At 29.8% G+C, this 121,345-nt stretch overlaps 11 protein-coding genes, 2 long non-coding RNA genes, 1 other non-coding gene and 1 pseudogene across 15 annotated transcripts; 6 read left to right on the top strand and 9 right to left on the bottom strand.

Moving 5' to 3' along the window:
* Positions 1 to 4,074: 4,074 nt before the first annotated feature.
* On the bottom strand, positions 4,075 to 5,227 carry LOC124835968 (non-specific lipid transfer protein GPI-anchored 5-like). Its single transcript, XM_047311021.2, has 3 exons — positions 4,765 to 5,227; positions 4,528 to 4,566; positions 4,075 to 4,427 (listed from the first exon to the last, which is right to left on the bottom strand). The coding sequence occupies exons 1-3, from the start codon at positions 5,084 to 5,086 to the stop codon at positions 4,294 to 4,296; spliced, it is 495 nt and encodes a 164-aa protein (XP_047166977.1). The 5' UTR covers positions 5,087 to 5,227; the 3' UTR covers positions 4,075 to 4,293.
* A 4,265-nt stretch (positions 5,228 to 9,492) lies between these two features.
* Positions 9,493 to 10,337, bottom strand: LOC124835871 (non-specific lipid transfer protein GPI-anchored 26-like). The gene is made up of 3 exons (XM_088097867.1): positions 10,013 to 10,337; positions 9,767 to 9,824; positions 9,493 to 9,625 (listed from the first exon to the last, which is right to left on the bottom strand). Exons 1-3 carry the CDS (start codon positions 10,335 to 10,337, stop codon positions 9,502 to 9,504), a joined length of 507 nt encoding a protein of 168 aa, XP_087953993.1. The 3' UTR covers positions 9,493 to 9,501.
* A 10,948-nt stretch (positions 10,338 to 21,285) lies between these two features.
* Positions 21,286 to 23,053, top strand: LOC124835958 (uncharacterized). The gene is made up of 4 exons (XM_047311011.2): positions 21,286 to 21,631; positions 22,280 to 22,306; positions 22,419 to 22,493; positions 22,582 to 23,053. Exons 1-4 carry the CDS (start codon positions 21,292 to 21,294, stop codon positions 22,806 to 22,808), a joined length of 669 nt encoding a protein of 222 aa, XP_047166967.1. The 5' UTR covers positions 21,286 to 21,291; the 3' UTR covers positions 22,809 to 23,053.
* Positions 23,054 to 24,525: 1,472 nt separating this feature from the next.
* LOC148194781 (uncharacterized) lies at positions 24,526 to 25,332 on the top strand. Its single transcript, XR_015781465.1, has 2 exons — positions 24,526 to 24,740; positions 25,009 to 25,332. It is a non-coding gene; the product is annotated as an uncharacterized LOC148194781 (long non-coding RNA).
* Positions 25,333 to 28,798: 3,466 nt separating this feature from the next.
* On the top strand, positions 28,799 to 29,499 carry LOC148194780 (uncharacterized). Its single transcript, XR_015781550.1, has 2 exons — positions 28,799 to 29,030; positions 29,271 to 29,499. It is a non-coding gene; the product is annotated as an uncharacterized LOC148194780 (long non-coding RNA).
* Positions 29,500 to 31,291: 1,792 nt separating this feature from the next.
* Positions 31,292 to 31,364, bottom strand: TRNAF-GAA (transfer RNA phenylalanine (anticodon GAA)). The gene has a single exon. It is a non-coding gene; the product is annotated as a tRNA-Phe (tRNA).
* Positions 31,365 to 32,324: 960 nt separating this feature from the next.
* Positions 32,325 to 33,267, top strand: LOC148194779 (uncharacterized). The gene is made up of 2 exons (XM_088097269.1): positions 32,325 to 32,547; positions 33,051 to 33,267. Exons 1-2 carry the CDS (start codon positions 32,361 to 32,363, stop codon positions 33,200 to 33,202), a joined length of 339 nt encoding a protein of 112 aa, XP_087953395.1. The 5' UTR covers positions 32,325 to 32,360; the 3' UTR covers positions 33,203 to 33,267.
* Positions 33,268 to 45,738: 12,471 nt separating this feature from the next.
* LOC124836507 (beta-conglycinin beta subunit 1-like) lies at positions 45,739 to 48,171 on the bottom strand. Its single transcript, XM_047311678.2, has 6 exons — positions 47,391 to 48,171; positions 47,133 to 47,308; positions 46,963 to 47,043; positions 46,574 to 46,861; positions 46,211 to 46,475; positions 45,739 to 46,046 (listed from the first exon to the last, which is right to left on the bottom strand). Exons 1-6 carry the CDS (start codon positions 48,103 to 48,105, stop codon positions 45,862 to 45,864), a joined length of 1,710 nt encoding a protein of 569 aa, XP_047167634.1. The 5' UTR covers positions 48,106 to 48,171; the 3' UTR covers positions 45,739 to 45,861.
* Positions 48,172 to 54,032: 5,861 nt separating this feature from the next.
* LOC124836496 (beta-conglycinin beta subunit 1-like) lies at positions 54,033 to 56,517 on the bottom strand. Its single transcript, XM_047311666.2, has 6 exons — positions 55,710 to 56,517; positions 55,444 to 55,619; positions 55,283 to 55,363; positions 54,883 to 55,182; positions 54,482 to 54,755; positions 54,033 to 54,369 (listed from the first exon to the last, which is right to left on the bottom strand). Exons 1-6 carry the CDS (start codon positions 56,458 to 56,460, stop codon positions 54,233 to 54,235), a joined length of 1,719 nt encoding a protein of 572 aa, XP_047167622.2. The 5' UTR covers positions 56,461 to 56,517; the 3' UTR covers positions 54,033 to 54,232.
* Positions 56,518 to 59,681: 3,164 nt separating this feature from the next.
* Positions 59,682 to 61,754, bottom strand: LOC124836487 (beta-conglycinin beta subunit 1-like). The gene is made up of 6 exons (XM_047311654.2): positions 61,368 to 61,754; positions 61,102 to 61,277; positions 60,942 to 61,022; positions 60,542 to 60,841; positions 60,137 to 60,410; positions 59,682 to 60,020 (listed from the first exon to the last, which is right to left on the bottom strand). Exons 1-6 carry the CDS (start codon positions 61,708 to 61,710, stop codon positions 59,818 to 59,820), a joined length of 1,377 nt encoding a protein of 458 aa, XP_047167610.2. The 5' UTR covers positions 61,711 to 61,754; the 3' UTR covers positions 59,682 to 59,817.
* A 5,421-nt stretch (positions 61,755 to 67,175) lies between these two features.
* LOC124836478 (beta-conglycinin beta subunit 1-like) lies at positions 67,176 to 69,293 on the bottom strand. The gene is made up of 6 exons (XM_088096309.1): positions 68,878 to 69,293; positions 68,612 to 68,787; positions 68,452 to 68,532; positions 68,052 to 68,351; positions 67,638 to 67,920; positions 67,176 to 67,521 (listed from the first exon to the last, which is right to left on the bottom strand). Exons 1-6 carry the CDS (start codon positions 69,209 to 69,211, stop codon positions 67,340 to 67,342), a joined length of 1,356 nt encoding a protein of 451 aa, XP_087952435.1. The 5' UTR covers positions 69,212 to 69,293; the 3' UTR covers positions 67,176 to 67,339.
* Positions 69,294 to 83,328: 14,035 nt separating this feature from the next.
* LOC124836457 (beta-conglycinin beta subunit 1-like) lies at positions 83,329 to 85,641 on the bottom strand. The gene is made up of 6 exons (XM_047311622.2): positions 85,038 to 85,641; positions 84,777 to 84,952; positions 84,609 to 84,689; positions 84,196 to 84,492; positions 83,812 to 84,076; positions 83,329 to 83,697 (listed from the first exon to the last, which is right to left on the bottom strand). The coding sequence occupies exons 1-6, from the start codon at positions 85,567 to 85,569 to the stop codon at positions 83,483 to 83,485; spliced, it is 1,566 nt and encodes a 521-aa protein (XP_047167578.1). The 5' UTR covers positions 85,570 to 85,641; the 3' UTR covers positions 83,329 to 83,482.
* Positions 85,642 to 91,571: 5,930 nt separating this feature from the next.
* LOC124836469 (beta-conglycinin beta subunit 1-like) lies at positions 91,572 to 93,645 on the bottom strand. Its single transcript, XM_047311633.2, has 6 exons — positions 93,244 to 93,645; positions 92,978 to 93,153; positions 92,818 to 92,898; positions 92,418 to 92,717; positions 92,004 to 92,286; positions 91,572 to 91,901 (listed from the first exon to the last, which is right to left on the bottom strand). The coding sequence occupies exons 1-6, from the start codon at positions 93,575 to 93,577 to the stop codon at positions 91,717 to 91,719; spliced, it is 1,359 nt and encodes a 452-aa protein (XP_047167589.2). The 5' UTR covers positions 93,578 to 93,645; the 3' UTR covers positions 91,572 to 91,716.
* Positions 93,646 to 101,824: 8,179 nt separating this feature from the next.
* LOC124835938 (uncharacterized) lies at positions 101,825 to 103,386 on the top strand. 2 transcript variants are annotated; one of them, XM_047310978.2, is made up of 2 exons: positions 101,825 to 103,026; positions 103,113 to 103,386. In XM_047310978.2, coding segments are annotated over exons 1-2 (1,122 nt in total). In that variant the 5' UTR covers positions 101,825 to 101,905; the 3' UTR covers positions 103,114 to 103,386. The 2 variants fall into 2 exon arrangements, with proteins under 2 accessions (XP_047166934.1, XP_087953777.1); XM_088097651.1 differs by lacking the exon at positions 103,113 to 103,386 and having other exon boundaries at positions 101,825 to 103,030.
* Positions 103,313 to 117,731, top strand: LOC148194778 (uncharacterized; annotated as a pseudogene).
* The last annotated feature ends 3,614 nt before the right edge of the window (positions 117,732 to 121,345 follow it).

Genomic DNA, 121,345 nt, shown 5'->3' with positions numbered 1-121,345 from the left:
GGTCTTACAATTCAGGTGAGATTCAATATAGATTCAACTTTCTCTTCACTCGTGGGATACGGGGAACCACTACGGCTCCTCTCTTCTCGAGAATTCATACATCCTTTATCAATATATAGACATTTATCTATTGAGTACAGGTTTAGGTTTAGCTTCAATTGAAAAAATGAAGTACCTAATAACGTATATTCACATACCAAAAACTACAAAATTACCTCTTTCATTCTGAGGTGTTTATCATGATACAACTTGTTTAATCTTAATTTATTTTACGACACATTACTTTAGTAATTTTATAATTAAATTAACTCTTTCTAGTGAAAAAAAAACTTTACGTACCACTTTGGTGTAAATAATAATAATAAAAATGTTAAGTGACAAATCTTTAATAAATATTTTGTAAATGTCAAAATTTGTAAATAGATATATATAAATTTTTAAGGAATGAAATTTATTAAAATTAAAAAAGTATATAAATATTAAGGACAAAACCCATCAACCACCACAACGATAACTACTTTCTTTCATTATCTCTTCTCTCAGTATTTTCAATATTTTAAGATGTAATACAACACATTTTCATGTTTTTCTTTTATCAAAGGAAAATATTACACTATATGAATGCTTTCTCTCTCTCGATTATTCCTTCTTTATCATATGAAAATAAATTCTTAAAAATAAATTCTTAAAAATAAATTTTAAATGTAATTTTACAAAATAAACTTATAGAATATGATTTATTTCATTTACATATTAATATTTATTTATTTTATCGCTAACTTATATGAAATTTTTAAAAGAAGAAATTTTCAAAAGAAGTGTTTAATAAGCTAAAGTTATCAAATACATATAAAGTAAAATAAAAGTAAACAATACACATTAAACTCATAATATAATACCATGAAAAAAATAAACACAAACTTAAATAACACATAAAAACTAAGTACGTTTGAATGATACCAATAGTCATTTAAAACATTAATACTTCGAAGACCTTTTATACTGAGCAAAATACTTTTTCCACTAAAGAATTTATACACGTGATTGATTAAAATTATACTTTGAGACATTAAAATAACATTTCTTTCATTTTATAAAAACTAAAATTAATAATTATAAAAAATAAAAATAAAAATAAAAATAAACTAATTTTCTGTATGCATGCATTCAAGTGTTTATTTTATACGCAATCTTTATAGTTACGTGATTTTCAAAACAAGTGAGTAGGGAATTTTTTTTACCGAAGACAAGTTAATTTTTCCTAACATCTACAATCTGTTTTTCATAATCGACTGTGGAGACTAAAAATCACAAGCTATTTTTTGAATTAATTTAGTTAAATCAAGCAAGTAGATTTTTATGGACAAAGTTGGTTTAAAAAAAGGTAAAAATGGTCTAATTTAAATCACATAATTAAAAATATGAAGTTATTATAGCAAATTCAATTGAATTTAAATAAAAATGTATATTGATTAGACGAGTATACAAATATATATTAAAAAAATATGTCCATACACTGATCAGATGGGTTTGGTGGCACACATTAGACGAGTCTATTTATACATTGATTATACCAATCTAATAATATACTTTAAACGAATATGTTCATACATATTAATATACATTTGACGACTTTATTCATTCTATAATTAGACGAGTCTTATAATATACATCACATAAGTTTGTCCATATACTAATTAGACAAGTTTAACACATTAAATGAATGTGTCTATTGATAAAATGAGTATAAGAAAATTGATAAAATGAGTATAAGAAGACGTATTTAAAAAAATTATCAATACATTAATTAAACAAATATAATAATTCACATCACATAGTCTATTCGTAAACAATTAATATAAAAATTAAGGTATTTACTGTATCAATAACATCAAACATAATTTGTTTGAAAATGTCTGAGAACTTTCAAATTATGTAGCTCTCAAATCCCATGTAGATGTGTGGGTCATTCAAATAATTTGCACTATATTTTATATCTTTGGTCCATTCATATATTGAATTGCGAAAACAATACGTGAAGAAGTTGAAAGACAAAAGAAATGAAGTAGGACCAACGTTTTGAAAGAAAAGAAAAGAAAAAAGCAATTTCGGAGGTATCATTTTCTGAGGCACAGTTCAATTCTATGTTTCCTTTGTTGTACATTGTTTGGATTAATAATAACTAGTCGTTTACTCTGTCTTTTCTTCACTAACTTTATGTGATTATGTTAATAGTAATTATTTTTATGTGCTTATGTTTTTTTATAACCTTGAATTGAAGCACAAGCTATGTCATGATAGATTCATTAGGAGTTTTTTCTTCCTCCATTCCCATAATTACCACATCATCCTTTTCTAATAACAAAATGACTGAAATATTTACCCTTGTCACCATTACCATCACCAGTGCTACATCCGACTACATGTTCATTCTCGATCACTATTGTACTCTTTGAGAGAAGGAAGAAGAAAAACTTATCCTTAAAAGCTTATTCCAAAAAATATTGTATTTGTTCCAAAATCTTATTTAGAAAAATTTGTTGTGGAAAACTTGTTCTTGGAAGTCATTTGAGTTACAGAAAGTTAGTTTCAAAAAAATCATTTTAGAAGGTATTCCATAATTTAGTTTCAAGTTTCGAGATTCATTTTATACATGTTTTGAAAGTTCTGTTCTAGAAATTCCATTTCAAAAAGCTTCTTCTAGAAATTTTTCAGAACCGATCCAAAGTCACCTTTAGAAAGGATAAAATAGTCATTTTAAAACTTATGAGGATACAGTTAGAAATTATGAAAGTACAGGAAGAAAAAGAAGAAATACCGTTAAGTTTGTCACAACCAATTGGGTCTGTATGACTGTAGCTGTTTACCTATGCTTTGCAAAATATGAAAACTAAAATTTAAGTCCAATAATATGTTGGATCAGCACAAGAAAGTGTATAATGTAAATCAACGAAACATGAATACTTCTGATTATAACTATTTATTTTACAGTTGCTATGTCTGGCAATTTTATTCTTTTCCCACGTCACATAATTTATTCTTTTCACATACATAAATACTAATGAGATATCAAACCATTCAAAAAATTAACACAACTATAAGGTAACAAGTTAATGAGTCTTTCATATTTATATAGTGTTCTACTTTCTCATTTCTATCCAATATGGGACTTAGATTCACACTTAGATTCTCAACAAAACTCTCCTCAAGAGCGAGTCCCTTCCACATTGGTACACTTCCCCTCCAGCAGAAACATTTCCAACCGGTCTTTCGTATCGTCGTTCATCTTAAAGGGACTCGATATAAGGACCATTAGACTCCATTAGACTCGTCTGAGTTCACCGAAGCTGGCATCATTCCAGATCCCACCAAACTAGATGTCAAACTACAAGTCCAATTGCAACGACACAAACCCTTATGAGATATGAGCTCAACCATACAATGGATTGACATCATTGATACACTCTTCCTAAAGCTCTGATATCACTTTTGGATCTATCAAGGAGGAGGTTTACTGAAAAGACAATAAAATATTATGAATCCAATCATATAAGAAATTGACACTTGTTAAAATAATGTTCAGATGTGCAAAACTCTATTCTTTATTTAATATCACAATAACAAGAAAAGTCCCCCTACTAAACCAATTGACTACGTCAAAATTAGAAAGAAAATTAGCTGTGAAATAATAACGTGTTTATTCACGCCATGACTTTCTATTTTTTCTCATGCCGAAAGAAATTACAAAGAATATTTGATTTGACCCGTTCGAAATTTTAAATTTTTATTGCAGATGTTACTAAAACCAGTTTCAATTTAATTCATATTTGTGTTTACAATTAAAATTCGCTTATAATGCATTAAAAAGATACAATATACAGCACGTTAGCAAAATATATAGGGATCAATCGTAACACTTTATGTATGTCAGTTCGAAATCTTAGTAGAATTTTATATCACAACAAAACATCGCTGCTACAAATTTTATATCAACCTAACATCATGATATTTGATGTTGTTAAAATATAATTTTCCCTGACAACATAATTTACGCTAAATGTGTTAAAATAATCATAATGGGAAACAAAGCACAGTCCACATTTATTGGTGAAGGTGAGAATACAAAAATTAGGTAACCAAAAAGTATTTGTATGGATAAAAGAATATACAGGTAAACTAAGTAAAACGAGAATGAATAAGTAGCAGTCCTAAATCCCCATTAGATATCCAAAACGACAATAGTCAACAACAAATATAAAAAATATAGAGCATTCTGAAGGAGACGCCAACGCATTAACGAATCAGTGTCGCAAATGTTGGAGCACATGTTGATGCCAGAACCAGAAACAGCAGAGGAGCAGAAAACTTGACGGAGTTTGCACCGGACGAACCATTATCTGTGGTGGGCACGTTTGTGGATCCAGTTCCTGCAATTTATTGCCAAATTGAATGGTTAATTAAATTTAAGGTGAACAACTTAGTCCCAAAATATCCTTCATAAACTATAGTTGAATAAACATCGTGTACCTGATGGATTCGAATTCGGAGATTCCGCTGGCGAAGCAGCTGTTGAAAATCACATGTCGCAAATTAATCATAACAAATATATATGAACTAGAAATTAGGATTAGAACTGCACGTTATGACCTTATAAATTATGATTTGATTGTAGTTTTACTTAATCTAGTGAGATGTGAATGGTAATTTAGTTTCATTATTAAGGAGGATCATTCTGAGTAATCTGTGTAAACTTTTTTATCTTACCTTTACATTGAGTGATGGGTGGGGTCTGGACATTGCAAGCAGTAGGCATGGCCAGAGCTTGGGTTTGGTTGATTGTGATTCCCAATGAAGATGCTCCTCCGTTAAGAACTTCACACAGGCACTGTGGCTGTGAGCTCACAATACTGGCAAGCTGAGAGCAGCACCCTGAAGAAGGGCTGGAGGAGTTGCCGGCGATGTAGTTGAGGCACGGTGACAGGCTCACCAGCGCACTTGAGCAACTTGATGATTGTGCCGCAGCACCTGCACACAGTATGCTCATGATCACCAAAACCATACCCATCTTCGTCCTCTCTTGTGCCATTGGAATGCTTAGTTTGATGCAATAGCTGTGGAATCCTTTGAATTCTGAATAAAATTGTTTGTGTTTGGTATGACGGTTTGGGAATGAGAGTTTTTATAGGGATGAAAGGGAAAGAAAGAGACAAAAAAAAGGGTTGGTTATGTGGGTGAACGAACTACTAACTCTGAAATCAAATGGTGTTTCGTGGCACCTCTGTATTATATGCAGTTCAAACACGGAAATTTAATGTTTGGTCTTTATGAATTAGGAAAATTTGGAAAAATCTATGAGACGGTTATACCGTTGAGGACGGTGAACTATTTTGTGGTCTTGTGAGCGTGTCAGTTAAGTTTGACTAATTGAGCATAAAACCTTTGAAACGAACTACGTCTCTGTTTCAATCTTTTGAAATTTCGATCACATAACTTGGGCTTACTGAAATGAATAATATGAACAGAAGAAATTTGTGGGATGAGAACAGCGTCAAGAAACGATGTTATTTCGCATTTTAGACGTAACCGAGCAGTTTCAGAGAAATTGAATTTGGCATTCTCTTCTCTTGCAATTACGATCAGGAAAGTTAAACCTATTATTGACATTAGATATAATAACAAAGTTGTTTTGAATTTTGTAATGTTAATACATATGTTTGTGTATTTGGATGTTAATATTTGATTTTTATGCTTAATATTTGTTGTAATTTGATCTCATTGTTTGATTGTTGGTTTTTGAGATATTAGAAAATGTGTTTTAAATCTAAAACTAAAACTAAATAAGATTTTATCTAGGAATAGAATATAATTTTTTAATAATTTTAAGACTGTTGAACTTAATGCATTATTGATATTGAAACTTGATGAGTTATCATATACTCAAAGTTAATATGAATATGATTTGAATATATTTGTAAATTGATTTTGATATAAATATGAAATTTAATTGATTGTGAATGCATAAAAGTAAAATAGATGAAATATTTTGTTAAACTTTCTCAAATTATTTATAAAAATAAAAATAAAATAATTACTGTAAACTTTATTATCTAATTAAGTTATAAATTATTAAACTTATCAATTGTTACATAGAGTTTCTAAAAAAAGAATAACATTTATCATTTATTACAATCTTACCGACACACTTGTTATTTCATGTTAACACATATATAATTAATGTTTTAGTTCCTTTGATTTTTAAGCAACATTGAAAACCAAAATTCACCTTTTTTTTTTGTTTTAATATTTCTTTGGGTCTTTTTTAGCACCCTTTAATCTTTATTAGATTGATCCTTCTCCCATTTAAACAAATACACGGAAGCAGGTCCTTTGATTGTATTGGATTTGAATGTTAGTGACTATGGCAATGGATTTTCATTGTTGATTATGACTATGTCTTTAATTTTGTATATTTTTAGTTCTTATGTGTATGCTATAAAATGTAAATTGTTTTCACACTTTGTAGTAATCGTCATCTTACTTCTGTTATCCAAGATTGACTATTAAAGTTTTGAACATTTTAGTTAATATAACAATGACATGCATTTTATTTTCATTTGCACGCAGCTTACGATTTTATATTTCAATCGATAGGAAAATTGTTTTATGTATGTTTTTTTTAAGCATACGATTTTTTATATATTTCAAACTTTTACTATGTCATACAATCTAGAATATTTCTTTTTATTTTCTTTTTTAAATGTACAATTTTTCTTGAGATGATTTTATTGAATAAAAAAAATATTAATCGTATGCGTTTCTTTTTGTGGAAATTTTAATTTATTTATTTATGACCATAAAATGATTCTTGGAAATCAAACAAAAATAACAATGAATTGAAGTTAATTGCATACAGTCAATTATTGTGAAAAAAGTTAAACTAAATTTATTTTATTTTAATTTTAACAAATTAAATTTCAGTAAAACTTCGTACTTGAATTATAATTTTAAAAATAAAAAATATATTTTTAAATAAAATACTTATTAGTGATAGTTTATTGTATTTAATCATTTTACCATTTTGTTTCGTTGTCTACAATTATAATGGATATGTTTAGGTGTTGGGTGTTGCTCCCTCCACCACCACACATTTCTCCCTCTACCTCCCCAATTTATTTTAATTCCAATTATATCCTCAAATTAAATTTTTTTATTTTTACTATTTTAATTTATTTCAAACCTAGTTCTCCTACTTTACTCCTACACTCAATCTTTCCATCTCTCATTTTCGTTTAATAATTTGTCTTTTACTCTGCAATCCAATCTGTCTTCTCCGTTTCACTTCTCCTCCTCCGTTTCTTTCTTCTTCATTTTCCTTACATTATTAAAATACATTAAAAATATATTCAAAAATAATAAATCAAAACATTTAAATTAAATTATTAAAATATTTCCAAAAAAAAAAAAACTAATAAAAGAAACCCTAAAATAAAAAACGTAACTTTTAAACGGATGTCAAAATCCTTCAACGGATGTCAAAATCCTTCAACAGATGTCCGTTGAAGGATTTTGACATCCGTTGAAGGATTTTGACATCCGTTGAAGGATTTTGACATCCGTTGAAGCATTTTGACATCCGTTGAAGGATTTTGACATCCGTTGAAGGATGTCTTAAAGGTTACGTTTTTTATTTTAGGGTTTTATTTGAAGGTTAATTTGAATACATACCTTGAGGAAGCAACACACACTGCACCACTCCACACACTGCACTACGAGAGCGACATTGCACCACGAGAGAGAGAGACTGCTTGATAATTCTTTCCACCACCACCAACCTTTGCAACTTGTAAAAGAAAGAGAGAAAGAAATATAATGTTAAAATGAAAGAAAAATATTTTACTCATAGTGAAATAGGTTGTGAATGGGTAAAATTAAAAAATAACCCTAAAAATAAAATTTTACTTAGGGACAAAATAGTAAATGGGAGGTGGAGGGAGAAAGGTGTGGTGGTGGAGGGAGCAACACCCTTAGGTGTTTGATTTTATTGAAAATTGAAAACTTTGTTTGAATAATATATATTTATTTCATAATTTTTTACAATTTTTTAAAAATTATTAATTACTTTTAGTGGTATTGTTATTAGTACTTATTACTTATAAATTCAGTATTCAATTTTATGAGAAACAGAAAGTTTCCTAAAATTTATTATTTTTCCATATCATATCAGTTTAAACACTGAATGCTCCTGCAATTGTTATACATATCTTTAGATGTTTGATTTTATAGTATACAGCAACTTAGCAAAATATAGGGATCAATGCATCGTAACACTTTGTTTGTCATTTCGAAATCTCAGTAGAATTTTATATCCCAACAAAACATCACTGCTATAAATTTATAACATCAATCTAACATGTTGTGGACGACGAAGATAGCAGAAAAGCACAGTCCACATTTATTGGAGAAGGTGAGAATACAAAATCAGGTAGCAGAAAAGGTTTAGTATTTTAACGGATTAAAGAATTTAGGTAAGCTAAGTAAAACGAGAATGAATAAGTAGATTTTTATACTTTATGAATTCTTTGTTGAGTTTATGAATTATATAGTAGGAAGATGGGAAAACATAATAAATTTTAGAATTTTGTTATGTTTTTTATGTTATTTTTTAATTTAAGAAATTTATGTATATGATTTAGGATAAACTTAAGAATAAATAAAACAGTCTTAGATTTTTTTTATGTTGAATTTTTTTTAGAATTTTATTATGTTTTTTATGTTATTTTTTAATTTAAGGAATTAATGTATATGATTTAGAATAAACTTAAGAAATCTATAAATAATACAGTCTTAGGTTTTTATGTTAAAATTTTTTAATATTCAAATTAAAGAAGATAAGGTGATTTTATTTATAGATTTAAAATAATAAGTTTTATTTATTTTTATAACTAGAGTTATCCTGGTTTAGTTTTATATGTTATTAATTTTAGAGGACGTTAAGATAAATATAAAGATAGTTTATCAATTTTTTTAAGGATGGATAATTTATCAATTGTTTTAAAGATGTAAACTTTTTATTTATGTTGAGTTAATGTGTATTATTTATGCTTTAGAGTATGGTTTGAAAGTAGTTTTTTAAATATTTTAGTTCAAAAATAAATTTTCTTTATTTTGTCATTATTTTTTTATAACGAGTGATTATTTGAATCTTAAACTCTAAATTTGTTTTTCATGGAAAAAATCACTGTGATAATAATTTAACTTTGAATCATAAAAAAATTTAAGTCATTTGAGGTTTTACTTTTATGAATTTATAACTTATTTTTTTTAAATTTTTAATAAACTTTTAAATGATAACAGATTATTTACTATTTTGAGGCTTAAGACAGTAATAAATGACCTTAATAGGAATAAATTACGGTGCTAAGACCCATGACATAAGCAAAACCACAATAGACATCAACAAATAAAAAAATATATGGAGCGTCTGAAGGAGACGCCAACGCATTAACGAATCAGTGTCGCAAATGTTGGAACACATGTTGATGCCAGAACCAGAAACAGCAGAGGAACAGAAAACTTGACGGAATTTGCACCGGAAGAACCATTATCATTATCTGAGGGGGGCACGCTTGCGGGAGACCCCTTTGCGGCGGGCATGTTTCCTGGGGGCATGCTTATGGATCCAGCTCCTGCAATTTATTTCCAAATTGAATGGTTAATTAAATTTAAGGTGAACAACTAGACCCTAAATATCCTTCATAAACTATACTTGAATAAACATCGTGTACCTGGTGCATTTGAATTCGGAGATTCCGCTGGCGAAGCAGCTGTTGAAAATCACACGTCGCAAATTAATCGTAACAAATATATACGAACTAGAAATTAGGATTAGAATTGCACGTCATAACCTTATAAATTACGCTTTGATTGTGTTTTACTTAATCTAGCGAGATGTGAATGGTAATTTAGTTTGATAATTAAGGAGGATCATTCTGAGTAATCTGTGTAAACTTACCATTGCACCGAGAGATGGGTGGGGTTTTGACATTGCAAGCAGTAGGCAAGGTCAGAGCTTTGGTTTGGTTGATTGGGACTCCCAATGAAGCTGCTCCTCCGTTAAGAACTTCACACAGGCACCGTGGCTGTGAGCTCACAACACTGGCAAACTGAAGGCAGCACGATGAAGAAGGGGTGGTGGAAGAGTTGCCGTCGATGTAATTGAGGCACGGTGACAGGCTCAACAACACACTTGAGCAGGTTGATGATAGTGCAGCAGCACCTGCACACAGCATGCTCATGATCACCAAAACCATACCCATCTTCATCCTCCCTTGTGCCATTGTCATGCTTAGTTTGATGCAATTGTCGCCGAATCCTTTTGACTCAGAATAAAAATGTTTGTGTTTGGTATGACTGTTTGGGAAGGGTTTTTATAGGGATGAAAGGGAAAGAAATAAACATATTATTTCATAATGGTCTGTATTATTGTGGTTCAAATATGGAAATTTAATGTTTGGTATTTAATTTAATGAAAATACACTGTAAAATAATTTTTTTGATATAATTCCAAAACTAATAATAAAGATATTTAAAACATGTCTTACCAACTATACTAGAGAAACGTGAATGGAAATATTGATTACTTGAATAGATTAAAATATCAAACTGTATATATAATGTAAAAGGAATAAATAAATTTATATTAATTGTATATTTAAATTTTGAAATACCATCAGTAAAGAATTAATTAAATTAAGAATTAAAAATTCATCATCTGTATCATATTATTGATTGAATCTATCTATATGAAAATGATATTTGAGATTAAATGTAAATGTGTATAATTTAATGCTAATGTCATATTTAATACAAATACGTAAACAAAAAATTGTTTACAGTGTAGTTCAAAGCCCTTAAATGTTGTGTTGGGCCTAAATATCCTTCAGAAACTTGTTATTTAATCAAGATTTTAAAAAAATAGTTTGCAAAACACGTATTAATAAAGAAATTTTCCAATTAATGATAACGTATATATGTTAACATTTATATGTTTATATGTTATTCTTTATTATTGATTATGACAACGTCTTTAATTTTTTCTATTTTTAGTACTTATGTGTATGATATAAATTATGAAAATTGTTTTCTAGACTTTGTAATAGTGGTAATCTTACTTCTGTTATCCAGGATTGACTTCTTAAACTTTTGAACATTTTAGTTAATATTATAACGATGACATGCATTTTATTTTTATTTGTACACAACTTACATTTTTATATTTCAACCGCTATTTAGCTTATAGGAAAAGGAATTTTTGTGTGTTTCTTTTTTGGAAGCATATGGAATGGAATATCAACTTAACGAACGTCTTTTATAAAAGGAAAACGAATTCTCAATTATTAATATAAAAAAACTTTCCGTTTTTTTTATGTCTTCATACTTTGTATTTGAATTTCTCAAGTATATATTTACTTTTTTCTTTTATATATATATATATATATATATATATATATATATATATATATATATATATATATATATTTAAAATTTTCATGGCGTGTCATGCAATATAAAAAATTTGTCTTTTTATTTTCTTTTTCTAAAGGTACAATATATTTTGGAGATAATATTATTGAAGAAAAAAAAATCAAATATTTAAGCATGTCTTTTTTATGAAAATTTTAATGTATTATTCATTTATGACGACAGAATAAATCTTGGACCGTTTAAATCAAACAAAAATAACAATCAATTGAAGTTAATTGCATAACGTCAATTATTTTGACAAAATTTAAAATAATTTTATTATTTAAAAAATATTACAGTAAAACTCCGTACTTAAAATATGGTCTTTTTATGGTGAAATTTTTTTTGTCTACTAAAATTTAATAAACTTTGCTAAAATATACCAAAGTGGAAAAAGAGTTTACGTAAATTAACAAACATAACAAACATATATATATTCATTCATAAATGAGTATATTATTATTTTTTCGTAATATTTAATTCAAAAGTCACAATATTGGCAATGCTTATATGTGTAATAATTAAATGTTTTGTTTGGTTCATTTGTTTGTTTACTTATATGTAATATTGATTTACTTTTTATTATTTATTGATGTATTTGTAATGTAATGTAATATATATATATATATATATATATATATATATATATATATATATATATATATATATATATATTTGTATTCATTATTGGATTTATTAATATGTATTCACCTTTTTTCTAATTTAATTCGAATAAGGTCATATTTTAATGATATGATAATGTTAATCTCTTTAGCAAGTGTACCAAATCGTTCAAGTAATAAACCGTGATAAGATCAGGTATCGTTTTTCCAAGAGACTCGTAATACTAGAAAATTGTGCGATTAACAACTCATCTAGACTCAAGAACAACTCATCATTTAAGAATATGTGCAAAAAGATAAATTCACAAGTAATTACAAGGTTGGACTTTGGTGTTGAAGGCACTTGAAAATGGAAAAAACTAGAAATGGTATGAAATGACATTGTTAAGGTTAGTTTTCACCAATGCACTCTTGTGTATAACCAATTTCATCTCCTCTCTATCAATTTACTAAAGTCAATCCACTAAAACACTCTAGCCCTAATCCCTTAGGTGAAAGAACCTAGGTTTTCCTTATCAAACTCCAATCCCTTTGACAATCTAACAAGCAAACCCGCATTAAGAACTAGGATCTAAGACAACATGTGAATCATATCCCATCCCTGGCTCAATGACCCACAAAGACTCTTGTTTCAGTTCAAGATTTCATATCCCATCCCTGGCTCAATGAAACCCCAAAATCAAGTCATGAACGTCCCCATTACATGCAAGCTTTAAGATCGGAAACAAGAATACTAGTAATAGATAGAAAAGACATTTATAAATACGAAACAATCATTCATTACACAAGAGTTCATAGGCTACATCTAACCCTAACAAGATGAATCTGGTTCTCCATTTTCATGGAGAACCCTAAAGCTTACAAACATGGAAGATGAAAGAAGAAGGAAACTCAAAGGAAGAGGAGGAGATGTTCCCACAAGCTCCTCGCGCCCTCCATGAGCTCCAGACGTGAAATCGCGCCTCCAAAGAACCAAAGACCCCTTTTTTCTTTTTGCCTCGTGAGTATATATACTGCCCAAATTCTCGCTTAAGCTAAATTATTCTCGCTTAAGCGAGAATAAACTTCTTGGAGAAGATAGTCATTCTCGCCTAAGCTAAATTATTTTCGCTTAAGCGAAAATGACTTTTAAATCAATAACTTCCTGGATCATCGAGGCTCTTCAATGTAATGGAGGATCTTCCTAACATCGAAATAGATGAAAAAAAACAAGGCATTAGAGCATTATTTACGTAATGTAGCTCAAAATATAGATAAATACTAAAACTAAATAAAAGAGAGATTTAAGCAAGTAATAAGCTAAAAAAGAATTGATTTTGCTACTAAAATGATGCTTAGATAATGGTAAAAATTAGCATTATCAGATAACAAAAGGTTTAATATGTTTAGAAATAATTTTCCTAATTTAATTCGAATAACATTGACCATCATTTTGTATTAACCCGTAATTTAAAAGCTAAAAACAAAATTATCAATATTAAACATTTTATTCATCTTTAAAAATATATTCTTAAAAGATTATTTTTTAAGTTAAACATAAATCATTAATTTAAATAAAAGTGATTTACTTTTGACAAATAAAAAAATTAATGTTTTTCTATAATTTGTTTTTATCTCACTTTGGCCTATTAGGGAATAAAAGTATAAGGATTGAACATTAGTTTTAATATCAAACTAAAATTGTATGTTATCATTGTTAACGACAAAAACATTTTTGCCATTTATCAATAAAATAAGTTGTGAATAGTTAGTAGTTATGATATTTATTGATAGTTAATATTTTAATACTAATTTATAAATGAAATAGGGGTAAATATCATACCATTCAATACTTAGATGTATCCATTATCTAGAAAAATAAATTAAAAATAAAATAAGATTTATTTTTTATTAAGTTAAATTTAATTAAAATTAAAATTAATTTATATTTATTAATTTTAATTTAATTTAAAACATAACTTTTTAATTTATATTATATTTTATATATTTTTTATAATTTTATTTTAAAAATTATAATTTTTTTTAAATATCTGCAAGTATAACAGATATTCATTAATATTTTTTAAATGATTTTGCAATTAATAATGGAACGTGTAATGAATAAACTTTTTTTTTAGGTTGAACAATGAGTAATCACTATCCGTATTTGATCCAATTTGTTCTTGTTTCTAGTTATTATTTTAAAAAGAATATACAGGTGAAAAAAAGTGAGAATATTTAATATTTTTATCATTTTAATAAAACTACATGAAAAAGTTATTTATTAAGTTAATAGTAAATAATTAATTTAAATAAAAGTATTTTAGTTGTACCAAAAAAAAATACATTTATGTTCCTAGTTAAAATTTTAAACTATGAAAATGAAAATACAACACGGACTAAGACTTATTTATGAAAAAAAAAAACCAAAAAATGAACAAAACTAAATTGGGAGTTGCTCCCTCCACCACCACCAACCACTCCCTGCACCTCTCCATACCTAATTTGCCCTTCTATAAAACGGATGTCAACATCCGTTTCACCTTCAACGAATGTTGACATCCGTTAACGGATGTGCCACATCCGTTTAATAAATTTTTAAAAAGTATTTTATTTATTATTTAAATAATAATATATACATTAAATTAATAATAATTATTTTATTAAATAAAATAAAATTAATTTATAAATAATTAAATAATAATTTTTAAAAAATTAAATAAAATTTATATATTAATTTAAAATATAAAAAATTAAAAACAAAAAAACAAAAAAAGGCAACGGATGTTGCCACATCCGTTAACGGATGTGGCACATCATGTGGCACATCCGTTTTAATATATTTATAACAAATTTTTTAATTATTATTTAAATAATAATACATAAATTAAATTTAATAATAATTATTTTATTAAATAAAATAAAATTAATTTATAAATAATTAAGTAATAATTTTAAAATAATTAAATAATATTTATACATTAATTTAAAATAAAAAAATTAAAAAAAAAACTAAAAACCAAAAAAAAAAATGCAACGGATGTCGCCACATCCGTTAACGGAGTGACACATCCGTTTTAATATATTTGTAACAAATTTTTTAATTATTATTTAAATAATAATACATAAATTAAAATTAATAATAATTATTTTATTAAATAAAATAAAATTATTTATAAATAATTAAGTAATAATTTTAAAAAAATTAAATAATATTTATATATTAATTTAAAATACAATAAATAAAAAAAATTAAAAAAAAAACTCAACGGATGTGGCACATCCGTTGAAGAATTTTTTCTTCAACAGATGTTGACATCCGCTGAAGAAAAGAGGTGGGGATATAGTATATTTTAAAATATAAAGGATAGTTTTGAAATTTTAGAAAAATGTGGTGATACAGGAAGCAAAGTGGAGTAACACCCAACTAAATTTCTTCTCTTTCAGAGACCATTCTATTGAATAATGTGATCCAAAGATTTATCACAAATAAGTGCAATAGATTAAGCATATCTTTCCGTAATTTCAAGCCTTGACAAAGACAATTTGAAGTTAACTATTGTCGAGTGATTCTCCCTAGTGAGCATCACACTTGTTAGCATCCCACTTTTGAGAATATTTTGCTTTATAAAAAAGTTACCCCATTTATTAATAAAATTCAAAGCTTTCTCCTTCCCTCCTCCCACCTTCTCAAATATTTCACCTACATCAATTTTTTTCTAGCTCGGTATCGTGGTTAATACCCGCCGCACTTGAAAGTACTGATGAGGGTGGTGCCGTAGTTGGATTTACGGCTGATGGGAACCGCAGTTTCGGTTGGGTTGGAGATGCATGGCCGCAAGTGCGGATGTGGATGGTCCGCAGTTGATATGCGGCTGAGGCTAACAGCACTTGGATATGCGGCTGTTTGTCGCCGATACTGCATTGGAAGAATCCATAGTGTGAACGATTCCAGAAAAAAGGAACAGAGATTTTGAATAGTTTTGAGATTTGTGGTTCCTCCACTTACAGACGTTAAACGCGTGAACCTTCTCATTCGCGTTAAAGACGTGTGGATTAGTGATATCACTACGCAATAGAGATGGAAGAAGTGTGTGAGCCCGCAAATCTGCTTAATAGGTATCGGAACAACGATGAATTGTTGTCGGCGACTAAGTAATAGATTTCTGTGGCGGTGGTGGCGCCTGCTTGCAGATTTTTGAGGGTCGGGGTTTAGCATTGTGGGTTTAGGTTCGGACTTAACATTTACGAGACTTGATGTACGAGGTGTTTCATTTCAGTTCCTGGTAGCAGTCACTGCCTTACCCAATTTTGTTTGTCTTTGAAAAAATTCAATTACTGATTATAATTATGAGCTGCGCTTTAAGGCTATTACGTTAGAATATTTTATTTTATTTTTGTTTGTAAAATGTTAATTTTTACGTTAGGTTTAAATGTTAAATAAAATGTAATTTTTTTATAAATTTTGAATTTTTATGTTTGTAAATTGTTAAATTTTTTTGAAATTGTTGTTTTTTTTTTTTAAATTCTTATATATTATTTATTATGTCCCCAGCACTACCACCAAAGATCACCACCGTTACAAATCATAATCAAGTTAGGAAAATTATTAGTGGTTAGGATATCATTAAGTAATCATTAATTATGTTTTGACTTTTAATAAATGAAGGACTAACATGTAAAATTAGTGGAGAGAATCACTCTTTATTGTCTTGGTTGAAGAATTGCATAACGCAACAATGAGTGTTTTATTCTACATCTTCAACATCTCATCACCTCCAAAAATTCTATTTGTAACCTTCTAACATTTTATCCTTATCTTGCACCTCTAACTTTTTCAAAAATTTCATTTTTAACTTTAAAAAAATATCTTTTTATTTTTTTTCTTATTAAAAACACTTTACACCACCTTAATAATAATTAAATTTAAAATTCAAATATTATTTAATATATTTTATATTTTAATAATTATTAAAATATAATTTATATTATAATATTAGTTATATTAAAAGTATAAAAATAAATTATATTAAATAAAATATTTAATATATTTAAATGTATTAAATTATGTTAAAATACTAAAATAAATTAAATAATTATTAAAATTTAAATAAAAGATAAAATTTTAAAAACAATTATTTATTTAAAATCAAATAAAATTATATTAAATAAAATTTTAATATACATTTAAATTATATTAAAATATTAAATTAAATGATTATTAAAATTTAAATAAAAAATAAATTTTTAAAAACAATTATTTATCGGATATGGATATCCGAAACATTACTTATCGGTATCTATATCTGATTAACGTATCTTTTTCAAAATTTTGTTTTTTCTAAACTTTAATAATTATTAAATTTAATTTAATATTTTAATACAATTTAATATATTTAAATACATGTTTTGAAATATTATTTTTATTTCGTTATTATTATTCTTATTTTAGTTATTATTATTTTAATTCTTTTAATAAAACTATTATAAAAATATAAATAATATGTTAATAATTATTAAAATATAAAAATATAATAAATAATATTATAATTTTTATTTAAATATAATATTTGTTAAATTTTAAATAAAAAACAAAAGTGTTAGCATATTTTATGGATTTTAATATCTGATAAACAAGTTTTTAAAATTCTGGTTTTTAATTAAAATTTAATAATTATTTAATTTAATTTAATATTTTAATATATTTGAATATATTAAATCAAATTTATTATTATTTATTTTTATTTTTATTATTTTATTTTTAAGTTTTTAATATAACTATTATTATAATATAAATCATATTTTAATAATTATTAAAATATTAAATTATATTAAATAATATTTAAATTTAAATTAAATTAAATTATTATTAAAGTGGTGAAGAATGCTTTTAATAAGAAAGAAAAGAAAATGAAAAAATATTTATTAAAGTTGAAATGAAAATTAAAAAAAGTTGGAAATATAGAATGAGATGTTAGAAGGTTAAAAATGTAATTTTTGAAAATGTAGGATGAGATCTTGGAGGTATAGAATGAAACACTCCGCAACAATTTCAATAAATAGTCATGGAAGCTCATTTGGGTTTAGTTTTCCATAAAAAGTTCATTAATTGCGTATGTGAAGATATTAACGGATATGTTTTTATTTGCATAAAAAAGTCACTCTTCTTGTTCTACATTAAAAGGTTGTAATTATTTTACCAAAAGTTACGACTTCATGCAGGCATAACTTTCTTTTATGCTTAGTATATATGCAAGTTTATCTTTCTATGTTAATTTTGATTGTTGTTTCAGCTTCTTCTTTTTCAAATGCAACTTTAGTGCTATAATACAATAATTTAGTCCAAACAAGGAACATGTTATAATCATATTCAGAAAATTTTAAAATTGTTAAAGAAATTGTTTGTCTTGAATTATACATTGTAAATCAAAACATCTTTCAAACAAACATTTTCTAATATTCAACATGTTGTTGATAATCAAACAAACGATATTTTCTTCTTTAGGTACTTTGTTTGGTACCGTATAATAAAGTTTGAATTCAATTATACTAACATAATTTATTTACTACAACAACACATAATTAATTATAATTATTATATAAAAAATATTTATTCACTAAATTTTACTTAATTATATACCAATAATATTTTACTTCTAAAATGATAGAATGATTTGTCTGCCATCTTACAATTTGGAGTTAAGGACTTTTTTAAAAGAAGAAAGAAATTATGAAAAATGAAATAAATGGATGAATATAGATGAATTCTTCAAAGAGTATAGAAGGTTGAAGAGAAGGAAGTTGACGGAGAGCACGGAAATGAAAATATCAACTTATGTATATTGAAAACATCTACTGTATGTTTCAAATAAAAACTAGACGCAAAGTTACTAACTTAATAAGGAAATTAATGGATCTTTATCTTTATACAGTAATGATACCTTTTCATTTTTATCCAATGTGGGACTTAGACTGACACTTGGATTTCCAACAATCTTTCTTTCAAGGTGAGTCCCTTCCACATAGGTATGCTCCCCTTTCAGTTCTGATATCACTATTGGGTTTATCGAGGAGACACAAACACTAATAACATCTGAGCCTAACCATATAAGGGAATAACATCACTCTTTATCCAAAATATTAAGACAATAGGTTAATGAGTCTTTAAATTTTATATAAAGTTTCACTTTTTCATTTCTATCCAATGTGAGACTTAGACTCACACTTGGATTTTCAACACACTCTCCTATTTAAATTAGACAAAAAGGAGAAAGGAAATAACATAACTTGAATGATGGAGAATCTTGGAGTGTTTTGAGTAAGGACCTCAAGCCCTTACCCAAACACTATCTATATAGAATGTGTTGAGTTATGTAACTTAGGAATATTATAATACATATAAGTTATATATTATGTTGCGTTTTGTATAATATCAATTTTGAAATACTTTAAATTAATAGAGTGGTTCTAGTAATTTGAGCTGTTAAAAACAATTTAAAAGAAGTATAACTATAAATAATTTAAATACATTTCTACGTTAAAAATAATAAAATATTGTTATTTAATCTTACAAAAAAAATAAAAATATTATTTTTAATTATATTAAACGAAATTAAATTTATGTAATAAATATATCTTATTTTAAAAACAATAGTCCCATTGCACGAATAAAGTACTAGTGGGAAATGTCTAATTTTAATTTAAAGACCTTACAATGTAAAATAAAATTTAGTATAATTCCAAAACCAATAATAAATATATTTAAAAACGTGTTATCAAAACGTGAATGGAAATATAGATTACTTGAATAGATTAAAGTATCAAACTGTATATATAATGTAAAATGAATAAATAAATTTATACTAATTATAAATTTAAATTTTAAAATACCATCAGTAAAGAATTAATTAAATTCAAAATTCAAAATTCATCTGTATTATATTGATTGAATCTATCGATATGAAAATGATATTTGAGTGGTAAGATGTAAATATATAATTTAGTGCTAATGTGATATTTAATACAAATACGTAAATGAAAAAACTGTTTACAAAAACTTGTTATTTAATTAAGATTTAAAAAAGTTGTTTACAAAACATGTATTAATAAAGAAATTTCCAATTAATATTAACGTAATATATGTTAACATTTATATGTTTATATGCTATTCTTTATTATTGACAAAATAAATTTTAGCACGTTTTAAGAAAAATTATCTTTTCAAATTAATTATGAAATGATAAAATCTAAAGTATTCGTTCTTTCCATTGTCTAGAAGGTTAGAGTTTAACCTATAAAAAACTATTTTCATGTAAAAAAAAACACTAATTGGTTTTACCATGGGTTGATTTCCTCAGCCATATTTAAAAACAAAAAAATCTTTAGAAAAAGGAGAGCGTAGTATTTTAAAAAAGTTACAAGAATATGAAAATAATACGTTGACATTCTTAATAACAATCATAATAAAAATTCTAATTGAAGTAATTATCAAAATTATGAGTTTTTATAGTTAAATTTTCACAACCGCAAAAAGTGAAACAAAGTGCTCAATTTTATTTTTTTGGGATTATTTATATACACTCTAAACAATGTAAATATTATCAATAAAAGCAATTACTATATACACTCAAAGTTTTAAATGACTTTCGAAAAGTATTTTATAAAATTTAAATTTGAATATTTCAAAATCCTATAAAAGTCTGACTTTGGATGGAAGACCCGATTATGTATTTTCTTCCCCTAGATCTTTGTATACAACCATGTTTGGGCTTAGCCAAAAATGGGCTTAACCAATAATAATAAGTTTTATCCAAAAATGAAAAAAGTAAAAGGGAAGAAAAGCAAAGTTAGAAATAGTGGGTAATCAAGTAAACAGGTGAACTAAAAGAAAGCATTGTATGAGTTGACGGATGATGAACGAGGGTAGGAAGTTTTAGATGACACTTGGTGAGCTTAAAATGCTTAGCCAAATTGGGTTCTGCATTGCTCACAAACACGCCAATCCCACCTACTTAAAACTCTTTCATTTTGCATTGATTGGTTACGGTAGTTGAGCTTCTAAACCAACTTTGACTCTTCCCAATCTTCACTTCTCATCTTCATGCCTTCCATCTATAAATTCCCCTAACCATCATTTTTCTCTCCACCTCTTCTACAAACTCCTAGCATGGCAAGTTTTGGGTCTCTCTCCCGCATAGCTGTGGTGTTAGCTATGGCTCTGTTGATGGTTGCATCAAGCTACGGTCAAATCAGCACGCCGTGTAACGCATCAATGGCAGGGAGTTTCTTCACACCTTGTATGAATTTTCTGACAAATAGCAGCGGCAATGGAACCTCGCCGACGACGGAGTGCTGCAGTGCCCTCAAGTCCCTCACAAGTGGAGGCATGGAGTGTTTGTGTCTCATTGTCACCGGCAGCGTTCCCTTCAGAATACCCCTCAATCGAACCGTAGCCATTTCTCTCCCTCGTGCCTGCAACATGCCCGGGGTCCCACTCCAATGCAAAGGTTCGTTTCTTCATTTCCTCCTTTCACGCTTTCCTAATTTTTTTCTTTGTTTTTAGTAATTATTAACTACTAAATATTGTTTGGTTTGGGGTATCTCACTATTAAAATTTTATATTTATTTCATAAATTAAAATTATTTAAGAGGAAGAAGACATGGATTATTTTAACTTATAAAATAAACGTATTTTTTATTTCCATTTTATCCGTGATTATCGAGTAAGAAGTTTATCTAAATGTATAAAAGAGGCTTCTGAATTTCGAAATTCAAGTTATATTATATAGTTGTAACAAAAATTTCTTAACTTTCTCTGGCTGCTATTTGGTAACTTAACAAAAAAATAGATAAAAAAGAACGTTAGTAGAAAAAAAATATATACAATTATAGAAACATAAAGGTTTTAATGTACCAAAAATAGACAACAAATAGGTAGAAATAATTATGATCAACAATAAAACAAAACGAGAGAGTACTATATCAGAGACAATTTCGTTTTTATAAGATTCAAAACTCAAAATATGAAATTCTAAGCTGAAAAAAAAGTACTAATTTACCTCCTTAAAGTACTATTCATCCTAGATTTTATTCTTAATCTTGTTTATCAGTAAAGCTAATTAAGGAGTGTTTTTTTTTGTTTACTTATTTGGCAGCCTCGGGTTCACCACTTCCTGCTCCTGGTAAAGCTAAAACGCCTAATTAACTTCCATGAACTTGTTACTCAAAATTCTTATTCAAACATTTTCCTAAAATGTAACTAAGCTTTTGAATGATTTTATGAAACTTGTGCAGGACCAGTGTCTCTCGGACCTTCACCTTCGCCTGCATCAGCTTCCTCTGGATTTTCTCCAACCCCTAGTCCTCAAGGTTAATATTTCCTTTCAGTAACAGTTTTCAGATAAAAAAACTTCTCTAGTTTGATACTAACATATACTCCATTTCGTCTTTTGCACAGGTTCCACTGTTCTCCCCTCACCAACTTCACCGTCTCTGGCACCACAATCTGACACACCTTCTTCTCTTTTGACTCCACCATCTCCGTCGGCGGATTCTGGTAACCCATCTGTTTCAACGGGAAGTGGCCGCACTAATGTCACTCCATCATCTGCCATGACATCTTACAATGCCCCACCTTATCTTCTCTTCATTGCACTCGGATTTGCTGTTCTCAAATATTACTAGGTTGTATGTTTGGAGCATCTTGTGAACACCAAACATATATATTTATATATATTCTTTCCGGTGTGTCTTTTTGTTAGATTTAAGATGGTTCCGACCCCGCATTTGGGGAATATTTATTCATCATAAAGTTTTTGCTTAGTAATGCTTTTTTTTTGTTGATGAACTTTTGTGTTGTAATGTATATATTAAAAGTCTGGAAACTGAAGTTCTTTGTTATTTCTTCAGCGTCCAAGTTTGTTCACTTATTATCTGTATTTTGATAGGACTTTTCAGTATGTTCAATTTTTTTTATACAACCAGTTTTTATTATTTGATTGTTACTTTGGGAGGAGGTATATGAAACTGTCTGCTGTCTCGAATTTATTCATTTGTTTTTTGTAAGGTAAACCATGTATTAATCGACGGAACATAGAGGGCATTTCTTCTCATTATCATTAAGTGAAAAAACAGCATAATAAAATAAATTTAATTGTAAATTTATCATCGCTCAAAAAAAGATATTTGTTTTTGTTGTTCATTACACTGCATTTTCTTTCTTACACACACCTCTTTCTTTTAGTTGTTATTAAAACTTTAACAGTCAACCTTGTCATAACTGTAACAAAATAAAATAACTAAAACAAATAGTAAACATCCATCATTAGAAATATTACAAAAAAAATTGTAACTACAAAAGTTAATAACATTTATCGTTGTTAAACAAATGTTGCAACAAAATTATAACTTGGTCAAACATCTTTTCATATTTCAATAAACAAACGTTAGGAAGGTTAATGTCTTAAGTATTATGTAATTTTGTGTTTCATGAACGTAGTAAAATTTTAGTTGCATTTCAATGATTTGAATGAATGTGCTGATATCGTTAACGTCACAAAACTTTCTTTCATTGATAATTGATCATTAGTACCAGATAACTTTTAATTTATTTTTTTATAAGATTATGACACTGTAACTGATAAAATAAACCCAAGTTTTATGGAATATTCAATCATTAAACCTGAATCACTTTATAATCGGATACTCATCTTGCATATTAACACAATCATTTTCATCTTTATTGACTAAATATTTGATTTCTTCGTTATTAACTTTAGCTATAGAAGTTCACACCATTGTATTTGTATCTATTACAAAAGTTTGATGACAATCATTTTATCATTTTAGATTGGTGGTAGTTCCCAATACAACTCAAATAAATTTTTTTTTCTCAAATAAAAAAAATGCGAATACAAATGACTAAAGCGTTCGATATTGAGCTAGTAAATGAAATTTTAGATTCTAAAAATAATTATCTATTAAAACCGTTTTAACATGCAAAATCAGAAGAAAATTTCTACCCAATTTGATCAATTATAAGCAATCCGAGTAGTCACAGTGAAGAAAATAAGAACCCTGTGCCATTTTTCGTTGCTACATTGGAGAAAAGGTTAATTATAGTGATTTTTTGTTTTGAGTAAATTAGGTTTACAACATAGATATCTTCTCACTTGGGCACGTGACAGATTGATTAATCACACTGCAAACTGGCGTTGGAACACGAAAGGTGGAAGAAAGTTTGAATTATTAATCAGTTGGTTTCGAATTATTTTCTTAAAGATAGGAAGTAGTAAAAAGGACCCCAAATTTTAGCAACAGACGTTGACTTTGTTTGTGGTTGAGAAACCATTTATAAAAGTATATATGTTGATCTCTCTTCCAAAAGCAAGGTAGGGAAAGGAGGAAAATAAAACCACCAACAACAGCAGAAGAAAATGGCAAACAAATACGTTGCAGTGTTGTTGGTGGTGTGCCTCATGGCCGCTGCAAGTGTTGATGCTCAAGAAACCCAACTACCATGCTTTGAGAAGTGTGTCTCATTTGACTGCGGCGAGAACCCCTCTAACTTTTGCAAGTTCCTCTGTGGCTTCGGTTGTTCAGCTGCTGGGATGTCAAGTAAGTTAATTTATTTACATGTGTATATGATTTTTGTTTTCTCTGTTACATGGAATATTGAAATAACAAAGTTTAATAAACCCTAAACTGTTTTAACCAATCGACAGTATTGAATATAAAGAAATTCATTTGTTCTTCTTTTAAATTTTTAAGGATCACGAGGCATTATATTAAAATAGTTATTGTATTTTGTGGACATGTTTATGTGAAATTTGATAAACATTTATTATTGTTGAGTCTCTGATTTTAAAACATACGTACGATGCAGCAAATTTGGTAGAAGAACCAGGATTAGCTTTGGCAGAAGCACCAGGATCATCATTGGCAGAAGCACCACAACTCCCAAGGAAGGTAAAAGCACCATTGATGAAAGACTAATGCAAGGCTTTGAATAAGACCTCAGCTTGTAGCATAGGTCGGGAAAAATACAGTCATGGGTCTTTCTCGTCAACAAGAGGACATCATCTTATTTTATTATTCATGTCCTCATCCTCCTTTCCTTCAATTATTAACTATCACTAAATTAAATATTTTCCATTCCACCAATTATACACTTTGTTTTCTTCATTAGTATATATATATTTTTTGTATTTGTGTGGAGAGAGAAAAGAGAAATTTATATATATATATATATATATATATATATATATATATATATATATATATATCATTAAGAATTCAAGTATAAAACAAATTTCTTTAAAATTTGATTTGCATTACGGATGACGGGCAAATAAATAATTTTAATAGATGATTATTCAAATTACTATCTTTTTTATAGAAAATCTTGTAATAAGGATATAAATATGTATAATATTGAAATTTGTTTAATTAGATATGAGAATGAAAATGATTATATATATATATATATATATATATATATATATAATTATTTTGTTTAATTTTCGTCTTATCTCCGTCTCGATTTTATTAAAACAATCATAGTTAAATTAGGTAACTTAAAAATTATTCTGTGTAATATGAAAAATTTAATTTCAGCATCTTGAAAGAAAATTTATATAAATTATGTGTGTTCTAAAAGTTTTGAAATTTATATGATTGGAAGCCTTATCCAGTCTAGTTTTAGAATATATAACTTAAAAAAATAAAGTTGACCATGGTGCAGTAAAATTATGAAACCCAGGATACTAGCTTGGATTTCAAGCAGTGGAGTATTCAGTTGCAATGCTTACAATAGTCCTTTCTTTGAACTAGTTTGAGTGATTAAACTTAAATAGTTTTATATATTTTTTTTAACAGAGATATTTTCTTGTTCATCCACACCTTATTGATTAAAAAGTAATAGAAAGAGTTGCATGAATTGTCTAAAGAAGACTATTAATGTGTTTGATTTGCCATTTACGTTATTTACCAAGATCGAATGACCGATGTTTCTTTATTTGTTTTGAATGATTTAGAGAGAAAAAAATAAAATAAAGGAGAGTCAAGTCGAGAGAAAGATAGCAAATATAATTTTACTATTTTACCTTACTTTTGATTAGAGGGCTGTACATAGAAAAAATTCTTCAAGTTACAATGTTGAAGATATACAATACAAACAAAAATTTCACTTTGCAATTTAAGATTGTCATTTCATATTTCTTTTTCACGTTGTGATTGTTTTAATTGGAGCTAAAAATTGAAGTGAATAAGCATCTATGTGAAACTGGACATTTACGTAGATTCATGACCTATTATGTTCATAATTGTATTTGCAATATTTTATATTGTACTATAATTCCATTTATTACAATAATATAATATGTATAAATTACAAGATAATATAAGAATAATTATATTAATTTATTATTATTGTTCAATTTGAATGGAAGTATACATCATTTACAATATATGATGAGAATAATTATATTAATTTAATATTATTGTTCAATCGAAGCGAAGTACAATAACTATTTGAGCTTTCTAAAAAATTCATCAATAAAAATTAATAGATAATTTGAATTGATATATAACGTTGTTACAAATATTTGATAATTTAAAAATAAATTGTCAATTATAATTTAAGGCCTTTATATAAATTTAACTCGTGAGTAGTTAGGGGGTTAAAAATTTCTCTTTTTTAGATTTTTTTTTTCAGTAGATTATGCTTATTTATTTAATATATTATCTATTAAAGTATGATAAAATTTATTGGAATAGAATCTCCTGCACTTTTATTCATTTATCTACGATCTAAACACATATTATAATTCACTATTATAAATACTAAGGAGAATAAATCTATTCGTAATTAAATTGCAGCTACTAGATATGTCTATAATCAGGTTTTTTATAAATATAATGATTAATGATAATAATAATAAATAACAATATCTTAATAATTTTAATGTCTATTTTATAAAAGAAGAGATTCCAATGGTATTCTTTTTAAGAACTTTGTAAAAATATGTTAGTTATAAAATGGTAAATAGTGTCAATTATTATTTTATTATGAATAAAATGATAATCAATTTTAATATATTTCAGTTTTTTTATAAAATATTAGATTTTGAATTATATGTAATGATAATTGAATATGAAAGTACAATCATATTCTTTTATAATTTTTAATTTTTAAATCATTAAGTAACTATTTAAACAACTTTAACATGTCATGGTAGTCATGATGTTCAATCTTTATAAAAGAACAAGAGACGGAGGATTGTTTTTCTTGACTATAAAATCCAATTTGAATCACACCTATAATTCTAATTTACTAAATACATTTATTATACTTTCACTAGAGTTATGTCACATCACAGTTGAGAATTCAAGTGTGAGTCTAAGTCTCACATTGAATAGAAATGAAAAAGTAAAATACTATATAAAGGTGAAAGATCCATTAACCCATTGCTTTAAGATTTTGGGTAAAGAGTGGTGTTAGTGAAAGATCCATTATCTTAAGGTTTTGAGTAGATAATGATATCAATTCCTTATATGTAGTTCATATCTCATTAGTATTGTGTCTCTTCGTCCCAGATAGACCCAACAATTACTATGCATAAACTTGGACACATTCTTAACTCATATTAACGGTAATCATTTTGTATTTTACTTAGAATAAATCAAATAAATTTCAAAATTTTTACGAATAATTAGACAAAAAAATCAGACAATATTCTCTTGCCTTCCTTTTTAATTATAAGTTCATTTCTAACATTGTGTAGGTTTTTTCTTAATTCATTCATTCACATAAAACATTTTGTTCTAATATATTTGTTAACATTTGTTTAATAAATGATTTGATTCAATTTAGCATTAAATTCAAATTATAGTTTATAACTTATTAAGTGATATTTCAAGTTCAATATTAAATCTATCATTTGGAGTCATCCATTTTTTTTTAATATTTTTTGTCTTTCCTACTTTTGTGATATACGTGGATATCCATTTTTTGAAACCTTTTCCTTCTTTGTTCCAATGTGAGAATCCTTTTTGAGATTTGATTCTAAAACGGAGGAGTTGTCAACAATACTAAAATTTGTTGAATTTCAACTGCTAACTTATAAGTTTGAACAAATTGTAAAATAATGAACTCATAAATCTCTGAGTAAAATCAACTAGCATGTTTATCTGTTGTTGTAGAAGCATTTCTCGTAAAAACCTAGAAGTGGACAGATTAACTTCATTAACAGACTTCAAGACCGTTGTTAGCATCGTAGTGCAGCGTGGCAAAATAAACTGATTAGGAAAATAATCTTTTTTTGCTTGGAAAACCATCCACATCTATCTAGACAATAAAACTCATAAAATGCTAATAATCACATTTAACCTTTTTTTGAGTTCAAATTTATAATAAAAAAAAAGAAGATAAAATTTTAAGGATAAAATAATTATAAAAAAGTGATTATTTTTAAAGAAAAAAGTAATGAAAAGTTGTGTGAAATGATTATAAAAAATTTGTGTATTTGAAAATATTATTACTTTTTAAAGTTAGGATGTGTAATTACATGAACCCAAATTTTAGCTTTGACTCTGTTTGTGGTTCGTAAAGGATTTACAGAGCTATATATACACCCGATCTATCTTCCAAAAGTAAAGTGAGGAAAGAAGGAAAAGAAAAGCACCAGCAACAGGAAAGAAAAATAAAGGAAAAACCTAAAATGGGAAACAAATACGTTGCAGTGTTGCTGGTGGTGTGGCTCGTAGCCGCTGGAGGTGTTGATGCTCAAATAGATCGCATGAGTCAATGCGTTAACAGTTGTCTTGATTATCAGTGCAAAGAAAACCCTACAATGTTTTGCACCTTCGTCTGTCGATTCGGTTGTGCATCCACAGGGATTCAAAACGGTATAACTTAATCTATTTACGTATACGTCTCATTTTTCTTTTCGCCTCAGTTCTTCTAATCAATCAACAACATTGAATATACAGAAATTCATTTCTTCTTCATCTTACGGATTAGATTTCACTGGCGTATTGATATCGTGATTCATATAATTCTTTACGTAGAGGATTAATTGTGTTTAATTATTTGATAAACATATATGTATTATTGCTGAGTTTGTGATTTTAAAATATACGATGCAGTAAATCTGGCTAAAGCACACGCAGAAGCACCACAATTCCCAAGGAAGGTTGAAGCCCCTTTGAAGAAAGACGACTACGCAGGAGAAATGCAAGGCTTTCATTGAGACCTAAAATACAGTCACTCGGTCTTACTATGGGGTTTTCTCATCAACCAGAGGACATAATTTTCTTATTCCTGTCCTTTTCCTCCTTTCTCAGATCATTATAACTATCATTAAATTAAATATTATCCATTTTCTTCTCACTCTCTTCTTTCTTTTTTCCATCAACCATACACTTCCTTTTCTTTAACTGATATATATATATATATATATATATATATATATATATATATATATATATATATATATATATATATATATATATATATATATATATATATATATATATGCATGTCCACTCTTATTTTATAACCATAAAAATATTAAAAAATATATTTTTTAATTATTATTAAAATATAAAATGTTATTAATTTTATAAAAAATATATTTTCAGATAACAATTACAAAATTTTTAAAATATATAATTAATAAAATTAATTTGTATTAATAAAAGTGAAATGAGCACTGAAATATATATACCAACAAGCTTATAACAAATAATTACTAAAAATCAATTTTCTTTATTAATAGTCATAAATATATATTTCATTTGTGTTTCATATAAAGAAAAAGAAGAATAATTAATATATCAATTTTATTTCAACCGTTTATTTCCTTTAATATAACTAACACATGAACGATTGAATGGAATTGACATATTGCTTTTTAGTTTGACTGTTTAACTATTTTAATATAGTTAAACCTAAACACAAGTTATTCATTAATATGATTTTATATTCAAATCAAAATTTTATTTTGTATATACAAATAGAAACACACGTGTTTAAACGGATATGTGTTCACTTTCCTTTATAATAATAAAACATAAAATTAATTCTTTAATTATTAAAATAAATAGCATTAAATTTATACAAAGTATATTTTAAAAAATAATTATAAAATTTAAAAGATAAAATAATTAATAAAAGTAAAATGTATGTAAAAAAAAATATTTATCAAGCAATTTAAATATCCATAGAGTCAAGTTATTTAAATTTTTACACTTCAACATTTTCAAATGCTGTTACATTCAGTTCAATTCAACATTTAACTGAAGAATCACATTAAGTATTAAGTTTTTTTTTATAAAATAGAGACTCAATTGAATTAAATAAAAGATAAATATAAAGGTTAAATATTTAAATATAAGAACCAAAATATTAATTAAATAATAGTTTTAAAAAAATTAATTATTTTAAAGCACATCAATAATTAATTAAATTTGTATAACAACACATGCATAACTATATGTATTATAAGTATATATGAAAAATGGAAATGAATTCTTATTTGAGATACGGATATGTAATGGTTAAACCTCATAATATTGATATAGTATTAACCGTAGTGAACTCGAGACATTTTAGGACTATACTTCATTTGTCATCATAGTTAGTTTTTTTTGTTTTTCTTTTATTTGATGAAAACCTTGATTAATATTGATATTACTGTTGTTTTGGGTTTAGTACTTCCCAATTCGAATCCTCTTCTTAAATACTATACTTTAATTAAGTAGCATTTTTAAACGTCAGTTTTTAGTTTTTAATATTTAAATTACTACATTTTTATTTTAATTTTTACAAAGATAAGACTTTCATAATATTTTTCATTTGTCTCTTTTTGAGAGATGGTGTTTTATTGTTTTTTATGTAAGTTAATTTTAATTTACTTTTTTTATTACATGAGATAGCGTTAATAGCGATAAATAATAATTGATGTTTTTGATATTATGGTTTTTTATATGGTTATTTTCTAATCATTATATTAATTAAAATAATTAAACTCTGATGTCTGCATAAAAGTGTAACTTTGACCGAAATATTGTAAGAGATGGTTTAATATTAATAATAACATTTAGAGTAATCAGGCATAAAAGATAATAATTGTAAAGCAGTATAATGACATATACTAAAACAAAAATGCGGTGAGCGTGGATCGAACACGCGACCTTCAGATCTTCAGTCTGACGCTCTCCCAACTGAGCTATCCCCGCACATGTTATAAAACATGCCACATAGATTTTAATAATCTTTATTAACTCGTACAACTATGAATTGATCAAATATATTTATTTACAGAAATTTAGTAAAATTTTAAAAAATTATGAATCAAATGACTGGAGGGCAATTTTTTATAATATTTAACTGCTAATTTATTCCTTATATTTCACATAATTACTTTAAATTCTAACTTTTTTATACCTCTAACATATAACACGTATGGTTGAGATCAACATATAATTATTAAATAATATTTTTTCATGGATAAAAATTATCTCCTTTTGTATTCATAACTTTTAAAAAAAAGAAAAAGAATTCTATTAACCTGTAAACAGATAGAAAGAAATCATGATAAGAAAAGGAGAGAGAAATAATAGTAGAGCACAAGAGAAAAATAATTAGAAGCAAACAAGATTCTAGAAAATTTAAGCAGTCTGAAGTACTACGTACCAATTCTAATACTAATGTATTCTTATGTTGGGAAGAAAAGAAGATATTTATCTCTGAAGCATTTTAAATGTCATTTTATTTAATTAATTTTTTTATTTTATAATTATATTTACTTAGTCTGTCATCGTCATTTATAGGAGTAGGCTGTTAGTGAAGATAAGCAAAAGTCTGAGAAGTAAACGATAGATGTAATGCATATGTTTGAATCTCGTTCCGGTTTTAAATTATTAAAAAAATTATAGTTTATTTGTTTTAAATAATAATCTTATGTACTGATGGATAAAGGAGGAAAGAATAATAAACCCTATATATGTTTTTTATCTAAATATATAAGTATAGTCAGTTAAATTATAATTTGTTTGGTTAGGAGGAGGAATCCTGGTAGGAAGAATGCGAAATTATAGCAGTGAAAGTGCGAGATTATTTGTGGTGAAGGAGGCACTTAAGGAGGTATATATGGTAATGACAGTTGAAAGAGAAAGGCAGGGAAGGAGGAAAAAGAAACCAACTAACAGCAGGAAAATATAAAATAAAAGAAAATGGGGAAAAAATACATCTTGTTGTTGTTGGTGTGCCTTGTTGTGGCTGCGGGTGTTTGTGTTGAGGCGGAGGAATACACCGATTTGCAAAAGGATTGCTTCGGTCACTGCTGGCATGGTTGCTTTTTCCCCACAGCATTCTGCGATGGCTGGTGTGCTACAGCCTGCAAATACCCAATCAATATGGGTAACTTCATTTCTTTTTTCTCTAATCAAAGTAAAACTTTTAATATAATTAATTATACAATTTAGTGTCTAAAAGTAGAAACATATTCTGTAGCTATTCGGTTTTAGGTCATACTCATATTCATAAAATCTAAATTTGAATATCATGAACCTTACTAAGTAATGAGGTGTTTCAAACCAAAATTTCTGTTCTGTTGTGTGGTGTTGGATTGTTTTCTTCTGCAGGTTTATAAAAATGAGCAGTAGAAAGTAAACTTCATTAGTCATGTAACGTGGTCATCAAAATTTTGAGAAGCTGACAGAGGCAACTTCCAGTGGATTGAAAATATTGAGTACATCACATAAAGATGGTAGGTTCTCTCTGGAAACAATGATAGAAAATATCGAAGACAAAAATAACATTGTGAAAACAAATTTGTATGTATGACCTTGCAAGAATAAGGTATATGCATATAGTTATTACAAAGTGTGTTTGGATTGATTTCAGATAGCCTGTACAATGAGTAAAGCGTCCCGTACCATCTGAGGAAGATGAGTTACGCGCCTCAGCGCTGTCACCCAAGAGCCCAACAGTATGTAAAGGAAGGCTTTCCGGTGAAGGACATTACCATGTTTACTCACAAAGCTTTCTCATCAATTTGGCCATTGCATTTTGATTCACTTTTTCCTCCTTCCCTCTCCTTTTTTTTCCATAATCATAATAATATCATATCAAATTCTTTTTCCATTATTCTCGTTTCTTCTTTCCTTATTCACCAATACCACTTCTTCTCTTACTTATGCTTACATTCTACAACTAAATTTGTCTGCATATATAAGCTCTTTTGCTTTCAATACATTATTATTCAAGCCAGGACCGACTTAAGTCCTAACAAGTTTTTTATTTAGACATCTTAAAAAGATGTTTCAAAACTAAATTATACTAATATATTTTTATTAAATTAATTGTAATATATTTCTATCCAAATAAGTTTTTCTTTTAATTATTTTATTAATGAATATTTCTAAAACAAGCTAAACATGTTTATGAAAAAGTTAAAATTTAAAAATTGAATTTGAGTACTTATTAAAGAAAAGAAAGAGATTTGACACTTTAAGATACTATGAGTCTATGATGTATTTATTTTCTTAACAATCATAACAAAATTTTATTGTTTTAACTCATTCTTAATTATATAAAATATATATATTCTTTTCTAAATGCATATATATAACTTATAGACACTAGTGCAGCGAGGGGCTTTACCGCGGTTGATTTTCACTATACGTCGCGGTTCTTGAACCGCGGCATATTCAGCCGCGGTAGTAAGTCAGACACTTTATGCCGCGGTTCGAACCGCGGTATATAGGCTGCGGAATATGCCGCGGTTGTCTAGGGAACCGCTGCCTAAATTCATTTTTTTTAAAAAAAAAATTAAAAAAAAAATTAAAAAATGCACTATATGCCGCGGTTGTGGTTAGAACCGCGGCATATTCCCCTGCAGTTTTTTAAAATTGCAGGTCTGTTTTTGTGATATCCACTACCACAAAAACAGACCTGCATATAAAACATTTACAGAAATTCAATTTCAACATAACAAACACATGTTCAAATGTATTTCAACATCAAATAAAGTAGAGAGTCTAAGAAAATTCTATCTAATCAAATGCATTGTTTAAATCTAAATCTAAGAACTACAAGAACTACAACACACATTACCAAAACTATAGCAAAAACCATATCATACATTACCAAAACTATAACAATTTCATGCACTATCAAAATTAAAGCAAAAATTATACCAAAACTATAGAAACTTCATACATTACCAAAACTATAGCATTATGCAAAAATTAATGAAGAAATCACGTTAAAAATGCAAATGGACATAAATACCTGGAAGAGGAACGGCGGCGGAGAGGGTGAAAAACGAAACACAACGGCGGCGGAGGGTGAAAAACGCCAGGAAATCACGATTTTGAACGGCTAAAACTCGTTTTATCGTCTCAAAAACGAATAATGACCGAACAATTTTGAGTTTAAACGGTTAAAAACGCAAAATCTGAGATGAAGGGTGGTTCGGAGGAAGAAGAAACGCGAAAACAGAGAGAACGCGCGAGGAAGACGATGCACTGTTCCAAGTTTTGTTTTTTAACTCTGAACGGGAGAATCTACCGCGGGTTAACCCCCAACCGCGGCATATACTAATTTAAAAAATTATCAAAAATGGCATTTTTGAAATTATTTTCAAACTATATGCCGCGGTTCAGCGGGCAACCGCGGCATAAACCTCGAAATATTTCAAATAAACATTAAATTAATTTCATATAGGAGAATATGCCGCGGTTCCCCAGAGAACCGCGGCATATACCCCTGAAACGTGTTCAACACAACTGTCTCCCCAACTGCCTTTCACAGAATTCGAAAAGTTACAGGGGGTATATGCCGCGGTTCTCTGGGGAACCGCGGCATATACCCCCTGTAACTTCTGAAATTCTCTGACTGGCAGAGAAGTTGAGACGTTACAGGGGTATATGCCGCGGTTCCCCAGAGAACCGCGGCATATACCCCCTGTAACTTTTCGAATTCTCTGACCCAGTCAGCACCTGCAATAAATTGGCAGGGTATATGCCGCGGTTGTGCAGAGAACCGCGGCATATACTCTGTTATTTAATTTTTTATTCATACGTGGCGTCAAAGGCAATGGTTGACTGGGGTATATGCCGCGGTTCCCATTAGAACCGCGGCATATAGGTTCGTTTTATTTACAAAACTGCCACCGCGCACCATTATGCTGCGGTTTTCGTTGAACCGTGACATAATGTGCGCTGTAAAAACCCGATTTTTACTAGTGAGAATAAAGGTAAAATCCTTTATTTTTTGTTTTTTATTCATTTAGAAAATTTAATTAGATCTCTAATTTTTATTTTGTTCAATTAAGTTATCTAGATTTTAAATATGATCCTTAGGTCATTCCTATTATATTAACAGTCGTTATGTCACGTTTGTGGTATTTTTAATTTTTTATTTTTTTATTTTTTAGGCAAAATTTCTATCACGTGTAATGTCAATGTTGCATGAGAATGTTTTGTATTCAATTTAATTCGTATATTTAAAATTTTGACTAAATTCAGCTACAATCTTTTTAAAATAGACCAAATTGTTCTCCTCTAAAATGGATCAAATTAGTAACTAAATCTAATTATCATTTATATATACATGTTAAACAGTTTTTCAAATTTATAGATTAAATCACTTTACCTAAAAATTGAAATTAATTTTACTTTAAACTAAATTTTAAAAAATACTTATTTTAAACTTGTAGCTTTTTTTAAATATTAAAAATTTAAATATAAAACAAAAAATCTTAATATTTTAAATAATTTAAAAAAATGTATTTTTCTCTGTTAGCTTTTTTAAAAATTTAATGTGACAGATAAATTTACATCTTCAACTTAATATATAATAATTTTAAAATAGGGATTCCTTTATTGAAATTAAACACGTAAAAAATAAAATTAATTTGAATATTTAAGTGGAGTGATTCAGTTTATTTTTTTTATAAAAAATGAAGAAAATAAAAATATTATAAATTAACACGTAAGAGATATGAACATGTGAATCCTTGTTGAAAATTTAAAAAAACTAAATAAAAAGTAGGAATTTAATTAAATTTTTCAAACGAATTAGAACACCAAAAAATGATTTTAACTTTAAAATAATGTTAATAATTTTGGTATCAGTAACTTCGGAAGAAGTTTTTTAAAACTAAAGATAATAAAGACTTATTAATCACAATGTTTTCAAACAGTTAAACAAATTAACTTATTATCTATTAAAAAAATATTAAATCAAATTAATTCTTATAATTTAATAAATAATTTTATATCATTAAAAAACTTAAAAATAATTTTTAAATAAAATTAAAATATATTTTAACATAAATTATTTTATTATTAAATAAAAAGACATAAAATTTTTATGTTTGTTATAGATTTCAAGTCTCTCTAACACTTATAGAAAAAAAGAACTTTTGTAGTGATTTTATTTTAGTGGTGTATTAAAACCGATAGAAAAATTTTAATTTTTAGAAATTTACTGATTGACATTTTATTATTTATTTATAATTTATGATTTTTAAATCATTAAATATTTAAATTGCATATTTTACTGCAACTTATTATTTTTCTGTTTTGCCCTATTTAGCTCAAGTTGTGATTTTCAAAGAGCAGTTAGACAATAAAATACTCTGTTATTCCAGTTTACTTTCAAACCACCTTTTAGTATTTAGAAACACTGTCTCTTAAGCATAGTCTCTATTTTTAATTAAGTGTATGACAAATCAATAAAATTTTGTGTGTTTTTCTATTGGTAAAATGGTATCAGTGACAAAATTTTATAAGTTTGAGTCAATATATAGAAGGTTTTTTACAAACAATATAATCCGTGTTTAAAGTATGTTACTCATTTCACTACTTATTAAATGACCTGACTTAATTTTAGAAGTTTTAATTGAATCTATCAGTGACCAACTACAATAGCATGGGCTTAAATGTATACGGGTCAATATTGACGAAGAGTGGTGATGATTATATTGTTTAATAAAAGTATAACTGGTCGTTTTTTAAGGGAGATTATTTTGATAGTAAAATATTATCAATTTTTGTAAGGGTGAAAACTTTGGAGACAAATCCATTGTTTCTAAATTCTAAATTGTAAAATAATTTTCCTTGTTGTATAGTTTATGTAGTATGGGTTGGAGTATCTAAGAATTTTCATGTTTATATATATATATAGATAGATAGATAAACAAAGAATTTTACGAATAATATAATCAATATTTTAAAAAATATATTAATGATATATAGTCCTCCATTAGCTTAAGTAACAAGCATAATTTTATTACGAATTTGGTTGTGGTTAGAAACAAATAATTCTTTTAGGTGTCCATGGTTTTGGGGGCAAGCACATGATTCTCTTAGTGGGTTTTAAAAAAACCGTTTTATATATACACAAATGAACTTCACGGGATAATTAGGATAACATGTTTCCATGTATTTTTGTTTCATATCATCAACTTCCTCTCATATAGCTGCTAAAGGGAAGAAGTTAATGTTATTAATGATTAAGAAAGGTATATTTATTATTTATCTTTTGTTTATACATATAAGGTGAAAGTGATAAACTCGAAAACATTAATTACTTGTGAAAATTGAATTTTAATTTTTTTATATAAAATTAATAACAAAATTATACTTAATTCAAATATATTATTTTGATTATCAAAAATTATTATTTTTTATTGTCACTATCTTAGCAACTATATATATCAAAACAATTTATTAACATGTTAGTTATAGACTATTTCAGACATGAGATTAAGGTGAACTTGTTATTGTATTGCGAATATTTTCAAAGTCTGAGATTACTTATAAAAGACACTCTAATGTTTATAAGTAATGCAACTAGGAATCTCATGGAGAGTTTGATTCTGGTTTAGGATGAACGCTGACGGCATGCCTTACACATGTAAGTCGAACGAGAAGTGGTGTTTCCAGAGACGAGTGAATAACGCGTAAAAACCTAACAACAATTGGAAACGACTGTTAATACCCCCTAGGTTGAGGAGTAAAAGGAGGAATTCGTTCGAGGAGGGGCTAGTGTCTGATTAACTATTGAGGCAATAGCTTACTAAGGCGATGATGAGTAGTTGGTCCGAGAGGATGATTAGCCACACTGGGATTAAGACACGACCCAGACTCCTATGGGAGATAGCAGTGGGGAATTTTCCGCAATGGACGAAAGCCTGACGTAATAATGACAGTTCTAACCGTTAATAGGTATTGAATGTCATCTTCTACCTCTTTATCTTAAAATTGTATTGATAAATTTTAGAATGAGTTTCATATTATTGACGAATTGATCATGATCCAATGGATAATAATTATGATTTGATGTTAATTAATTAACGTTAAATATAATTATTTTGTAAAACGATCATTAGTATGATCCTAGGATGGTCATCCTAATCGTCTTGTGACACTTTTAGCTGTCTAATACAATTACCAAATAGTAAACTTCTCTTTAACCTCATTAGAAAAATCAAGGTCATGGTTGACTAATAAATGGAAATACTTTACTTTTCCTTTAGTGCTTTATTAATTCAATTTAATGATATAAAAGTCTCTATAAGAGGTATTATATGATATAAAAGTCTCTAACTTTACATTACATTATATATGTTTGGTGTCTTGTTTTTTACAAGGGTTGATACCGTTGTAATATTTTAGTATTAATTTAATTTGAAAGAGTAAAAATTTGGTGTCATATATACTTTTTGTCACATATGACAATAAATAGTTAATTTATAACTTGTTTGCTTTAAATTATGACACTTGGTTGCGAGAACCCCAAATTCTAGCAAGAAACCATGCCATTGTGTGTGGTTGAGGAGTCATTTTATGTAGCTATATATACCCATTGTTCCAAAACTAGGAAGGGGAACAAGGGAAGGGAAGGAGTTATTGCATATTAAAAAAAAAAAAGCAACACCAAAAGACAGTAAAACATTTGAAAAACAATAGGAAAAAGTGAAATGGGAAACAAATACGTTGCGTTGTTGTTGGTGTGCCTTGTGGTGGGTGTATGTGTTGAGGCATTCCCTTGGGGTGATGAAGAACGAAAAGAATGCGCGAGATTGTGTGTGGAAAGTTGCATATTTCCTGCCAAATTCTGCAATTGGTGGTGCACAGCAGGCTGCGAAAAACCATTTATTGGTTAGTTAATTTCTACCATATACGTGGATAAGCTTATTTTAAAAATAATAAAATTTAGGAAAATGACACTTAAACAACCATTTTTGACAACATTTAGACACGCGCACACGTGTCATAATCTGAGTGGTCCATTTTCATTTAATTTTTCCAACTGGACCACTCAGATTTTGACACGTGTGCGCGTGTCTAAATGTTGTCAAAAATGGTTGTTCAAGTATCATTTTCCTAAAATTTAATACATACGTGTATATTAAAAATTTTATAATTTTTTAAAAATACAATATATATAATTGTTATGTGAATATAAATTAAAATTAAATGTATTAAATATTTTCAAAATAGAAACTTATAACTTATTATTATTATTATAAAAATGTTACTATTTTATATATTATATATTTTATTAATAAATATCGATATAATATTTTAAAATATCATATACATATAAGATATATTGAAGTATTTATTTATCATAAGTTAATTTGCTTCCAAGTAATAATATTCTTACAGTACCGAATATTCCAAACCTATTTCCTTTTATAATATTGATATATCGTTGTCATAATTAATGACTTCTAACTTACTAACTTCACGTAATTAATTTGAAAAATATTTGTGTTGTATACTATATATGGAATGCAGCTTGGAGCTACATATTTGTTTGTTTAGGTAGAGACATGCATTTGACCAATAATTTAATTTTGTTTTTTTTTTTGCTGAAAAATAATAATATAAAAGCTAGCATGGACGATGATGCATCAAAAAAGTATCCTGTACCAACAGAAGCAAGTTACAAGGCTTATCAGGCTGCACATCCTGAAGAAAGTTCCAAGACTGAGTAGACCAAGATGGAAACAAAAGACGAACATAATTGGTAGAATGCAATCGAGAAGATGGATTGTTTTTGCCAAGGTTTTTGTGTTAGAGTACCTCAAAAGCTTCCCTCATCAAAATAAATTATTACCATTCTATGCCTTTACATTACTTTGCTATATAATGTACAATTTTAATTTTATTGACTTTCTAATTTCGTTTCATTTTACATTGACCATATTTTTTACTTCTATATTAATATCAGTCCATTTTAAAAAATACTTTTAAGTTTTCAGTAATAAAACTAGAGATGAGTGGGATGAATAGGTTTCATTATCTAATCTTCATCCACATTTTGTACTTCTATATTAATATCAGTTACAGATAATTTTAACATTCACTTTTAACGACAACATTTTTTATAATTCCAAATCCTTGTACAAACGTGCTACAGTAGTAAAACGAGTAGATAAAATTATATATATATATATATATATATATATATATATATATATATATAATATATATATTGTTAGTAGAAAATAAATTAAAGTTAATGTAATAGTTTTTGTTTAATTAATAACATGATAGACTACATGTGCCTTGAAAGTATTTTAGGATTGTTACAATTTCATTAACTTCTTCCTTTTTTTATCAATATTATTTCTTTAAACAATTATTTTTAAAAGATAATCATAATGTTAATATTAATAATAATAGATTTTTAGCTATAGACTAGTATTTGTGATTCAATTTAAATAAATTACTGATATTATATATAATAAAAATGATAATTTAAATGTTTTTTTAAAGTAAAGATACAAATTTGTGAAGACATGAATCCTAGTAATTTTAATGATAAAATAATTTTTAACTATTAGTCTAAAATTTTATGATTTAATAAAAATAATAATCGTGGTTATAATCAATAACATCAAAGCTAATATTTAAAAATAAAAAACATTGAAATTTTAAGTTATATTTAATATATAAATTACAATTTTAATTATTTTGTAATTCATTTTACAAACTTCAATTATCTTTTTTCTTTAAAAAATCTCTTGCAACTTATTTCTATTTTTCTTTTAAAGTTCTAATTTCTTTTTCATCTTTTCTCCAATAAAAACTCATTTTATGGAAGAAAATAAAATTTGGACCGATTTAAATCTAAATCGATTAATTTTTTCTTACAGTTAGTTTTCTTTTTCCTATATATATATATATATATATATATATATATATATATATATATATATATATATATATAAGATATTATGTTGAAATGTTTGGTGAATTGTTGTTATCGGGGAATGTAATGTTCAAATGAAATTGAAGTTTGAGATTCCTTTTGAGGTTATAAACAAAATTTTGATGTTATGAATTATAAAAGAGACGGTGTTTGTTTATTGTTGAAATTATTATGAAATGTTTTGGATTGATCTCGTTAATTGTAGAATTTTTTACAATTTTGCATATATTTGTATCCAATGTATTTTCGTTCAAGTAAAAATAAAACGAAGACATTTGCTATTTGGAGTTTCCAGGCTTGAGAGACGATTTTAGTTCAATCAAGAGATTTATTATTCAAGTGAGAGAAAGGTAGATAAAATATGTTATTTTTAGGTACAAACAAGGAGTTTCTGTTTATAATTTTGTTAAGAAAATTATGATATATATTCTGTGATATATTTCATGTTAAAAGAATAATGAAACACCTTCCTATTAAAATGAGTTGTAATCCGCGAGTCAACTTAGTTCATTATAGGGTTGAGTCAGATTAGATTTGAAAAAAATATAATTTTTTATATGAGTTAGTTTTTAACTCGACTTACTTAGAATCCGGTTTATCCTTACTCGGGTTGAACCCATGGTGAGTCAGGGTTGACTCACCAATCCACCTAATTTAATTTAATAATTTATTATTTTGTATTTCAATATTATTAGTTAACATTTTTTTATTATATTGTAGATGAGATAAAAACAAAGATATTTCAAGAAAGAAAAATATTGTAGATTTATCTATTCAAAACTATGATATTAGAAATGGATAAGTGATAAAAATTATTAATATTACAAACTTATTTGTTTGGCTTTTGTGCTTGTTTTTAAATTACATTTGGATTATGATATTTTTATTTTATTTTGAATGGTCTTTATAGTTTAATATTATTTTAAAATAAAATTTATTTAAATTTAAATTAAAAAAAGTAAAATTTATTTAAATTTAAATTAAAAAATTATAATTTTTTTATTTTAAAAGAATTTTATAATTAAATGAATCAGTGAGCTAACCTTGTATCCGGTTCCGTTTGTATCCGATCGAACCGGTTATACAAATGTATATTTGGAATGCTGTGAGATACGATTGTATATGTAAATACCTAATGCTGTATTATGATCTTTTTTAGGTGTGTTTTGCAGGCTTGTTGTCCTTTGTAATTGTATTGCTCCTTGTAGATGTTATTGTTGTATGTGAATGAATTATTATAGATGAAACTCATTACAGAAATGATATATATGTATGTGATTAAGTAATTTTAAATTCATGTGAATAAAATAATAATTGTATTGAGATTTATATTTATTATATTACTTTATCCTTATTTACGTGGATTTGATCATAATGATATTAAAGTAAGTTTCTCTACATATAATAATAATAAAAGTAATTGGATTGGCACAAGTAAAAAGGGTGAACAGCCGATAAAATTCCAAAACAAATATTTTTTTTTTCTTTTTTCTTACTGCTTAGAAACTTTCTCTACATAATTTTTTTAATATATATACATTTAATTAATTAATATTTTTTTCTTTTCTTATTAATTTTTTTACTATTGTTTTCATTTTACTTAGTCAAAATATTTCATAAAAACTAAATTTTTTTCTCCATGTTCAGACTTTATCAAATTTATGAAATTGAAATATGTACAAAACAGTTTAAATTTAATCAAAAGATAAAATGTAAGATTTTCTAACTTTTATTTTTAAAACAAGGATAAAATAACCATTATAGTTATTTTTTAAAAAAATAGGAATGATTTTCAATCACTTTATTTGGTATTTGGTAGGAGATTGAGGGAGATGGAGAAAGGGAGAAAGGTGGTGAGAGATGAAAAGAGAAAAAAAAGGAAAAACAGTCAAGGTAAAATAAAACAAAATTAAAAATTCATACATAACTGATATTAATATAGAAGTACAAAATATGGTCAAAGGTAAAAAAACAAAATTAGAAACTAAAACAAAAAATATTAGATTATAGCAAAGTAATGTAAAAGTATTACGAAGATGCTATAGAATGCTAATAATTAATTTAGGACTATGAAATGTTAACAACTATTTTTAACAAATTTTTGAAAAAAAAAATTGTTTAAGAACATTTTCCAATAATTTATTTTGATCCAATAGTTTATTTTGATAAGGGAAGCTTTTGGGCTACACATTCGAATCTAACATGAAAACCTTGGCAAACACAGTCTTTTGTTTCCATTTTGTTCTACATCTCAGTCTTGGAAGAACTTTCTTCAGGATGTGCAGCCTTATAAGCCTTGTAACTTGTTTCGGTTGGAACAGGATACTTCTTTGTTACATCCACAATTAGGCTGTCTTCTATATATTTGTTTTTCCAGCGAAACATAAAATAAAATTAGGAGTCAATAGATATCTGAACCTAAAGAAAGAAAAAAGCATATAGCATGTTATAGAAGTGATTAATATTGAATATGAAGTGGAAGAAAATGAACTAACCCCAAAGTATTGGGTTTTCGCAGCGGCCTCCGCACCACCATTTGCAGAATGAGGCGGGGAACATGCAAGCACGGTTACAATAACTGTTGCAGTCGTTTCGTTTTTCCTCATATGTCATTGCCCCAACAGATACACCCATCAGAAGGCACACCACCAACAATGCGACGCATTTCTCTCCCATTTCACTTTTGTTTTCTTTTACTGGTTATTGCTAATGCTGCTTTGTTTGTTATTCTTCCTTCCCTAGTTCCATGCCCTAGTTTTCTAGCAATGATGGCCGTACATATATAGCTGGATAAATCACTCCTCAACCGCAAATTATCTCATGCTTTATTGCTAAATTTTGGGATCTTCCTATTCAGTGTCATTATTAATGTTATTCCAAACGAACTATATCTTTACTAGTTTTTATTTTTTCAACCGTCTAAATAATGGTCTCCAAAACTGAAAGCAAGATAAGGTTCTGACATAACCGATAAAGAATGTGTCATTGTAACAAGGAAAAGCAAAACCTATTTTTATGCAAATAATTAGCAAATATATATTTTCTTTGTATTAACATTATGACACTTAATAGCAAGATCCCAAAATTTAGTAAATAACCATGACACGATATGCGGTTTAGGAGTCATTTATCCAGCTATATATGTGCCCATCATAATTAGAAAACTAGGGCATGGAACTAGGGAAGGAGGAATTATTAACAAACCACCATTGCCAACAACCAGTAAAAGAAAACAAAGGAATAAGTAAGAAGGTGAGATGGGAGACAAATACATTGCATTGTTGTTGGTTTGCCATGTAGTCGTTGCATGTGTTAAAGCTGAGACCTTTGAAGAAAAACGCAGAGGCTGCTACAATTATTGCACTGAAGCTTGCATTTACCCTCGATCTTTCTGCAAGTGGTGGTGTAATGGTCGCTGCAAAAACCCAGCACTATGCGGTAATTTAATTTTTATGGATATCGTATCTCTCTTCCCGTACCTGATTTTTGGATGTTAACACGTGCAGTTTCATTTTCATCTCATTGTTTTATGACTATGCAACGTTCAAGAGGTTAAGTCTGCCTATATCTTAAACATTTCGCATTATTGTTAAAAGTAAAATCATACACGTCATGATCATTCCTAAAAGTTATACACGCATGTTCTGATTTTGTCATCATAGTTAGGATTTCCATATTTCACTCTTCCAAATATCATGTAACTTACTTTTGTCAATAATTTTTATAATATTTTTTCTCACTTTCATTACTTCAGGTTTTGAATTTTCCACAGAATGATTTCATTTTGTTTGATTGAGTTGATTTGAATTTAAATAAAAAATCAAGTTTCAGATTTGAATGTGCCTGTGGGTGTTTTCTTCATAAAGAAACTTGATAAATTTAGGCTCTCTAATTTAATTGAAATATCTTTGTATGTTGTAGACAGCTTAGTAGAAGATAATGGACCAAAAGAATATCCTGTACCAACAGAAGAAGACTACAACAACTATATCTCGACCCCACCCACATCCCCATCACCTAAGAAGAATGAGGTGCATCCTAAATTGGTGGCAGAAGACGAGCCTAAGTTGGAAGCAGAGGACGAGCCAAACCATGATTTGTAGAATGCAACGGAGTCCATAGAGGGTGTTTTCCAATTGCACATGTAGCTTAAAAGGTTTTCTGATCAAAATAGATGTATATATTTATAATGAAATTAACATTAGCATAGATTGTATTGTCATTTCATTGTTTTTCATTTCATTACATATTTATGAGTCATCTTTGTTTTTCATTTCATTATATATTTATCAGTTAAGTCAATATCTAGTTTTAACAAGACGTTTTATGTTAATAAATACATTCTTAGATCGGGAGCATTATAGTCGCTTCAAATTAGTAAATACAACATAATGCTAAATTTATTTATTCTTAATACAAAAGCGGTGCTCAAGTTATTACATACTTTCGTCACTCGGTATGAACTGCTGCACCGTAGAGTTTAGTTGATGGCCATGTTTAGTGGAGAGCGCCCAATATTGAAGACAAAGGAATATGATTCTCCTCCTTCTGCTGAGGCTGCGCAGCCACAAAATATGATTCTCTCTTCTTTTTTATTAGCTTCTCCACATCCTCACCACTCCCCGGAAACGCAACCTCGAACACTTGTCGTGGTATCTCGCTAATCACATTGTCTTTCTCACCTTCAATTTTTCAATTTTCCAATCGCGCATTACAAATTGTAAACAAACAACCCCATAAAACAAACAATAGCAGTATATTCAAATTGATATATATATATATATATATATATATATATATATATATATATATATATATATATATATATATATATACATAGATATACCTGCAAGGAAGTTCCTCTGGTTATTCTCAGCATTGATACCGAAAGCAAAGAAATTTAGATTGGAGGTAGCGTTGATGGCAACTGGATAAGCTGCTGGGATTACAAATACATCGTCTTTAGACAACTCAGCTGTATACCTCTGCACTTCTTGCCGCTTCTGTTGTTGTTGTTCTGTTAGGCCAACAAGTTCAATGTTTGCTTCTCCCTCATTAACCACTAGTATGACTATGGCCTTAGAATTGTAGTGTGGCAGAAGAAGACCTCCCTATATATGGTAACCAAGAAAACACACAAAAAAATATATCATTCTCAACAGAACTCAACTTGTCCAGTTTTGTTAGTCAATAAGGTTTTTGCGCTTACCTTGTTGATATCCACATAATTGAGGAAGATATTTAACTCCTGAAGATGGGGATTGTTTTCTGGGGTGATCTCAAAAAACGCGCCAAGCTTGCTGGAATAGATTGGGTGGGAGCTTCTCAAGTCAAACGGTTTATATTCGAAGGAATTGATTTTCATTGAACTGGATTCGGCTTTTCTACTCAGTTCCCGAATCTTTTCATTTGACAGTTCCACAATCACTCCCTCTTGCTGCCTCTGCCGCATTCTCTCCTCTCCAAACAGAACCTTGCTTATATCCTCGAATTTGCTCTATAAAATTAAGCAAATATATATAATGGTAATATTTATAGTGTGACATTTACACAAACCAGAAAGTGGGAATTTAATTAGATGATTCCTTGATTACGTACATCGAAGGAGGCCTCTAAAATATCCTCGCTGAACCCTTGCAGGTAGGACTGTTGTTCTTGGGTGCTAGATAGGAAGAAATTCTAGAGAGAAAGGAAAAGTATTGATCTTCACGTTTGGAAACAGATTAAAAGAAGAAATGATTGATTAGGTTATAAAGAAAAGAAAATACCTCAAATTTGCCAGGTTTGTTAACGGGTATGGCGAGTTTAATTACTCTGAGATTTTTGTTTCTCTCTGGGTTAACCAAATAGAAAGTGGTCCCCGCAGGAATTATTTGGGCATAACCAGGGTCAAGGTAGTAGGGATCTCTGTTGTCGGGTTCCACCAAGTTAATTAAGGCTCTCCCTGTAATTAGAAAATTGATTACCATTATTTATACAAGAAGCAAGAGACGGAATTTAATCGGTTGTATTAAGTAATTACTCACCGCTAAGGACAACGAGGAGGAAATCAGCATTTGCATGGTGAGGGAGAAGAAGGGTGTGTGGTCTGGACTTGAACTCCACAACACGGTAGTCTCGAAGGTTCTGAAGCTGTGTGGAGCTTCGTTGGTCAAAGCTCTGAAGGACACGGATGTGACCGTGTTGGTTCTTGAAAAGAGTATGGAATCTATTCGAGCTGAAGTGAAAAGGTATGTTCTGTGTTTGTGAGTCTGAGTTTGGGAAACCTCGATCTTCTTCTACCTCTTCCCATTTCTCCTTCTTCTCACGTCTGCGGTATTTCTCTCCCTTCTCTCTCTCCTTCTCCTTCTCCCTCTCTCTCATTTCTACCTCCTTCTCCCTCTCTCTCATTTCTTTCTCCTTCTCCCTCTCCCTCATTACTTCCTCCTTCTCCATCTCCCTCTGCCTCACCCTCTCCCTCTCTTCCGGATCTTCACGACGTTGCCGTCCTTTCCATTGTTCTTCTTCACGCTCATGCTCGTGTGATGGGTGGGGCTCAGGAATCACTCTTTCCTCTTCTTTCTCCCCACGCTCAGAAACGTGCTTGCAACGAAGCTGACATTTTTGCACCCTGGACGCATCTTTCTCGCTCTCGCATGTCTGCACACATTTGCTCCGACTCGGCTTATCCGTTAATGAGACAGAAACTGATGCTAGGAAAACTATTCCCAGCACCAGGAACAAAGGAAACTGTGATCTCATCGCAGTAATATATGTAGCAACCGCTTAAATTGTTGCACTCGCTTTCATTGATGAGAACACGGAGTTAAGTTACGGGTATTTATAGTTATTCAATAGAAGAATTTCTTGATTAGCTTGCGTACACATTTTGCCACGGGATCGGTTGCGGGTTGACGTGTGTCCAATTGAGCAGAGTTGAGCTGGCAGAAGAAAATACAGGTTTTGGGGTTTGTTCACGTTGGCTTGAACTTATAAACATAGTAAGAGAAGTTTGTTGGTTACTGAGAATGATTTACTCACCTTAAAATATTGAAAAAAAGGTGTATGAGTGGAATCGTAATCTTGGATGATGAGTCATTAGAACGGGAATGGTGAACAGCTACGTGTTGTTGTGCATGGCATTTGGGTGCAGTCCTTTTGGATATATATGGATTAGGATACCTTGAACAGCTGGTGGATAAAGAAAAGAAAGTGAAGGTGACAATGGAGGAGATATACACTATACATGATAAGAACATATTGCTGTCATCAAACTTAGTATATTTCAAAGAAAACTCACATATGTCCTAAACATACACACCAAATTAAAAAACGAAAAATAATAAATGTAGCAAATAATATAATAAATACTACAAAGTATCTAGATTAGTTATTATAACAAAATATATTTTTAATTTACTCTTGAATATTAAAAATATTACAAGTATTACTAAGTTGATTTTTTTAATTACTTAAATAACACATAGTTATCACCATTTGATGTATTAAATGATTTGTTTGTTTTAAGTTCTTTAAGGTGTACTTACAGGCACATTAAAAAAATTTATGTATGTATTAAACGGTATTATTAAAGTAGAAGGTAGAAGGTTTATGTATGTATTAACCATTGCATAGTTCAGACTTCTTTTTTATGTTGGAGTAACTATTCTTCTTACAATAGTTTTGGAAATTTTTGGTGACATCTTCAAATATATGATGGCACCATAGAAATCTCACATAATTTTCTTATCTTAAAAACATGAAGTGTTTGAAGAAATCATGGTCAATATTGTTTTTATTTTAGTTTTGGATGTACGTCATCTTATGTCTGGATTACCTGGTTCTCTTTATAATATATAGACGGTGTATTTTTGTTTTGTGCTTCTATTTTTTTTTTCTGTGTCTACATTTATAAAAATATTGAAACATTTTCAAAATACTCTATAATTAATATATTTGTATTGTTGATAAAAAATTAAAGTAGAAGATTTGTGTTATCATTATTAATTATTAAGTTTAATCATTTATATAGTTACTATTTTTTGGTGATTTTTTTAAGTTATTTACTCTTTTTTTTTGGATATTTATTTTTAAAATTTGGAAATAATTAGATGTAACGTGTCATCTTGTAGTTAGTACTTTTACTTTTTATATTTAATTTTTTCTAAATTATTTTATATTTTAAAATAAGAAAATATAATTTTATAGCAATTGTATAGGTGTAGAGTAAAACATATAAAAATACAGTCTTATTAGAGTTGTGTAGATGTTATTTAACACCTTTTACAAAATATAAAAATATAGTTTTATTGAAATTATGTAAGTGAAAAATGGAGTGATGTATCATCATCATTAGATATCTATACCTTCATCCAAAAGAAATAGGTTTCAAATATTCTTAATTGTTCTTTTAACTTTTTTTTTTTAAATATGTGTAAAAGATTTTTAATACTTCGTGTTTCAAAAGATTAAAGTTCTTTATTTGAAGTTAATTATTTTGAGTGATTATTAAAATTAACTTCATCTCATGTTGAAGTTGAAGTCCATTGAAACCATCAGTTCCATCTCATGTTTTTCTCAACTGGGAATGAACGGATTGAGTGGATGGAATATAGATGAATGAGTAGTTTTAAATAAAATTGGTGTTTTGTCTGTGAAACTGGAAACATATTTAAATAGAAAAGTAATATATCAAGTTGGAAATACTTTTTGTTCTTGTTTCTCTTATTCTCTTTGGTGTACTGTGGTTTGATTCGTAGAGCAAGTGGACTCATGAGCTTCCTCTCTTTTCTGCATTCTACCTGTTTGTGATAAGGTCTAAATGATATCAAATTGCGAGGGACTCCATAAAGCAACAAGTTTCAAGTTTTCTTCTAGAAGACCTCTTCATTATTGGCATTCTATACAACCCTTTCTTTATCTAAACTAATTTCAAATTCCTACATTTGTCTAACTATGCTTCACTTTTTTTTCTAATCATGCTTCACTCTTTTTATTCTATTTATCTACCAATCTTTTTTGTCATTCTATTTATCTACCAATCTTTTTTGTCTAACCATGCTTCACTCTTTTCACTCACTCTTTTCACTCTATTTATCTACCAACGGTAGGCATATTTCTTAAAACCAATTTCAAATAAATAAATCCTTGTTCTTTTTTAAAAATATAATTAATTAATATTGGATAATCTTGATTTAAGGGAGGAAACACTTGTTTTGGAAGATATTTACCTGTTTTGTGGGCAGATTTTATCAATATTAAATATTCATGGGGACAAAATTGAGATGAGCAAAAACTTAATATCATGAGCAATTAAATGGTGGAAAGAAAAGTACTGGAAGTACTACAAAATTAATGAATTAAAATGAAAGCAAATAAATGACTAAAAATTAAATTACCACCAAAAGGGGCATGCATGAATTTAAATAAAACAGTGAATTACTGAGAAGTAAATGAAATGTTAAGAACAGGGTATGAACTTAAATGGATAAATAAATTAGATAGTGAGAAAGGCAAATGAATTCAATTAAACAACTTTGAAAATATAAATGAAAAGTTGGAAGCCAATGGTTTAAAAAAATAAAGTGTTCAAGAATTTGTCCCATGTAGGCATTTTTAAGTTTCAGTGATTATCTTCCAACTAAAACATAATAAAAATTAGTATTTGTAGAAATAAAATTTAATTTTTAATAACTAGCTCATGGTTTCTATAAATTATAATTGTTAATAACTGGCCTCATCATTAATGGTTGCTATATTTTTATTTTTAACAATGAACTTTCAATTTTAATGTGTATCATTTAGACTTTATCACAAACAGATAGAATGCAGAAAACAGATGAAACTCAGTCCGCTTGTTCCAATACAAATCAAACCATAATGGACAGAAGAGAATAAGGGAAACAAGAATAAAAAGACTTTCCAAATTGATACATTACTTTTCTATTTAATTATGCTCCCATAGATAGTTACACAAACAAAGCACTAATTCTCTTTAAAAACATTCACTCGTCTATGTTTCATTCACTCAACCCCTCAATTTCCAAATTAAAAGAATTTTCCACACACACTTGTGAATCGGTTTCACATTAGGAGAAAGAGAGAGAACATGAAGGTGGAAGTGGTGGTTTCTGTGTTATTTTGTTATTGAATCTGCTTAGAGTTTATATACATCAGGGTACCGGGTAAGGTTATGTTAAAACAGAAACACTAAAACTAACTTCACTTATTAACTGCGCTAATATTCTTCAAATTTCTCAATCTTCAAGACTTTTGTGAAGACATTAGCCAATTGCAACTCAATTTTACTGTAAGCCACTGCAATCCTCCTTTTATCTCTAAGGAAGTGACACTTCACTTCTATATGTTTGCACTTACTGGGTTTCTAGATAAGTTTATGGTAGAAAACATTATCTATTTTTAGCTTAGTTGGTGTCTTCGTAGAGATCTTTGGGTTTCTAGATAAGTTTATGGCAGAAAACATTATCTATTTTTAGCTTCATCGGTGTCTTCGTAGAGATCTTTAGCTCTTTCAACAATTCTTCAAGCCAAACACCTTGACGAGCTGCATAACTCTCAGCTATATACTCAGCTGTTCACAGCTGGATAGAGCCACTACAGGCTGTTTCGTGGAGTACCAGGAAACAGGAGTCTGAGGTGCTTTTCCTCTCCACCAGATCACCACAATAATTTGAGTCTGCAAACCCTGTCAGCTCCAACTTAGATTTCTGTCTTCCAACAACACTCCATAATTTGTTGTGCCTTGAATGTACCTTAACACCCTTTTGGCAACTAGCATACGTGACTTCACGAATCTGCTCACCAATCCCACATAGAAGGACAAATCTGGTCATCTGTTGAACAAATACCTCAAAGAGCCAATTTGTTTGAACATTGTTTCGTCCACAAGACTCATTGCAGCATTGCATGAAACCATGTTGAATCTTTTCAACAATTCTCCAACATCTTCTGATGCATAACCAATCATACAACAGTACAGGGGAACTCCATGCCTAGGAAATAACTTACTTTTCCTAGATCTGTCATCTCAAACTCAGCCTCCATAGCCTTTTTGAAATATTCAATGTCTCTTATGTTTGATCCAGTTACAAGTAGATCATCAACATAGAGACAGATGATCAGCATGTCTTCTCTCATACCTTTTTTCACATACACACCATGTTCAACATCACACTTTGTAAATTTGAGACTGAGTAAGAAGGAATCAATCTTCTTATTCCAAACTCTTGGAGTGTGCTTAACCCGTATAAAGCTTTCTGTAGCCTATAAGCTTGGTGTTCCTTCCCTTTCACAGCAACAGCAAATCCAAGAGGTTGCTGGACATATACCTCCTCCTCCAAAGGTCCATGCTAAAAAGCACACTTCACATCAAGCTATAACATTGGCCAATTCCGTGCACAAGCCACAGCTACAACCACTCGTATTGTTTCTATTTGAGCCACTGGTGTAAAGACTTCAGAGAAGTCTAGTCCTTGCGCTGAAGAAAGCCCTTTGCCACAAACATTGCCTTGTGCTTTGAGATTGAACCATCAGGATTCAATTTCTGTTTAAATACCCACTTCACTCAAATGCAATGCTTCCCAATTGGAAGATCAACTAGTGTCCAGGTTTCATTTTTCTCAATGGACTTGAGTTCTTCATCCATTGCATTTTTCCAAAGAAGTTGCTTTAAGGCTTCCTTCTCATCAATTGGTTCAGCTCCAGCCATTAGTGCCATGTGGAACAAGTCTCTCTCATCATTAACTTGTCCATCAGAGTGCATCTCAAAATCAGAGAATCTGTGTGGCACTACTTTCTCCCTTTGTGGCCTTTGAGACACAACACTTTGTGGTGCAACATCATTCACTGCAGCTACCTCGGGGTCCAATAATACTGAGCTGTCAACAACATTTTTCTTTAAACTGGTATGCATGTGTTCCACTCCCAACTTTCATGTTCTAACACCAGAACATCTCTACTCAGTACCACCTTCTCTTTGATTGGATCAAAGAGCTTATTCGCTCCTATAGGGTGATAGCCAATTAACACCATTGCTTCACTTTTATCTTGGAGTTTGTTTCTCCTCTGATCAGGTATATGCTTAAAAGCTAATGATCAGAAAATTCTGAAATGAACAATTTTGGCTTCACTCACTCTAGCTTCTTTGTGGGACACATGTTTAGAATGTAAACAGCTGTTGAAACTGCTTCACCCCAAAATTACTATGGCAACCCTTTCTCCTTTAATAAACTCCCAGCCATGTTCAAGATTGTCCTATTTCTTGTCTTTGCAAGGCCATTATACTGTGGTGTGTATGGTGCTGTGACTTCATGCACAATGCCATTAATCTGACAATAATCTTTAAAGGCATTAGAGGTGAATTCTCCTCCTCCATCTGTTCTGGGTATCTTGAAGAATTTTCCACTCTCCCTATCTAATACTCATCAACAAAGGTAATAAAATACCTGTTTCCAGCCAGTGAAGGAACCTCAAAGGGTCCACATATATCAGAATACACAACTTCCAGACAGTCTTTGGGTCTCATGCTTAAATGAGCTTGAAATGGTTTTCTGGTTTGCTTTCCATCCAAACAAACCTCACACACTCTTCTTGGCAGTATTTTGGCACATGCCAACCATAACAAATTAGCGAGGACAGAGCAGAGAGTCGAAGGACTTAAAACACAAGCATAATATAAAGGCTAAATTTATTCATTATTCAAAGTAGGAAAAGCCATGTGGAGCTCTAGTTATCTGTTACAAGATCCGACACGTTAATTCCACACTCACTGTGAGCTCTCTCACTTGTATCTTACTACAAACTTATTCAGTAGAGTGTCCAAAATGGAAGATAACGGACCCTTTCTTCCCTTACGATCCTCCTCCCTTTGCTATTCCTCAGGCTGTGCATCAACAAAGTGGGACCCAGTCTGCTTCTCTATCAACTTCTCAACCTTCTCACCAGGCGCAGGGAAAGCAAGATCCAACACCTCCGTAGGTATCTCACTAATCACATTGTCTTTCTCACCTTCAAATTTTCAATCACGCGTTACCAATTGTAAATACAACAAGTTCCAAATAAGGAATAAAACAAACAAGAGCGGTATGTTCAAATTCAAGGAGATATTTAATATATATACCTGCAAGGAAGTTCCTCTGGTTGCTCTCAGCATTGATACCGAAAGCAAAGAAATTTAGATTGGAGGTTGCGTTGATGGCAACTGGATAAGCTGCTGGGATTACAAATACATCGTCTTCAGACACCTCAGCTCTGTACCTCTGCACTTGCAACCTTTCCTCTTGCTGCTGCTGTTGTTCTTCTCTTCGACCAACCAGTTCAATGTTTGCTTTTCCCTCATTAATCACCAATATCACTATGGCCTTAGAATTGTAGTGTGGCAGAAGAAGGCTTCCCTGAAGTTTTTCAAAAACAACCATTATTTAATTATGATCTCAGTACTAGGATCTTATAATTATGACGTTAAAGTGAATAATAGAATTCAATTGCTGAGATTGTCCACACGGTTTTTCCTTGTATTACCTCTTTGATATCTACAGAACTGAGGAACACGTCCAAGTCCCTAAGCTGCGGGTTTTTCTTCGGTGTGATCTCGTACAACTTTCCAAATTTGTTGGCGTAGATGGGTTTTTGGTTTCTCAGGTTGAATGGTTCATCTTCGGAGGAAAGGGCTTTCCTTGAACTAGATTTGGCATGTTTGGTCAGTTCCCGAATCTGTTTGCTTTTAAGTTCCACAATCACTCCCTCTTCCTGACTCTCCTCGCCTTTCTGTTGCTGTCCCTCCGCTCCAAACAGAACCCTGTTTATCTCCTTGATGTCGCTCTATAAAAATCATGCAAATATAGATAATGATATCATTAAAGCAATGTGAAATTTAGACAAACTAGTAGCTAAATGGCAGCGCAAATATGTGGTTGCTTACATCGAAGGAGGCCTCTAGAATATTCTTGCTGAATCCTTGCAGGTAGGATTGTTGGGCTTCTGTGCTAGATAGGAAAAAGTCCTACAGGCCAAACATTTATCATCACATGTGGAGAAAAAAAATTTAAGTTAGAATAAAAAAATTAGTTCAGAAGGCAGTACTTGAAATCTATGAGGGTTGTTAACGGGTACGGCGAGTTTGATTATTCTGAGATTCTCGTTGTCGTCAGGGTTAACCAAAAAGAAAATGGTTCCCGCAGGGATTTTCTGGGCATGACCTTGCTCAAGAATGTAGGAGTCTCTGCCGTCAGGGTTTACCAAGGTGAGTACGGCTGTCCCTGTAATTAACAAATTGATTAGCATCACTGGTGCAGGAGAAGCAAAGTGTGATGATGTTAAGTCAATAGCGATTATAGTTGATTACTTACCATTAAGGACAACTAGGAGGAAATCGGTATCAGCATGGTGAGGAAGAAGGAGGGTTTTGGGTTTGGACTTGAACTCTACAACACGGTAGTTTTCAAGATTCTGAATTTGTTTGGAGCGTTGGTCGAACCTCTGGAGGACCCGAATGTGACCCCATTCGTTTCTGTATAGAGTGCGAAACCACCTGTCAGAGTTGAAGTAGAAAGGGTTATTTTTTCCACTTGAAACCAATTCTTCTCGGCTCTCATGGTGCTCCCGGTATTTCTCTCCCTTCTCTCTCTCCTTCTCTCTCTCCCTCTCTCTCATTTCTACCTCCTTCTCCCTCTCTCTCATTTCTTCCTCCTTCTCCCTCTCCCTCATTACTTTCTCCTTCTCCCTCTCCCTCTGCTTCACCCTCTCCCTCTCTTCAGGATCTTCACGACGTTGCCGTCCTTTCCATTGTTCTTCTTCACGCTCATGCGCTCTTGAGTGCGGAGGTGGAAATGGACGCGGTTGTTCACGCTCTTCTTTCTCCTCTTCCTTCTTCTCACCCTCTTGGTGTCCTCTCTCTCGAGGCCCCCTCTCCTCGTGTGATGGGTGGGGCTCAGAAATCACTCTTTCTTCTTCGTTTTCTTTCTCCCCACTCTCAGAAACTTTCTCGCTCTCGCATGTCTGCACACATTTGCTCCGACTCGGCTTCTCCGTTAATGAGACAGAAACTGATGCTAGGAAAACTATTCCCAGCACCAGGAACAAAGGAAACTGTGATCTCATCGCAGTAGTATATGTAGCAACCGTTCAAATTGTTGCACTTGCTTTCATTGATGAGAACACGGAGTTATGTTACGGGTATTAGTTATACAATGAAGACTTTCTTAATTAGCTTGGATACACATTTTGCCATAGGTTCGGTTGCATGTTGACGTGTGTCCAATTGAGCAAAGTTGAGCTGGCAGAAGAAAATACAGGTTTTGGGTTTTGTTGGGGTTGGCTTGAACTTATAAACATTGATAGAAATCACGGTTTTCGTAAGAGAAGTTGTGTACACAAGTGATGAGAACATATTACTGTCATCAAACTTAGTATATTTCAAAAAGTACCTTTCAAAACTCACATGGAATGGGAACACATAATAACTACGTACATATGTGTAAGACGCTGTAATTGAAAAATAACTATGTCTCGACATATGTCTTAAACATACACGCCATATTAAAAAATGAAAAATAATAAATATAGCAAATAATATGATAAATAATACAAAGTATCTAGATTAATTATTATAAAAAATATTTTTTAATTTACTCTTGAATATTAAAAGTATTACTAAGATGATTTTTTTAATTACTTAAACAACACATAGTTATTACCATTTGGTATATTAAATGTTTTATTTGTTTTAAATTCTTTAAGGTGTACTTACAGGCACATTGAAAAAAATTATGTATGTATTAATCACTGGGACTCTTATACATTAAGAATTTTTTATAATAACATTTTGCAACTGTGTAATTATTTTATTGGTTCTTTTAAATTTATTTTTAAAAAAAGTATTTGAAATAGACCAATTATATTGTTAAAATGTTGGTAAAAACATTTTTCTAACTATTTGTATAGTTCAGACTTTTTTTTTTACGTTGCAGTAGCTATTCTTCTTACAATAGTTTGAAATATTTGGTGACATGTGATGGCGCCATAAAAATCCCACATAATTTTCTATAATATGAAGAAATGAATCATATTTAAAAATTGCATGGTCTAGCTATCATATCTACTAACGGAACTTTATATATGCAACATTAGATAACACTTTAAACAAAAGTCTTATCTTAAAAACATGAAGTGTTTGAAGAAATTATGCTCAATTTTTTTTTTTTTTAGTTTTGGATGTATGTCTCTTATGTCTGGATTACCTGGTTCTCTTTATAATATGAAGGCTGTGTATTTTTGTTTTGTGCTTCTATTTTTTTTTCTTTGTGTCTACATGTGTAAAAAGATTGAAACATTTTCAAAGTACTTTATAATTAATATATTTTATTGTTGATAAAAAAATTAAAGTAGAAGAATATAAAACATGTATGTGTTAATAAAATGAAGAAATTTAAGTTTTCAAAGAATGAAAAGGTTTGAGACATACTTAAATAAATTGTTTAGTATAGTTAACAAGACAAAGTTAGGAAACGACTTTGCTTATGGAATTGTTGAAAAAAGAAATTGTATGAAGAACGTTGATGATAGAAAATTGTGTTGTGAAAGGTGCACCTCTAGCTAGGATCATCATATATGTTAATAACTATTTTTAATAATTTTTTGATAATAGACTCTCACTATTTTATTGATCCGTATATTTGAAATGAATCAATCACAAGCTAGCACATAAGCGGTTGTAAAATAGTTGTAAAAAAAACTTTTTTCTAAAACTTTTTTACAACAATTTATGTGATAGTTTATGATTGATTCGTTTCAAATATATAGACCAATAAAATACTGACACGTAATCCATTCAAAAAAAGTTATTAAAAAAAATTGTTAAAATATGGATTCTAAAACAGTGTTAAAGAGAAAAGTTATCAACCTTTTCAAATGGATCATCTTTTCGAATGCAATAAAAGGGTCATGAAGCTGTAATATCTAAGGCTAATATTTATGTTGTATAGTTGAGGTAAACAATAATTCTTTAATAATAATAGAAAAAAATTCTACTCAATATATTACTTTTTTTTTCTGACAAAAATTGTACATTATTGTATGCCTTTTTTCTGCAAGAGGAAATTATGTTGAGCAACAAGAAGACAGTCTACTTGTTAGAAAAAAGAAGTTTTGCATGGCTTAAAGCAAGTTCTAAGAGTGTGGTATAACAAAATAAATTATCATCAGCTGCATTTTGGTTTTCAAAAGAGGCTATCTGAAGTTAAGATTTATGTTAAGTATACGCTGGTGCTGATATCTTACTCATTTGATTACAGAAAAACGACGTAATTTTACTTGAAGATTTTAAGCAAGAAATGAAATGTATTAATTTGAGATAATTGATCTCGATCTTATGACTTATTTCTTGGAGACGGATATCACTCAAAAGAAGAAGACTTTCTTTGTCAAAGAAAGATATTCTTGAAAAAAATTAACTTTGATGAGTAAAACAATGAACTCCTATGAATAAGGAGAAGTTCACCTGAGTGTTGCAGGTAAAGTTGACGAAGTTGATTTTAGAAACTTGATTAAGTGTCTAATGTAGTATCTCACATCTATAAGATGTGAAATATTATTTCCAGTAAGTTGTTGTTAGGATTCATGCACTATCTGAGTAAACTTTACTTGAAAGCAACAAAGCAATTTATAAGATAAATCAAGCGTAGTATCCATACGGAGTCAAGGTCTAAAATCTTATTTCGAGTAAGCTACAAAGACAGTTGTAAGATACATCAAGTGTATTTTCAGTTATGGAGTCAAGAATTGCAAGTAAGTCTAATAGTAATTGGGAAGGTAGCTTGGAAGATATGAAAAATAAATGTGGTACGGTTTTAGTACATGTTCAAGTGTCTTTTCTAAGTGTTCAAAGAAGTAAGATGTTGTAGCTCAGCAGAAGCAGAATTTCTAGTTAACAAATTTTATTGATGATCAAGCAGTGATTTCAACCTCATATAAGCTTCTATTAACACTTTAATAACACTGGTTGGCTATACAACTGAAGACCAAGGTGACTCTCTCCAACCACCTCGTTACAGAGGCTACGAGCCGATACCATGGGAACCTCGTTTCCGTCCTTCTTCGTTTTCCTTTTTTCTTTTGTGAACCTCTCTTAGCTCTTTGTAACCGATTTTTTTTTTATAATATAAGATATATCTGGCATTAAAGCCTTTTCTTATTTAATAAACGAGTCGTATATAACTCAGATATTTCACTTAAAAGCAAATTACGTAAGTACTTTGGTACATGACAACCATAACAAATTAGCGAGGACAGAGCAGAGAGTCTAAGGACTTAAAACACAAGCATACTATAAAGGCTCAGTTTATTCATTATTCATAGTAGGAAAAGCCATGTGGAGCTCTACTTATTTGTTACATGATCCGACACGTTAATTCCACACTCACTATGAGCTCTCTCACTGCTATATTACTAGAAACTTATTCAGTACAGAGTGTCCAAAATTGAAGATAATGGACCCTTTTTTCCCTTGCGATCCTCCTCCCTTTGCTGTTCCTCAGGCTGTGCATCAACAAAGTGGGACCCACTCTGCTTTTCTATCAACTTCTCAACCTTCTCACCAGGCGCAGGGAAAGCAAGATCCAACACCTCTGTAGGTATCTCACTAATCACATTGTCTTTCTCACCTTCAAATTTTCAATCACGAGTTACCAATCAATTGTAAATAAAACAAGTTCCAAATAAGGATTAAAACAAACAAGAGCGGTATGTTAAAATTCAAGAAGATATTTAATATATATACCTGCAAGGAAGTTCCTCTGGTTGTTCTCGGCATTGATACCGAAAGCAAAGAAATTTAGATTGGAGGTTGCGTTGATGGCAACTGGATAAGCTGCTGGGATTACAAATACATCGTGTTTTGACACCTTAGCTCTGTACCTCTGCACTTCCAACATTTCCTCTTGCTGCTGCTGTTCTTGTTCTCTTAGACCAACCAGTTCAATGTTTGCTTTTCCCTCATTGATCACCAGTATCACCATGGCCTTAGAATTGTAGTGTGGCAGAAGAAGGCTTCCCTGAAGTTTTTCAAAAACAACCATTATTTAATTATGATCTCAGTGCTAAGATCTTATAATTATGACGTTACAGTGAATAATAGAATTCAATTGCTGAGATTGTCCACACGGTTTTTCCTTGTATTTATTACCTCTTTCATATCTACAGAACTGAGGAACACGTCCAAGTCCTTAAGTTGCGGGTTTTTCTCCGGTGTGATCTCGTACAACTTTCCAAATTTGTTGGAGTAGATGGGTTTTTGGTTTCTCAGGTTGAATGGTTCATCTTCGGAGGAAAGAGATTTCTTTGAACTAGATTTGGCAAGGTTGGTCAGTTCCCGAATCTGTTCCCTTTTAAGTTCCACAATCACTCCCTCTTGCTGACTCTCCTCGCCTTGCTGCTGTTGTCCCTCCTCTCCAAAGAGAACCCTGTTTATCTCCTTGATGTCGCTCTATAAAAATCATGCAAATATAGATAATGATATCATTAAAAAAACGTGAAATTTAGACAAACTAGTAGCTGAATGGCAGCGCAAATATGTGGTTGCTTACATCGAAGGAGGCCTCTAGAATATTCTTGCTGAATCCTTGCAGGTAGGATTGTTGGGCTTCTGTGCTAGATAGGAAAAAGTCCTACAGGCCAAACATTTAGCATCACACGTGGAGAAAAAATGCAAGTTAGAATAACAAAAATTAGTTCAGAAGGCAGTACTTGAAATCTGTGAGGGTTGTTAACGGGTACGGCGAGTTTGATTATTCTGAGATTCTCGTTGTCGTCAGGGTTAACCAAAAAGAAAATGGTTCCCGCAGGGATTTTCTGGGCATGACCTTGCTCAAGAATGTAGGAGTCTCTGCCGTCAGGGTTTACCAAGGTGAGTACGGCTGTCCCTGTAATTAACAAATTGATTAGCATCACTGGTGCAGGAGAAGGAAAGTGTGATGATGTTAAGTCAATAGCGATTATAGTTGATTACTTACCATTAAGGACAACTAGGAGGAAATCGGCATCAGCATGGTGAGGAAGAAGGAGGGTGTTGGGTTTGGACTTGAACTCTACAACACGGTAGTTTTCAAGATTCTGCATTTGTTTGGAGCGTTGGTCGAACCTCTGGAGGACCCGAATGCGACCAAATTCGTTTCTGTATAGAGTGCGGAACCACCTGTCAGAGTTGAAGTAGAAAGGGTTATTTTTTCCACTTGAAACCGACACTTGTTCTCGGCTCTCATGGTGCTCCCGGGGTACGATGCCGAAGGAGACAGAAAGTGATGCCAGGAAAAGAATTCCCAGCAACAGCAGCAGTGGAACCCTTGCTCTCATCATAGTGTAGTAGTATTAGTGAATATGGGGTGATGGATGAGGAAAACACGGAGCGATTATGGGTATTTATAGTAAGTTAATTATGCAAGAGAGAGGGCTCTTGATAACACGTATAGACATTTGGCCTCGGGATTGCATGCAGATTGACGTGTGTTGAATTGAAAGTAAGTGAGGTGGCGGAAGAGATAGAGGTGGTTTGTGATGATGATGAAGATGGATTGTGTGCATTGGCTGTGGACGCAGAACCAAGCTATGTGTTGGTGTGTGGGTTAAAATGGTGATCGATTTGAAGTGCATGTTGAGCACGTGTTGCTGTGCATGGCATTTTGACATACATGGACGCGGCGATCGTGATCTCTCTGTTGATTCGTTTTTTCTGTGTGTTGTCCTTTTTTCTGTGATCTTTGTCTTTTTCTTGCCCTAGCATCGATGCATGATCCAAGAGACTTCAGAGTCGTATGAGACTGCACAGTAATTGTAATTATGGACTTACATTTTATCAAAACAAAGCACCAAGAAAAATAAAAATCACTAAAATGATAATTATGGCTGCCAAGAAAAATATAAGTAATTGTTCAGTACGGTCTGTATTATGTTTAAACTAAATAATAAGACGCAATGAAAAATGTTTCACTTACAGCCTTCAATCTGTATGTACTTTTATTCATTTAATAAAATAATAATATTGTTACTTTCTTATGAATTCATTTCAAATTATTTTATATTTTAAAAAATATATCAAGTCATGGATGTTTACCGTAAATCCTCACAGAACGTCAATAACTAGGGCTGTTCAGGACGAGGCCTAGTTTATTTTGAAAACAATATATTTAAATCCATCAATTGTTTGAATTATATAAAAAATAACCTTCAATTTTTTGTAAAGTTTCAATATTTTGAGTCAATTGGATCTTCTGATATAAAAGATAAAGACTTTACTAAATTACATAGTTTCACTAAAAACCCCAAATTGATGAAAATAGGGTGAGAGGACGACGGTTTGATTATCTCGTACCTACTTTTAAAGTAAAATTTTATTTATTTAATACGAATGAGATTAGATAATCGATATACTGATGTTCGTATTCATATTTTTAATACTTCAGATATTAATTAAATAATTCTTTATTAAAAACCTATCATATTGTTCAATATTAAATGTTACAAGGTTACATTTTTTTTTCAATATTACATATTAAAAAATATATAATTCATAAATATTAAATTAAAATTTTAATTAACAATAGAATAAATCCAAATGATTATAAAAAAAAGAGTTACGAAACTACAAACCCAACAAATGTTCATATGTAAATTGTGCAAATAACCTTATAAATTAAAAATGTTATAGACTTAAAACAAAAATAATATAAATAGTTTAGTAATTAACCTGATAAATATTCTTTATGCTTAACATAATATTCACTTATTTTAGTTTTTTTAAACATTCTAAAATGATTTTTATAGTTTTTCTTTAACTTTTATAATTATAGGAAAAGAGAGATTAACTATATATTTTATTGATACATCTAACATTTTAATAAAAGTAAAGTTAGTCTAACCAACACGATCATAAATAGTTTCTGTCGTAGTCAAAATTCATTTAATATTTAATTAATATATTTCTTACTCAGTCAAGACTTGGACTAGAGAGCATCATCTTGCAAAATAAGAGCTAATCCTTGCTTATAATACTATTAACAGAAAGTATGATGACATTGCTTGCAAATTTCGCTCAACCAGCCTATGTTTTGACTCAATGAGTCATTTATGGAATGTTCTCTTTTTGACTCATATCATATATGAAAGGTGTAAGACACAAAAAGGGAGGGGGCAAAGGATGAAACATAGAATGGAAGGGTAGGGTACCTATCCATTGGAGACACCATTAGTGGCTTCCACCTCCATTTCCTTTCATCCTTTTGTATAAATTCCATGCTATTTATTTCTTTTGTTGGAGTTAGGTGTAGTTACTAAATCTCTTGTATATTTTGATTATATTTATATGCAATGCTATATTATTATTTTTATTAATGTTTATTCTTTCTGTTTATGTATATTGTGGCTTGATCAACTATAAAATAGTTGAAGTTGTAACTCTTATGAGTTATTGATCATTTGTCTCGGCACAAAGAATAACTTATTGATCATCTTTAAATCCTTGATTTTAATAAGAGTTTATTTTATTTAGTTGGCAAGAAATTGTAATTCAGTAGAATATATTTAAGGTTTATTTTAAGGAATTGCAGTACAACATTTTATAATAAGGATAAATGACAATGAAAAAAAGAAAAATCTATATTCTTGAATTTAATGAAACAAAAGGGCGATGAAGTCTAATCCCAACAATATCCATATCATATATTTTCAATCCAACTTGCTTTCTCATTTCAAAAATACTAAAAACATTATAGTGTTAAATTCTAAGTTCTTTTTAAGTTTTTATTTATTTATTTAATCTCGTTTCATGTTGTATCTTTTATTTTATGTCTAGCAATAAAGTTAGTGTAGTTCTTAGTATTATACTAAGAATTTTTGGATTTGATACTCTTGCTTTTAAAATTAATGATAACAATGGTGTGCTTGTCAGAGAGTCAACATAATTTGTTCTCATATCAAATTTCAAAAATTTAATATTATCTACATTCACACTTAAATATAATACCAGTAATTACAAGTTTATTTATTATCATCACTACTTAAATATAACCTTGTAAAAGAATCTTTAAACCATAAAGTTCATGTATTTATTTTTCACTAAACTAAACTAATAAATTACAGCAAAAAATTATGTCATAAAATTTTTGTATAATAATGGGATGAAAATTCATATTTAACTTTAACACTTTGTTCACTTGAATGGATTTGGGGATTGTGATTGAATGAATTTGAGAGGATTTGAAGATAAATTTTTTGTTGTTTATTTGAGTGGATTTTGGAGGTAAGTGAGAGTGGATTTGGAAGTAAATTTTTTTAATTGTCACATCAATCAAATCCCACACTAATTCTCACAAACTTTACTTCCAAATCCGTTCTCACTTACTCCAAAAAATAATAAAAAATTTACCTTTAAATCCTTTCAAATCCATTCAGTCACTCTCTCCCAAATCCATTCAAGTGAACAAAGCTTAAGTAATTTCATAGTCCAATTTTGGTAAACAAATAAAATAAATTACGTGTCAAATATCTCATAAATTTTAGTGTTCTTAATTAAGTTTTAAAAAAAATTGTTTGTGGGTTTAAATATGTCTTTAAATTGTTATCAGCATAATGATATGAACATTATTTTTGTTACGTCTCAACTTATTGAACATCCTATAGTTTCTCATTATAAGATCTTCCAACTTGTATATCAAATCCTTTCTTCTCTTTTAAAAAGTAGATCAACAAGATGAAAAATATTGAAAATAATATATGTAAGTGGATCAACTAATTAAAGACAAAAAAACTAAAAATAATAATCATTTAATTTCTTTGTGAGCAAAATCAACCCTCATGATACTTAAAATCATTTAGTTCAAACTTTCTTCTTTTTCTTCTATCCTTATTTTTTTCATAACACAATCTCACATATATCGCCTTTAGATTCAATATCATATTTTTTTCTTCAATTCTTACTTTTTCGGTAACACATTGTCTTCTTCAATCCTTACTTTTTCGGTAACACATTGTCTCCTTTAGATTCAATATCATATATTCAAAATCTTTGTTTGTTTACTTTAATTCACATTGTTGAAAGTTTCACATCGACTAGAGATATGGTCAATTTATAATATATAAGTGGGTGCAAATCTCACCTTACAAACTGATTTTGTGGAGTTGAGTTAGGCTTAAAGTCTACTTCTTAACATGATATAAGAGTTATGGTTAGAATCTATCCTAACAAGAGATGATGTCTATACCTCGACAACATGCAAGAAAAAGATCACATTATCTCCATATAAAAAAATATAAGAACTCACTTAATTACTAATTATTATTCTTTATGATCACCTTCTAAACATCAATTTAACATAAATAACCACATTAACCTTCACAAATTTTAAAAACATAACTACATTAACCTTGACAAATTTTAAAATCAATTAAATCAAAATTAAATAGAAGAACCAAATGAATCAAAGACTTAAATAACTTAAAATCAATTAAATCAAAATTAAATAGAATAACCAAATGAATCAAAGACTTAAATAACTTAATAAGTATTGAATTAAAAATACCGAACTGTATAAAAGTTAAAACATAATTAAATCAAATAAATATTATTTAAGTATCAGCATCAGAAAAATTATCCAAGATAATAAAATTATCTAGCTTAAACCAACATAAAGTAACTTTCCAACTAAAATTTTGGTTTAATACTTTATAACTTCTTTTAATATTTATTCCTTTGAATTAATCATTTTAGTTTTCGATATTTATTTTGAAAGTGATTATAAGAATTTTTTAAATGATATATGAGAATATTGTATCAAAGGAAAAATAGAGACATCTATTCTTTTTTATTTACATTCATTTGAGAACTACTTATCATAATAAAATATCATATTAAAATAAGAATAAATATAAATAAAATATTACAATAAAATAATAATTTAGAGTTGTTAATTAAGTGTGTAGAGAGAAAAAAAATGAAAGTCTCAAATCATCATAATGGTGTTACCATAACACTTATTAAAGGCACACTAATATGTTTATCTTTATTTAAACATCGACTTTTCAAACGTTAACAGTCATAGGCATCTTTCTCTTCCTTCCATGCTACTCAGGATGATTGCATGTTTTTGTTACCATAATAATAACTTCTTCTCTGTTACCGTTTCTCTTTATCAAACCGAATAACTCTATGTAAGTCACAACTTTTCACACAGTGAAGAAATAATTAATTCACCATTAAAAAACTTTTATTTCATGTTCACTATTATTATTTTTTTTGGTCCGAAGTGCTTCTCCGACATGTTTTAGTAAATTGTTTATAATATATAAAAACAGAATAATAGATACCATAAAAAACTAAAAGCCAACTAAATATCATTAATTAAAGAATACAAATAACTTCTTTTACACATATAAAAGATTTAATAAAATGTATCTTTGTAACGTTCCAATTTTTGATACTCCATCCAAGTACTAATTACATGAGAATGCCTAAGTTAAAATTATTTAAGGTTGCAGGGCACTAGGAAATAATAGGTTTCATTTACATTTAGGTGTGTCTGTGTGTGTGCTATTCGGAAACAGGGTAATTTTGTGGTAACCTCAAACACCACTGGAATAAAATCTTTAAATCTTAAAATAGCACAGATAAATTTTAGAGATCCAATCAATCCTTAAATAGAAATCAATTTAGAGACCTAAGAGGCCTAAAACAATTGATTGTGACTAATTTTTAAAAAAATATATATGCTTTTAGTGATTTGCTACCTCCCACCCAATCATAACAAATTAACTAAGCACAAAGCAGATAATTGAAGAACTCAAAACGCAAGCATCTTATATATGCTCGATTTGTTTATTTCATAGAAGAAGTCAGGTGGAGCTCAGTTATTTGTTACATGGTCCGATACATATTTCCACATTTCCACGCTCTCTGTAAGCTCTTACACCTTACATACATTTAGTTCATAGTTGTTCAGTACACGAAGTGACCCTTTCTTCCCTTAGGACCCTCCTTTTGCTGTTCCTCAGGCTGTGCATCAACAAAGTGGGACCCACTCTGCTTTTCTATCAACTTCTCAACCTTCTCACCAGGCGCAGGGAAAGCAAGATCCAACACCTCTGTAGGTATCTCACTAATCACATTGTCTTTCTCACCTTCAAATTTTCAATCACGAGTTACCAATCAATTGTAAATAAAACAAGTTCAGAATAAGGATTAAAACAAACAAGAGCGGTATGTTCAAATTCAAGAAGATATTTAATATATATACCTGCAAGGAAGTTCCTCTGGTTGTTCTCAGCATTGATACCGAAAGCAAAGAAATTTAGATTGGAGGTTGCGTTGATGGCAACTGGATAAGCTGCTGGGATTACAAATACATCGTGTTTTGACACCTTAGCTCTGTACCTCTGCACTTCCAACATTTCCTCTTGCTGCTCTTGCTGCTGCTGTTCTTGTTCTCTTAGACCAACCAGTTCAATGTTTGCTTTTCCCTCATTGATCACCAGTATCACCATGGCCTTAGAATTGTAGTGTGGCAGAAGAAGGCTTCCCTGAAGTTTTTCAAAAACAACCATTATTTAATTATGATCTCAGTACTAAGATCTTATAATTATGACGTTACAGTGAATAATAGAATTCAATTGCTGAGATTGTCCACACGGTTTTTCCTTGTATTTATTACCTCTTTCATATCTACAGAACTGAGGAACACGTCCAAGTCCTTAAGTTGCGGGTTTTTCTCCGGTGTGATCTCGTACAACTTTCCAAATTTGTTGGAGTAGATGGGTTTTTGGTTTCTCAGGTTGAATGGTTCATCTTCGGAGGAAAGAGATTTCTTTGAACTAGATTTGGCAAGTTTGGTCAGTTCCCGAATCTGTTCCCTTTTAAGTTCCACAATCACTCCCTCTTGCTGACTCTCCTCGCCTTGCTGCTGTTGTCCCTCCTCTCCAAAGAGAACCCTGTTTATCTCCTTGATGTCGCTCTATAAAAATCATGCAAATATAGATAATGATATCATTAAAAAAATGTGAAATTTAGACAAACTAGTAGCTGAATGGCAGCGCAAATATGTGGTTGCTTACATCGAAGGAGGCCTCTAGAATATTCTTGCTGAATCCTTGCAGGTAGGATTGTTGGGCTTCTGTGCTAGATAGGAAAAAGTCCTACAGGCCAAACATTTATCATCACACGTGGAGAAAAAATGCAAGTTAGAATAACAAAAATTAGTTCAGAAGGCAGTACTTGAAATCTGTGAGGGTTGTTAACGGGTACGGCGAGTTTGATTATTCTGAGATTCTCGTTGTCGTCAGGGTTAACCAAAAAGAAAATGGTTCCCGCAGGGATTTTCTGGGCATGACCTTGCTCAAGAATGTAGGAGTCTCTGCCGTCAGGGTTTACCAAGGTGAGTACGGCTGTCCCTGTAATTAACAAATTGATTAGCATCACTGGTGCAGGAGAAGGAAAGTGTGATGATGTTAAGTCAGTAGCGATTATAGTTGATTACTTACCATTAAGGACAACTAGGAGGAAATCGGCATCAGCATGGTGAGGAAGAAGGAGGGTGTTGGGTTTGGACTTGAACTCTACAACACGGTAGTTTTCAAGATTCTGCATTTGTTTGGAGCGTTGGTCGAACCTCTGGAGGACCCGAATGCGACCAAATTCGTTTCTGTATAGAGTGCGGAACCACCTGTCAGAGTTGAAGTAGAAAGGGTTATTTTTTCCACTTGAAACCGACACTTCTTCTCGGCTCTCATGGTGTACGATGCCGAAGGAGACAGAAAGTGATGCCAGGAAAAGAATTCCCAGCAACAGCAGCAGTGGAACCCTTGCTCTCATCATATTGAATATGAGTTGGGTGGAGGTATTAGAGTAGAGTACTAGATGGAATATTGTAGTAGTACTCTTGATGGGTGATGAATGAGGTGAGGGATGTTAGGGGTATTTATAGGTATATAAGAGAGAAGGTCCTTGGAACATGCATGGAGATTTGGCCATGGATGACACGCATATATGCAGAGGTTGACATGTGTTGAAGCTAAAAATTGAGGTGGCGGAAGAGAATGAATACGTATACATGTGGTTGTGGTAATGATAGAGGTAGGCTCAGTAGTATTGGCTGTGTGCGGACTAAGAAACAAGAATTGTATTAGGTGTTTGAGTTGAGAAGTGAGAGACTTGAAGTGCATGTTGAGTACGTGTCGGTGTGCATGGCATTTTGTCATATATACATGGATGCGGCATCTTGATCAGCCAGCAAGGGTGTGATTGAACCGGGGTGCGGTTGCGTTTGTCTCTATTTTGAAAGGATACTGTGTTTCTTTTTTTTTTTTCATCGGTTGAAAAGCTTACATCACCTTACTTCAATGAGAGAGAAAGACTAATTTATAATATACATAAGTGAAGCTGAAGTGTAAATTTCATTTTATAAATCGATTTTGTGAGATTAGACTTAAACTCATTTTTTAATATGATATTAGATCCAGTTTTCATCCGTTGTTGAGTCGTTATTTGACCATTTTATTAATTTTTAATGCACGATATGTTTATACCTCGACGTAAAGAAAGTGTGTATCAACTAGAGATAAAGTCAATTTATAATATATAAATATAATATATTACAAGCCGATTTTGTGAAGTTGAGTTAGATTTAAAAACCACTTTCTAATATCATCAATCTCATTTCTTTGTATTTTTCTTGGCATGCAACAATGGATGAATTTACTGGATTGTGTTATACGTGACTCGTAACTCATTCCGTGAACATCATTCATAGACGAACGCGAGGCCAAGGTAAGCACTTGATATACTTGCCAAAGTAAAAGGACAAGTGAGGTGGCGGAAGAGATAGGGGTGGTTTGTGATGATGATGAAGGTGGATTGCGTGCATTGGCTGTGGACGAAGAACCATGCAATGTGTTGTTGTGTGAGTTAAGACGGTAAGCAATTTGAAGTGCATGTTAAGCACGTGTTGCTGTGCATGGCATTTTGACGTACATGGACGCGGCGATCATGTTCAGCCAGTGAATAAGTGGAGGACAATTATCATTTTTTCTTATAACATATCATTTTTTTATTAGATTTAAAATCATAAATAAATGATGAATAGTAAAAGAATGACGTGTGTTATGTAGAGAGATACTGAAAAAAAAATCTGTTATTAAAATAATTTTTTAAAGGTTTAATGTTTCTGTACATCTTTATTTTTTTTCCATAATTTCAAATAGGTTATCTTTTTTTTCGGTGTCTCAATTGAGTCGCTATTTTGTGAAAATTGTATCAATTAGACCTTTATCGTTAAATTAGACCTAACAACGTTAATGTATACTTGACGTGACACATTGGACTGTCTTTTTAAGTGACGTGGTTGAATGATGTGGATTTAGGTTATTTTAAAATTATTTAAAAGTTTAAATTATTTTAAAATTATTTTATTTTCTCTCTTCTCTGCATCCATCTTCAGTTAATGAAAGTTTAAATTATTTGACTTTTTATTTTCTTCTGAAATAAGTTCTTAATAAAAACTTTATTTGATTAGTGCTTAAGCAATTTTCGATTTCAACTTTACCTCAAGAACAACTGTAAATAGGACTTGGAATTAGGGCTTGGAAACGAAATAGATTGAAACTGGATTGAAATTGGTGTCTGCAACTAAACCAGATAAGCCTCCGACAACATTTTCTTCTCATGTTGCCTTCTTTGCAATGAGGCTTCTTCTTCCTCATCAAGCACGCGTGCCCCCTTTCTCCTTCTCCCAATAAGCGAGTCATACCCTTCACCTAAAGCACTACCGGTTGAATCGCCTCTGGCAACCGTATTAGCTTCCATCGGCTGCGTCCATTATTGCGTCGAGCCCGTTGCCAACAACACCATTCAATTTTTCTTCTACTAAGCCCCAAATCGATATCCATGCGTAGCCTCCACCGAAGACAACATTGTGTCGCTTGGGGCTTCAGCCGCGGCCACACTAGTCCTCCTCCATGTCACCGATATTTTTCCCCTCTACAACACCACCGCTATTTCGACAGCGATTGGAGGTGGCCACTAGCCATTGGCACTCTTATGTTTGCCCTCTGAGTGATTTTACTCTCTGATCATATTAACATGTTTTTTGTTGTTCTTTTTTTCATAATAGGTTGATTTTTGTCGAGAAAAAATTGATTTTTTCAAATGGGCACGGATGAAAGCAACATCATGGCACCAAGTTTATCTCCTATGCAAGAAAGTGGGAGTGTGGTTCGAGGTTCAGAGCAAGCAAAGGAGGTTGGAGAAGATGTTGGGGGTTTGAGAAGTGAGGAGGGGTGCAGTGGGGTTGTTGTGAATGGGGATGGGTTTTCTAGCATTGAAAAGCAATGTTTGGGTGATGAAGGGGTTGTTAAGGGTGAGGAAGGAAAATATGAACAGTAAATATGATCAGTAAATATGATCAATCATAGTAAAACCATTATTATTGGGTTGGAATTAATGAATGGGAAGAGAAGAAAATTAGAACTATAGGGGAGTATCTGTTCGTGTTTGTGAAAAATCATGATGAAAAAGACAACAATGATTGATGGCCATGGAGAATAATAAAGGAGAAATGGAAAATGGAATATGAAGTTGTAATGATGAAGATGAAGATTGGTTGTGTCTAATGTTGGAGGGGAGTTGGAACGATGATGGTGAAGAGGAATGTTTGGAAAGAAAAAATGGAGATCGAAATCTAATAGAATCTTTGATGTTTTACCAGATTTTTTTGTTGTAATTCTTTTTAGAGATGAAATAATTAGGCTTAATAGCATTTTTTGTCCCCAGATTTGCTTATTGTTCTAAAAAAGGTCCCTGGTTTAAAAAAAGAGTCAAGTTGGTCCTACGTTGGTAAATTTTGCGTCAACTTCGTCCCTTCTATTAAATAGAAACAAACGGAGTTAACGATTGATGATCTAGCAGAAGACGTGGCATTTTGTAGATATATTTATGCTGACGTGTTAGCAATGGCTGTAGAGATGGAATTTAGGAGTGTTTTGATGACGCTGTTGTCGCAACCCTAATTCCATCAACCTCCTTGTGCTGCCACCGTCACCGGAACTGTCGTTCTTCGCGCAACCATCCAAGGCCACCATCAACTCCTCAACCACGCTCAAGAACACAACCAGCACCGTCCAACAACCGCAGTGAATCGTCTCACCTCAACTGAAGGTAGTACATACGGGATTGAGAAAAAGAGAGCAACAAAATAAGGAAAAAAGACATAAATAAAGTTAGCCAGTTATCATAGTTCCAGCACCTTCACAAGTTAGCCAGTTATCATAGCCAGTTATCATATTTTCTTTTTTCAATTTCTGGTGAATGAGAGAGAAGAGAGATAAATATAAGGGAAAGAGGATTTCGATTTCTCGTGAATGAGAGAGAAGAGAGATGGTGAATGAGAGAGAAGAGAGAGAAACATATGAGGGCAGAGAAAAAAAATAAAAAGTCAAATAATTTAATTTTAAAATAACCCAATCCACATCATTCAGCTACGTTAGTTAAAAAAACAATTCAATGTGCCACGTCAAGTCTACATTAACACTATTAAGTTCCATTTAACGATAAGGGTCTCATTGATGCAATTTTCACAAAATAAGGACTTAATTGAGACGCCGAAAAAAAAGTGACCTATTTGAGATTCTGTACAAAAATAGGGACTTACCGAAACATTAAACATTTTTTAAAAGTTGAGAGGGTACTGTGATTGTGTTTTGTTTCTTTGTTTTTTCTTTTCTTTGTACAGATCCAAGAGACTACACAGTGGTATGGCAGCACAGAGTAAATGTAGGACCATGATATTTCAACAATTTTTTTTAATAATTTTTTGATAATGTCACTATTTTATTAGTCTCTATATTTGAAATGGACAAATTATAAGTTACCACATAAGCGGTTGTAAAATAATTGTTACAAAAATTTATTCAAAAAACATTTTCCTAATTATAGTCAGGTATTATAACACATTTTTACATTTATTTGACACATAGTATAAGGGAAAAATAGTTATAAAAGTGTAAAGTTTTGTATTTTTTTTAAAAAAAATGAAAAGTAAATAAGAATAGTATCAAACTAATGTAAAAAATTTATGTATGTCAAATAATCAATCTTCTTGCAGTCACATACTTATATTAAGAAACTTAAAAGAAAAAAAAAATATGAAAAAAAAATAATGACAAACATAAAATTAATCCAACTTAAATCTGATAGTTTGGAGAAGTTCCCCTCCACTTCCAAAAGTTCATTCTTCACCTCCATAATACCAAAAATACCGACGTTCGAATTACGGTTAAGAAATTTACTTAATCGACTTTCGAACAATAATAATTAAAAAATATAACAATAATAATTAAAAAAGATATAAGAAATTTTTTTACTTTTCCTTTTGTTTTTATTTATTAATAACAATAATAATTAAAAAATATATTGAAAATATTAAAATTTTAATATTTTAAATTGAAAAACTAAATTTAAAAATTATTTATTTAACTTTCATAATTAAAAATTATTCTTTTAATATAATAAATATCTAATTAATTAAAGAAAAACTTTAAAAATAATATGTAAACCCTGGAAATTCCGTTAACATATTCAATTTCATATTAAATGTTAACCGTATTTCTAATTACGGTTTTTTAATTTTTTTTTGTAATATTTTTTTATAATTTTTGGTAAATGAATAATATTTTAATTTAAAAAATTAAATTTTATTTTGTAACTTTTTAATATGCATTATTATTTATTATGATTATTAAATAAAAAAATTAAAAAAAATCCTGAAAGTTAGTTAAAGTTTTTATGATTTTTTTATACAATAATAATATTAATAATAGTATTACAATAAATAAAATATAGACAATATTAATAATAATACAATAAATAAAATATATAATAAAATCACAAAAACTTTAATTAACTTTCAAGATTTGTTTTTTAAATTTTTTAGTTTATTTTTTATTTAATAATCATAATAAATAATAATACATATTAAAAAGTTATAAAATAAAATTTAATATTTTAATTAAAATATTATTTATCAAAGTTTATAAAAAACTATTACAGAATTTAAAAAAAATTAAAAAACTGTAATTGGAAATACGGTTAATATTTTTGAAATTAAATATGTTAACCGTATTTTTAAATACGGTTAATATATTTTTTTAAGTTTTTTTGTTTTCAAATTAATTAAATATTTATTATATTAAAAAACAATTTTTAATTATGAAATTTAAATAAATATTTTATAAATTTAGTTTTTCAATTTAAAATATTAAACTTATAATATTTTTAATATGTTTTTTATTATTAATAATAAATAAAATAAAAAAGAACTTTTATCGGTGTTGTTTGCTGTTAAGTAAATTTCTTAACCGTAATTCAAATGTGGATTAATTAAATTTCTTAACTGTAATTCGAATATCAGTTAAGTAAAACAAGGATACTTTTAATATTTTTGAGGTGCAGATGAAAAACTTCATATTCATGGATAGAGACATATTTATTCGAGATCAAAACTTATAGTTATCAACTTATTTCTTAAATGATATCAAAACTATTTAAAATTTCTCTTCTTTAATTCTTTTGAGATTATTATGACATCTGACTTTAATTAGATTACCTGTAAATATAATCTTGTCTTCGAGATATTCATTCTTCTACTACGTGAAGAAATATGTTCAAATATGTCATTAATTATAGAATTATGGATACTATAATCTATAATTGTCATATTATAATATATACCTGATGTGACAAACTAGATTTGTGAGATTGAAATAAACATTAACTCGTTAACATGTGTTTAATACAAGACTAATAATTCTATAGTAATTATATTTAATTTAAACTATCAACAAAATAAATAAATAAATTAAACATACTATAGAATAATAAATTGACAGTAGCAAATAAAACAATTAAACTTAAAAACATAAAAAAAATATGTTTTATATCTAATTAATTTTTTAGAAAAAAATCTTAAGTAATATGGGATGCAAATAAAATCTTGAACATAGTTACTATTATTCAAATTAATTTAGAATTAAAAGTTGATATGTGTCTAGCATGTGGAGAATTGAAAACATAAAATTTCACATTTTAAAGTGTCAAATGTATGGTTTCAGTTTTCAATATAATCATTAGGAAAACTAAAAACAGAAAATCTCAATCACTTCCGTTTCCACCGTTTTTAAATGTCAAATGTATGGTTTGAATTTTCAATATAATTTCCAAATACTTTCCTAATTTATTCTCCTAACTTCACCTTCTCTCTTCATAATTTTTTTATTATTTAAACTCATTTAATAATGTTTTTTACCTTGTCTATTCATGATTTTTAATTTAAACTCAGTTATTTATTAATTTTTTTCATTATTCTATTTTGATAATAACTAATATAAATAATTAGTAAGAGACAATATAACATAATTATAAGAATAAATTAAAAAAAAACTAATGCACAAAATGGAAATTGTGAAATTCGATTCATAATAGTTCAATTCTATATTTTTTTATTTAAATGAATTTGTCCTAGATTTTAATTTATGTGTTTAGGTTTTAAATCTATTTAATTGTATTTGGATTCGATTTAGATTTGATATTTTTTAGATTTTTTAAATTTTAAATTAAAGTGTATCTAAGGTGAGTTAAGATGATTTAGAATTATATCGAATTAAGTCAACTTTGGGTGAAAATTAAGTCAAGTTGGTATAAAACGTAGATTGAGTCAAACTAATCTAGATAAAGATAAGTATGTATGGATCAAATATTGAACTAAGCTGACATGAGTAGAATGGTTAAGCCAAATTGGCCTAACATGAATAATAGAGTTGAGCGGGCTCGAGCTAAAGGTAAGTCTAGGCGGCTTAAGTCAAACATTGATATGAGTTGGTTTAGGCCAAAGGTTGAGACATGTCTACTCAGGTTAAAAATTAAAGTGATTTAGATCAGATCAAAAGTCTAATTGAATTTTGTTCAAATCGAAAGTTAAGGAGAGTCAGTGTAGATCAAGGTTGAGGATCATCGACTTAGAACAGAGGGTAAATTCGAGACATCATAAATTCAAAGTTGAGTCGAGTTAGCTTAGGTCTAAGAATTAAGTTGAGTCAACCTAAAATAAAGGTTGACACACATCAAATCAAAGTCAAGTTAAATCAAGTCAATCTAGACTTAGGTGGAGTTTAGTCGGTCGAGACTCAAGTGGAGTTGAGTCGATTCAGACTTAAGCGGAGCTGAGTCGACATAAGTCTAGGTTAAATCAAGTCAGTTCGTGTCCATTTAACTTAAGTCAATATTAACTGATATTAAGATAAGGGTACCTAAACTCAAATTGAACCAAGTGAGTTGGACTTAGGTCAATATAAATCCAAGTTGTGTCAAGTCAATAAGAGATTTATTTGTTACCTTAAACATTGATATAACCATAATTTTTAAGAAATTCTCTTGTATATATTTTTTATATTTATCTTTTTTATTGACAAAAAGTTAAAATAAAATTTATATAAATAAGAAAAATATTATTTGTCAATAATTATATATTTCAATAATATTTTATAGTATGAAAAATTATTAGCAACTACATTAAAAATAGACGAAACTTTATGGTTAAGTTTTACGAGGTTGTAAAAAAAGTTTAACAAATAATAAAAGTATTTAAAGATTTTCATTTGTCTTATATTGTGATTGTAAAATACATTTTATTAAAATAATCGATACGAGTGTAAAGGGTTCTGTATAAATTTTTCATTGACTCAAGATATCATGAAGTATACCGAGCTTATTCTGATTAATAAACCTTTTTAACATTATTTTTAATTCATATAATTTGTTACAATGTAATGATGTATATTAAAACTATATCAATATTATTGAAAATTATATATGCACATTTTTTAAAATTTTTCTTTAGCTTATTTAACATCTAATAAAAAAGTTAGTATTTTTACTTTTTATATTTAATTTTTTCTAAATTATTTTATATTTTAAAATAAGAAAATATAATTTTATAGGAATTGTCTAGGTGTAGAGTAAAGAATATAAAAATATAATTTTATTAGAGTTGTGTAGATGTTATTTAACACCTATTAAGAAAATATAAAAATATAGTTTTATTGAAATTATGTAAGTGAAAAAGGGAGTGGATGCACCTATCATTATTTCAGATCTATATGTGCATCCAAAAGAAAGAGGTTTCTTATATTTTTCTTTTAACTGTTTTTTAAATATGTGTAAAAGATTTTTAATACTTTCAAAAGATTAAAATTTGATATTTGAAGTTAATTATTTTGAGTGATTATTAAAATTAATATTTTGGTTATAATGACGGTCTTTGGTTTGACACAGTGAACTGTACCTAGTCTCATCTATTTTAAGAAAATTGTTTTATTATAAAATAATGAATTAATTATTTTTTCTTCTATATAATGTGATTTTGATTTTAATATCTTTTTCAAAATTTTATCCAGTTAAGTTCCTCTTTAAGAAATAAGTAGATTCTGTTCTTAATTTCTAATCTTAATCTTCCTTGTGACTTGCTAAAGTGTGTTTTGTTTTATTTTTTATTCCCAAACATATGTTTATCTTTATAATAATATATCATACATGTACAGAAATATAACAGTAATGACAGGGTTTTTACAAGGATTATAAAAATATAATAATCATAAAAAAAGAGAATGTATTTTTATATTTTAAAAAATATAAAAATAAAAAATAAAAAAATAGTATTAAATAAATATAGAAGATTTGAGTGTGTCCAAAGTGGGGGCTTTGAAGTTATGTTTGTTGTTTTTCGAATAAAGGAAACAGAGGAGAGAGAGAGAGAGTTGTGGAAGAAGGAAGTCATGGTGTTGATACCAAGACTTTGGAAGGAACAGTTGTTGAAGTTGAAGTCCATTGAGTGAATGGAACATAGATGAGTGAGTAGTTTTAAAGAGAATTGGTGTTTTGTCTGTGAAACTGGGAGCATATTTAAATAGAAAGTAATATATCAAGTTGGAAAGACTTTTTGTTCTTGTTTCTCTTATTCTCTTTGGTGTATTGTGGTTTGATTCGAAGAGCAAGTGGACTCATGAATTTTCTCTCTTTTTTGCATTCTACCTGTTTGTGATAAGGTCTAAATGATATCAAATTGCTAGGGACTCCACAAAGCAACAAGTTTCAAGTTTTCTTATAAAAAACCTCTTTATTATTGGCATTCTATGCAACCCTTTCTTTATCTAAACTAATTTCAAATTCCTATATTTGTCTAATTATGCTTCACTCTTTTCATTCTATTTATCTATCTACTGTAAGCATATTTCTTAAAACCAATTTCAAATAAATAAATTTTTGTTCCTTTCTCAAAATGTAATAATTAATATTGGGTAATCTTGATTTAAGGAAGGAAACACTTGTTTTGGAAGACATTTACCTGTTTTGGGCAGATTTTATCAATATTAAATATTGATGGGGACAAAATTTTAATGTGTTATCATCAACAAATTTTACTCTGCTCTTCTTTGCTGCATCAAAGTTGATCAGCAACTCCTTATAACAAGTCATATGATTCGAACATTCAAAATCCAGTACCATAACTCAGCCTGTGAATTTTAGCTCCCTACAATGGTGGTTACCATCAGAGTCAAAGGTTCTGAATCAGAATCCTCTTGTGTCACATAAGCCTCCTTATCTTGGTACTTCTTTTTCCCTTTATCCGCATAGCACTCATAGACATAATGTCCTAGTTTGTGACAATTAAAGCACTCCACACTTCTCTTATCTTTTTTCTTCTGATTCTTCTCTTATCTTTTTTCTTCTGATTCTTCTCTGATCTGCCCTTTCTTTCTGCTGTATCTGATTTGTCATCTTGATCATGCATGGCTCAGACTTCCAATCTCCCTTTGCTCGTTTCCCTTTTCTTTCCTCATTCTTGGAATGATGCACCTTCAAGGCTTGCTCAGAATTCTTTATCGGATTTCTATCAACTAGCCGCATCTCATGTGCTTCCAAGGAGCTCTGAAGTTTCTCAATCCTCATCATTGACAGATCTTTGAACTCTTCTGTTGCCACCACTATATAGTCAAACTTTTGTGGCATGATCTCATAATTTTCTCAACAATCATAAGCTCGGTGATGGATTCTCCACAACCCTTCATTTGGTTCGTGATCTCAGTATTTTGGTGAAGTATTCATAGATTATATCACCATCCTACATCTACAGTAGCTCATACTGCCTCCTAAGTGTTTGGAGCTTTACTTTCTTGATTTTCTCACTTCCAGCATGACTTCGAACCAGGATGTCCCGGGCCTCCTTCGCAGTGGTTGCATTTTGAATCCTTTCAAAATGGACATCATCAACACATTGATGAATTAAAAACAGCGCCTTGTTATCCTTCTTCTTGACCACTGCTTTCTGCACTTCTGTAGTACCGGAAAAAAACACTTGGCAGCCACCTTCAACCACTTCGCTGACATCTTAAAACTTGAACAACACACGCATTTGCGTGCTCCATTTATCCCGATTTTTCTCAGGGAATGTGATTATCACCACCAACCATCCTTTCTTCCACGTTTACTTGATCAAGAAGTGAACTCTTGGTCATAGATCACGTTCTTGATATCTCATTGTGTTGTCTCACACAACCAGTTTCACTAGATGTCAGGTTCTGTTAATACAGAAACACTAAAACTAACTTTTATTAACTGCACTAATACGCCCCTTCCAGCCCCCAAAGTTTCGGTAACAAAACCAACTTCTTCTTTAGCGCCGCCACCAACCCACCTCCTTCATCCTTTGTTTCCTTTACTCGGGAACAACAATCCAATAGAGATGGAGAATGACCGTGATGGGAGGTAGAGATGGAGATTTATAAGAGTTTTCTTCAATTTCTACCTCTGCCACATGTACAAGATGTATAGTTAACTCTAAAATAAATAATAATATTTTTTATTTTCATGTTTTATTTTTTTTATTTGTAAATTTTTTAATTCCATCAATTTATGGATTTCATTTTAAGTTATTAATCTACTTGCAGTTCCACCTGTCATATCATGATATGAATTGAGAATTTCCCAAGTGAAAAGGCATTCCCCTTCAAACTAAACGTGGGAAAGCAACTCTACGGTGAAAGGATTTATTGTTGTGGTTTTACAGTAAGAGACAAAAGAATAAAAAGGGAAATTGATATTTTATTGAACATAAACAATAAATATTTATACTATATCATTTGTAATCAATTTTGAAAAAACATCTCCTAAATTAATTAATTAAATAATGTATAAAATCTTTCTAAAAATAAGATAAAGATATATTTTTATTTAACTGCTTTGACTCTTTCAATCAAATACTATTTGAGTCACAAAATCCCAACAATCTCTTCCTTGACTCAAAGTCAACATATACTAAGTTTTTTCGTTCTTGACCGTATCATCTAAAGTTTTTTCACTTTTGGAAGTCTCGATCCGATCACAATTTCTTGCTTAGTCTTCACGTTTTTAGAATCTTTTGCAAATTTCTCATCTATTTGTAGTTGATCTTTTGGCTTTTTCGCATTTTCAACTTCTGCTTCGGGAAGAGTTGTCTTAGGATGCTTTTCTTCCTCTAATTTTTCTGGTTTAATATGACTTTAACACCCATTAGCTCTACTTTCTTGTCATTCAGAGATGAGATTCTTTTAGGTTCTTTGACATCTTTGTTTGTTGCTCTCCAAGATTTGTCTTTTGGAAAAGGCAACCTTGTTTGTTTTTCATATTGCAAAGTTGAGTATACGGGTGATTTCTCTTCTATTTTGGGAAGCCCTTGTACCTGCATATTGTCTTCAACCTTGTGCATAACAAATTGCTCTTCATCAATCAAATTCAAAGCAAAGCTCTTGTCTTTCATTCGAACTCTGAATAATTCTTTATTTCTGAATCTTTAATCATGCAGGTTTTATCTTCAAATAGAACTTTATAACCTTTCTCTAGAAGTTGGCCAACACTCAACAAGTTTTGATCAATTTCAAGAACGTATAGAACATTAGTAATTAATTTCAAACCTATGCAACCTTTGACCGCAATGGTTCCTTTGCCCTTCACTGTTATTTTTGTTCTGTTTCCAATTTTGACATCTGTGTTATAGGTTGCATCAAGATCTTTGAATAATTCTTTATTGTAAGTCATGTGGTTCGTGCAACCACTATCAATTAGCCAACTTTCTGTTGATCTTGCAGTGACAAAGCAAGAAACAACCAAAAGATCTTCTTCTTCACCCTCTTCAACAACAGCTTGTACATTCTCTTGTATATTTGATGACTTGCAGATTTTCTCCACATACCCTAATTGTCCATGGCATTTCACATCTGGCCTCCACCAACATTTCGTCTCTGGATGATTGTTTTTCTTACAAAAAGGACATGATGAAAAAACATGAAAGGATTTGCTATCATTTTTGTGGTTGAAAGACTTACCCTTGTTTTTCATAAATTTAGCTATCAAAGCCCCTTCAATATGACCTTCTTATCTCATGAGTTTTCTTTGTTCTGGAGTCTGAAGTGCAGTCAAAAGTTCTGCCAAGGTAATAGTAGAAAGATCTTTTGAGTTCTCTAAGGAAGTCAATGTGGCTTCATATCTTTCTGGAATTGTTACAAGTATATTTTAAACAATTCGAGAATCAAGGATATCAGTGCCAAGAAGACGTATTTTGTTTGCAATGCTGAGAAGCTTGTCTGCATAATCTTTGATTGTCTCCATAATCTTTGATTGTCTCCGAATCTTTCATCCTTTGCATCTCAAGTTCTCGAACCAGATTCAAAGCTTGCATTCCTTTGATTCTCTCACTGCCTTCGTACTTCTCCTTCAAAAACTTCCAGATTTCATATGCCGTTTTCAACGTCATTATTCTGTTGAAAATGACTGGAGATACGACTGCTGTTGAAAATGACTGGAGATACGACTGTGAACAAAATTGATTTGGCTTTGGATTTTCAAAGCCTCCTTTCTTTGTGATTTTTCATTTGAGCAACCGTAGGATTATCTGGCAAGGGAGACACTTCGTAGTCCTCTTCTACCGCTTCCCACACGCATCTAGATATGCTTCCATTTTGACAGCCCACATTTGATACTTTTGTCCATCAAATACAGGTATAGAAACAGTAGTAGTAAAGGATGTTTGAGATTTTGTGATTGTAGGTGTTTGTGGGTTATATCAAAGATCCCGTAAGATCCTTTTTGCTCTGATACCAATTGTTGTTGTTTTACCGTATAAGAGACAAAAGAATAGAAGAGAAACTGATCATTTTATTGAACATAAACAATAAATATTTATATTTATACTATATCATTTGTAACCAACTTTGAAAAAATATCTCTTAAATTAATTAATTAAATAATGCATAAAATCTTTCTAAAGAAATATATTTTTATTTAAATGCTTTGACTCTCAGTCACAAAATACCAACATTTATTTGGTCTAATTTAGAGTGAAGGTTGTTGATGGTGTCTCAAGATTAATCCTTGGGGTTCGTCTTTTATATCAGTCCAGTCAGATTTATCTTTTCTATGGGTCTTAAGAATTATCAGTTCCAAGAGGTATCGGTCATAAGGGGTTTTGTGCACAAAAAAAAAATATATACATCAAGGCGTGTCATTATCGGTGTTCATATTGATCATTGAAGGAATAACAGACGGTGAATTCTTTATAATAAAGACTTCATCTTGTCATTGCCAAGTTTCCGAAACCACGTAATTTCTGTGTCTTCATTCTCGTAAACAATATTTGGCTGTCTTTTATTGTATTGTATCTTTCTTGGTACTATACATCTTTCTTGAATTGTTCTTTTTGCAGTTTTGTTTACTTTCATCGATTCTTATGAACCAACACAAACACTTTGCCACTGAAAGTAATTCAAACTCGTTCTTTGTGTCAACCATTCAGGTCAGATTTAGTTATATTAACTGGTTTCTTGATTAATTTTAGTTAATGAGAAAACATACAGTTGAAGAAGACAACAAAAGCATTGCATGCTGCTGGATTTATTTATTATTTAGTCATAGACGCTACGTGGTGCTCGAGTTCTAGTTAACTAGTCCGATACTTTCCTCGCTCACGATGAGCGATTACAGCATACATTTTATTTTAGTATACGCTATTCAGTAAAAAGCGTTCAAAATTGAATACAGAGAATTTCTTCCCTTACTCCCCTCCTCCTTTTCCTTTTCTTGAGACTGCTTTTGCTGAGGCTGAGCATCCACAAAGTACGACTCCGTCTGCTTCTTTATTAGCTTCACAGTCTCCTCACCAGACCCGGGAAACGCAACCTCCAGCACTTGTCTAGGTATTTCGCTCATCACATTGTCTTTCTCACCTTCAAATTTTTAATCACGCATTAGTATTAAACAATAAACCCCATACGACAAGTTTCATCTGCCATAAAACAAAACACTATATTCAAATTGATGGCGATATGTAATATATATACCTGCAAGGAAGTTCCTCTGATTGTTCTCAGCATTGATACCGAAAGCAAAGAAATTCAGGCTGGAGGTAGCGTTGATGGCTACTGGATAAGTTGCTGGGATTACAAGTACATCCTCATCAGACAACTCAGCTCTATACCTCTGAACTTCCCCACTTTCCTCTTGTTGCTGTTCTCTTAAGCCAACAAGCTCAACGTTTGCTTCTCCTTCATTAACCACCAGAATGACTATAGACTTTGAATTGTAGTGTGGTAGAAGAAGAGCTCCCTGAATTTGTGAGAGAAGAAAAATCATTGTTTAATGTCTCAAAACTAGATTCTCGAACAAAAAGAGAGAGCGAATAGAAATCAACGGTCCAGTTATGTCTTCAAGGTGTTTCGCCTTACCTCCTTCATATTCACAAAACTGACAAAGACATCCATGTCGTGAAGCTGAGGATTTTTCTCTGGAGTGATCTCATAGAACTTTCCCAACGTGTTGGAGTAGATGGGGCTGCCGCTTCTCAAGTTGAATGGCTTATCTTTAGAAGAAATAGTTTTCTTTGAACTAGATTTGGCATGTTTGCTCAGCTTCCGAATCTGTTCCTTTGTCAGTTTCACAATCACTCCCTCTTGCCGACTCTCCTCGTCTTGCTGCTTTCCCTCCTCTCCAAACAGAACCCTGTTTATCTTCTCGAATTGGGTCTGTGCAACCGTAAAATACACCACACAATTAAACGTAATAAAAACATATAATTGTAAGATTTAGACAAACCTTTAAATGGAGTTGAAAATAATTAGATGGAGTGTTGCTTGCTTACATCGAACGAGGCCTCCAGAGTTTTCTTGCTGAATCCTTGCAAGTAGGATTGTTGGACTTCAGTGCTAGATAGGAAGAATGGCTGCAGAGAAAAGAAAAAGATTGATCTTTTGTAAAGAAATTAGAAAAAGAATTAATCAAATAATTCATTATAAAGAAAAAGAAGTACCTCAAGTCTGGCAGGGTTGTTAATGGGTCTGGCAAGTACCATCACTTTCAGTGTTTCCTCGTTGTCAGGGTTAATCAAATGCAAAATTGTCCCTGCAGGGATTTTCTGAACATCGCCATTCTGGAGGTTGTAAGAGTCTCTGTCGTCGGGGTTCTCGAGGGTAAGTATGGCTCTCCCTGTGATTAACAAATTAGTTAGCGTTAATTATAGAAGCCGAAGCAAATGGTGATGTTGTTTAGTGAGATGTAGTTAGTTAATTACCGCTGAGGATGATGATGATGTAATCAGCGTCGACATGGTGGGGGAGAAGGAGGGTGTGGGGTCTGAGCTGGACTTCCAAAAGACGGTAGTCTTCAAGATTCTGAAGTTGTTTGGATTGTTGGTCGAACCTCTGGAGGAGGCGAATGTGACCATGTGAGTTCTTGAACAAAGAGTGGAACCTATTAGAGCTGAAGTGAAAAGGGTTCTCTTGTTTCCTTGATGACTCAGAACCTTCACTCTCATGTTCGCGAGGTGGGAGAGGGAGAGGGATAGGGATAGGGAATGGGATAGGGAATGGACGTGGTTGTCTGCTTTCATCTACTTCTTGATGTTCTTTATCCTCCTTGAGGAGATTGCAACGAGCGTGGCATGCTTGGAACCTGTACGTGCTTTTCTCGCTACCGCAACTCCGGAGGCACTTGTTGTGCCAGAGGTTCTCCTTTTCCCAGTACGCAATGCCAAATGAGACTGAAACTGAGGCCAGGAAAACAATCCCCAGCAACAGCAACAGTGGGAACCGCGATCTCATCATAGTATCTTTAATTAACTACTACTGTACTAGGAAAATATTGCAGTGACTCCGAATGATGAAAAGGTAGAGAGATGGCGGGTATTTATAGTTAGAGAAGAGACGTGAGTGTTGTTAACAGCGAAGGACATTTGGGTGGTGGTTAACATGCAGAATGACGAGTGTTGAAATGAACAAAATGGGGTTGTTTTGTTTGTGGGTTGAGTCGGTGATGTTTTGGGTTGCATGCTAGACACCTTGGTGAGTACGTGTTGTTGCGCATGGCATTTGGGGTCCAGTTCTCTCAGATTCCTGAACTTTAGCGGTAGTAGACAAGTGAAACCAAGTGAAAGTGTGGTGTGGTTATGTTTTATTTAAGAATAATAATATCACGACCCCCTTTACATTTCATACACGCTACAAGGATAAAATGATAAAAAAAAGTGTATATTTTTGTACTATTTTAAAAAAAGAGAATAAAAAGTAAAGGTAGTATCAAATGTAAAAATCTTTACTCTTTATTTAATTTTTATCAACTTGATCATTTGTTTCAAAAGCACTTCTAAGTTGTCTTCTTATTGGTCTTCCTTAGCACATTATATCTTTTCTCCTCTATGCCCTGGCCAGTCATACGTTTACTCTACATAAGCCGGAAGCCCTTTTAAAGTAGGAAACAATTAAATTATTGAATAATAATAGTCAAGATCTAACGATTAACAACACAGATATCCGATCTTAGTTGATAAATAGGTCTATTTAACAAAAATTAAGGTAAACGATAACTAGAGATATTAGACCAGAATTGAGTCGTAATTAAAGTTTTACTACTTGAAGCTCATGCCGGCCGTGGTTAAAGTTTTATTACTCGAAACTCATGGCAAAAACTATAAATACAAATAAAAAATAAGAGATATGTAATCACAATTACTACATTTAATATGTACGAACAGTTTACTAACTTAAGATAACTTTTGGTAGGTACACCTTCAAATACTAGAGAAAAATCAAGACCAAAAGAAGAGTTACCGAACAACAGAAAAAGTCGTAAAGGTGTTTGAAGTGACTCATGAAACACTTTGGTGTTTTCCTTAATCCCTTAGCACATTAATCATGTGCCACATAATTTAATGCTTCTTAAGGCCATCATATTCACTCTCCAGCCAAGTCATTTTGCTCTGATTTTAAATTGTGATTCCGTAAACAAAATCAATTTTTTCTTTTCTTGGTACATAGAGAGACCGACTATCAATTATAAGTAGAGTTCTTAGCTTGTCCGAAGGTCAGTCCTAGTTGAAAAAGGTTTTTAAGAAGATTTCTCGAATGGAGATAAGACAATTTTTTACTTTTCAATATTAGGATTAAGATTAAGATGAATTTTGTCTTTAAAATTTTAATTAATTTATATAAAATTATATATTTTATTAAATAATCTTTAATTATAATTTTATTATATTTAAATTAATATTTTTATATCTTACTTATTATTACATTATTAAATAAAATATGTAATATATAATTTAATATAATTATTGTCTCTAATCTATTTATTAATTCTATAATCTTTTATAGAAGAAATTTATAATCTTTAATAAAACAATAATATAGTGTGATAATGTTTCAAACACGATAAAAAACCTAAAATCTAAAAAAAATGAAAATATTATATTAATTCTAATAAAATTTATACTAATGTTTTTTATAATTATTAAATATATATTTATTGTATATTGAAACAAAAATCAACATATAACAAAAATATTCATAAACTTGTTATTTATAAATTTATTATTTTGAACTTTTAAATTGAGATGTCTTACTTAATTATCTAGATAAATTTTTCGCATAAAATTAGATGAATATTTTATATACTCTAAAAATAATGTTTAACAAAAAAAGTATTAAAGATGTTTAGTCAATCAAAAATTTCAATGTTTTATGTTGTTGAAAGATTTTTCTATAGAACCAAGTTTATTTAATCTTTTTACAAAATCTATATTAGTATGATTTTAATGTTGGTATATAGTTATTTGAAAAATTAAAAAATAATTAGATTTGTAATAAATTAAAAGTTAATTGTAATTTTTTCTTGTATTAAAAATAAATATATTTTAAAAGAAAAGTCTATAAGATTTTTGTAGATACTTTGATTTCATGCTTTTATTTAATTAGGGATTTTTTGGTTCTATAAACTTTTATGGTATTAGTCCATAGGAGTCAAAACCAAACTATGTAAAAGGAACTAAATTGACAAGTCAAAGTAGGCATGATGACTTTTATTATTTTATTTTTATTCTTGAAATAAAAATTTATCTTCATCTCATCTTATATATAATTGCTTGTTTTCTTGTAATTTTAATATCAATTAATTAATTTTTATAAAAAATTAAAATTTATTTTAAAAAATATAATATTATTAAATACTTAAAATCATAATATCATTGTAGTCTCATATTTTTTAATGTTAGGTATTTAAAAATATATTACAATTATAAGGAATTTTAAATATAAATATCAAATCACAATTTAATAAAAGTAAAATAATTATATATAATATTACCCAATTATACATAAATAAAATTTCATGAAGATTAAAATATTCATTAATTAATTTTGTAAACATTAATGAAATAAAATGGTAAACTTAAAAATATTTTTGAAAAATTATAAAAAAAATATATTCAAGTTAAAAAATATTTTGAATTTTTATTTATTTCCTTTCTTTGAATTATAGTAAAGTTTCGTTTCTTATACATAAATAGATATTATAATATATTACTTAAACGAAACTATAAACTAATAATAATTCGAAACTAAACATAAATCTTTATTTTTTAACATTAATCTATATTAAATAATTTAAAAGAAAATTATAACAATAACGTTAAATTATTATATTATAATAAATGAAACATTCTTATATAACTACATTAATAAAATTACATTTATAAGAAAGAATTAAAAAATTAAAATAATTTTAAAACTTATTAAAACAATATTATACATTATAAAAATAATCAACAAATAAAAATATAAAAAATAACCATATGAAAAGAAAATGATATTATACACCATATCACAAAGAAAATTTGGAATAGGTTGACTGACTTTAATCTTACAAGTAATTTCGGAAGACATAGTTTTGCCTTGTAGTAAAAAAGTAGGGTATATTGTTTTTGTCAATCTCCTTCAAGTGTATCTAAAGCCTTGTGCTTTGCTTTCAAAATCCTCCAGGTAGTCATTCCAATACTATAGGACTTCTTAACATCATATAATCTTATTTGTTGTCATATTTTTCACATCTCTTGATTTTTCCATCACAACTTTTGACACTCAATCCATATTTGCATTCTTGAACACTTATGCATGTCATTGAATATTTTAACTCGAAAACTATAAGAGCTACCAACTTTACTTTCTAAAATTAAAAACCCAATCTCTTTTTGCAAACAACTCTATGATGGCTTGTTTGAACTCTTTCAATGAACAAAATTCCTTCCTCAAATTGAATTTGAAGCTTTTACACATATGTTCAACCTAATGTTTGAAAATTTATCATCACTAGCCAACTTTTCACTAATCTACTCTTTCTATTTCATGGTGGTCACCTCTTTGACTAGTATGGAAACAACCAGGACCAATATCATAATTCACTTTTCTTCCCTCTATTCCCTTTTTTTGCACTAAATGTTTTCCATCTTTTCAATACATCATTCACATTTTTATGTGATTTATCTTTCACTCCAAACCTACATTGGTCGTCCTGCATGTTCATCTTCACTGTCTAGCTCTGTTTCTTCAACTGACTCATCGCATCGATAATAGTAACCATGTCTTGATTTTCATTATCCAAATGTGAATCTAAGTTCTACATTGCATAGAAATGATAAAGTAAAACATTATATAAAGATGAAATACCCATTAACTTATTGTCTTAAGGTTTTGGGTACAAAATGGTGTCAATCCTTTATATGATAGAACTCATATCTTATTGGTAGTGTGTTTTCCCGGTGAACCTTCTCTTTGATAAACCCAACTATGATATAAAAATAAGAAAGTAAAACACTATATAAGAGTCACTAATCCATTGTTTTAAAGATTTTAGACAGAAATGATGTCAATCTTTTATATGTTTGGACTCATTGTGAACATCCAACACTACCGTCATCACTCGTATCAATCTTATCATCCTTAACTTTAGTATCATCATCACTGATTCTAGACTCAACACCAAAATCACTAACAGCAACACATTTCTTGATCACTTGCCTACTTTTTCCAAGCGAAGTCTGCAACTGCTCACAACATATTTCCACCACCTATGTTCCTAGCAACCAAAACGAGATGAATGCAAAGGTTTAACACCCACACTAGCAGCAGGGAAATCTTTTTCCGTGTGCACTGACTTCCTTCCACTATTACCTTCGAAGCCACAATTTCCACCACCCCAATTCTTGGAGTGCTATATCTTCTAAAAAGGTAAAACGTATCGCCTTCCTATATCCATACACAAGCTGCATGTTAGTCTACTTAACTCCGTTGACTAATGAGAATGCCATTCATGTATTAATAAAATATGAGAACGAAAGTGGTATAAAATATTTGAAAAAAAAAAGTTAATTTAACATAAAAGTTCAGAAACAAAAACCATACTTAACTCTATACACATCATGTTTTCATTTTAATTGATTGTTTAATTTTCAAAAAATAACACAAAATAAAATGAATTTGCTTCGACTATGTTATTTGTGATTGAAAGAATAGTTGACACCCACCACAAGCGATATGTAAGTCGCAACTTTTGAAGACATAATTAACTGACAATTAAAACACTTATATTTTAATTTTAATATATTTGTGTATATTAATATATTTAAAATATAAAAAAATATACATTTATATAAAGAATTTAACACTCCAAAATATTTCTTTAACACTACGGAATTTTTTATAAATATTTACTAGATTTTGACAACACAAAAGTAATTATTAAATATTTATTGAATATATGTCCTCTTAGGGTTAAATATGTTTTTAGTCCCTAAACTATTGGCCGTTTTTGGTTTTCGAAAACTACTGGCCGTTTTTGGTTTTCGAAAATATGTTTTTAGTCCCTAAACTATTGGCCGTTTCTGGTTTTCGTCCCTCTTTCAAAGTAAGGTACAATTTGGTCCTCATTCTTTTCTAAACGTTCGTTTTAGTCCTCGGAATTTTGGTTTTAGACCAAATTTTTAAACAGTGTTTAGTTTTTGAAGACTAAAACGAACGTTTCGAAAAGAATGAGGATCAAATTGTACCCTTAAGTTAATATTAGTTTATACTGACTAGGAAATAACAGGTAATAATATTAAGGATGCATGGCCTAGGAAATAATAGGCAACAATAATATTGTAGGATACTCAGTATTTATAAATGTACTTTCATTTAGATCTATATTTTATTGCATACTACTTGTGTGCTATGTGAAACATGGTGATAACTTCTAACAAAAAGAATTTATAGAACCAAACAAAAATAACCTATCATTTAATATATTATTTGTTCTCTCTCTAGATATATATAAAGAGATGTTTTAATGCACCAAAAATCCTCTCCATATATTAAGTGTAAATATATTTGTTCTCTTTAAATATATATTAAGATGCATTTGTTGTTCCCTAGATATATATTAAGACATACCAAAAATCTTCCCCTCTCTACGTGATGCATAAAAAAAAATCTATGTGTTAAGTGTTGATGCATAAAAAGTCTTCGGTTGTTCTCTCTAAAATATATTAACTGGTAGAAGCATTTTGTTGGTATAAATGAATTATTTAAAAAATATATATCACAGCCAGCATCATTTAAACAGTTAGTTGACCTATCAGTGTTCAACTTTACAAGATATCCGATGTTTTATGACATCAACATTTTGTAAGATTTGCTTCATTTCATACTTTATTCATATAACTTAGGGTCAGAGTATATTTATTTTAGTATTTTGGTACCCAGCAGCCAACCATCAAATTAGCTTAACAGAAAACAGAGAGTTAAGAAAAAACACGGCATCATTTATATATGCTCCATTTGTTTATTCGGGTTGGGCTCATTTATTGTTTAAATGGTCCGATACATATTTCCAAGCTCTCTCTATATGAGCTCTTCCACCGTACATACATTTTACTTCATATTTATTCAGTACACAAATGGACCCTTTCCTCCCTTACGCGCCTCCTCCCTTTGCTGTTGCTCAGGCTGTGCATCCACAAACTGGGATTCGCTCTGCTTCTTTATCAGCTTCTTTACCTTCTCACCAGACGCAGGGAACGTGACATCCAATACCTCTGTAGGTATCTCGCTTATCACATTGTCTTTCTCACCTTCAAATTTTCAATCACGAATTCACAATCGTTAATAAACAACCTCATCACCCAACTTTCATGTGGCATAAAACAAACAAGAGATATACCATATATATATACCTGCAAGGAAGTTCCTCTGGTTGTTCTCAGCATTGATGCCGAAAGCAAAGAAATTCAGATTGGAGGTTGCGTTGATGGCAACTGGATAAGCTGCTGGGATTACAAATACATCGTGTTTTGACACCTTAGCTCTGAACCTCTGCACTTCCAACATTTCCTCTTGCTGCTCTTGCTGCTGCTGTTCTTGTTCTCTTAGACCAACCAGTTCAATGTTTGCTTTTCCCTCATTGATCACCAGTATCACCATGGCCTTAGAATTGTAGTGTGGCAGAAGAAGGCTTCCCTGAAGTTTTTCAAAAACAACCATTATTTAATTATGATCTCAGTACTAAGATCTTATAATTATGACGTTACAGTGAATAATAGAATTCAATTGCTGAGATTGTCCACGCGGTTTTTCCTTGTATTTATTACCTCTTTCATATCTACAGAACTGAGGAACACGTCCAAGTCCTTAAGTTGCGGGTTTTTCTCCGGTGTGATCTCGTACAACTTTCCAAATTTGTTGGAGTAGATGGGTTTTTGGTTTCTCAGGTTGAATGGTTCATCGTCGGAGGAAAGAGATTTCTTTGAACTAGATTTGGCAAGGTTGGTCAGTTCCCGAATCTGTTCCCTTTTAAGTTCCACAATCACTCCCTCTTGCTGACTCTCCTCGCCTTGCTGCTGTTGTCCCTCCTCTCCAAAGAGAACCCTGTTTATCTCCTTGATGTCGCTCTATAAAAATCATGCAAATATAGATAATGATATCATTAAAAAAACGTGAAATTTAGACAAACTAGTAGCTGAATGGCAGCGCAAATATGTGGTTGCTTACATCGAAGGAGGCCTCTAGAATATTCTTGCTGAATCCTTGCAGGTAGGATTGTTGGGCTTCTGTGCTAGATAGGAAAAAGTCCTACAGGCCAAACATTTATCATCACACGTGGAGAAAAAATGCAAGTTAGAATAACAAAAATTAGTTCAGAAGGCAGTACTTGAAATCTGTGAGGGTTGTTAACGGGTACGGCGAGTTTGATTATTCTGAGATTCTCGTTGTCGTCAGGGTTAACCAAAAAGAAAATGGTTCCCGCAGGGATTTTCTGGGCATGACCTTGCTCAAGAATGTAGGAGTCTCTGCCGTCAGGGTTTACCAAGGTGAGTACGGCTGTCCCTGTAATTAACAAATTGATTAGCATCACTGGTGCAGGAGAAGGAAAGTGTGATGATGTTAAGTCAATAGCGATTATAGTTGATTACTTACCATTAAGGACAACTAGGAGGAAATCGGCATCAGCATGGTGAGGAAGAAGGAGGGTGTTGGGTTTGGACTTGAACTCTACAACACGGTAGTTTTCAAGATTCTGCATTTGTTTGGAGCGTTGGTCGAACCTCTGGAGGACCCGAATGCGACCAAATTCGTTTCTGTATAGAGTGCGGAACCACCTGTCAGAGTTGAAGTAGAAAGGGTTATTTTTTCCACTTGAAACCGACACTTCTTCTCGGCTCTCATGGTGTACGATGCCGAAGGAGACAGAAAGTGATGCCAGGAAAAGAATTCCCAGCAACAGCGGCAGTGGAATCCTCGCTCTCACCATAGTATTGTATTAGTGAATATTGGCGGAGTTATAATGCAATACTTTGATGGATGACTCTGAATGATGAAAAGGTGGAGAGAGATTGCGGGTATTTATAGTTAAAGAAGAGACGTGAGTGTTGTTAACAGCGAAGGACATTTGGGCGGTGGTTGACATGCAGAGTGACGAGTGTTGAAATGAACAAAATGAGGTTGTTTTGTTTGTGGGTTGTTGGTGATGTTTTGGGTTGCATGCTAGACACCTTGGTGAGTACGTGTTGTTGCGCATGGCATTTGGGGTCCAGTTCTCTTAGATTCCTGGACTTTGGCTGTTAGTAGACAAGTGAAACCAAGTGAAAAGTGTGGTGTGGTTATGTTTTATTTAATTTTTATTAACTTGGTCATTTGTTTCAAAAGCACTTCTATAAGTTGTCTTCTTATTGGTCTCTCTTAGCACATTATACCTTTGACTGTTTTCTTTAACAGAATCCCGTAGCACATTAATCATGTGCAACACATAATTTAATGCTTCTTAGGGCCATCATATTCACTCTCCAGCCAAATCATTTTGTTCTGATTTATTATATTTTAATGCTACTTGGTCAGCCAGTGACAATATTGATTATTATTTAATCGGAATGATGGGCACATTAAAACTTAACAGATTACAATTTAAAAATAAGTAAAGTATAAATGTATAAAATTTTATAATCAATAGTTTTACTTAAAACATAAAAATTTGTTTATTTAATCATTAAGTTTATATTTTTTATTATTTTAGTTATTTATATTAAATTTGATTAAAATTTAACAAAAGCATAAATAATCAAATAACTTATATTTTAGTATATTATATAAAATATGCATTACATCAAATATATGATAATATATAAATGAAGTTTATACATATATATTATCAATGCGATAGAATTATTGAATGATGAATGTATCCTATTGTACAGACAGAGACATTAAATGATATATTAATTCAATTTAGAATTATTTAATGTATTTTATATAAAATTTAAAATCAATAATTATATGGAGAACTAGTCTAAAATGTTTATGTATTTTAAGAAGATTAGTATATTTTTCGTGATTGCACCGGTTATTAAAAATTAAAAATTTCCATACCAATTCGCTGGTAAATCTTTAAAAATTTTATGTTTTTCAAGATTTAACATTCCTTTTATCCTCTAACAATGTCAAATTTTTTCAAGTTGTATAGGTTTAGTTTAAGATTAGTTTTATAATTAAGTATTTTCTTTTTCTATTTTTGTACATGGGTTGATAGATCAATTCAGCCCACGAGAGATTTAACTCAGATGAGTGAAGTCCAATTTCTGACCCATTATAATTGCAGTAAAAATATTTTAAAAATAATACTATTTTTAAAGGACTTTAACTATCAATATATTCAAATAATTACCAGAGCTCAATCTGAACTAAAAACATATATTTTAACTCTTTTTTAAAATAAAAAAAATGAATTTCCTAAAAAGACTGAAATTAACTTAAAAGATATAGAAGTAAATAAATTAGTTAGGGAAAAGAATGTTGGAACTTTGGCTAAAATTATAATTATTTCTTAAGTTTTTATTTGAAAAAGTGTAGATGTTAAATTGATTTATTTATTTTGGTTGAAAGATATTTAACCCTTTCACCCACTATTCTGACATGGAATTTGAAAGACGATGAAAAAAAAGAAAGTATAGGAAGGTGATTTGGATAGAGAGTATTAGAAAAACGAAAGGTGGTGCCAACTGTTTCTTAGCTATGAAAGCAATTATGGCTATTTTAACTAGCCGGTGTCCACTATGAGATAGCAGTCTTCATATATTTGTGAGGTTTCTATCCCAACAACATCCATGGTCCATCCATTCCTCTTTTGGATAACTTGACAAAATCTTAAAACAGTAATGTTTTTCAAATCTCTTCACAATATTTTCTCTTAGATTTCTTTACAGATTCAACAAAAAGTGGTCCCACTGTAATCTCTCCTTCTTCTTCTTAAAAGGAGGGTAAAGTAAGTGTGAATCATGAATATTGTGTTTAATGGTAAAGCAGTTCGATAAATATCTATTGTCAAAATTCATTACAGAGGGACTATAGAGTTTCCAAACAAGCAATTATGAAGTTAACTTTTCTCCTTTCTACAAAAAGAATTATCAAACCAAAAATTTATAACAATTCATGTAATATATAATATATAACTCGAGATGGTGATGAGACACCTAGGATACACATGAGTTTGATTATTCTATTTTTATTTTCTTGAACAAAAATTTATTCTTATATTAATGAATATAACTTTTTTTGTTTATTTCTCATTATATCACTAGTTTTATTTAGTGTTTTAAATATTAACAAAATATTTTTTTACAAAAAAAATATTATAAAGCATTCAATGTTAAAAAAACATACTTCTTTTTATACAATGTCAAATAAAAGAAAGTTATAATGATATAAATATCTAATAATAATTAGAAAAAAAGTCAAATAATTATAAAAAGAGTAAAAACTGTTAAATATATGTATTATAGAAATAGGTTATGAAATCAAGAAAAGAAGATATGTTAATAGAAGTTTTATAGGTTACCTTATGGAAGTGTTTTAATAATTTGAAAGGAGATGATTATGTGTTGGAAATATATATTGGTATAAATTTAAAGAAATTAATTAATATCTGATTAATGACCAATTTAAATACTAATTTTTTGATATACAGAAATTGATAATTAATATTAATGATAATTTAGCATTCAATTTATTAAATAATTATAATTTTTTATTTATAATAGAAACTATTTTTCGCACCAATTATTTTTTATCTTTAAAATTGATTTATATTTAAAGATTTTCTTATAGTTTTTTCATGATACCATGTGGATTTTAAGTGAAATTTAAGCTTATAAAATCTAGTCAATGTAAAACTTTTAAAACTATTTAAAAAGAAAATAAGACAAATATATTGATGCTCATCTATTTCTTTATTTAATTAAAAATAAATAAATATTACAACTATTTACATTTATATTCCATCAATACACGGAAATTACCTATGGCCTGTCCTTGTTGAATTAAAAGTGTAGAAAACCACTGTGGCGGGTTAAATTGGAAATGAATTTATGATCGGTTTGTTGGAGAAATTGGAGTGTTGTAAACTTTTTTATTATTTTTTTTACAACTTTTAAAGTGAGAAAATTTACATTGTATAAAATTGTATTTATTTGGTTATATGTCAATTTATATAGCATTTAATCCATGATATGATCTTTTACCTAATTTATAATCGATAGACAAATGACATAATAACATTTTAAATGTAAACTTTTATTTTCAAAAAAACATTAGAGCAAGAAAATTTTATCCTTAAACAAAATTCAATTAATGTATTAAATTATTTTTTAAAATTATAAAAAATTGAAATGAAAATAAAAATTATACAAATATTAAAGTTAAACTTGTTATAATATCTTAAAAAATATATGGAGCGCAATAAAACTCTCTCTTAAAGGGAAATAAAATCTCATGATAAAATACTACGCTTAAAACTTAAACTATAATATGATAATATTGAGATAAACTCACAATATTCACAAATTGGTTCCACTCCCAATGATGCTAGAAAAGTAGTTTTTTTTTTATCATAATTCACAATACAATAATATTTGAAAGAAATTCAATAATTTTTCTCAAAAAATGACTTAATTATTCTTAAATATTAATAATAACGCAATATTTATTTTTATTAATTAACTATACTTGTATATTGGATTACCCATTTACTTAAGAGTACCCCACGTTCTTTAACTTCTTATTTTCAAGATTTATTTCTAATAGGTGCTTTACTGTGGCTTATTATCCATTTATCTCTTTAATTTGATATTTATTTGAAGTTAATTGTGATGAGTTTAAGTATTATATATATATATATATATATATATATATATATATATATATATATATATATATATATATATATATTAGATCCTAATTAATTTTATTTTGTTTTTATAAATTGTAAAAATTAGTTCAACATCATGATCCACCTCGAGTTTCCGTCGACTTTAGTAAAAGAATAGAACACAAACTTTTAATTGGTCATGCATTAAGTTCATAATGTATAGGGTTAGTCTACAAATTTTAGGAGTTGCTTTCATCTTGTTATGAATATTGTGTGTTGATGAACAAAGAGAAGAGAGAGTTGTTTTCTGATGGAAAAAATTTCATACAAAAACATTATCTATGAGAATTACCATACTAATAAAAAAAAGAAAATAAAAATAATTAATAGAAGAATATAATGTAAAAACTCCAAAATAAAAAAAAAATCATAATCGTTATCTAATGAGAATCATAAAAAATAATATTATGTGAAAAATTTCACAATACGTAGATCATTATCACGTGTCTTTTTATACCACATACTTTCCAAAAACAATAGTTTACACCAAACTTCATAATACTTTATTACAAAAATATAAGTCAAATACAAACTTAAAATATTTTTAATATGAGTGTCTAAACATAATGGATTTTAAGTCCATTATATAATTATTTTCACACGTTTCACTTCGTTATCTTAGGTGATGTGAGACTTTCCAATATATATTACTTTTATTGATCCAATAATTTTCATCATGATTAAAATAAATACATTCCTTTTTATTTTCATTGTCTACTACACCAATAATCATTCACACTCCACCAAAAAGAATAAACTCACTTAAAATTAAATCATTCTAAGAATTTCCTTTTTTACTGTACACTTGTATATCAATGTTAACCAATGCCCATAGATAATCACCACATATGCTACATCAATATTAGCCAATGTTCATGCACAATTACCACTAGTAAATACTCATACTTTCACATGTGATAACATACAAATGACATTGCAACTAAGGTGATTTTCTCACAAGGAATTAATCTTTTTTATGTGGAAGTTCATATTAAGCTAAAATTACATAGCAAATTAATCATATCCTATTGAACTATAAAGTCTAATATCACTAATAAGAAAAAACATTATGAAGAGCATTAATGTATGTATTCTCGATAATTACCTTATATTTTACGAATAGATAAAATAAGATAAAAACAACCAATACAAAAATATTACATGAAAACTTAAAAAAAAACACAATCATTGTTTAATGACAAACAATAACATATGCGAAAAATTTTACAATACATAAAACACTCCCCGTGTCTTTAACTAATGTGTTTAAATACTAAAACTTTAAGTCGATTATATACTTAGTATCACGCTCTTTTTATTTTAGATGATATTAAACTTTTTAAGATGTGTTACTACCGAGTAGGTTCGACCGATCGGGCATGCTTAGTCAATACAAGTAGCTGGGACCGATTGTCCAATCAGACCGACCGGGCACGTAAGGTGGATGGAAGCCGATCATTCCCGGTCGAACGCCAAGGTAGTACCCGCGAACTCTCCAGCCGTTGGCCGAAGACAGCTTTTGAATGATCATGAATGCGTAATTAATGGTGTAACGTTCATTGTCGAGCAGTTAAAGTGGGCATTGATCGTCATTAAGAGGTAAATTAATGGATAATATTCTTTGAAACCATATAAATAACAATCGATTCAGAAGGTAAACTCTCTGATTTTGACTAATTTCACTAGACTTGCGAAGATGAATTCTGACTTGATCGTCGGAGTATTTTCTGCAGGTCACCCCACTTTGACATTGAGAGAGGAAAAGTCAGGAGGGAAGACGGAAGCGAGAAGGACCGATCGAGGAGGAGAGTTCCCGAGCGGTAGCAGCCTTTTAAATTTTAAATTTAGAGTTTTTCTAATGTTATAATTAAATAAGGTTGATAAGTACAAATAATATTAACATTTAAGAAACTGAGAGTTGAAGATAATTGAGTAATTATGATATCTTAAATTTTTATAATATATGTGAAATATTATGAGAGATCTCCGTATAGAAGCAGTTGGGTGCTTCTTGTGGTCGAACTGTATGCTCCAATTGGAAGAACAGCAGGCATTACCAAGCTTTGGATAAGCAATCCAAGCATCAACTATCCAAAACTCTGGAGAATTTTCTTCAAACCAACTTTATATATATATATATATACATCACTTATGGTAAACACCTGTACAAAAATAATAAAGTCTATGTTGGATAATGTTATAACCGTAATACAATGTTTCTCTTTTACAAATATATTGTTTATTTTTTAGCAAAACTCAAAAGTTGTATAACAAACACAAAGTTATCAATAAATATAATAAAATCAAACTTGTTTATAACAACTAAAATATCTTCTTCAGCTTAAAGTTATACTAACTATCTTAAAAGAGGATCAATTAGAGTATAATTTTTTTCCACATAAACATTGGTGATGTGACATCAAACCATTTATATAACCAGAATATATATTTGTATTGATTCAACCTAACTTTTGAATTATATCTAATTTTGCTTTAAGAAACTTTTAATGATTTTCAATAATCAAATATTGATTATTTTCACTTTTAAGTATAAATAAATAAAGATAAATTTTAAAAATTAACTCAGGATAAGAAGATATATAACGATTTATTTCAAAGACATGACTTTACAAAGTGAAATATATAACAATATTTTTCTATCTTGCTAATATAAATACCAAGACACGATAAATCTAAGCTATATAAGATTTTTCATAACTAAACTAATATGGTAGTTGTATTGATGTCATTTTCTTTGTTTTCCTATTTATAGTTGATCATTGTATTTATAGCTGTCTTCTGAGAATTCGTTTTATTTAAAATTTAAAAGAATGAATGCCAATTTTAAAACTAAAAACAAGAGTTTAAGTATAATTTACATAATTTCATCAAAATAAGTGTAGTTTATCTTACAATAAAAATAAATAAGAATAATTTTGATCATAATATTATTATTTTTATTTGTTTTATAAAATTTGAAATACATAATAATAATAATTTAAGGATAAAAATAATTAAATTTATATAAAATTAAGTCTTAGTTTGTTTATAATTGTTATCTATGGTGTTTTTGAGAAAAAAAAACAATAAGTTTTATATTATTTTTTATAAAAGTTATGAAATTTCCTTTTTATTAATTTCATTTCCATACCAATATGTATAAAAACTAATTAAAAGTTAGATAAGAAAAATGAACATGATCTTAAATTTAAAAATAAATAGAGTATTATGTATCCAGGGAGGTTGCAATCGCTGTCAGAGAGATGAATGAGCTTTCTTCGGGATTGAAATAAAGTTATGTGGGCGCTTTCAAAAAGAACGCCAAGTTTTTAGTCAATTTGTACTGTATTCAGCTTTTTCAGAAAATGAAAATGTTACCGTATTTTTCCTGACGAGTTTGTATATTTGCGGTTGAGTTTTTACGGAAGAAACAGCTGAGAAGCTATTACAATCTCTCACCTACCTTTACACTTCCTGTACGGCTCAACTTCGAAACTTCATTACCTTTCGGATAAAACCCATCAAAATTAGATCCACAATGTTAGGGCTATATTCACTTTTTTTCAAAACTACAGTTAAAACTCAATGAATCATCTAATATAAAACCCAAACCACACCATCCCCCATTAACCACTTTTTCTCAACTTTTTCCACGTACCATCCTTCTCTTCCTCGCATTCTTCGCTATCTTTTATGTTGTATTGAATTCGTCTCTAAAGAATACTTATGTTATGTTTGTAACTTAATGTTTTGCGCAACATTGTCGACAATGTTTAATATGATGTTATTTTTGGGTTATCATGACATTAATATAAAACATCTATTGGCATTTTACGAGTAATCAGTGTAAAGAGAGTTGTTTTTTTGTTGATTTGTTTGTAAGATTCAAACTTAAGACATTGTTTACATGAACAGTTGGCGAATGGGATGGTTCTTGGCACAAACCAAGAAATTATTTGTGTCCTTCTGATCGATGTGCTGTTGTAATGGCTGAGCCATATTTTCTCATCTGCCCTAACCCAGATTGGTAATAATATAGTTGTATTCACAAAATAAATGAAACTATGATCAAAGTACTTCATTGGCGTAAACTAAATCTCCCTTTCCGTTGTCCTCATTTTCCTCAACAACACAAACTTCTCATTAAAAATTAAAAAAAAAAAGTTTTTAATGGTCATGATAGTAGTACTTCGCACTAGTGGCTAGTCTCCTTTCAAAGATAGAGATAGGGAATCTCAGAAAATGATTATATAAGAGTAGTAGGACTGTACTTGGACCGTTAAGTAGGAGCAGAGAAGCTACCTCTGTGTTATAATTGTGATCTTTTTACTCGTTGCACAATAGCTAGGGTTTTCACCCACTGAAATTGGTTCCAATCTGCAGATGTTCTCTTCCACATATGACTCCAACCTTTTTCCAAACTTCCCTTCTTCTTCTTACCCTATCCTTCCTTTTCTCATTGATCCTGAAAATGATTTTGCAAGCAACACCCTTTTTGATGACCCTCTTCTTGTTCCCTTCACACCCATCACCCATGATCCTCCATTTCCTGAAGAGACTGTTGCTAATTTTGCAGTTGCTGACTGCACTGCCATTCTTGAACAAGATGCAAACACTAACTATGGTTCCCACAATGGTAGCATGTCCAATTTTCTGACCCAGAAACCAGCCATAGCAAAGAAAGACAGGCACAGTAAGATTCACACATCTCAGGGTTTGAGGGACCGTAGGGTGAGATTATCAAGTGAAATAGCCCGCAAGTTCTTTGATCTTCAGGACATGTTAGAGTTTGACAAACCAAGTAACACCCTTGAGTGGCTTTTCACAAAGTCTGAGAATGCGATCAAAGAACTAGCCCAAAGTAAGCATAGCGGCAGTATTAGTGGGGGTGACAAGTGTTCCCGCGACGCTTCTGTGGATTCAAATAACAACAAATCATTGGCGGGTAGTGGGGTTGATGGTTCCAAAGGGAGGAAGTCAAAATCGGCACAGAAGGATGATGCTTGTGTTCAGACCAAAAAGGAGTCAAGGGAAAGGGCAAGAGCAAGAGCAAGAGAGAGGACTTGCTACAAAATGTGTAGCACTAGAAGGGTGCAGCAAGACTTTGATGAAAGGTGCCCTGTAACTGCAAACACTCAAATGCTGCACCAATTGAGGTCATCCATTCTGCCTGAACCTGAAGCTTACGCGAGATGGGTTCAGCCTTATAACCCTTTTCTCATTCATAATGAAGCACCCAGAGATGGCTTTGACGTCATTGAAGAATCTATTATGATTAAAAGGAATATGAAGCCGTCAACTGTGATGGCTTCTCATCACCAAAACCAAAACCAAAACCAAAGCCAAAACCTTGTGATCCCTAGGGATGCAAGTTTCAACAACAATGTGTGCCCCTTGCTACCCTATTCCACTCCAGACTGGGACACTAATGGGGCCTTTACTGGATACTCCAACTTTTGTTCAATAGGAACCATGAACCTATCTACATGTTTCATGAACCCGTGGTAAGTTTTAAATTTTTAATTCTTCTTTTAAAATCACCGCTAGAGCTTTTGAATTTGTGATGGAGTTTAGTGATTTATGCGTCCAGATTTGTAGAGCTTCATTCAAACCTTTGGAAATTCTTGGGAGGAGTGCATCAATCAGAGTCGACATAACTGTGCTAGTTTTCGGTAAAATCTGATCAGAATGAAATCCTCGAGTGTGCTTTGCCTTGTAATCATCATCTCATAGTTCTGTGTTTCTTCTCTCTATCAGCAACTTTTTTCTGCCCTATATTCCCATTTTACAATGTTTGTACTGATTCTTGCTGATAAGCAGCCAATGGCAAGTGAAAGTTCGTATACAGGTTTGCTGCGTCCTGCGTGTATTATATCTGTCTAATATTTAAAGTTTGATTGAACAAGTATTATCAAAAGTCATGAAGTCACTCGCCGGCAGCTTTATGCTTTTAGTTTCTTTTTCTATGTTATTGGTTAGTCCTTAATGGTGAAAAGAAATTATGTACTTTGGGCGGAAGGGCTTACATGGATCAGGAAAAAACTACGAAATTTCAGCTTTTGTCTGCAGTTAGCCTTATAGATGTAGGGATTTGCTAATTTATATTAACTCTTTCAGCTTCCCCGATTCAAGCAAGGCTAAACAGAAGTCAACCACATATTTCACAAAAGCTCTGTGAACATCATACAGAGAATATCACTAGGCATGCTGTTTTTTTCAAACTGAATTTAATTTCAAAGTTGAAATCTCAAATTAAAACCATCCTATTTTTGTAGCTTCTCTGAAGCAAACTCGATGCACATAAATATCATTAGTTACAATGGAGGGTTTGGTGTGTAATTATGTTGATTTTATAATCACAGAACATATAGTGAAGAATGTTAACCTTTTTTTTTCTGTTAATTTGGTAAACAACTATTGAAAAGTTTATGTTCAAACCCTTACTCATCTGAATGTAAAACTATGGGTAAGAAACACCGGGTACTAATTATGTGTCAATCTTGCATATGCATTGTTGAAGTATTCATAATTCTTGGAATTTAAGCCTTCTGAAGATGAATATGACTCAACTTTATCCATAATGTTTTTATGCCAAGTTTCTCGTATTCAAAGGGATGGATCTTCTGATCTCATTTCAGAGGTCATAGATAAATTGCTACAATCCTTTGGGCTAGCAAGATGTTTTCATACGGCCTTCCATATTTTGGTAACAATATTTGCTATTGAGTTTATGAACAAGAACAAAATGGAATGCTTAGGGCTTAGGAGTACATGCAGTCAAATTGCTATTACTGTGTACACAAATTATACTGCAACGACAATACTCTCTTGTACTGTATGCAGTTTCTGTTTCTGTTTCCATTTTCAATTTTATGCCTCCTCATTATATTAGGTTCTACAAGAAATGGAACTTGAATCAGCATATTACTGATGTTCAGATGGAGCATGAATGTTCAATACCATTGCGAACATAATTTCTTAGAAGTCTGATGGTGTAATTATATGATGACCTAATGATCTCTTACAGTTTCTTAAGGTTTTCATATACTGTGCAAATAATATTTTGGTGTATCAGAAGTTGTTACCACGTTTTGAACTTATGACACATATAAGTTACATGCACATGACATAATCACTTGAAGGTATGCGCCCAGGTGGGTGGAAATCCTATGTAATTCTAATTCTACACCTTCCTACAAAATGATATTCATGCTAAGTATTCTTGTTACAAGAGATAGCTCTATTTGTTGTGTTTTGAACCTTGTCACTATTCTACAGCTTTTATTGTGATAGCTTACAGGGTTAACAAACTTAGCTGTTTAGCGGTTGATTATGTACTGAGCAAGTCACTCACAAGTAAGTTAAATTGATTCTGTGTATGGAATTAAATGTTCTTGAACCTACAGCCCAACATGAGATGGCTTTATGGAAAAAGAAACAGATGAGTGATTCTGTTCGTGATCATAAGTAAGATAAAGAATGTTGGATGTAAATGTTCAATCTGAGTTAGCTTCTCCATTTTGACAGGATATCCATTTGGAATTTTACATATTTTGATGACAAACACAATGGAGGGCTCTACGACCAGAAGCCCTAATTATGTAAGGAATTGTGAAAATGAAAGGATATCAAGGGTTACAGCAATATAAGGTATTACTGACCTATTAATTATTCTTAAATTCGAAATTTTTATACAGGCTTGCTATCTTAGGTGCATGTTTTCGCCTGTTCTGTAGGTGCATGTTTTCGCCTTTTCTGCTAATGTAGGGTTTCTTGCAATCTTGATCAATGGCAAGATAATATGTTCAACCTTGATTTGAATTAATTTAGTGACATACATATCGTTATTTTCCCACCATATATTTCATCGTTTTTACGGGAATTAAATCCTGTATATTATATAAATGCATCTCATTTCCAAAACCTCTATAAAACCAATGGTCAAAGTTTTCTGTTTAACTTAAAAACAGCATCAGGTAGACTTTACTGACAGAAAAGTGTAAGATTGATACATAATAATAAAAGTGTTTATGTTGATTCCTAGTATCATTTACTGCTATGCATGTTACTGCACAGACTGTGACTAGTGACAAGTTGATTTGTGACTTGAACACTTTTCTCTCAAACCTTATATTCCAACAATTAAAGTTAAAAAACCTTTACAGCTCTTCTTATAGCTAATTTTTGGAAGGAACTCTTCTCATGGATTAAAAAGTTTAAATCACTACTAATTAAGATCAAAGGGTAAACTTCCACAATGAATATAAAATAGCAGTAACAGAAACAAAGAAATTTAAGTCTAACTGAATCTTTCTAAATTAACCTACAAAAATAAGATTTATGATTGTCAAATGCTACGGATGTAAATATTGATGACTGATTAGTGCAAATTGTGCTGGAATTCACTGAGTGCTAAAAGCATTTCAGAGAACCATTCCCTCGTTTGACCATTTGCAATAAGACATTGGTTGAAAGGGGAATAAAAGATAAATTGTTTTATTTTTATTGTACAAATTCTTTCATTTAATAAGATGTTAAAGTGGAGATTTTTTATGATTAAAGTGGTAAATATTTATAAATACAAAAAGGAAAACATGGTCCATCCAAAAATCTAATTCTAAGACATTCTTTATTGTCTGATGCTTCTTGTTTATTGATTTTGTTTTCCTGAGGTACGAATGTTTAGTGGAATTTATCATAGTTTGAAAACAAATAATTATTTGATAAGAAAATGAAGTTGTAATGGTTGAGCATAAAGAAGAATCGAAAATAATGCGATGAAGGCCATGACATATTACAAGTGTTAACAAAGGTTTATTTTAATATCAGTTGTCATGGAATTGAAGTTTAACCACAAAAACCATGAGTTATATGAATACTAATGATGAACTGGTTCATAGGTTATGCATTTATTTCTAACATTTACTTTTGAAAGTTTTGTATTGATTAAAACTTCCAGCAATATTCGGTGTCTAGGGCTAAAATAAATAACAGATAGTTTTGTTGAGACATATTTAAACAAAGTGAAGCATAACAGTAAGCCAACGTGTTTTTGTTTACATTTTCGCCATTTTTACCTACACGAGTAACTCCCCAGTCTCTCATGGCTCTTGGTCACTAGCTTTCTAAAGCTATTTTTACTTTTTAAGTGCAATTGCAAATTATCTCAACCTCTTACAGTAGTTACATTGATAAAAATAAAAAAAACCTGCATTGACTACATAAACAATGTATATTCAGTTTTAAAAACAAGGACAAGATGTGCTTATCTTTCTATTACTATACATTGCATTTGAAAAAGGAAAAAAAAAAGTAGAAAGAAAGATTAAATCTGTGCATTTCCAAATTTTAATAAAATAAAGATACAATAAAAACATACAACTTTATTTCATATCAAGAACATGTCAAACACTACCTTACAAGTTTAACCTAACAAATAAGATTGCAATAATACGCAACAGAGATTCATGCTATATAAATTATGAAACACGTTTGATTTGACATCAAAGTCTCATTACTGAAAGTCCGTTCTCCATTAATCGAAATATTTTAGTTGTATTTTGTTAAAAAAAAATCTAATTATAAATTTCTATTTCACTATGAAAAATTGTAAATTAATATAATTTTATTAAGAATAATGTTGAAATATTATACCATCTATTCCAATGTATAAATTTAACCATATTACTGTAGCTGTTTTGATGCATTCAGATATTAATGAAGTTAAATAATTTTTCAGTACAAGAATTGTGTCTAATCATGAGGCTACACTAAATAATTCTGGTGCGACCCTAGTTGTATATTCCCCTACTTTTAGAAATTAGTTGTGCCTTAAAGTTATATACTTAAAAAATGCTTTATATTTTTTCCGTTATTGGTGCATATATATTTATTTACAACGAAGCAATGGAAATTAATGACAGGAATCAGACAAAAATAATCGAAGATTATGTTCTATGAAACTTTGTTTTCGTCGTTATAAAGTCTTCTATTCTTTCAGTTCAAAACAAAAATACTAGTTTGGTCTAAAAGAACTAACAAAATAAAGAAGTGACAAGTAGCATTCACATGAAAGGGATGCGAAATAAATTGTTGTTATAAATATAGCAGCTTTTCAGTAATTTTTAAGGACAAGAAATATTACATTTATTCTTTACATGTTAAAACAGTGTAGCTATTGCAAGGAACTTCATATATATATATATATATATATTATGTGTAGCTATATGGTTCGATCGTAGTGAAGTTTTACTTGTAGCGTTCCTAAGGATCTGTCATGTTCAACACTGCATGATTTTGACAGGAAGAAGAAATGAGATATAAATGCTGCAACAGCAGAGTGAGTTCCCTGGTACGACACTAGTGAACTCGTGTTAGCACATATTGACCAAAAGAACTCTTAGCACCAATATGGCTTCTTCTTTTTTCCCAAAATATGTATATTTCACTACCTCTCTAACGTACCCTTCTTGTCTTTCTATTACTATATATACATATTGATGAGTAAGATGAAATTAAGCCTCAAACTCTAAATTTTATAATAAACAGAAAAAATAATATTAAGAAATTGAAACGTAACTTAAAGTATATGAATGCCCTAACCTTTAAACGTCTTATGCACAATCCCCCTCATTGTTTCCTCCAAATTTTTGCTCCAGAATTGGAAATGGAAATCCAAGCTAATTTTTTCCCCATTGATGTCCCGCTTCCGAAAGGAAATTTCTTTACTCACTTTATCTCCAACCCCACACAGATTCAATTGGTTCGTTCTTTCTCGTATTGTACTGACAAACACTCACGATTTAGTTAAAGCAATCATATCAACACTTGAACAACGTTGTATTGATTTTCTTTTTACTATTTTCATTTTCAAACATCAGTGAGTTACAAGTTACGTGTATGTGAGCGTGTGACTGTGAAATGACTGGCTTCAATGCTGTTACTGATAACTTTGAAACCCATTGAATGGAAAACTTTGGTTTGTTATGCTAAAAAGGAATACTGGAGTCAAGGGAAGAAAACAGAATCAAGTGGAAGAGGATAGCTTGATTGGGTGAAAAAAAAAACATTTTCATGCCTTTGTCTTTGAAGGAAAACGCTGAACATAATCTTGTATTTCTTTCATAATAAAGAAATAAAATAATATGAATAATAAAAAGAATATTACATTAACGAATTTAAAATTGTTAGAAGTAGACATATAAGTTAAAAACCTAAATGTCCGTAAAAAACAGAAATTAAAAAGTATTGAGTTTTAAGATGTATCAATTCTTTTATACAACTCAACTCATATATCAAAGTGATCCGTCTTCCCATTAAAAAAGTTCTAAAAAAAATAAAAATAGGTTAAGATATATCATAAGAAAACTCATATCTCATTAATTAATAGAAAATCTGATTAATATATCTAATAAAAATATTTCCAACCAATAAAAAAAACTATGAAAGTTAACAAAAATATATATTTTAAAAGAGCAACAATTTATTTTTATCAGAAAAAAATATATCATTATACTAGAACACTAGGAGTGTTCTAACGTATTTAAAAGAACAAGAATGATTAGTTTGAAAGATAAAATATCACAATATTTAAAAATAAGTAAACAATGAAAATAAATATAAAAGAAACAAAATATATTTTTAACCTTGATAATATGATTAGTGTAGAAATATGTATTCAGGCATCATTTTCCATTGTATAAATTTGTCCCAAAGTTGACAGTCAAGCATTAAATAATAGGACAGATGCCCGAGTGAAGTGGTTCAAATTTACCTACCCTATCCATTGCTTTCTCAAGCCCAAGCAACAACACGTACTACCATGGTCTAAATGTTTCATACGACCAAAAGATCCAACCATAGTAAAATCAGATGCGCCCCTGTGATGTTCTTTTCTTTTAGCATGCCAAACAAAATTTATATTTAGTTAATGGTCAATTATAGAAATTAATCTGAAGAGCAGAACTAGTAATAACCTTGTTCAATTAAGAGTGAGCATAAAACAAAAGGGAAAAGAAGGAAAGAAAATAGACAATACGAACATCCTATATATTCATTTCGTTAAAAAAAAAACAAGATGACAGTTCTACATTTTGCATAAGATTTTGACTTGAAACTAATTCTACCTGCAGATGAAGTCTGCTAGTCAAAACTAGACAGTCTTTCGAGAAGATATATACCAAGTTGTTACAGTGTAATTAGAAGGTGGGAAGTGATTCAAGTGAACCACACATGCTACTCAAATTTATTCATTACCCCAATAAATCTAATACGTGTAATTCAGTGAGGGGTCTCAATTTTCTCATAATTTTCATATAATATTCATATATAATATAAAATTTAGAATCATACTTAAATTCTTAACCATATCTGCAGTGACAAAAGGAAAGAAACTACAAACTTTAAGTTTAATTCAGTTTCAAAGTGAATATTAGTTTTATAATCTGTCAAAAAAACTCAAAACTTGTAAAATATTTTGGACCACCGAAGAATCAAAGATGCTAATTACAAAAAATGAAGAAAAAAGAAACTCAATAGACTTTCGAGTTTACTATAAAGTGAGTTTAGTAATAAAAGTATGGAATATTTTATCAACGAGTTAATGGTCTTTTTTGTATATAATGCTTTAATTAAAATATGTATGAACTAATAAAAAGTTATGAAATAGTTTTATTAACAAATATACAAATAAATCACATACAAGAAATGCTTATTTATACATCCAAATAAAATAAAGCTTAACATTATTATAACCCGGTGACTCTCAAATGTAACACCAATGTTGTCATATATAACATAGATTTGGAAAACTCGAGAATGAAAGAAGGTTGGATTAATCTTAGACATTTCTATAACATTGAAAGATGACCTTTTCAAATAAATGTGTTTAAAGGTTGTACACTACTAAACAAGTTTTTTTAAGTTGTGTAACTAGAGAAGATAGAATATCTCGCTAGGACAGGCTCTAAGCTCCAACCATGACTCTGATACTATACTAAAAGTTATTTTTAAAAATAACAAAATTAGTTTGTAAGGTGAAGTTTACATGCCACTTATATATATTATAATTTGACTTTATTTATACCGGAAGTGAGACTTAATGGTGGCTAGTTTTTAATATTCTTTTTATCTTTAATTTTAATTTATTTCAAATGTGTGTTAATTGAGTATATATATATATATATATATATATATATATATATATATATATATATATATATATATATATATATATATATATATATTTTGGTAACATAGACATAATTGAAAATTTAATAAGGAATGACATAATATCTCAAAAAATAATAAATTTCATTAGTATAAATTTCAATAATTTTAATATCATTTTAATAAAGTAGATTTTAAGCTTTATTTTGAAAAAACAATTTATTAAATTGTTACGTTTAGTGTTTTTTATAAATTATTTTTATTTCTAATTAATGTAAGAGAACAGTCCAACATAATACTGTAAAATCCTAAGAGAATACTAATTAACTATAGACAAATTCTAATCTTAATCTGACTAATAAGAATTGTTTACCAAATCCCTCTTACTATTGACTCTTACATTGTAGCTCAAATTACCTGAGCTTCTTCGTCTACATGGTTGCAAATTTCACTATCAACATAAATATGGTCTAATTAAGTTTGAGATGTTTTAGGCACAGAATTTATGAAAGAAAGTATAATATCTTTAGAATTAATTTCAAGATGTGAGTGATAACAACTTTGGTATGTTAGATTATTTATAAGTGGCATGCAACATGGAAGATGATCACGTTTTTAATTATGGAGAAAGAAGTGGAAGAAAAAGTATATATAGCATTGGATTAATAAGATCCTATTGTGATGAAAGCAGCAATAAGCCGGAAAGGATATATAATAGAAAGAAAAGGATAGAATGTGGAGAAAGTGGTGTACTCATTCTCCATCCATTGTAAGAGAAAAAATCATGCCGACAACATATTTTGAAGAGGTTTAAGCATATTTGTGGTCGTGTTTCACATCAGTAGAGTTGGTCCTCTTCATCCAAACGACATGTCTTATAACACATTGCAACTGCCACATAGAAAGAGACTAGAGCTACCACTTGCCTAGCTTTTAATACCTAGAACAAATTAAATAGGACCAAAAGCCCATTGCCTTCAACTTTACATGCTATGTTTTACAATCTTTATAACACTGCTACCACCCAACGTTCAAATCGACTTATTAACCTTACCCATTAATTACAGCTAACTTCACTTCAATAGCCACACCCAAGATTCTAGAATTAACAACAATCAACTTCAATTTCACAACATTGAATTTTCAAGACAAGTTAAAAGTACAAAGAAAAAGTTACTTATAGTATGAAAATAAAACATGTTTTTAGGGTAAATTAAGTTTCACGTTATAAATTACTAACTTTACCCACCAGCATTTAGGACTGGCCGAACAATTAAATAAACTTTAAATGATGCCCTTTTCAATCTATAAAAAATAATTTATGAAATTTATTATAACTTAATTAGTAACATTTTCTTCAAGACTCTTCACATGAATAATTGCTTATTAAATAGTCATATTAATTTGTAAGTGACCAATACACATTTCAAGGAGGGAAGACGAGGGACCAATCAATAAGAAGAAAGATCCAGTTACTCTTCTTAGTAAGTTGTATTATTAAATTTCTTCATTTTTAAAATATATTACTAATAAAAAATATTCTTTTAGGCCTAATAAATGAGAGGAAATTTTATACTAATTCTGACAAACTTTACTTTTAAATTCACTCTCTCCTCCAAATTCACTCAAATAAACAATTACAAAATTTACTTTCAAATCCTCTCAAATTCATTCAATCACTCTCCCCAAATCCATTCAAATGAGCAAGGTCTTAACGACCTAAAGCTTAGACGTTAGGCTATCCTTCAAGAATTCGACTTTTTTTTTCATTATCCTGCCTGTCTTCTTGGGCTGAGTTTGGAAATCATCTCTTCGTCACATTTCTCCCAAAAATTATTGTATTTTTCATCACATGAATTCGTTTTCAAATAAGCTACCACTATAAATATTAACATCTCAAGACAAAATTTATTGATAATTTATCATTACATAAAATTTTATTAAAATAAAAAAATTAAATAAATACAAAACATAGAAAACCATAAAATTTATGATGAAAAATTATATTTCATAAAACATAAATAAACTATATTTATTATTAAAATAAATAAATAATATATGGCGATAAAACATTATAAACTCTTTTAAACATGACCTAATTCATTTGCAGAACAGGATACTGACCTAACCATTTTCATTTAAAATTAGAAATCCGTTTGTTATCCAATCGTAATTTTGCAAATTTTATGTTTAAAAGATATCAATGTTATGTTTTGTTTGATAGAAGAAGAAAAACATAGGTATGGAAAAAAACGTGAAAATGGAGTACATAAAATTTGTTTGATTGAAAAGAAAAAGTAAAAAAATATTATATTATTTCTTACTACTTTATTTGCATACTATATAAAAAATAAAACCCTATATAGACCACCAATTAACCATCTTAATTAAAAGTAGTTAACCTTAAAAACATCCTAAGAGCACAACATATGTCCACATATTATTAATTATAGTGTGCTCTTTCAACTGGTCGAAACCCACGATCTTGTAGTTGTCAACACGAATTTTCTTACGAGTGTGAAAGAAAAATTGATTTACGTGAATATATAAACCCCAAATGTCTGCATCACTGTGGCATGGTGACATGGGCAGGTACAAATTTCCACAGTATCATTACCTACGTCCATCTCATCCTAAAGTCTTTCAATCTATCTTCTAATTTTTCTTTTATTTAATCAGTTCAATGTCGCTTTCTTAAGTTTTTTCAACTTTTACGTTTGAGTCATAATAAAAATAATCTCTTAGCATATTCTGTTTATTTCACTGACCTATTTTTCCTATCTACCTAATGTAGGAAACGGGATTGTTCCACGAGATAAAATTAATTTATTGTTTTAATTGACAGAAAAAAATAAGAAAATTTAATTTAAATAAACAATGGAATTCATTCTGCCATTTTCAGTTTTTTATTTTTTATTTCCTATTATATTAATTAAAATACACAAATTTGTAAAGTACTTTGCATATTTTTTATCTTAAATTTACTGAATAATTACTTTATTTCTTACCATTTTTCAATTTATTTCTTTTATATATTTTTCTTCAAAATCAAACATGATTTTGTTTGTTGTATTGTTTGAATGAAGAAGGAATACATAGTTTCTTATTTTGTTCAAAAGTATTTATATTAAATAATTTTATGACTCTTTAACGCAATGATAAACAACAACTGGTAATTAGTTAAATTTAGTATTCGTTATTAGTACTTAAAGCAATCTTATATTATATGCTATTTGGGGACCTGCCCCGTGCTATTTCCCTCTTTCTTTGTTTTTCTCATTGAAACCATTTTGTGGTTTACCTATCTTCAACTCATTTCCCGTCTCCTAATTTCTTCACTGCCCCTTTTTTTTCTTAAATGATAAAGGTTGATGCAGTATTTTAGATGTGTCCTTGTATTTTACTCTAGTTACATCAAAAGTCATCTATGATAAATATTAGATAAATAGGTAATTTGCAAATCATTTTAACTATCGGAATTGATTTTGTTCATACTTTTATATAAGAGGGGTAAAATATAATATTTTGTATTGGAAACGAATGAAAGGGTCTTTAAAAATGATTGTGGAAGTTAAAATTTGCTATGTTTGTATCAATATAACAAGAAATTGTTAATGTGAAGCTCAGTTTGTTAAGCATGCATGTGTATCAACTGCTATAAATTCTTTAATATGGGTTAGTGATAAAAAAAATAACAAGAAAGGTTATTAGTGTACCATGTTTTGATCAAAATATTGGTTTCCACTGCTAGTTTTTCATTTTCTACTAACAGCTAGCTTTCATTTTATGTTTTATTTGCAGAGGACATTAATCCATAGCAAAATATGCTAGTTACTACAACTGTGTTGCAGTAGATGAAGACCCTGTTGGATTTGGATTCCGTTTGAGTATTTTCTATTAGTGTTTCTACTTTTAAGTCCTGCATTAAGATTTACAAATTTTCTTATTATAGCAGAAGTTTTAGTTTTGGATTGAGTTGATTCTCTATGCCCGAAGCTCTTTACATTCACCATTTGCAAATGCTCATTTGAAAGGACTACTCAAGAAAAATTTAAATAAATATAGTGTTGCTGACAAATAAAAATAACGAGAGGATCCTTAAGATTATAGAAAATATTAATTAAGGTTATAATAATAAGTAAATCATTAAGTCAACGTTCTATAGCAAAGTAGAAGCAGTGGAAAAAAGGAGTATGGAGATCACAGTGAAGAATTTTAACTACTACTTACCATGAACACGTGATTCCAATGCAAATAGAGTGATCAGCTCCCCAGGTTTATGCATCTTTCAGAATAAGTGACTAAATTTCAAAGCAATAATTATGTCACCACAAGAAAAATATCAGAAATTTTAGAATTTAAAACCCACGAAATGAGAAAAGGTAAATGATTATGACGTTATCTGGCTATGGCGGAGATTATATACAATGTGACATAATCCAAAATAGACAGATAAAAGTTGCTTAATTAAATAGAAAATTGTTCATGCTTCTACTATAATCAGTAAGTTCATTTTCTGATAATTTCTGGTTTATTAAATCCTTGGCTTGGAATTTACTTATAGCAAAATGGATTCACAAATGTTTTTTCCTTTCTTCAATGACTCAATATAGAATATGAAGATAACGGATCATAAAGGAAGAGAAAGCAAACTTATCATAGAAAGTTGTTTGTTTATGCTATTACAGAAATGGTATATGGAAGAGCATTATGTAAAAACACAGAACAGTGTAAGTCTTTTTCAGTGACTGACTAAGAAAGAAAAAGAAAGAAACTCGTGGTACAAATGACGAAGGACATACCAGGAGAGAAACAAACTTGATCGTAGCAAATTATTAGGGAATGCGTGTCATGCACAAAACAGTGAAACACTGTACTCCAGGTGTTGAGAGTTGAGACTTGATCAGAGAAGAAACTAAATTTAACCGAGTCGGAACAGAAATTATAAAAGGACAAGAAAGAAGAACATCTCTTTCATGGCATTAAAGAAAAAATTATTCAAATACAGTTATTTCACTGAAAAAGCTAGTATTCATTAAAATGTCTGAAAAAACTGATTGAAAGAACAATGCAGAGGCGCAGTTATAATATAACCTTGAGCAGGGTAGGGATGTAGATTAGAGAGAATGATTGCCTTGAAAAAGCACATTCAGTCATAATTATAATAACCTCGAGAGAGCGAGAATCAGAGAGAGAGAGAGTTTCTTTGAGATAAGATGAAACATGACACACATATAAGGTGGTACTTGGTAGTGGTTGCTGAAGTGTACGATTTCTGTATGTTTGGTTAGGTACAGAAAAATGCGGAAGCTAGCTATGGTTTATGTAGGTTATCAGGACAACAGAAAGTGACTGCGTCATATTAGGTTGTGCATTTTGTACTTTTGTCTGGAACTCCAAGAAAAAAAGAAAGAGATTAACAACACATTTACACCACCCCAGATATCATATTCTATAAAACTCTATTATATATAAGTTAACACATTCTTCTAAAACATTTTGATCCAATATCTTTTTTCTTTCATTGAATTAAGAATACGTTCTTATAATAATAATAAATAAATAATAAGTTAATGAAAAACGATACGTATGTTATATATATATATATATATATATATATATATATATATATATATATATATATATATATACAAGGATTTTTTTTATGATATCATATTTCAAAATATTTTTTCTTATGGTTGATATTAATGTCTTTTACACTTATTTTAAATTGGTTTCTATTTATTTGGATTCTTCAACTAATATTTGTATCTTGGCTTAATTACCTACTTAGTCCCCATGTTCAGAGGTAATTTGCTGTTTAGTACCCAGTTTTAAAAATGTAGACATTAAGTCTCAAAATTGTCAAAATTGTATGAATTGAGTCCCTTCCGTTTAAATGGGCACAAACGGAGTTAACTCCAGCTGACGTGGCGGAGGAATCTTAATTTTTTGCTTCTCTCTCCTCTGATTTTCCTGAAATGCCCCATCCTTTTCTCTCTTTTTTAATCTCTCTTTTTTAATCTCTCTTATTTTCTTCTTTTTTAATCTTCTCTCTCATTTTCCTGAAACGACACATTCTTATAGAATTTTAAAATGCAAAACTGATTTGATTAGTTTTATATCACATACATGTTTTGTATTATAATATAATTAAGAAAATGTATTTTTGTCCGAATTTCAATTATTTATATTTTTTAATTTTAATAATTGCAACAAACACAAAAAAAAAGAATTTCTTTTACAAAAGAACACTAACAAATAAGTTTCACGATTTTCACTTTTTTGCTGTTTCTTTTTATTTACAGAGGAACATTGTTTTCAAATAAAAAAACTAGCATGTTGAAAATTTAATAACAATATAACAGTATATTTTCAACAGCTGTATGGCAAACCTCTTCAACTTTCTGCTTTCAATCAAATAAAACTGCACCTTCTCGGACAACTCTCTCCTCTTCCGATCACACCCTCTTCCTCTTCTGATGTCACCAAAAATAACTTCTCTTTTCTATTTGAGGAACCAAATCTCACCTCATCTGAATCAAACTCCATCTGTTCCCAATCTTCAACTTCTCACTCATCTGCAATAATGGACCATTTTTTCTCTGACTTTTTCGACTGCCCAACTACTTCCACGGAACACCAATTCTCCCGTTTCAAAATTGAGTCCAAACCCCAAATAAGATCACCACACTCCGAAACCAGACCCTCAAACATCAACCTCGGATTTCACGTTTCCGAACACACCTGCCCCACCGTCGTGGCCGGGGTCGAATTGGAGGAGGGAGACGGCGCCAGAGCGGGAAGAAGGGGTTTCAAGCCTTCAACGGTGAGCCACAGAGATCTACGTTTCCTGCTGGCGTTGTGTTCCAAGAAGAGGCCAGTGAGGTGGGTTAAGTTGTTGACGAAGAAAAGAATTTGACCGGAGAAGTTGTTGGAGGATAATCCAAGTGAGTGAGACGAACAAGGGCAAGTGAGACAAGCGAAGGAACTCATCAGAGAAGTGGTTGTTTGGAGGTAGAGGTTGCGGAGGAAAGAGAGAGAAAAAAAATAAATATTTAATAAAAATATAGGAAAGAGAGAGAAAACTGGGGCATTTCAGGAAAATCAGATGAGAGAAGAAAAACAATGAAGATTCCTCTGCCACGTCAGCTAGGAAGTTAACTCCGTTTGTGCCATTTAACGGAAGGGACTCAATTCATACAATTTTGACAATTTTGAGACTTAATGTCTACATTTTTAAAACCGGGTACTAAACAGCAAATTACCTCTGAACATGGGGACTAAGTAGGTAATTAAGCCTTGTATCTTTACTCGATTAATTTTATAAAAGGTTGTTTTTAGTTCACCAAATTATTGATATAATGTGACAAAAGATTATTCATTTAACATTTGTTATAATATAATTTTTTTAAAATTTATTAAAGGTTTAAATAAGTTTTAAGATCTTTAAATTTTTACATTGTTAATTTGCTCTCTAATTAAAGTTTTATTCTTTTGATCCTTTGATTTTTCGAAATGTTGTTTTTAATTTTTAATGTTAGACAATATTAGCAACATTACTTTTATGAGATTGTTATTTGAATTTTTATCTTTAGCACATCTTCAAGGATTAATCTTTCCTATTCACTCTCACAGTCCAAAATATTGATAAAAGTAATAATAATTATAAAACTAACGAAAATCTTTGTATTAGAATCAAAATATCACAGTGTCAACTCATGACACTCCTTCATGATGCCTGTTATCCTTAGATTATCACTAAAGAGTGAAGTAGCATCACAATTATAAATGATTAGAAAAGTTTGTCTAGCTTCCTTAAACTAAACTGTTACCTTTTCAAGAAGACCCTGATGGAAAATGCAAAAGATGAGTATTGTGAATTGTTGCAACCAAAACCAATTTAATGGAAAGTTCTTAGTCACTCTTCTAGTTCTTAGAGCTATTTAGGATGGAAAAAATATATGATTCTTCTAAATCAAATAAACAGAAAGTAGTATATCCAATTTGGAAGATTGAAGACATATTTAAATTTTTATCAAAGAATCATTTGACTAAATCAAATTTAAGTGACAAATGATAAATAAATAATTCCTATAATTAACGTCAAGAATCTCATTTAATATCTAAGATTAAAATATATAACATTACACAAAAATCAAATAACTAAGACACAAAAACTTTAAAGAAATGACCAAAAGAAAGAATGTAAGGAGTAAACAATTCAAATACCATTTCATAAAATTAAATTTGCCAATAAATGTTAAATGTTATCCTTGTTATATTATTAACATTGTCCACCTTTAGGAACTAAAATAATAATTTTGAAAAATCATAAAATACAAATTTTTAGTTAAAAGAAAAAAATAATAATCCAATTTAAAAGGCTGAAAACATGTTTAAATTTTTTATTAATAGATTTTTTATTCTAAAACAAAAAAATATGTGAAAATATAAACGGTGATATCAAAGACATTTAATTACATCATATTTCAAACTAGATGCATAATGACATGGATGCTAGCTACCCTATAGTTATTATTGTTTTTAACAGTAAGTTTTGGATACTACGCCACGTAAATATAATCTGACTTTATCTTGCCCACACAACCAAGGGTCTAAGAGCTAAAATTACAATATCAAAAGTTTCAATAAATATATATATATATATATATATATATATATATATATATATATAATGTATTAAAAAGCTCAAATGATGTGTCTCAACTCAAGAACTTGCCAAGATTTCAAAGTTTAAAAAAAAATACTAATTCATTTATTTACAAATTATCTATCAATGATGTTATGTGACTGTAGACTTGTCTTTGTCTGGAGACATAGAAAACAGATTTTATTATTCAATTATTGTAAATAAACAAAATCCAAACAAACAACATACGAAAATCATTAAAAAAATCCATGTTGAAATTCCAACCCTCATTCTAATAACTCTTCACCATCCCTCTTTTTTTTTTCTTTTCATCTTCATCAGTCTCATATTCCAAAACCCTAACTCGATTCTCTTTGAAGTAGAGGGTTAGGTAAAATAGGTTGTATCTGGTATAACATTCACATACTTTAATCTCGTCTATAGTGTAGCCTGTTTTTCTGATCACATCTATAACTTTACTACCTTGACCAACTGCTGAAGCTTCAAATCTAAAAAAATATGTCTTCTTCCATATTTGAATGAGCAGTGATTACAGTGCTTGTACTATTAAATGAATAGTAATGAACACAGCTAGATACATAGGACACCATGTCCCCTTCAACATTAGCAAAGCCCAAGTTTCACTCCATCTTTATGACGCTTTTCACGGCTGCCGCTCCCGGTCATTTGGTGGAAGAATTTGATAAGTCGAACCAAATCTTTTACGATAATTGCACCGTCAACCTATAACCAAAATCACAGTGAAACTGAGAGTACCTACAAGAGATGAACGAAAAGCAATGCTGTTCCACTTAATACGATTATATATATTCAATATAAAATAAATATTAAAAATAAAAGAAAAATTAACATTTGCAATTCGTTGATATTATATTTTTAATTTTAAAATCAATATTTAACTTCCTTACGATTTTTAATAAGTGATACTTACCCTTATAATTCTTAAATAAATATTTATCTCTTTCATGTTTAGTCACTAATACGGAAATAATATTTGACTCTTTCATGTCTAGTCACTAACACAGAGAATATATTTTTACTAAGTTATTTTTAACTTTTTATGTCAAAAATATATTTGACATTATTATAAAACACACACATTTACGTGGTATGTAAAGATACGTTATGTAAATAAGTATCCAACATAAAAATTGCAATTGAGTGACATTTTTGTAGTATTAAATTAGGTTACACAGATTAAGTCTGATAGTTATTTGCTAATTACTGTTATTTAGATGATAAAAAATTATAGTAGTTTTCATAATCTAACTATGTTACGTTTTGTTATTTTTTAAATTAGTATATATGACTGAGAATAAATCTATGACGCATATGAGTAAATTTACTTCTATTTTTTTTTAATGAAAATTTTTAATTCTCAAATTAGGGAGGATAAGATAGTTTTATTGATAGACATAATATGACAAGTTTTATCTGTTAATTGGCTTAAGGTGAATAGATGATGTAAGTATATATGGATTGTCCTTGTTTCGCTTCATATGCTAATATTTATGACACCATTTATATTTTTGGAATATGTTTGGAAGGAGAACTTTGGGAGACTATGGTGGTAAAGTGATTATTATTTAATTTGTCAGTTTTTGGATCAACGAGTAGTTCCTTGCAATCATATATTTTTGTACTCATACACGTCAAAGTTTCTTATGTTTTTTAGTAAAGGAAATTATTACACTGATAGATTGGTTAATTTAGCTTTCATTCACAAAGAATAATATAGGTGATTTATTGTTTTACTTCCACATATTTATTTATATTTTTCTTCATAACATGTATAGTTTGCATATGCTTCTTAAAGTATAAAATTAATCATGAGTTTGACATAACTCTCTATGCTTTGTATTATTTTATATTTTAATAAATTTTCATGTAATAACAAATTATTGATATATTTTTTAAAATCAATATAACTAAAATGTCAAAATTTATAGTAATATTTAACATGATTTTATCTTGAATTCATG

Source organism: Vigna umbellata, chromosome 8 (assembly GCF_029865625.1).
Source record: "Vigna umbellata cultivar VRB3 chromosome 8, Vumbellata_1.0, whole genome shotgun sequence".
NCBI classification, from domain to species: domain Eukaryota; kingdom Viridiplantae; phylum Streptophyta; class Magnoliopsida; order Fabales; family Fabaceae; genus Vigna; species Vigna umbellata.
Note: the sequence above shows the minus strand (reverse complement) of the source record. Positions and strands in the feature narration are given on the sequence as shown.

What these genes read in the sequence shown, in the direction of transcription:
- LOC124835968 (XM_047311021.2), bottom strand. Translation starts at nt 5,086, where the DNA reads ATGGCACAAGAGAGGACGAAGATGGGTATGGTTTTGGTGATCATGAGC. An exon ending in ACCCATCACTCAATGTAAAG is followed by an intron (nt 4,567 to 4,764) that starts GTAAGATAAAAA and finishes GATTTTCAACAG; the next exon opens with CTGCTTCGCCAGCGGAATCT. An exon ending in TCCGAATTCGAATCCATCAG is followed by an intron (nt 4,428 to 4,527) that starts GTACACGATGTT and finishes AATAAATTGCAG; the next exon opens with GAACTGGATCCACAAACGTG.
- LOC124835871 (XM_088097867.1), bottom strand. Translation starts at nt 10,337, where the DNA reads ATGGCACAAGGGAGGATGAAGATGGGTATGGTTTTGGTGATCATGAGC. An exon ending in ACCCATCTCTCGGTGCAATG is followed by an intron (nt 9,825 to 10,012) that starts GTAAGTTTACAC and finishes GATTTTCAACAG; the next exon opens with CTGCTTCGCCAGCGGAATCT. An exon ending in GGTACACGATGTTTATTCAA is followed by an intron (nt 9,626 to 9,766) that starts GTATAGTTTATG and finishes GTCTCCCGCAAG; the next exon opens with CGTGCCCCCCTCAGATAATG.
- LOC124835958 (XM_047311011.2), top strand. Translation starts at nt 21,292, where the DNA reads ATGGCAAGTTTTGGGTCTCTCTCCCGCATAGCTGTGGTGTTAGCTATG. An exon ending in GGTCCCACTCCAATGCAAAG is followed by an intron (nt 21,632 to 22,279) that starts GTTCGTTTCTTC and finishes CTTATTTGGCAG; the next exon opens with CCTCGGGTTCACCACTTCCT. An exon ending in TTCACCACTTCCTGCTCCTG is followed by an intron (nt 22,307 to 22,418) that starts GTAAAGCTAAAA and finishes AAACTTGTGCAG; the next exon opens with GACCAGTGTCTCTCGGACCT.
- LOC148194779 (XM_088097269.1), top strand. Translation starts at nt 32,361, where the DNA reads ATGGGGAAAAAATACATCTTGTTGTTGTTGGTGTGCCTTGTTGTGGCT. An exon ending in CAAATACCCAATCAATATGG is followed by an intron (nt 32,548 to 33,050) that starts GTAACTTCATTT and finishes CTGTACAATGAG; the next exon opens with TAAAGCGTCCCGTACCATCT.
- LOC124836507 (XM_047311678.2), bottom strand. Translation starts at nt 48,105, where the DNA reads ATGAGATCACAGTTTCCTTTGTTCCTGGTGCTGGGAATAGTTTTCCTA. An exon ending in CCTCCTCGTTGTCCTTAGCG is followed by an intron (nt 47,309 to 47,390) that starts GTGAGTAATTAC and finishes TTCTAATTACAG; the next exon opens with GGAGAGCCTTAATTAACTTG. An exon ending in ATTATGTGGATATCAACAAG is followed by an intron (nt 46,476 to 46,573) that starts GTAAGCGCAAAA and finishes TACCATATATAG; the next exon opens with GGAGGTCTTCTTCTGCCACA.
- LOC124836496 (XM_047311666.2), bottom strand. Translation starts at nt 56,460, where the DNA reads ATGAGATCACAGTTTCCTTTGTTCCTGGTGCTGGGAATAGTTTTCCTA. An exon ending in ACAACCCTCATAGATTTCAA is followed by an intron (nt 55,364 to 55,443) that starts GTACTGCCTTCT and finishes TTTGGCCTGTAG; the next exon opens with GACTTTTTCCTATCTAGCAC. An exon ending in CCAGAGGAACTTCCTTGCAG is followed by an intron (nt 54,370 to 54,481) that starts GTATATATATTA and finishes GAAAATTTGAAG; the next exon opens with GTGAGAAAGACAATGTGATT.
- LOC124836487 (XM_047311654.2), bottom strand. Translation starts at nt 61,710, where the DNA reads ATGATGAGAGCAAGGGTTCCACTGCTGCTGTTGCTGGGAATTCTTTTC. An exon ending in CCTCCTAGTTGTCCTTAATG is followed by an intron (nt 61,278 to 61,367) that starts GTAAGTAATCAA and finishes TGTTAATTACAG; the next exon opens with GGACAGCCGTACTCACCTTG. An exon ending in GTTCTGTAGATATGAAAGAG is followed by an intron (nt 60,411 to 60,541) that starts GTAATAAATACA and finishes GAAAAACTTCAG; the next exon opens with GGAAGCCTTCTTCTGCCACA.
- LOC124836478 (XM_088096309.1), bottom strand. Translation starts at nt 69,211, where the DNA reads ATGATGAGAGCAAGGGTTCCACTGCTGCTGTTGCTGGGAATTCTTTTC. An exon ending in CCTCCTAGTTGTCCTTAATG is followed by an intron (nt 68,788 to 68,877) that starts GTAAGTAATCAA and finishes TGTTAATTACAG; the next exon opens with GGACAGCCGTACTCACCTTG. An exon ending in TTCTAGAGGCCTCCTTCGAT is followed by an intron (nt 68,352 to 68,451) that starts GTAAGCAACCAC and finishes TGATTTTTATAG; the next exon opens with AGCGACATCAAGGAGATAAA.
- LOC124836457 (XM_047311622.2), bottom strand. Translation starts at nt 85,569, where the DNA reads ATGATGAGATCGCGGTTCCCACTGTTGCTGTTGCTGGGGATTGTTTTC. An exon ending in CTCTGGAGGCCTCGTTCGAT is followed by an intron (nt 84,493 to 84,608) that starts GTAAGCAAGCAA and finishes ACGGTTGCACAG; the next exon opens with ACCCAATTCGAGAAGATAAA. An exon ending in TCAGAGGAACTTCCTTGCAG is followed by an intron (nt 83,698 to 83,811) that starts GTATATATATTA and finishes AAAAATTTGAAG; the next exon opens with GTGAGAAAGACAATGTGATG.
- LOC124836469 (XM_047311633.2), bottom strand. Translation starts at nt 93,577, where the DNA reads ATGGTGAGAGCGAGGATTCCACTGCCGCTGTTGCTGGGAATTCTTTTC. An exon ending in ACAACCCTCACAGATTTCAA is followed by an intron (nt 92,899 to 92,977) that starts GTACTGCCTTCT and finishes TTTGGCCTGTAG; the next exon opens with GACTTTTTCCTATCTAGCAC. An exon ending in TTCTAGAGGCCTCCTTCGAT is followed by an intron (nt 92,718 to 92,817) that starts GTAAGCAACCAC and finishes TGATTTTTATAG; the next exon opens with AGCGACATCAAGGAGATAAA.
- LOC124835938 (XM_088097651.1), top strand. Translation starts at nt 101,906, where the DNA reads ATGTTCTCTTCCACATATGACTCCAACCTTTTTCCAAACTTCCCTTCT.